The following is a 140,585-nucleotide window of genomic DNA, read 5'->3' as shown; positions in this document are numbered from 1 at the left end:
CAAGCAGGGCGTTTTGATTAATTATTTAAGTCAAACTCCTATTTTAGTATTTAGATCTGCAGAGAAATAGCCAGCAGTAAAACAGTCAAATGGACTATTACCACAGCTTTTATGCACGTATATGTGGCTGCTCTGGTTATTGATGGCGCTGTAGTAAATTTACCATGATTAAAGGGGAAATATATGTACATTTTGGAGGGTCTGGTGAAGGCTTTTCCCCATGGATCTGTAACGAATGCATGTGTTTGATTTTAGTAGTAGTATGTAGTAAAACAACTGCAGTTTAATACATGTAAGTTGAATGCGTTTAATGCCATTCTGTGGAACATTCCAGGCAAAGCATTCACATCTCCGTGGAGACAAGCAGTCGCGGACCCCCCACTAGAAAATAGATAAACACTCAAAAGGTTTGTATCACATTAATTCTCAAGAGACCACTATCCCCAGTGATTCTGCCTCTCTGCATCTCTGAAAATAATGTTACATTTGTATGCATTTAGTTATTGTCATGATGTAACATATTTATTAATTAATGTGAATAATTATCTTTTTGTTTCCTTGTCTATCTTTAGTAATGTTTGGTGAGTTAATGTTAACTGTTGAACTGCATTCATTCTCATCAGTAAAAGTAGCTTATTGGGCTCATTCTATTCTAACCTTTAACAAGAAAATGGTAAACAGTATTACAATATTAATTATTATCAATATTTAAACTAAAGAGCGTGACTATATTGAGAAATCTACAAGTTACAAGATCAAAAAGTCTGGTCAAATAACGTTGAGCCTGATATTTTATCTCGCGTTGTTTACTCTCATTCACATTAAATCATTAACTTACTTGAGATTGCACAACTCGTGGTTTGAACATGCAAGATTTAAAACTGACGTTGGATCTTTTGCTCTTTAGAAAAAACATTTCAGTGACTTTGCATCACTTGTGTCTTTATGACCCTGGCGTAAAGTGGACGTCACCGCCTCCACAACCACTCTCACAATCTGCAGACTTAGTACTTTTCACTGACCATAATAAAAAGAAAACGATTCCCTTTGTGCTCCATAACACAATAGAACATTATCTTTAACGTTGTATTACTTTAAATTAAAAAACGCAGTCCTATAAGTTGCTTTCTGTTGCGTGGTCGTCGCTGGTGATTTGCCGCTGCCCAGTCTGGCTCAGTGCTTCAGGAATGATAGGAATGTTGTTTTACGCACCTTCACACTCTCCGGTACACACACGACACACACACAAACTCACACAGAACGCACATGGACTCCCTTTTACAATTTGTCCTTCCTGTTCACCCTTCTGTGTGTTACTGTTAAGTGTCCAATGGCTGCTGTTTTGTTGTTGTTGTTGTTGTTGTTGTTGTTGTTGTTGTTTTAATCTTTAAAATCAAGATTCTGCCACGATCTATTCATGCAATTTACAATAGAGAGGGGTGAAATGGCAAATTTGCATAACACACATTTCTTGGATCCTATTTTGTTTCACCCATTCAGTTTATTGACCAGTGGAGTCAGTGGGCAAAAGTACGTGGCATCTACATTTAAGTCTAGACCTACTACAAACATTAAATTGCTCAATTACAAGATTAATTAAAGCCGCAAGCGGCATCCAACGGCCCTCGCGGGCCGCCGGCCTTCCGACTCTGCTCTCTGCATTTTACAGAGATGGCGCTAACGCAATTGTCTAAGAACTAAGACAGCGACACATTGGACATGTACAATGCTGTGCTTAACCAGTGCAAATGAACACAAATGTCGGTCAAATGTGCAGCTCCAGCGCACAGAGACCGTGACACTTGGAATAAAAATATGGATAACTTTTGATGCTCCGCTTGTGTAGATTATTTTTCCCAAATATGAGCTTGATCGAGCTATTGCCCACAGAGGAGTTCATTAAAGTGTGAAGCATAAATGTGAACATTTCAAGGATTTGGCGTTTTTCCCATTTGTGACAGTATATTTGCAGCTCCACGGCACAGAGACCGTAGCACTTAAAATCAAAATATGGATAACTTTTGATGCCCCATTTGTGTAGATGATTTCCCCAAATATGAGCTTGATCGGGCAATCGGCCTAGGAGGAGTTGGTGAAAGTGTGAAGCGTGAAAATGTGGTCATTTTGGAGATTTCGCTGTTTTCCCATTTCTGACATATATTTGCGGGTCCGCCACACAGAGACCGTAGCACTTAGAATCAAAATATGGATAAGTTTTGATGCCCCGCTTGTGTAGATGATTTTCCCCAAATATGAGCTTGATCGGACAATCGCCCTAGGAGGAGTTTGTTAAAGTGTGAAGTGTAAAAATGTGGTGATTTGAGCGATTCTACGATTTTCCCATAAGGATAACATGGGATGTTTCTGTCAACGCTACGGTTACGCCGTACAAAATATGACTTTGGCTCTCATACTTGTATGATCAGGATGGCAAATTAGAATTTAGTGCAAAATGTCATGTCATTTGGAAAAACTCTATTGTTTATAGGCCACTCTGAAGGCCAAATAGTCAGAATTCTGGGAAACGTTTGCGGCTCCGTCGCACAGAGACCGTAAAAGTTATCCTTAAAATTTGGATAACTTTAGATGCACCACTTGTCTAGAGGACGTACACCGATTTTGAGGTTGGTGGGCAAAACGCACTAGGAGGAGTTCGTTGAAGTGTAAAACATAAAAATGTGGTAATTTGAGAGATTTTGCGGTTTTCCCATAGGGATAACATGGGAGGTTTCTGTCATCGCTACGACTACGGCGTAAAAATTTAGGCATTTTTGTGATTGGCTTTTGTGATCGGGACGGCAAAATAGAATTTTGGGTAAAGTTTAGACAATTTTGGTAAAACTAATTTTTGACCTTCAATGTTAATTTAAAGGTCACTCTGTAGGGGGCGCTATCGCGGCCATTTCAATTTTGTCAGCCTAAACTGGTCCAAACTAGAAAGTTTAACAACTGATTCAAATTTGGTCCTAATCGGACTGGTTTTGATCAAATGGGAGCAATTTTTAGATCTGCAATATTCCAAAATAAGTTGTCCAACTTTGCGGCTGCGCCGCACACAGACCGTTAAAGGTATCTCAAAAAATTGAATAACTTTAGATGCCCCACTTGTCCAGAGGACGTACGCCGATTTTGAAGTCGGTGGGCAAAACGCCCTAGGAGGAGTTCGTCAAAGTTTGACGTGAACAAAATGACTAACACAGCGTATTTTCATTTTCAAAGGAAGATGGCGGCCATAGGGTAAGTCTGGGGGCGTGGCCACAATGATTTTTTTTGTTCGTCCTCACGAGAGGAATGCGTGTCCCGAATTTCGTAGCTTTACGCCAAAGTTGACCTCGGGGCGTCTCCCATAGGCGCAATGTATTTTGACTTTTGTCGGTGGCGCTGTCGCGCCATTTTTTTACGAAAAAAAAAATGGCCCAGAAAAAATCAAATTTTTCGCCGATTCTGAATTTTGGGCAAAGTTTGGTGAGTTTTTGAGCATGTTCAGGGGGTCAAATTAGAGATCAAAAAGCAGAAGAACAAGAAAAATAAAAATAATAATATTTTTAGCAAAAACAATATAGCCGTTTCCACTATAACAACAAATTATACATCGTTTGAAAGCTCTAAGCCTTCCCGATGCCGCCATGGGGTGGAATCATCATTACGAGCGCTTACGCGCTTGTCACTCCCTATTCCGTCGGGATGCCCCGCCCACTCCCCATAGACTTCCATTAATTTGAGCAGATACAAGCATGGCCCATGCCTGCGGCATGGATTCTCGCGTACGGGACGATGCCAGGAGGGTTTTTGGAGGAATGCAGCGCTTCGCGCTGCTGTTGTCAACAATTAGTGAATGGGCTACGCCCATTCACTAATTGTTGACTATTTCTGTCATAGCAGGAGTAAGTATGCATGATCCATGCCTTCGGCATGGGCTAGTTCACTGTACTTGCCAGGGGCGACGGGGTACCAAACATGCGGGCTGCGCCCGCATGTTTGGTCAGACAGTTGCAACGCTGCCAAAGGCAGCGTTGCGGGAGCAATAGGCCCTCCGCCCTGCTGGGGCTCGGGCCTAAAAATCTCTAAATTGCCAGGTAATCACAGAGTCAGGTCACAATCCAATTTAAGATCATTATATTGTATTGTCCGTGTGGTTTACAGACATAATGTACACTTATTCAATAACAAAATCAATTATTTGTGGTTCCTTTTAATATGACTTATAATTTCCAGCACTTTTGGAGTTTCATATGACCCTTGACACGGTTGGAGACTGGCCAGACGGCTGCACTGTGACGCAGACAGAGTTATTGTCGAGTCAAAAAGCAGAAGAAAAGAAATCTGGGTCAAGTATTTTATTCTTCACAGTCCATGAAGTCGTGTGTACACTGAAATGACAAATAGCACCAGTAAATATTGACATAAAAAGCTTATGTTTTCCAGGTAGCTACTCTCAAGATCCTTCCCTCCCTCCGAACTATAAATTGTATACATTTAATTATTATTTCCATTCCAACTTCTATTGCTGACAAGTGGCCAGAGCGCAGCAGATGTCTTGTCCTCAGATCTGGATCCAGGTACTTGATAAAACCTAAATACAATTCTAATTTTTGTGTGAATATTTATTATTGTGTTTAAGTTCCTCTTTATATCGTTTGTTTCTTACATATTTTCCTAAATTGATCTGCAATGGTCAAGAAAGCTAAGTTTATATTAGTGTAATAGTTTTTTTTTTATTTTTATTTTTTTACAGAGGAGCAAACTACTTCAACCAGTTCAGAAAGTATTCACCGTTGTCTCCTGTAGAAGGCATAGGTGTCTGTCCGTCCCGTTTCTGTCACGCCGGTTCAGCTGCTCACGACTTCATCTGGGGGAGGACAAGAATGAGTTTACACAAAAGGAACAGGCTCCAGAGCGCAGTGTGAAGAAGTAAAAGCCAACAGACCACATCACGAGTTGTATCAGAAAAATAGCTTTAAAGAAAACGCCGGAGCGAAACACTCCTCCACTCACACGTCCGGCTTCACACCGACACCACAGGTTTCCACAGCTTCCTCTGAACTCACCACACAACTTCCTCTGTGTTTTTAATAGAGACGTAAACATATTACACAAACCACTCAATTGAATAAAGCATTATTATTCAACCTGTTGTATTGTTCTTAAAGTCATTTCATAACAAATTATCTTTTTTGTCTTTAAAATTTGCAGTTATAGTTACTTTGGCCAGTCGAATTTAATGCAACTCAAGTAATTCTACTATAATATGAGCTGTATTTTTGGTTGGAGTTAGCTGTAGAGACATAGAATCATTAACTCAGAATTAAACAAATTACACAGCAAAACCATGATCTCAAAAAGTATAGCTGGTTAAAATCCCAATTGGCTATAACTATTGAAGAAGACGTCACCAAAATATCAGGAAACAGGGAGGAAGAAGTAGAATTTTTTTATACTTTCAATTACCAGCCATGACCGAGAGCAAAGAGCAAAACAAAAAATGAGGTGCTGAAATAACAGCTACAGAAATTCAAAGTGCCATTCAGAATTGTGTAAAGCTCTAAAATACACACTTACGCCTCTGCTTTGACAAACTTTTAACTGGGCCCTTAATCTCAGATCTCTCAGAGTTGGAAGGAAGTTATCATATGCTTCATACCTATAGAGGGGAAGGATTAGCATGACTGCGCCTCATATAAACCGATCTCAATTCTGAGAACTATTGTATAAACACCTCAGTTATGTCCAAAATAATGGACCCAATATTCTCAAATTGAATTCATAATGATCAGACAGGATTTATTAACAAACGACAAACATAAGATGCCATTAGTTGATCTTTACACATAATGAACCATATACAAATACAACAAAACCATGCTGTAATAATAAGTCTGGATGCTGAAAAAGGTTTTGACTCTGTGAGCTGGTCTTATTTATTCAAAGGTGTAATGGACAATGTTTTTGGCCCAAATCTAAGTCTTATTTCCTCGTGGCATGGTCTGCCGATTAGTCCTGCCACGTATCAATCATAAAACTCACCTACCGCTCTCCTGCAGCCTCGTGTGGCTCGTCCCCATGAGAGCAGCACGTTTCCGCGTGTCTAAGCGCATTGATCTATCATAATATAGTTCCCTCAGTGTTCAGGACAAAATTAGGACGGCGAAAGACTGTTCGAGCTGACTCAGAAGAGACGGAAATCTACAGGAGACGAGAGATGCGATGCGATCTGTCGCGCTAATAAACAAACGCACATGTGTGTTGTATCAGTCCACACGAGGGAGTGCGCATGTGCACTTCCACCTGAGTTCTCAAATCGCCGAAAAATCGTCCATAACGCCTTTAAAGTACTGAGCAAATTTAAGTTTTTTTTTGGAAAACATACTACACCATGTCAAAGTGGCCATTATTCACAGGGAAATACTGCTGTAGAAATTGTTACCATATGTTTTGGTATTTGCTATTTACATTGTTTACATCCCACTTTTTTTTTTTTTTTTCTGCTCCAGGACAAGCTCTCCCAGCTCAACGTACCTGACTCCACCTGCAGGTGGATCACTGACTTCCTGACGGATCAGAGGCAGTGCGTGTGGCTGGGGAAGAATGTCTCAGACACTTGGACTATCAGTGCAGGAGTTCCACAGGGCTGTGTACTTTCTCTCCTGCTCTTCTCCCTGTACACAAACTGCTGCACCTCCATTCATGACTCCGTAAAACTGATTAAGTTTGCGGACGACACCACCCTCATCAGGCTCATCTCGGACGGGCATGAGTCTGTCTACAGGAGGGAGGTGGACCGGCTGGTGTCCTGGTGCAGCGGTAACAACCTGGAGCTCAACGCCCAGATTTTGGACATCAGGAAAGTCGCAGCCGCCTAGCTCCCCCTCACCATCTCAGACTCCCCCATCTCCACTGTGGACTCCCTCCGCTTCCTCGGTACCACCATCACCCAGGACCTGAAGTGGGGGCCCACCATCAGCTCCCTCATCCAGAAGGCCCAGCAGAGGATGTACTTCCTGCGGCAGCTGAGGAAAGCCAAGCTGCAAGCGGAGATGATGGTCCAGTTCTACACGGCCATCATTGAGTCCATCCTCACCTCCTCCATCACTGTGTGGTACGCTGGAGCCACAGCCAGGGACAAACAGAGACTGCAGAGCATTGTGCGCTCTGCTGAGAAGGTGATCGGCCACGGACTTCCATCTCTGCAGGACCTGTACGTCTCCAGGGCTCTGGGACCTGCAGGTCGTATCACTGCCGACCCTTCTCACCCTGAATACAGACTATTTGAGCTACTCCCCTCAGGCAGGAGGCCACTCCCCTCAGGCAGGAGGCCACTCCCCTCAGGCAGGAGGCTACAGTCCATCCGGATCAGAACCTACTGCCACAAGAACAGTTTTGTTCTCTCTGCCATTGGACTCATGAACACTTCCTAAACACTGTCACTTTAAATATAATTGAATCAATCACTCACTGCACTGATCCCTTTCTGCACTACATCAGTAAATTCAACTGTACATTTTGTACACATAGTAAGTCTAATCTTATTTTTATCCTATAGCAGATTTAAATTGTTTTTCTTTTTATCATTGTTCATTGTTTTATGTTGCACCAAATCACCAAAGCAAGTTCCTATGTTTGTGAATTCTGTCCATTAGCAATGACAATAAACATTTTCTGATTATGATTCTGATTTTATGAGTCTGGGACATAAAACTCATGCATGCAAAACATTAGATGGATACCTAAAGATCTATCTTAAAGAAGTACTCTACAATGGTCCTCCTAAACCACTATTATAGGTGTTTACACAGTAGGAACCATTTTCAATTCCAGAGTATGGAACTAGGGACTGGAACCACACTTTTTATTTTATTTTTAGCTCTTGCTCAGGGGCAGGTACTTTCTAGTGAGACCAGGGATCTTTTTTATTGACAGTACATTTACAACACTGCTATTGTTGGAAAATAGTTTTAATTTATTCTCAGACTTAGACAAACAGAAATGACTTGGAGGTAATGAAAATGTTGAATTACTGTGAAAAATTGTGTTTTAGTAGTTTATTTTCTGCATCTCAGTTTTATGCGCTGTACTCAAAAGAAGTAGAAAGAAGGGGGAAAAAAAGTTGTGTTCCTAGACCATTAATGTTAAAGCCAGTTTGACCACTTTCAGCCAAGGAGTGAACTGCGTGGTTCCTCTGACTTGATGGACTGGGGAATTTAGGGCCTTAGTTCTTGGTACTTATGTAGACACTTTTAGTTTAAGGAGTGATCATGACTTCATGAATCACCCTTTCCTCAGACGACCCTCACAGCATGAGGACCTGATCATTCTGATGGGCCTCTTTGTGGAGTGGATGAAGGGGTTGCCCAAATGTTGCACAAGACCCTATTGAATATTTAATGTTTTGTGTGGTGCCTCCGACAGTGTGATGAAGACAGAAACGTGGGGCGGATGTATTGATGAGGCAGAAGATGTGCAGAGGGCAGGACTGAAAAGAGATGGATGAATGATGGAAAAGAGAGAGGGAGAAAGAGGGAGAGAGGGTTGCATCATGGGGCGATGATGGAACAGGAAGTACATTGGAAGCAACACAAACTACTCCACAAATTAACAATTTCCCTTTTGACACAAATGCTTACAATCAACAACATCATCTTATAAGGCCACTTTAGTTCCTGTTTGCTGTTTGGAAATTAAAAGGTAATCAGTATATATTTGTAATTGATATATATTTGTAATTGACGCATACAACAATATTTTGACGGTGTCTTTGAATCCATCTTTTGAAACATCTAACTTGACATTCCCAATGAAACCCTGTTGATAGTTAACATGTTTGGTCATTTTATTCAATGTATGGGAACAAATTATTCATGAGTTGTATTTAAGATAAGATAAGATAATCCTTTATTGTCCACAAATGGGAAAATTTCATTTTTGCAACGCAGGTAGATACAGAGAAGATAACATATAGGAAGTTTAAAAAAAAAAAAAAAAAAAAAATTCAATATGCTTATACATTTTACATGTATTAATCATTAACATTAACATCTTCATTTTATTTTGATTACGGTAAGTATGCAATCGCTATCTGGACTATACAGACTATACAGAAAAAAAGTTTTTTTATCAGAAAGACTATTCACTGAAACAATTCACGTTTAAAAAAAAAAAAGTTATTCTTTACCCAGCAGTCATTAGTCTTAGTTAAACATTTATTTCAAAAATCTCAATGTATGATGAGAATAAAAAAATATCCCTGACAGAACCAACACACCCATCTTAGTCTGACATAAATCCTTGGTTCATGCAGTCATTACAGCAGTGTTTACTCCTCAAGTGTGACGCCGGGACGTCCTGTCGGGGACAAAGTGACCACTATCAGTTAAACTAGGCTCAGAGTTGGGCTTATTGTTGGTATAATATTTTGTCTGGTATTTTCAATAACAAGAAATCAAATCAAGAGTTTTTTCTTCACTGTATAACGCAGCATGATGTGTGTAACTCTGCCCTGATTTCGGCCACAGTTTCAGACTATTAATGATCAGGTTTAAAACTAAAAACAGTTCAGCTCAAGGTCTTTCTCAAGCAAATTCAGAAGTAACTATATATTTTTGCTTACATTTAACCCTTAAGGCTTAAGAAATATTGATTTTTTTTCCAGATTATTTAGTATTAATGGCTTGCAAAAGTATTTGTACCCAGGAAACTTTTATACAGTTTGTCACGTCACGACCACAAACGTCAATAAATTATATTGTCATTTTTTTGTTTAAGAGCAACACAAAGTGGCACACAATTGTGAAGTGGAAAGGAAACTGTACATGATTCTAAAAAAATATATAAAAAATAAAACCTTAAAAGTGCAGCATGATGAAGTTTTCTGCCGCCCTGAGTCAATACTTTATGGAACTGCCTTTTGCTGCAATAACAGCTGAAAGTCTTGTGAGGTATGTCTCTGCCAGCTTTGCACTCCTACAGACTTAAGGTATGGACCATTCTTCTTTGCAAAACTGCTCAAGCTCAGTCAGATTTGATGGACGTTTGTGAACACCAGTTTTCAGATCTTGCCATAGATTCTTGATTGGCATAATTTTGACATTGTCACAGATTTATTAAACCCAATTTTCCGAATGAAGAAAGTAAAGGCAATTCAACAATCAGCCAAATAAAAGAGAACTTTACATTTATGTTAACCTTTTGGGATTGTATCTTTCAATAATTTGCATAATATCTTGGCACGCCTATTATTTAGCATGCATTCAAAGACTTATGGTTATAATAAGTGAATTTGATATCAAAAGGAGACGAATCCTAGAGTAAAAAGAGCTGACAGTGCCACACAGGCAGATTGAGAGGGTGGAGCGTTAATGACGGTAAAAAGACAGTGAAAAATCATCATCAACAAACACATGTCATGATCACAAAGGATGCCGGGTAATTATGCTAATGAGTTATTAATTAGATGCATATGCCCTTTCTCATTAACCGCGAATGATTTCCTTTAAAACTGTGAAAATAACCAACAATGGCGCTGACAGTATTAGAGCTTAGTTGCAGTATAAAAGACTTAACACAGACACAGGCCATAATAACAGCTGATATGCCCCGCCCCCCTTGACACAAATATAAACACTGCAGAGTTGCTTTATTTGCATGTGAGATTGGAACAGGGATGGACTCATGGAAACAGTGGGGATTACACAGCTGCTTTAACAACACTGTCTGGGACGTCCCAAACACGGAAAACAAACACAGTCAGAGGAAAACTGTAATAATGTCGGAAGAGTATACAGTACATACAAATTAATTTTCAACAAACCCTCTGCCACACAGGTAAATTCCAAAGAGACTAAATCTTTCCAGGTTGAATCTGGGAATATTTTTATTTTGAAGTCCAGGGATGGGACAAGATTGCATACAAATAGTCTTTTAGTCCGTTTCTTTACTGTGTTTACATTTTGGACGTACAAAAAGGGTGAAGCGCTGATCAGTTACAGCGAATGAGAAGCTCTAAAATAAAGTAAATAAAAAATCATGAGGGCAAACCTGACAACAAAACCACACAATTAATGTATTATAAAGTGTGTCAAAACGCTTATCTCGTTGTCTCGTGGACCCAATCTCGTGTCTTGTCTTGGGGGAGTTCTGTCTCATCCCATCCATGGTTAAGTCTACATATGAAATACCACAATTTCCTACTGACTGACTGAAATATTATAAGCCTTGTGTGATTGTTAATTATTGTTGGAGTCAGCTCAGCTTGTTTGGGTCGAATTATTTAAAGTTTCATAAACACAAACTGCAGAAACACAGATTTGGTCAGAACCTGATGAAGGGGACAGAAACCGTTTCACGCTAAATAATATGACAATACCTATTTTACTAATTAAATGTATTTTAGCATTTCACTACATATTTAAACCGCATTTACAAAGCTTTGGACTAGGTTAAAATCTGCCCAAATGCTGTTACAATGCAAAGTTGAAACATCAGTTCACATGGTTAAGAATATACTAAAATATATTTATATATATTTACGACCTTTCCGTTATAGTTATTAAAAGATCACAGATTGCAGTAGAAGTGACGTAGAAGTGGATAGTAAATGTAGTTTAATGGAAGTTTACGTGCTTACTTTTATTGTAACCTTCAGTAGCCCCAATAAAGTAAAAAAAACAACAACGAACCATCACTTCCAATTATTAATAACAATAAACATCTTATTTCTCCAACATGTGTCCCATGTAAACACACAGTGACACATAACAATAACAATTTGGTCACTAAAAATAGCCTTTAATAAGTGTTTATGACTTCATGGAAGCGTTTATGGCGGTGTGACTGCATTTAGGCCCAGCGCGTCTACACTAGTCCACCACAACACAACACACGCACAGTACACACACTCACACACTCACACACACGCACACGCACACGCACACGCACACGCACACGCACACGCACACGCACACACACACACACACACACACACACACAGAGTACACACATGCGGACAGTACACACACCTAAACACACGCACACAGTACACAGGTGGACGTACCTCACTATCCTTTAATTGCTGTTATTGACCACGGCGCTCTCTCTGTCATGGTGACGCAAGGCAGGTCAACAGTGTTATTCTCCTGGGAAAAGGAAAACAGAAAAATTAGGGAAAACATAAAAAATATTTGCTAAGCGCTAAACATTCATTAAGGCTGCAAGATTTGAGAGGAAAACCAAACATACAGTAATTACATTGCACACTGAGAAGTCTCACATTTCGTCGATTATGTTCACAGGGAATATATTCTAGTGCTGTATTTACTCACTGTGACAAGTTTTTAACAGTTATGGTAAATTACTTAAATTCTCTCCTGCAATGTGCTACTTGAAAGGGGACGCATTATGCTAAATCAGTCTTTATGAGCTTTTAACCTTGTTTTGATGGTGTTCCTTTACATTTATTTTACTCACAGTCGTATTTAGATCCATGTATGTTCGGGTAATCCAGAGTGCTGAGAAAATGTCGGGTTTTCACCTACCCCCTATCCCCGCCCACTTCCCTATACAAACTTGCGCTTATTCGAAACATAAATAGACTTCGGGTCTTACATGTAGCATTAGGGAATGTTGTGTAGCTACTTTTCAAAGTACATTAAACCCAATTGTCTTGTCAATTCTGCATTTTTAACAACTGGACAATTTAGCCGTTTACAATGAATAAGATGTAAACAAATGATCCACATATGTTATAGTTTTAATACAATGCACATGAAAAAAACGCACCCATCTCCTCTTGTTCATCACATAATTCCATGTTCGGTTTTGGGCAATGTTAGACTATAGCAATATGATTAATAAATGTAATTATTGATGCCATATTAACACTAGTAAGCTTGTGAAATGTATCTTCCACAAATCCCTTCTCACGTTTGTAGCACAAGGTTTTTTATTGTTGTTTTTTCATAGGCATAGTTCTGGTGACATTAAACACAAAGTGATTCCCTCTCGTCAGAAGTGTATCCTGGCTTCCCCCGCTCGCGGCTCAGACTGAGCGGTGCGTGAGCGCCGCTGAGACAGTGGCGCATGTTCTGTGGAGACGTAAACTACACTGGAGCTCCCACCGGCTGACGGCAAAACCTGGGCCGGATCAGGAGTGAATCACGAGGACCGGAGCCGCTGAATGTTTGAGCCGAAGTGTCCAGGAGGCAAAGCGCACACGCAACTCACGTTTTACACAGATATTAACGGTACAAGGACCAGGTGAAGCTTTATCTTTATCTTGTATTTTGAGCTGTGAATGTGTTCTTTAGTGTTTGTGGTTGCTTGAAATAATAAATGCATAGTTCTAATAAGATAAGATAAGATAAGATAATCCTTTATTGTCCACACATGGGGAAATTTCATTGTTGCAACGCAGGTAGATACAGAGGAAAAGAACAGATCACTTATAGGAAGTTTGAAAAACACTCTCAATAGAAGAACTCTTATTAACAAAAACTCCTATAGACAAAACCTCCCATTTCCAAACAAGGGATGGAGGGGAAAAATAATAAAGATAAAATAAATAAATAAATAAGTCCTCCTGTATTTGCGCACATATGTAGACAAACTTTATTTTATTTATTTATTTAATATGGACATAGCATTGGACGAACCAGATGCAATGTTTTAAGTGTTATAGCAATATAAGCTAATTTTCAACACCTGTCCATAGGAGGCTTTTAGAATTAAAACAATACATTTCATTTTATACATTACCATGTGCACAGTTCTGTCCTGATTTCAGCCACATTTCCAAACACCTAATAAAGGTGCTCATGTCAGTCTGCAGTTGTAAATGTGTGGGGAGTGAGTTTCACAGTCGGGCTCCAGCAGATGTTGGCAATGCACTACAAAATATGCTTAAAAAGATGAGCATTGGTCTTAGAAATAATAAATAATGAATAAACACGTAGACAAAGACAAGTGCAACTCAAATATTATTCCATCCCTTCAACTATATTGTTATTTATAATGTAGAAAAGATGGACTTTGTGGCAAAAACATTGAAAACATGAATCTGTTCCTGCAAATGAACTCCATAATGAAAGATTTACAATGTAACTGTAGTGAAATGACATGAAAACACTCTTCCTTTGTCTTCCCCAAATCCAAACAGTCATGACTTGAGTTTTACACTAAGCCTGGATATATCAAATGTCATCACACTCAATTCAAAGACAAAAGTAAAAAATAACTGCACACTTACTCCAGGGGACAGCAGCGGCTCAGACCAGTGCGTGCTCTGCCATTGTGTTCTGAGGCAAGACACTTCACCCGCCCCGCCACGTGTGAATGTTGTTTGTCAGTGATTGGCGGTGGACAGAGGGGTAGGTCCGCCTCACTTCTGTCAGTCTACCCCAGGGCAGCTGTGGCTTTAACGTGGTGAATGAATGCAATTTAAATGACTTAAAGTGTCCCCCAAAAAGTGCAGCACACACACAAAAAGAAACAACATGTCTTTATCACAGAAGAGACGAGGAGAGACACAGAGACTAACGAGCTCACAGTTTACCAGGAGAAGAAATGTAATGGGCAGATGAACAAGTGGGTTGGGCTCTTCTGCTGCCCCTCTCTCTCTCTCTCTCTCTCTCTCTCTCTCTCTCTCTAACTCTCTCCCTCCTTCTCCTTCTCCCTCACTCTGTCTCTTTCTTGTCTGTCTGTCTCTGTCTCTCTCTCTTCGTCTCTGTCTCTTTCACTGTGTCTCCTTGTCTCTCTTTCTTCCTCTTTCTGACTCTCTCTGTCTTTTTTTCTTTCTTTCTTTCTTTCTCTGTCTCCCTCTGACTCTCTCTGTTTCTCTCTCTGTCTTCTCTCTCTCTCCATCCTCTCTCTCTCTTCATCTCTGTCTCTTTCACTGTCTCCTTGTCTCTCTTTCTTCCTCTTTCTGACTCTCTATTTCTCTCTGTCTTTCTTTTTCTGTCTCCCTCTGACTCTCTCCCTTTCTCTCTCTCTCGCTCTTTATCACTGTCTCTTTCACTGTGTCTCCTTGTCTCGCTCTCTGTCTCTCTTTCTTCCTCTTTCTGACTCTCTCTTTCTCTCTCTATTTGCCTCTCTCTCTTTGTCTCTGTGTCTCTCTCTTGCGCTCCGTCTCTCTGTCCCCCTCTCTCTGTCACACACACACACACACACACACACACACACACACACACACACTGGCAGAGACCTGGTGCCAAAGTGGAGCATCTGGTTTATGGTTTATCACGGCGCAGAGATGAGACAAAACAGACACATCAATAAACACACCATTGTTTTCTGTAATATTGTTGACCTGAATAGTGAGTCATCATTAACAATACTGTGACTGTGTGTGAATTGGCACTGCACTTAAACATAATGAAAGTGCAAACACAGAAAATTAAGTCAGAACCATGATGGAAAGTCATTGAATTCCAAAAGTGCAGATGTTGAGCTGCAATAAGCAACACATAACACATTTTAGTTCATACTTAATGTGTGGAGGACTCTCAAACAGAACTACAACCCCCATTAATCACCTGTTGCCACTGACGACTGTTCCTTCCTCTTTACTGACCTAAAAACGAACAGAACTTTCACATAAACAACATCTTTCCCTGAGCCATCCAAAATTGTTCAAAGTACATAAAAGCCCTTGTTTGCCCCTTTTATAGTGTTTCTGCTCCAAACAACTTACAATGTAACTGTTGAAGGTTATTATATTTTCTCTTTAAGCTGTTTTGCAGTGAATGGTGCAGCCAAAACACAAAGGGTTAACAATGAAAATCATAGTGCGTTCATTTATTTCTGAGTGTACATTTGAGAGGTGCAGTACTCGAAGAGATTGTACCATCCAAAGTCAAACTCAAAATTGTCCCTAGAGAATGAATATGAGAGTGAATGTTTGTCTGTGTGTCTATCTCTCTGTGTTGGCCCTGCGACGAGTTGGCCACTGTTTTCTTCAAACACTTGATATGAAATGTTCTTACTCGTTGCCTTTTTGTTTTGTTTGTGTATAATTTTTTTCCGTCTGATTAGAGTCAATCCTACATCACAAATCAGATTTTTAAATACATTTATATCCAGTACTATATTCAGTACTCAAATAGTAGTTTCTTTAAATACCTACTTGATTATTTGGATCATTTGAAAGATATATTACTTAAAACATATTATTTTAAAACGTTACTCTTCCTTAAGTACAGTTTGTTTTAACTTGTGTCACCTGCAGGTCTGATTTGAGCATGCAGAGTGCATTTCTGACCACTAGAGGGCAGACGACTCTACCAGATCGCGATAGTTTTCTTCTTCTTCTGTAAACCATGTAGGTTATGTAGGTTAAATAATAAATGATACTGTGTAAGTGGAAACGATTTTGATTTAAAAAATACGTAATTATAGGTTTGGAAAAAAGTGCAAAACTATAGACCTCAGCTATTCTCAATAATAACCAAAATCTTCTGTCAGTCATGGGTGTATTATATTATCGCAGGAATATAATAATAATAATAATAATAATAATAATAATAATAATAATAATAATAATAATAATAATAATAATAATAATAATAATAATAATAATAATAATAATAATAATAATAATAATAATGACAATACGGTCGCAGGAAGTTAATATGTAACCATGCATGTGACACATATTATGGATTCCCCTTCACTCCGGGTTTAAACTTTGACCCTGCAGATGTGTAGGCTTGTTGTCGGCCCGGCCCGTCTCCCATGGCAACCCCGTTTTATGTGACAGGAGGAGTGTAACGTGAGCCGCCCGTCAGGTAGAGCAGGACAGGTAACCAAAGCTCCAGCTATCCAGACAGAGACAGGTGTGTGCGAGGGACGAGCCGACACACACAAAGGGACGGGGACACGAGGAAATAACAGGCACAAAAAAAAAGGAGTATATTGTGGAGAAACTTGAAACACAAACTAAAATCCAATCTACAAGAGGAAAAGGCGATGGAGAGTGACGAGGATGACGGCACGTTCACCAACATCTCCCTGGCAGATGAGACAGGTGAAGACACACTTCTGCATGTTTGCTGTTGGAAATGGAAGCTAATCCATGAATCCAAGACTATTATTAGGTGCAAAAAAAGTCACTGATCTTGTGTATGTTATGTAGGCCTGCAATAAACCATCATACTCTCATATTTGGCCTAATAGGCAAGATATTTCTAATCTAATTCTTTCAATTCTTAGTTTTGCTTTATTGCATTGTCTATATGTGCATGGTGTATTTTTCTTTGCAATAAAAACACCTAAATGAATAAATGCAAAGTTGAACAGTTGAATTATATAAGCCTACTGAGGTACATTACATAGTTTGTTGTTAAAATTAAAGCTAATCCATGATTCCTAGTATATTAATGTATAATAAGTGACTAGGCATATGATAAATCTATACTCACACATACTATAATCTGGCATCTGTTATTTCACATAGTTATAAAAGTTTGTTTATTGCAATGTATCTGGATCATAATGATTGATATAATAAATGTGCATGATTGAGAAGTTAAGCCACTGCAGTGACTAATTTAAGATAAATAAGCCTTTATTTGTCCCACAATGGGGAAATTCCAGTGTTGCAACACAAAGTAGGTACAGAAGTAAATAATAAAAAACAGATAACTTATAAAGAACTTATAAAAACACTTTTACAGAATAGCTCTTTTAATGGACACCATTATCTGTAAACTGTCATGTGAGAGAGTGAGCATTTTACAAGGCTGTGGCCTTCAACACAAGGCACAGATTAAGGTGATTATCTCAAATTGTTGATGATTGTTGTGGGACATGGTAAACATACATACAAATACATTAATATATTACATAAAATAAAAATACAGCTAGGCTGAAATCTCATTGAGCATTTTTAATTCAAGTGACAAAAGTGAAAAAGTGGCACATGAGTTGGATGAGGGCCTAAACTAAAGAAGGACAGCTGGTCACTCTAGCACAGATTCCACATGCACAAAAGGCTTCATGTAAATCTGTTTTGCATTCCACATTTCCATTCAGTAGCCAAAGAAAAGACTCTTCCTCTGGAAACACATTAGAATACAAATAACCTCAATATTACAACACTGTTTACAGTCTTTTCAATTCAATTAAGGGGTTAGGTTAGAGCCCCCACTACGTAACATTTTAACCCATGATATAATATTCCACACTTCAGTATGGCATAAACACATATCTCCATGAAGAATGTTCAGAAGTATGGTTGTAACTTTTTATTTCCGTGGAATCGTGCAAGTGACATGCCACCTCCAGACAGAATGTATACTGTTGCTCTAAGGTATTAACTAAGCAGTAACTCTGCTTGAATCATTCTTAATGAACTATTTGTTCATTAGCCTTTGCATTAAGTCTTTCTATATGCTCTATTAAGGCTAATCAAGCTGTAGTTATTATACATTGTTACCAGGCCCTCTTAAGAAACATATCAAGTTGGAAAGTAGCATTGGATTACAATAATGTTTATAGGGAGGATTTCACTGTCATAAACTGATTAAGGTTAAACATTATTATCCATCCATCCATCCATCCATTTTCTACCGCTTGTTCCCTTTTGGGGTCGCGGGTGACTGGAGCCTATCCCAGTGACTTCGGGCCTTAGGCGGGGTACATCCTGGACAGTGGCCAACTTGTCGCAGGGCCAACACAGAGACATAGACATTACAGACAGTTCACTCTCACATTCATTCACTAGGGCCAATTTAGTCACCTAGAGTCGCCTAACACATGCATGTCTTTGGACGGTGGGAGGAGCCTGAGAACCCGGAGAGAACCCACGATAACACAGGGAGGACATGCAGACTCCACCCAGAGAGATCATGTGATGTTGGTCTGGTCCGGGAATCGAACCCACGATCTCCTTCTTGGGAGGCTAACCGCCTTTGCCACCGTGCATTATTATATTTTGTTAACACCATGCGGCCCTCTCCAGCTGCAGCCTCTGTTTCTCCCTCGTCAGCGCCCCCTCTGGTCTTAAGCGGTCACTACAGTTCAGTCGTGATGACGATGTGGATGTAACATCTAGCACTGTCTCCATCATCAGCTGTAATTCGGACACTTTTCTCACGCTTTACTGCCTCCGACAAAGGGAGAAAGTATTTCATTCGTGCGGTGAGTGAAAGTAGTTTTCCGGTAGTTTGTAATTCACTCGTAAATGATTTGTTATCGGAGCTGATGTTAGCATTAGCCGCTAGCTGCAACACCTAGTTTAACATCAAGCGCAACATGGATATATTATCACAAGAATGTAACAGTATATTGATGTGGCAACACTATTGGAAATGACAACTGAAGGTCACATCGTCTCATCTGATTTAGATTTGTTCAGAGCTGACTAGTTATTTTGCCACTGTAGCTAGCTCGCTAACTTGGCTAATGTTTACAGGCTAACCATCCTCGGACTCGGGTAGTTCCATGGGTGGGTGTTTAATTGTGATTTCACCCACGTTAAGTTGTGCTTCTTCACATTTCAGCGGGTGTGCGGCCTCTAAATGCACTTGTATCCCGTCCATAGATGTGTCAGTGGTGTCTGCTAGAGCCACACACTAAACGTCACGTAACAATCTGTGAGATCTGATAGACTGATGTTGTTTGGGCCCATCAGGACTTTTGCACCATTTGCACAGAGCTGTCACATTGGGGTGCGGTGTCCACTCTGTAAACAGTCCAGGGATGGGCACTAACTAATTACACATACTATATGTGAGTGGACTTTGTATTGTATTTCGAGCCATATAATTGTAATTGGTTACATTTATGATATTAATGACTGAGTGCAGCTTAAGTCACAACCTCACTGTTGTCTCTGATTCTTTCTAAACCTACAAACACACAAAACTGCTCTGACTGCTTTAACTTACAGATTATGTAGATTGTACTTTAAACAACAACGTGCTTTGAGGCCTTGGTAGGTGGAAAAGCACTATAATAATAATAATACAGTTGAGATTGATTTAAAATGCTATTAAAATTGCATTAATAGGTAACTAGTCCTTTGAGTAGTATTTTATGTTTGTACTTTCTGCTTTTACTGCACAGTTTTTGTTTACAATAGTACTTGTACTTGTAATTGTATTTGGTTCCTACAACTGCACATTGTTAGTACTCTTTCCCCCCTTTGACCAAGTCTAACCCACTTTCCAGTCAACATGCAATGCTATTTCATGCAAACTCTTTTAAACATCAAATATGATTCATTAAAGAGAGTTAATGTGTTCTTCCTCAGATAACAGACGCACAATTTGTTGACACTATACTCATGTAATTTACTTTCAAAAAGGCATATGAGTAATGGCATTAGTCCTGGTAATCTTTGAATAACTTTTGAATAGTGCTTTACATATAAACCTACATTGCCTGATACAATAGCCAATTTAAAACAAATGCCCAGTTTGTTAACTTTATGGGAATTTGGCTAAATGTTGATGACATTAAAATAATCTGTTCTTGATCATTTCATGTCTCAGTGGACAGTGGACCTGCAGCCCTGTATACTAAACCAGAGACCGAGCTCTTCATCATGAACTGTGACATAGATGGTACGTTTGAATATTGTCACTGTCAATGCAGAGGAGTTCTGTTCTCAATATATTAACTATATATTTTAGGAGATCTGGAAAACCAGGCAGAGATGGAGGAGAAGACCAGGTTAATAAATCAAGTTTTGGAGCTGCAACACACACTGGAAGGTATGGAGCATCACTTTTAATCTCTCGTATTAGTTTATAAAAAAAATATGCTTTGGAAACGTACAAACATGTTGTCCTCAAACAAATATTAGTTTATTTAAAAAAGCACGTCTTAAATATGCTAGTGCCTATATTTGTTTTGAAGTAGCTAAACAAGTTATACTTTTTGTGCCGTTGCAGATCTGTCGGCGCGAGTGGATGCAGTGAAGGAGGAAAACTTGAAGCTGAAGTCAGAAAACCAAGTGCTGGGACAGTACATCGAGAACCTGATGTCGGCGTCCAGCGTCTTCCAAACCACCGACACAAAGAGCAAAAAGAAGTGAGCTGCCTCAGAAACACACTGTTCCCTCGCAGTGGAAAATAACCAGACCGACATAGGGACAGGGCTGGCTTCTTGACAAGCCTCGAGTCAAAACAATGAGATTTTAAGAAGAGGCATTTAACCTCCTTAAAATCTGACATTCAGTTGGTTTCAGAATATCTCACAACGGGGCTGAGCGATTTGATAAATGTCAAATTAAAACGTTTACCGGTGTCTTAAACATTTTGAGAGAAGACTTTAAAATGTAAATGATTGTATTTGTCCCTAATGTTTGAAATAAATAAATTGATGAAGATTGAAATCTGAAATGCTAAACCAATACAAGAATTAGGAGCATTTTGGAACATGTTTATAGAGCTCTGAAAACTACAGTGTTATTAGATTTCAACTGTAAGGATTAGGCTTAATACTCAATAACGCAATAATACAAAAAAATCTCTCTTTTCAAACATTTTCATTGCAAAATAATAGTATTTTCTTGATTTCATACCATGTGGTTTCATTCTAGTTCTCATAAAGCTCAAGATCATTCAAAAACTATCCAGGAAAGGTCCAATTTTGTTCCGTTCATGTGATACATTTTTTTCCAGTATTGATCTAGTTTCGATACAAGTTTTAGTATCAATTAGTGTCTAATTTCTGCAAAAGAGATTATCATAGCAGTTGTGTTTTCCAATTACAATTTTGGTTCAATTGCAATTATTCCTTAGCAACATCGTGTTAAATTGAGATTGGATTTAGTGTTACTTCAAATGACACATTATGCAGACATTTTTGTGTTTTTAATCATACCTGGAGTAGCATTTGGCTTCATTCACACTAGTTTGACAAATCCTGGTTAGAAAGTCCTCTCCCCTCCGAGCGTCAACAACACTGACCTCAAATCTAGAGCTCCGAGTTCTATCGCTCGTTCTGAGCATTTCTGCCGTCTAATCATGATGAGTACAACTACGTGGCTGCATTAGCATGTCAGAGGAAAGCTAGCGTTTGTTTATCTCACCTCTGTAATTCCCTCTACAGCCAGTAGATGGAGCCTTAAGTCAAATCCTGGCGTGGGAAAGACCAGAGTAACATGAATTTTGTTTGTTTTTTGGCTCTAAAACATGAGATACCAAATGTAAGTAAGTTTAAAGCCCAATAACGAAACAAATAATGCATAATATTTGTCCTTTATTGTTTTTTTGGGGTGGTTGGATAGATAACGGAATAATGGACCTTGTTACTAATATAAATGATTTGGATCAACATTGTGAATATCTCTGTTAATATATCTTAAAGAATATCATATAAATATACAAGGGACCCTAAAATGAAAGTCTGCACCATTTTTAAACCGCATAATAGCATCCGTTTTGGCCTCGGCCTGTCAAGAAGCAGCTTCCTCATCACTTTGTGCTTCACCTGTAACGCGTTTGAACTGAATTAGATCTGACCTTAACATGTGGTTGCATAGAATCTCCTTCATACTTAATTTAGTCTGTATACATTTTATGACCCGGTCTTAAATGAACTTTGTGATGTTTTAATGTGTTTTTTTCCCCGATTACTTTTGCCTCTTTGATTTGTGAAGTGAGGTAAAGCGAACCATGTGTAAACCCGAGTTTGAACACTACATTTTGTTATTTATTATTCCCGTATAGTATTTTATCAGCAGTAGTGTATATATGATATGATCGCACGTGTCTTCAAAGCCCTTGGTCAAACAGGACAGTATTATGTGCATGTACCTCTTTATTCTTATATTTTTGAATGAGATTACAAATGACCGGTTATCTTTTGGCCTGGTGATTACTGTTAATGAACGAAAAAGCAGCGATTTCCTTATGTGGCATAGGTCTTTACATCAGATGCCCCTCCCTCTACATTTGCTTGTGACTGATGCAAAAGTCCAGGAGCTTGTTGTGATTCCCTGCGTGAAACAAAGTGCATTTTTAGTCTATGTAATCAAACGAAAGCACATTGTGTTTTTTTATTTTTTTATTTTTAATGCGTTGAAATGTGAGTTATGTAACTGATGGTCAAACATCTATAAGATTAAATTTTTACGCAGTTAAATTACAAAATAATCATAACTTAATCAGATTTCAAAGTGCACTAACTGTTCCAGTGAATGGTCCGCCACCTCCTTTGGGTGGCTGGAATGTTCCTTAGTATGGCATTAAACATGGATGTCAAAAATTGTTTTATATTTCAGCTATTAATGCGTTTTGTTCTTATTTTTTACTAAAGTGAAACATCAATTTGAGAACTTACGATCGTTATCGGCCCAACAGTAAGACAAATATCGGATATTGGCACATTAATAACACATGTGACTGAATAAATGCAAGATGGATATGTTTTTTGTCATATTAAGAAACATTCTAGGCACAGACGAACAGAAACATTTCCATGGAAACAAGCAGGTGTGGGCGTCCTCCACCAGAAAAGTGACACAGCGCAACTTTAAGGCTGCGGTCAAACATGATTTGGTTCCGAGTTGAGTTCGTTTTGAGTCGTGGACATGGTCTGGTCCTGTTGTTGCCCTCGTTTTGTCCTCATCTGGTCCGGGTTTAGTTTAAGGTTTAGTCCTGGTTTAGTCCAGAGTTCTGAGGGGTTGTGTAAGTGTGTAACACGCAAGATCGTGTTTAGAAATCTGGTAACTACGCGGCGACGATCGAAAAGCCCAGAATGAATCTTCTACGTATTAAAGGGGCGAGACGCGGAAATGGAAAACGAGTCTTCTCCTCATTTGCAGCCAGAGAACAAAGGCGGTTAAAAGGCCTTGAGTGCTATTGATCCACTCAGGACGCTCCGAGAAGAGGAAGACTGTAAAATGTGCCCATGTTCTCTTGTCAGGTGTGGCCTGTTCCCACTGAAAATCACAAATCTAAACATATGAATTTGCCCTTTTTTGAGGTGACGTTAATGCTTTGTGTTGAGAGGAATGTGGTGCTGGAAAAAAAGGTGGATCATTTAGTTAAACCTTGACTGTATATTTTGTAATTTATTTATCTTTTTTTAACGGTTGTACAGCGGTAACTCATTAATGATTTGTCGATGCTGAATAGGCCCAAACATGCACATGCTGTAATACTGTGTAGACTCTGCACCTTTATTTTAATAAAAGCCCAATAACTCTTGTTTTGAGTGGAATCTTTTGTGACGTGGAAACATATTTGTTGTTTGTTGTTGTCGTTTCTTTATTATGTGGTTTTCAAACTCGAAAAAGGCTTTTGACACTGAACCGCACGATTTTTGACTTATACCGTAAATTATGTCAAAATCTGGTCTCGTTTTCACATAATTTGACAGTCAAAACACTTTTTATCCACTAGAAAGTAATCTTCAACACAATTATCAGTTTAATATTATGTGGTTTTCTATTAGTTCAGATCAAGTCTATTCCAAAACTATTGAGGAAACGTCCAACTTTGTAATATTTATGAGGTTGCGACATTGTTATTATGCAGAAATTAAGGTAATAAATAAGTTAAAAGATTACAAGTACATGTTCATTTGTTACAGTCACAAATTGTTACGCAGCAGAAACCGGTCAATCATACTAAAATATTCCTCAGTATTTGCTTTCACTTTTCTGCTTTTGTACTTTTTCTGAAATTGTAATCATCGCCAACAATTCAAGACCAAATATTGCTTCTTTGTAATGATGAAAACGACTGAAAATGCAGTTACACCAGACGGCACACTGTTTTGTATTAAATAATTTTATTTTTCAGAGCAATGTACAGTTTTGCAAAGAAATGTAAACAGGAACATTTGCCAACGTCTGGGCAAAATGAACTACAAAAGTTTCAAACAAATAAATTAGCTTCGACGTCATAATCCCAGTCGACAATCTTGGATCAGAAATCCGGCTACGGAAGAGGACTGGGAACGGGACGACTTCAAACTCGGGCAGAGGGGATGCAAGTTTCATTTAGACCAAAGCGCTCTTCTTTTCTATAAAACACATCTTCGGTTTCACGTGTGTCGACGTGTAGTGTGAAGTCTGCCTCGAATCATTCAGAACCATGAGGCATTTTCGTACTACAGGCGTCGGAAACAAAGCAATAAATATGAAAATCGGTGCCAATCCAGCTATAACTTAAAAAATTAGACACAACAAAATCAAGCCAACATCTAAACAGAAACAAGTTAAAAGAAAGAAGTCATCCTGAAAAATTCAAACGTTTAAGCGCCTTCTCAGCACAAACGCCCCAAAAATCTGCAAAACTAAACTGCTTTTTCCTCACGACCTGGCAATCTCTTTTCCCTTATAATGAACTATACAAAAACACCGGCAGGAAGTCGAGTGGTGTTCTTAACGTGTTAGAACTGGCAGGAACTAACAGTATAGTTTGTAAGACGGTGAAAGCCCCTGCAAGATGATGGCGGTGTTATAAATGATGCTTCAGAGCGTTTGTGGACTCTTAATGGACGAGAGAGGAACAAGACGGAACAATGAGCTTTTAAATAAAACAAATTCAATATGAAACGGCTTAAAATGTGTCTTTGTTCTTACTTTAAAATGCACACAAAATGAAATGTTGACTTAAAATCTATGCATTGTGTTATCTTTTCTCCGCGTTATCATTCTGAAAAGCATTTCTACGCTGTACTTTAGCATTTGTGCTCAATTAACATAAACATTATGCAACGTTGACCTCATTTAAATGTAATACGTCAGCATTTTCCCAAAGAGAATCGTTCAGATTGTAAAATGATGGATTCAAATAGAAAATGGTCACATCGTATATATATTTAAATTGCGTTAACGTTTCATTTTTGAAGTCAACCTTTCACTTTGTCGCCATTAGACAGTTTAGACCTGGTTTAGTCCCGGTCTTGTCACGATTTGGACCTTGCTCAGTCCTGATATAATCTCGGTGACGACGGCAAACGAAAGCAAAATGTCTCTGTGTGTGGAAAGCTTGAGAATAACTGCATTGTTTTGGTGGAAATGAGTCGGTTTGGATGTGGCGTTGTACTGCGGGGGTGGAAGAGGAGAGAGTGTGGGGCCGGGGGCTTCTGGGGGCTTCTGGGTGCTGCTCCGCTCACAGCAGCAGAGATGCTCCTCCTCGGACGGGACAGCAGGGGGCAGCAGTGGTCCCCGCGTTGGGCGCCTCATCAGTCTTTACGAACCTTCCGCTTTCGCACGGACTGTTTGTGGCCGTCCTCCGCACCGTCGTCGCCTTTAGCCTGGAGAGTTAAGAAGAAAACGTGACAATGATAATTTTAAAAAACTTGATAATGGTCAGTCCAAACCAAACCAGACAGGTGTGTATTTTTGAGTCAAAATCGCATTCAGTTTGCAGTTTTTATACAGCAGAGTTAAGAGTTTGCTGTGTTTTATGAAGATTAAGACAAATATTTATAACCTAAAAACAGTATTTAATGGATTCGTTTTTTTGGCGAGTTTATATGTAAATTCAGGATATACAAATCCCATGATGCTGCAAAATATTGGTAGAATATTGTTGATATGCCAAAAAGTTTCTTGGAGCCGGATCACAATTTTGATTTCTGTCACCGTATTCATTCCACGATGTCGAAAAGAAAACTGGATATTTTGCTGAAGAGTTTGATAAGAATGAACTTGGCGTTTCTGGACAAAGTACCGTAGCTGCTAAATATGAGGAGATTCACCATGTTTTATCATTAGTCCTGCCAGTATCTGCTCTACATACGTCATAAGGCGCTGGTACAGCTGGCAGCGCTGGTACAGCTGGCAGCCCGGTGTAAACGCTCTCTCTTCTTTCTCACACTTATTGTGCTTTATCTCCTATATTTTGTAAATATAGTTAGTATATTTTTTCTATTTTACTGTACGATAGGGACACGCGCTGGAATAGTTTTTTAATTCAACTGTTTTTGACTTTTTTCGGCTGGATTTGAGCGTTTTTCGTTGCGTTCGTTGTGTTGTTGTGACGTGAGCTAGCTCCGAGCGAGCCCACCAGCCCCCCCCCCGCGCCCTCCGGCCGCGCTAAAGTACGGCGTGTCGTCGGTACACGTTTATGTACACGTTTATATGAAAGAGGAACTTCACGAACGATCGGGACACGCACTGGAATCGCTTTAAATTAACTTGTTTTGACTTTATTCGGCTGGATTGAGTGTTTTCGTCGTGTCGTTGCGATGTGTCTTGGCTCTGAGTCCCCCGGCCCCGCCCCCCGGCTCCGGCCCCGCCCCCCGGCTCCGGCCCCGCCCCCCGGCCGGCGCCGTACCGCGTTTCCACAAAGGAGGAACTCATGAAACTGCGGAGAACAGTCGTCTTACCCGGAGATCGTCACGTTATCCCGTCGCAATACTGACCTAACCTAATACTGATGTGCAATTCTGTCGTATGTGCAATTACTGTGAAATTCATGTGCAATCTATGTGCTGTCGTGACACATATTCATGTGCAATTACCGTCGGGATCACACACATTTATTTATTTATTTGTCTATGGGAGTTTTTATTTATTTATAGGAGATCTTCTACTGAAAGTGTTTTTCAGACTTCCTATAAGTGATCTGTTCTTCTGTATCTACCTCTGTATCTACCTGCGTTGCACCAATGAAATTTCCCCATGTGGGACAATAAAGGAATATCTTATCTCTTACTTTGGCACATTTGATCTGTCACCGCATGGACACTGACCGGGTCGTCTGTTGTTCTCTCTGGAGCTTTGGTTTCCTCCTCTTCTTCCTCTTTCTCGTCTCCTGAAAGACCGTTCACCTCCTCCTCCTCCTCCTCCTCCTCCTCCTCCTCCTCCTCCTCCTCCTCCTCCTCCTCTTCCTCCTCTTCTTCTTCCTCCTCCTCCTCGTCTTCCTCTTCTAACGCTGGAGGAGACAAAACAAGAGTCAGAGTGAAGAAAGTACAAACTAGCCCTGCTTTAGAATGTGAGAGCATCTTATATATTACATTTATACTATTTTCAGTGGCTAATGTATGATACAAGTGTGATCTGGGCCTGTATTGACAAACATTACACACCGTGGATAAAATATTCCACAACATTTTACTAAAAGTGCACATTTTGAGTCTTATTTCTCATTTATTATTGATTTATGGGTGGATTTGGTCCGTACCGTCGGCCTGTGTCGCGTCTCCGTTCTCCTGCACTTGTTCTTCGCCGTTCGCTGCGTCGTCTTCCTCTTCCTCCTCCTCCTCCTCTACGTCCTCGGTAGGAACATCCGTCTTCTTATACACATACTCATCTTCGGTTTTCTGGGGCATAAGATGTATTTTTTTAACCTTTTAATAAAATAGTTTGGGCTTGACTGAGGTATATTTGACAGTGTATCAGTTGTTAAAGTTGTTACTCTTTTCACAGTGACAAAACGTCTACAATAAAACATTTTTAGAACATTTGTGCTTCTTTCCCAGTTCCTTCAGATAAACGATTTAGGTGTTTGTCCTTTGAAAATACAACATTTTCTGCATTATATAAAGTTTTGTCCTTCTAATTCCATTACATCCAATCCACTACTAAGTCACAGTACTTTTTACAGAATTAAATCAAACAACGTATTGTATCCCACCCTGGATTTAGATTGAACTTTTTAAAATCCACTGTGTAGTTACATAAGCTCAAGTAAATAGTAATTCATATTTGCCTTTCATGAATGAGAAAATGATGAGGCCTGATGAGAACTAAGAACTAAACCAGTAGTAAACTTAAGCAAGAAGGCACTAGAACAAAACCAGGTCTAAACCAGAACTAGAACTAAACCAGGATTATTAATGTGTAACTTGTGAACTAAATCAGGATAAAATTGTGTGAAGAACTGCTAAACCTTCCTCATATTTGTTCAAAGGTGGTTTTCAGGTACCTTTGGCCAACAGAAGAGCACGACCAGACCCACAGGAAGCCCCACGGTGAGAATGTAGACCACCCAGAGCCAGGGACGCTCCTCTGCGGCCAACGTCAGCTGAGCAAAGATCCCGGGCTGGAGACAAGACAACAACAACAACAGACTTGCAGTTAGAACACAAGACTTCAGGCTGTTGGAAAAGAGTTGAGCCAAGCTTCAATCACAGATCTCCAAAACAGACAAGAAACAGGCCAGAAACAAGAAGAATTACTGAGAGGAATAATTAAGACTAAACCTTCATTTAATTGTATTTATTTAGAGTAAGTCACTAAATATGAGAAGAACGTAAATACCGGTATGCGTGTATTCAAAACATTAATGACCTCGACACATTTATTTAAGAATTACGTTTTCTAATTTAAACTAAAGGGAATAAGACGGTATGAATTCCCCTGTGCTTCAGTTAACAGAATTCAAATGCTTTCTATTTCATTTCCCCTTAGTATTGAAAAACACAATAATAAATGACATAACTTACAAGAATGTATCGATAATCAACTGGAACATTTTCTGTCAAAAGCCTGAGACTAAAACCCTAAATTAAAAATGGGTTGTCCCATTTCACCTCGTTTGCGCTGGCCACGAGTTTCTTGAGCCCCCAGCTGTCCGAGGCCCAGCGGTCGGCCACTTCTTTGTGAGACGTGACGATGAAGTTGTCAAAGTAAATGTCTGACGTCATGGACCACAGTTCCAGACCGATGGCTCTGAACGAGCGCATCCTGAACGGCTGCAGGTCCTCGAAAAACTCTGGGTTCTGGATTTTCCGGGGCTTCCACACTCCCTGCAGCCAAGAGAAGACAAACAGTTAACAACAAAAGATTAACACACAAGACACACAAACAGTCTGCTCACGGAGATATGTAGGTCATGCAGTTTTTTCAGAATTTAAAATTTAAAATTAGTTTTTTCCTGTTTTAACATTGCAACACAGTTCACATTTTTTGTCAGATTTTTGTCATACATTTTTTCAGGAGTTCTTGACCTTTTGATTCTTGGTATTAATTTAGGTATTTGTCGGTTTCCCTTTTAGTTTCTATGGTGACGCATGTCTCTAATGTTGGACTGTTTCAAAGGGTTGAGTTCTCAACATTCACAAAGTTTTAGATATTTAAGTTTACATAATAAAAGCACTGTAAACAACTAATATAGGTTTGGAAATAAAACCACTTTCAAACAACATTTGGGTTTTTTTCAAAATAAAACTACTTTAAAAAACTTTGGGGTTTTTCAAATAAAAACTATTTCAAACAAAGTTTTAAGGTTTTTGGAAATGTTTTGGGGTTTATCTAACATTTCGGGATTTATTCAACTCTTTCTTTTTTTTCAAACCTTTTCGGTAGTTTACAATGATGTGATTTTCCAATTCCCCCCAGTAATTTTCAAGATATGATATTGATTGATATTTTTCAAGATATTTTGTAGACCTTTCACTGAATCATTCTGCAGTGACTTTGCAAAGTTTGTATAGTATAGTTATTGTCCTTTAAACATGCTCTTGAGCAGCTCTGCTTTGACCTCTCATGTTTTAGAACTTTAAAATACTAAAAGCACACATTACTTAATATCTGTCAGGCGTTCCCTCTTCGGGCTTTGTCTTTGCACTCCTTCTACTGGCAGCAGTGGGAATTACCAGGGGAAAAAAATATTTTATTTCTATGGCACGTTTAAAACAACTTTTACTGACCCACATAAAACGCTTCACATAAACTGCAATTTGTCTGCAGAAATGCTCAAGTCTGGTGATGATTTATGGACTCAAACACAGCACAGAACATCTTGGGCGCGCAATCTATGACGTCACAAAACTGGGATTTTTGGAAAGTGTTTTTTCTGAGGCTCAGAGGACTTGACTGAACAGGATTCACCAAACAAGAATAAATGAAGCTACCAGTAAATACAACTCCAGGTATGTTTTTGATGAGTGCACATGGTTAAAAGCTTAATTATTTATAATGTGTCCTTTATTCTTAAGGTTTTGACAAAGACAGAAACAGTAAGGCAATAAACAACGTGAACTGTGTTTAAAAAGATCTCCATTAAAAGTAGAGCTGGGTTTCGATTCAAATTTCAAGAATCGATTCGATTCAGATTTTTACGTTTCAAAATCGTTTTTTTCCGATTTCTCAGATTCCATCCGATTCGCTCCGATTTCGATCTGATTTCCGATTTGATCCGATTTCGATTCGATCCGATTTCGATTAGATCCGGGGGTTAATGTTATCAAAAATGAAAAATGTATTTGAACCGTTTCCTTCACTTCATGACTGTGTAGAGAAGCAACATATTAAAACTAGTATTATATCAATATTAAACAGCAAATCTTACAAGTATTGGTAGTTACTGATGAAAAGGTTAAGGGTCAATCTACCTTCAAGAAAGATAATCCAGGAGTCCTGAATTATCTTTCTTGAAGGTAGATTGAAGTTCACTGAGGGAAATGTAGAAAATAATATATATATATATATATATATATATATATATATATATATATATATATATATATATATATATATATATATATATATATATATATACATCGATCTTTGGACGTACGAATCGATAATCAGTCATTAATATGCAAATCGATTAAAAATCGGAAAATTATTATTCAACCCAGCTCTAATTAAAAGACTAAACGTTTTACATGAATACTTTTAAATAACAGCACTGCGCTTCCTTGTGTATCAATAAGCCTGAGGGAGCTTCTAGCTCACATTGGTCACCTGATAGTTGGGGTTGTCCACTAGAGGCGCCTTCCACTTGCCCTTGTATTTAGGGTTGTTGATCATGGGGCGCTTCCACTCCCCACAGCCAGGGGCAGTCTCACAGGCCGAGTTCGGGATCTGAGGGGCCTCCCATTCTCCATCCATCTCCTTGTCCCTGCACCAGATAAAGTCAATGAAAGATGTGCTACATTTGTCGTATGTATTGACTGATAAAGTGTAGAAAAGCGCCCTCACCAGTCCTCCGGTTTCTCAGCACTCGGGTCAGGGATAAATTCAGATTCATCGTCGAGCCAGCCCTCTGGTTTTAGGGCGTCTGGATCTTCAATCTTTGCAGGCGCCTCCTCATCCCTGCAGCAAGTAACAGTCATTTACTGTATGTGGATAAAGAGAACTGAAGCATGAACTACTGGTGCAAGATGAGGGGCACACAATCTGTCAATCACACAAGACTGTGTAGGCCTGGGGAATGCCAAGAACCTCTTGACACAATGTGTTTCCCAATGCATGCATATCCTTACAATGTTTACTTTACGAAACTGAACAAAATGGTTGGAAATGTCATGTCCACAATGCGCTTTATATCAGAAGTTACTGCAATACATTTATCAATAAGCCACTTTTTTTTAGCTCAGCACCTGGAATGATGTGTGTATTGCCCAGAAATCACAATATATTAACCACTCTGCTACACCCAAAGTACACACCATGGATATAGAGAAGGAATATTCTCATGTATTGTGGGTTCATAGCTAAATCATACAAGGCTAATTTTGAAAACAATACCAATGTTTCTAGCAAATATTAAAGGTCATTCATTTTTTCTTTCATTCATTCCTGTTCTACCGCTTGTTCTCGGGTGTCGCGGGTGACTGGAGCCCATCCCAGTTACTGTGGCCCTTAGGCGGGTACACACTGGACAGGGGGCAGCTTGTCGCAGGGTCATTTTACATTTGGCTATTGTAAACCTTATTCAAACCCTCCAATTACATTTTTTTTTCGCACACCAACTTTCTAACTGTATTTTTGTTTTCAGCTTCCAGTTAATTGGGGTATTTTGAGCTTTCATCACAGCCATGGATACGTTTACTTTAGTTTGTTGTACTGTGTAAGTTGTCTCCTCTCTCGCTCTCACCAGTCCTCGGGCTTGACCGCCTCGGGGTCGGGCATCTTGGCCCTCTCGTCCCAGTCCTCTGGTTTGGAGTCGGTCGAGTCGTCGATCTCTTGTGGAGGATTCACCGGAGGAACCACGTCGTGAAGTAGGCTCCCACGGCTCACACTGGACTGGTCAATGAACAGCTCATAACTGTTGTCTGGGTTTAGGACTGGGCCAGAACACACAGAAGTATTAATCTATAAGCAAACTGTGAAAGGTACTACTAACCAGAAGAAAGAAAATAAATAAGACAGATGTGTACATCAGGAACCAATCTGGAAGCACATGGAGAGTAGACCTAATATACATTTCTGAATGTTTCAAACCTAAATTATCTATGTAATTAAGAAAACAATGATTACTAAATAGTACTTATTATCATCATATATATGTATATTTATGAAATCCTTAGTCCACTTTAGACCGGGTTCACTTAAGAGCGGTTTGGAATAAATAAATTGTCTTCATGATAAGGGCCTGGCTCGCAGGGCTCTACTATGTCTCCCAAACAAATGTTTTCCTAATAAATAAGACATAAATCATACCTGGATTATACTTTTTAATCATGAGACTCATCTCAGCAATACACAAAAAGGCATTAAGTAAATCCAAGTTTGTGTCGCTGTGGGTGGGTAAGCATGAGTAAAAAAGAAACTACTTCCAGTTAATCGTCAGGTTTTTCTGCATTTATTTCCCTTCTCTGTGAGTCTGTTTTAACCTCTCTTTATGAAATGCATTGGGTTTGGGTTGTGTCTATCAGTTCCATAGGCAAGTTCAGTCGGACTGGATGGAAGTTTGGATGTTTAAAAACATGTGATAACCTTTGGAATCTTTTCAACGATGAATCACTCCTGGACGAATGAAGGATTATTACACCAACATAAATGTTATCACCACTAAACACACGGTTTATCACAGGATCTGCTGGAACCACTCACGGCCCCTTCGGACCCCTTAAACAGGCCGGGACTGTTCACTTATGATGGGACATTACAGTGGAGACGCTTTCCAAATCAAGTACAACAGATTTTGGTAAATTATATCACAAATACTATTCTGTGGTTATTCATGTTCAATTAGGAGTTATTTCATGATTTTACCGAGTGTATAAAGATGCGTCTTCTTGTCGGTGTAAAACTTCTTGAGGTCGACGTCGGCTCTCTTGGCGTGTTTCTCCTCGATGTCTTTGTTCAAAGGGTTTTCGTGTCTGAAGATGAAGTGCAGTTTGTAATCCTCTCCGCATTTGTCCGGCCCAAACATGATGGTGTAAGGAGTGCGGTCGTGGAACTGCTCCTAAGGGCAGAGGAAAGAACATTTTTATATCTCTGTTTTATTTTTAAGATTTAATATATCAATGATACAGATTAGACTGACTACTAACCAGATTTACATCTCCTTCGTCTGAGAGTAGTTTGATGTATGCACCGCCACAGTCAATGCCATCTTGGAAATTGACTTCATATCTAAACATAACATTTATATTAAAAGGGGATGAGTCCGTTTTTCATTTTTTATAAACAGATAAACGTAGAACACAACAAAAAACCACCAGAGTGAAATAAGTAGACACAAGTAGACATATACTAAACATAACTAAAAACAAAATCATGGAACATTTAGAAAAAAATAAAAGTCCCATTTAGTCCGTTTGTCAAATTTGTCCATTTCTAAATTAAGTCTAAATTATTTATTATCCTTTGTTTTTCAATGATAACTATAATAAACTATAATGAAAAAATGATTATTTGATGTCACTTACTGAACCACCAGAGGATCATCCTTGAACACAAACGGTTTGTTGAGTGGAGCAGAGATGGCGTGATGCTTAGCTCTGGACTTCAGAACCAGACCTTTGTCTCCAGGGACTTTATTCTCCTTCAGCATCTCCACTGACCACTTCCCTACAGCAAACAAATTAGATAATATTATTGTTAAAAAATACACAGTAATTTTACAACTATTGAAGACAAGGGAATGATTCTATTTTACTTCCTTATTTTGCTGTTGGGCTGTTAAAGCCCACTATATCAAACCTCACTGTGACACAAACATATATTTGTATTATTTTTGGAGGATAGACCTTTTAAAGGTTTGTAAATAAACACATATGGAAGTGAAGTAGAACATAATAATGCAATTTCAAGAGAGGAACTGGAATTAACCACAAAATATCACAAACTATTTAAAAAATCAGTGGGTGTTTGGCCGATGATAAAAACTATGATACATGAAAGTGACATTCAGAGTTGTATTTACATTGTGATTTTTACACTTTGCTGGACAAATACTTACAGAAGTGTCCACCTTGGACAAATGTTTAATTTAATGTCAACAGAAATATTACAAACTTGAACACAAATTCTCTGTGAAGCTTGAATAGCAGTTTCATAATGATTATTTATGTTTGAATTGTGATTTGAATGCATCTTTTCTTGTTATGTGAAGCACATTGAATTATTTTGTGTTTGAATTGTGCTGTACAGATAAACTTGTCGTGCCTATTGTAGAGTTACAGAGTTAGTTATGCTGTGAACCAGATTCAGTTTCTTTTTTTAATGTCCTGAATGCTTATGTTGTGACATAAATATCAAATATTGTAAAAATAATGAATCATAATATTTTATAGATTTTATGATACAAATTGTAATTGATAGTTACACTCTACAGTACTAAAATGTACTCTAGTAAACAGAAATCAGATATAAACAAGGCACATTTATATACGGCTCGCTCCAAGATTTAATAAGTGATAACAATAACATACTGGATTATTAGGATACAAACCATCGTATTTTGCGATTTCATCATCTGCGTCACCTTTCACCGTCTTTGACAGCTGCCACCTGTGTCCACATCAACACAGCAGTGTTTTCAGAAAAAACACACAAACATCAAACACATTTCCTGCAGCAGTGAGTTTAGCTGCAACTCCTTCAGCTCAAATGTCGTTTCAGTATCATCATACTCTTATACAACGCAACTTAGTGAATTGTTTATGACTACTTTACGTCAATTCAAATCCATGACTGCTGTTTAGAACCCTGATAATTTTAACAACAGGCCAGTAATGCTGTATGATATGAACATCAGCTAAACTAAGAGGTTTTTACTCAATTTGAATTCAATGAATCTGAAGTGAAGCCACTCGAGGACGTCCTGGTGGAGTATATTTACAGCCCAAAGAATGTTTCAATCAAAAACACAACATTTACACATTTCCTGTGTCATTTCTTGTGAACAATACTCTTTCTGAGTCATAAAACGTCTTATCTCTCGCATGTTTTGTATGGACCAGTCAAGATATACTGGTAAATATTTTATTACTTATGGATTTGTTGCAGCCCTAATTTGCAGTAGCTCCAAGACTGTGTACTAAGCTTCCTCTGCACATCAGGCGCTTTCAAATCTGTTCTTAAAGCCACATTTTTCTCCTTGGCTTTAAACTCAGTTTGAGGGTTGACTATTCCCTACCTCATGGCTGTTTGTTTATGTCCTGTTGAACATCTGTGCAGCACTTTGGTCGATAATAATGTGCTATATACATTAAGTTGAGTTAAAAATAATAATACTGTCACCTGTCCAGGGACCCATCATCAAATGTCTCTGCAAAGTAGACCTCACCAGTGGGCACAGGAGTCTTGTATGTCACCTGAGAAAGATAAAAAGATGTATTTGAGAGGAGGGATGCTATTTTTGAAGCCATTTCCTCTGTGAATCTTGCGCTGACCTGGAAGGAGATATTAGCGTCTGCAGTGGCGGTGGCTGCCTTTTTGCTCGTTCTCTTGGCTATCGCTTCATCTTCTGACATCAGGACCCTCATTTCCTCTTCGTCCAGGGCCAGACTGTCCTCCACGTCCGCCTCAGAGTCCTCCTGGGCCCATCCCAAAACCAGCAGCAGGGACAGAAGCAAAGCCGTCCACAGCCACCACTGCTCCAGCCTCATCCTAACGACTGGCTTTAAGATAAGTGTTATGATCTGTGTGAGTAAAAATATCACAATTTAACAATTATTCATGATTATTGAGACTGTGGCTAAACCCCAGGGAAATCTTGAATTTTCTTTCCTTCCCATTGTCTAATACTGTTCCTCAGGTTTGTGACTGGCTTTACAAAATCGAACGTTAAAGTTGAATCTTTTGGGCTGACTAAAATACTTATAATATAAAATTGTCGCCATGATTCGTTTTTTTGTTCTTACATTTATATGGTAACCTGCATAATCACGATTATTGATTTACCCGATAATCTTGACATCCCTAATATGAAACTGTCCATGGGTCTCAAAGTGATGAAAAAGTAGGGCTGCTGCTATGGCAACTACCAATTCAAAACTAAATATTCTATTATTCAAATGGTCAAAAATCCCCAAAATGGTGCTCAGTAATAGGAAACTAGTGGTGCGTTCAGACTAGTATACTGTATATACAATGTCACATTACTATGACAATATTTGACCTTTTCTGAACAATTTTAGGAGGATCTTGATCCACAGAATTAGTATAAGACTACATTGTAATATAAAAGAAAATTGCATTCTACAGTTTTAAAAAAAGACTGTTTATTAATATAATTGTGGTATCGAAATCAATATAAAGTATCAAGCTGTTTTCTTAGTAACAAAATAGATTTAACTGAAATTAGTCATCCAACTATGAAGCATCTTCCATTCGCTTTGCACAGTGATGTAGAGATTCTATTTTACTCTTGCGTTAATAAATTAAATCATCTACTATGATATTGTACAGTTGAAAGGCTGTTGTATGCAGCTGGGGACAAAAGGGTACCAGGGTTGAAAGTTGGCGTGGCACAGTGGGGGAGGGGAGGATGTAGCAGGTGTGTCCAGTTTATTTTTAGAGACAAATCAGTGTGATGTTTGGAGTGTAGTGATTCAGTGGTATAAATAGACAATAGAAATGTGAAGAGGTGATTTAAGGGGGTGATTTAAGGGGGCTTGAACAGGGGCTAATTATTGATTGTGTATATTTTATTACATTAGTGATGTTAAGCATTAAGCACTGTAGAAACTTTCTTTCTGTAGTAAAAAGCCCTCACAAAATCTGTAATGTGTATTTTTCATATATAGAACAAGTAGTGTGGGCCCAATAAGATGCTTCATAACCCTGGATTTTGTTTTACTCTCCTGATTCTGCATTTATAAAAGTGTTTTCTGGGGTAAACCTGCTTTTGGTTTATTGTGTCAGTGGCATGAAGTAGTTTCAATATTATTGTTTACTGCAATATTATATTCAGCAATACTGTATATTGCATTTCACATAAAGACAAAACCTTTTGAATGAGAAAGCCTTGATCTAAAAATAAGCTTTGTTTCAATTGAGCACTTGAATGAATGAGCGATTACACTTACACTGTAATAAACAAGTGTGTAACGTCTTAAAGTTCACATCTGCGTTAGAACTCCATGTCATGCTTGTTATTTCAACTCCGGGGCTATTCATTTTATTTTTTAACAAACCGGAATTGTGAAGTGATTTTCATTCTCTTTGCTTCAGTATTATTATGCAGTTAAACTTACATTTGACTGTTTTATGGCATGTTTATTGTACCATTTAGATCATTTATTTAAATGTCAACTTTTCAATCATCACAAATAACTCGGTGCCAAAAAATCCAGTTAAATTAACGACATAGGCTTAAAATCAAACAAGCTACAGAAATCTATCAGCATTTTCCTGGAGAGTTAAAGCCAAAACCCTTCGCTGTAACCCCCAGTTAAACGTTAACATTGTCATCTCAGCTGCGAAACCAATCTATTTAACCTAAACCTACAATGAGATCTGCAGTTAGAGATAGTGCCCATCTTATCTTATTATAATGAATGGAACCGCTGTAAATTCCTGGCAGTAAACACTAAATAGCCCCACTGCACTCTTGAGGACGGGCTTTGTGCTACACTTGCTCACAAACATCTGCTCACATGACCACTCTGAGCTCTGAGCCCTTCCTCCAAAAGCCAGAGCAGAAGAAAAGACCACATGTATCTATTATTTTGCACGACAGCCATAATGAGCTGCTATTGATCACACCGACCCTGCTGCTCACAATCCAAACCCGGCACGAAAAGCATGCCAGCGTCTGGCTTTTCTTAATTACCGTACCCAAAGTAATCTTCTTATGTCTTTTGAGGTGTAGAGGTAATTCGAAAACACAGCAAAGAAGATAGTGGATTAATACTAGGTAGACAAGAGAAACTGCTGATACGGCTTAAGTACGTAACATTGAAATTAAACAAATACAAGGGCATTTATAGACAATATAGAAATTAAATAAATCGTAACATATGCAAAAGTATTGCATTGGTATGTTTTTTTTTAAATAAAGAATTGCATAGATGTGATACAATAACAGTGTCGTAAAGAAAAACAAACGCTGTACAACCAGTTTGGATCAGTTTAGATTAGCTGAAAGTCTTATCTTTGGCTGCACCTAATAATAATCTTACAAATACATGTATCAGGCTATTATTCATTTGTGTTATTCAAATCAAAAAAAGGTCAGAGAATCTTACTAAATTTGACCAAGAAGATGATAAAGTGATGAGGCTTGATAAAGTATACTTGCAGACAAAAGTCCATCAAAAAACCTAATCTTACACATTTTCCTATGATTCCCGTCGACTCATAAAACCTCTTCTCTCATTTTTAGTCCAGATTTAAATACTAAATTAGTTGACAATTGTTTAAATCGACGAGTTGCGATTAATCAATCAACTTGTTTAAACCCTAGCCTTTAAACTATTATTAGTAGTATCATTATTGTATTCTATTATATTGTTATGGTATTTGGTTTTCATCCACACCCAAAGATAACATGAAATAAATCATGACACCCGCGCAAAGATATTACAACAGTGTTACAACAGTGTTATTTGTCCACGCAGATAACTGTCCCGGCTTCTTCCTAATGATAAAACTAGCATTCACTCCGGCTGCAGCACCTGCTCCCAGGCTAATGCTAGTTAGCTGCACACGGACCATAAATACTGTTTTAGCATAAACTTTTCAACAATAGAATGACACTGACATAAAAACCTGCATCATTTAGACCGGATGATTAATAAGCTAAACACAAATGAAAAGCAAAATGAGTATTTCAAATAGCTTGCCGCGCAAATATTCTAAAAATGTATTAGCTTCGTATTAGCCGGGGTGTCGCACACACAGGGATGAGAGAATGAATGAGCGCAAACAAACCTGGCGTCTTCTTATTTGCACTGGTAAATCTTCTAATCACGCCGTTCGTCCGCAGTGTAAAAAACCGCAGATCTGAGGTAAACGAGGCACGGAATGTGAGCGGTGCAGCAGGAGAGAGAGCGCGGAGGAGCAGGCGCAGAGGAGAGGACGGGACCCGCGGATGACAGCTCGGACCCCTCGGCCTGATAAAGGTCTGAACGAGCGGAGAGGAGGAGAGCGAGACTGCGCATGCGCGGTGACAGAGCCGCGCACGGGCAGAGGCGCGTTATCCAGTACGGAAAATATAACATTGAATCAACGAGATATCTAATAAATTATCATGATAACGATAAAAGCAGTTTGATTCATAACTATTAACAACATAATCGCCAAAACACACCAAGCAGAAACGTTTGGTAGTGTTTTCACAAACAATTTGTAGAAAGTACAGATACCTGCTCTCAAATACTGTAGTATTGATGCCCGGGTATTGATGAAGTAAAAGTATCAGCATCCACTGTAAAATATACTTGACCGAAGCGCTTAAAAATGTACTTACGTGTGTTAATGTGCTTTGTTATTTCCCCACCACTACTATTGTATCTCATAATTGTATTTTCTTTGTTTTAATTTTTCAGAATTAAAAACACAAAATAACAAAAACAAAAAAGACAAGACCAGAGAGAACAAATTAGGTAAACATAAAAAATAGGAAGTGGTAGCATCCAATGAAAAGAAGTTAAGGCACAAAAAGTCCAAAATAAAAGTTCAATTGGTCCATTTTCCAGTTGAGTCCAAATGTTTTATAATTGTTTCACTTGACTTAAGTGAATAGTATATGTGGTAAGATACACAATACTAGATCGATCTAGATCTAAATACATTTATAAACCAACCTAATAGATCCATGAAACCAGCGTGTTCAGATTAAACGTCACAGTGTCCCGTATTCCCAGATGTCCTTGAATGCAACGTAATCACCAAAATACTACCGGTAAATGAAAGTACAGTCCAACGCATTTACTTGATTATAATTATTATCACAATGATATAGTTATTTTATACGGGCTATAACTTCTCTAAAATAGTAAAAGCGCAAACATTTACGATTTTGTTTTATTGGCCGAGGTTTTGTTGCACTTCCGGGTGAAAGTTCACAAAACATTGATGGCGCTCACATGTGTTTATCCGAAGCATAAGTTTATCCCGAGTGGTCTAAATTAAAGCCCGATTGTCTATATACAATTTATGATACTGATCCAAAGCCACAATGAAAGATACACCTTTGTCAAACTGTGAGCGGGATTTTCTGCTTAAAGCCATCGAGGAGAAAAAGGTTTGTTTGGTTAAATTTCGTTTCTGCCATCGTAACTAATGTGTAATGAGACAAATTATTGTATTAACGTTCTGCATTTCTCTTTGTATTTTTACTCTAATCTTGTACATTACAGCGTCTGGATGGAAGGCAGACTTATGATTACAGAAATATAAAGATCGCATTTGGGACAGATTATGGATGCTGTTTTGTAGATTTAGGCAAAACAAGGTACATTTATCATTACATTTTGTTTGTGTATTTCTACCTACCACAATTGACAGTGAATATGATGGTAAAGTGTCTTTTCCTCAGGGTGATGGCGCAGGTGTCCTGTGAGCTGGTGGCTCCAAAAGAAACGCGTCCAAATGAGGGAATGTTGTTCTTTAACATAGAGCTGTCACCAATGGCTTCACCTGCGTTTGAACAGGGCAGGTTAGCACACTACTTAATATTTTTGTTTGAAATACCATTCAAACAAAAAACATGTAACATTACCGCCAGACTTTATGCGTTAGACTTTATGCTTTAGACTATATTCTTCAGTTCAAAGCCTACGAGTTCAAAGCCTACGAGTTCAAAGCCCATGAGTTCAAAGCCCATGAGTTCCAAGCCCACAAACTCCAAGCACATGAGAGCATCTTCTTCTTCCTCCTCCTCCTTTCTCCCTCTTCCTCCTTCCTTCTTCTTCCTCCTTCCTCCTCCTTCCTTCTTCTTCCTCCTCCCTCCTCCATTCTCCCTCCTTCCTCCTTCTTCCTCCTTCTTTTTCCTCCTTCCCAGCGTTCCACGGCAGCCGGCATCCACCCACTGTAATTGTAATTTCTGGAGTTACTTCCGTTGTTGTCGTTGTGCATCTACAGGAGACAGGAGACCAGCGACGCCCCTACCTCCATTTCATTACTCCGATTACTCTGATTCTACTCCAAAAGTAGACTTTCTTTACTCTAACTCCCATTTAGCGCCTTTAGCGTGTTTTCTATTTCTGCCCATTCAAGCTCTTTTGTTCCAAGGAATCTTCCTGCAACTTTAGTAATGATCCTGATCCTCTCAGTTCTCTTTTGAGTTTGAGCAGCACAGTTTTTAACATCCACCATAAAGAGTACAAAAACCTCTCTATCCACAACCAAGGTATTCTCAGTAATTCTGGAAGCGCCACACTTTGAGGTGCCACACTTTGAGGTGCCACACTTTGAGGCGCCACACTTTGAGGCGCCACACTTTAAGGCGCCACAGTTGGAACCGTCACACTTGGAACCTCCACACTTGGGAGCAACGCTGGCTTCTCTCACTTCGCTCTGGCTGTGAGCAGCGCTGGCTACGCTCTCTGTATTTACTTTCACCTCTTTACTTGACACTTTCTTGACTGCATCCGCATAGGATATAGCTTGAGAGTCTTTAATTTTCTGCACCTCAGCAGCTCTCTTGCTAAACACGCATCCCCTGTAGTTACAGCACTTCAGTGTTGCTCCTTCGTCACACTTCACCACACTTCCCATACTCATGATCTCCAGCACATTTAGCACATCTTTGCTTCCCTCTGCAGACCGCTGCAATATGCCCAAAGTGCTGGCACTTGAAGAAACGCAGGGGCGGCAGAACATATGGCCTTACGCCATAGCTCACGTATCCGAGGAACACCTTACTAGGCAGGCATTTACCTTCGAGTTTTATCATTACCGACAGGCTGTCACATCTTTCTCCAAACCGGGTTGTTTTCAACCGCCTAGCGTCCGCTACCTTAGCTCCAGTTAAATCTTTCTTTACGTCATCCACATTTACCATCGCAGGGACGCCTGTGATAACTCCTCTGACCGTGTTTCTTTCAGCATCTGAAGCAAGAATGTTCTTTCCACCCAGACTTTTAATCCCAATCACCTTCCTTTGCTGAGCCGCTTCTTTGCACATAACCAGCAGCGAGCCATCCCTAAGGACTCTCGCAACCTTGACCTCTCCCACAGCCTTATTTAGGCTTGTTGTCAATGCCACTGGACTCAACTCCTTAACGGATGCATTTTCCTGTGCAAGCTTTATAATCACCTTACACTCATTGCTCTCGTTCCCGATATTAGCAGCCTCATCCTGCTTCTCACTCCCAGAACCTTCCGACACGGATGAACTAAAGGACATTTTCCGTTTCCGGATACCAACAGCCAGTAAAGGTTGCTCCTCCCCGCTATCTAGATCGCTACTGACCATCGATCCACACCACTCGGCCATCTCCTGTCCCTCCAGAATGCCCACTGTGCAGACTTTACTTGACTCTTCTTCTTTTTCCCCATTTTTCTTCTTATTCTTCTTTGTTGTTTTGTAAATAGGCTTAAAGAGAGTCTGAGGCCAATTTAAAAGTCCTTTAATACAAAATTGTCCCAACTGTGTAATAAAGGGCTTTTAAATTGATCAGACTAAATTGATCAGCCTTTTCCTTAGTATTCAAATCTAAATTTGTGTATTATGTTATGTTATATCAGAGTATTACTTCATAGCCTGTGATGTTTTGAGGCCAATAATTTAATCGAGGAGCCCTAAAACTGGCACCATAGTTTTAACAGAGGACATAATACAATCTCATTTTTAAATCCCCATGATATCTCACGTTTGCTCTGTTTGTGAGCAGGCAGTCGGAGCTGTCGGTGAAGCTCAATCGACAACTGGAAAGATGCTTCAGGAACTCAAAGTGCATCGACACAGAGTCCCTGTGTGTCGTGTCTGGTGAAAAGGTACAAACAATTGAAATGACAAAAGAGAAAAAGCTGTACACACATTGTATATTAGGGCAGTATTGTATTTAAATTTGTTTTTTTTGGTATCTCAAAATACCCAAACAAAATTCTATTCAATTTATTTTTGTAACCAACCCCCAAAATCTCAACAGCGGTTGTCTCGGAGGCCGACAGTGAAAAACTGATTAAACAATGTCCATAGGGACAAGGGTGCGATGTCCCTGGGTCTCCTGTCCTTAGACCCACCTTCTCGGCCAGGAAAAACTACCTATAAAAACTCGTGGGTAAAAGTAGAAACCTGGAGAAGTTCAACAGTGAAGGAGAGATCTGACTCCCTCAGACGGACAGGCTGACGTGAGATAGACAGTGGAGCTGGGCCCACTCAGGAGTAGAACCAGTTCTTCCAGGCAGATGAAGAACCATTCATATGGAGTAGAGACTGCTTTTCCTGGGACTCGAGGGTCATCGATAGGGCTGGGTAAAAAAATCGATTTAATCAATTTTGGATCATCAAAATTTTGCAATATCGATTCATAAGACATGAGATCGATTTTCCCCCGTGAAGTTAACCCTAGTAGTCTTGTGCGTGGCGCAGCAGTGGCGCGTTTACGTCCGCTTGTCAAGCGTGCAAGACGCAGGTAAAACTCGGCTCAGCGAGCCGTCCCAACTCAAGTCTGACGTCTAGAACCAATTTCGGATTTAAAACAACAAAGGACAAAGAGCCGGATAAAACCAAAGTGGTTTGCCAAATCTGCGACCAGGTATCACACTACGCTAACGTTAGCTTCCGACAACAAGCCGTCCGGCAGAACAAATGAAACTGAGGGAATCACTAACATGACCAGCCGATTCTCCGCTGGTCATAAAGATAACAGAAGCCATCGCAACTTTTGTCTGCAAAGATTTACGCTCGTACTCGGTAGGGCAAAACAAACACTTCAAGCGGCTTGTTCATGCGCTAGATCCACACTACGTTACCGTGCAACGTAAATATCTGACAGAAAGTTATCCCGTGTGTGTGAAAATACGCCATCCTAACGACAATGCCGAATCTGCAGAGAGAGTCGGCATAACACTTGGACATCAAGGTCAACGCAGTCGTACCTGACAGTGACCTGACGAGCCACACCGCTAATAATATGGGAGTGTCTACAGAGCCGCGGCGCACGGCCGAAACTGCCATGTTATTTTCTGCCGGCCGCGCGCCGCGACTCCTGAAACTGCTGCGCTATTTGACCGCGTTTTAGCGCCGTTTTAGACCGTGCCGGGTTAAGGTTAAGGTTAAGGCTAAGGTTAAGGTTAAGGTTATGGTTAGGGTCAGGGTCAGGGTCAGGGTTAGGGTTCCTGAAACTGCTCGGCCATTTGACCGCGCCGCGGCTCTGCAGCCACGGCCTAATAATATAGCTAATATGTTGACGGGGGCCATACAGGAGTGTGGGGCACACCAGCAAAGACCCAGCAGTTGTGACGGACAACGGTGCAAATAATGGTTGGTGCAGTAGAGATAATGCAGCTGATGCACGTGGAACACACTGAACTGAGCCTCACAAACGGCTCTAAAAACTACTTTATATTTCAAAATTGCACTTTAGAGATTTGAGACAGTTTGTTTACAGCTGAAGTTTAAACTGTCCAATTTACAACTTTGCACTTAAAACCTGTTTATGGTAAAAAGAAAAAATAAAGTACATTTGTATTTTGTAACACAATTGAGCCATTTTTATTATTTAAGAGCAGATTGAATTGAATCGAATCGTGATTAATCGATTCAGGACGTTATGAGTCTAAATCAAATCGATTTAGGAAATTGGCCATGATACCCAGCCCTAGTCATCAATGTGTCTGTCCCACTCCCCCCAGAGTGGCAGGGAGTGGGAAAAGAAAAAGATAAGGCAATGAACCGATTGCAAGTGGAATTAAATATGAAATATTGTTTGATAGAATAGGTAGTCAGAAGCAGAGGATAGTGCTTCCCCCAGCATAGTTGCTCCTAGGGCAGCGTAGCTGAAACTAGGTTTATATTTCTGTTCCTAACTGTCCTGACCATAAGCGATTTCAAAGAGGAACGTTTTAAGCCTGGTCTTAAATGAAAAGACTGTCGGCTTCTTTAACATGGACCGGGAGCCGATTCCATAACACAGGAGCTTGGGAGCTAAACGCTCTACTTCCTACTGTGCGAGATCACTGCCACACCACCACCTCGGCCTGTGCTCCTGGAGGTCTGAAAGTTAACATGGGTGGGTGGGGTTAACATGGGTGGGTGGGTTGGACTCATTTAGTCTGACATAATCATCTTTTTAAAGTTTCAGTTAGAGCTAGAAGATCTTTGTCATAATCACAATTTTTTGGAGGAAATCGACCTAATGTATAGCAGTCCACATTTGATATGGTTATTTATTTGTTTATTTATGTAATTTGTGAGTGTTATTTTCCTTAAGTTATTTGGTCTGATGCCTGAAATAATTTTTCTGAGGTTTGACTTTTTGGCATTATATGCACGAGGGACACACAGTCTCTATCTGCCTTGAATCTGAACACTACATTTGTGACAGAGCGGGCGAGAGTTCAGCGACAGAGGAGCAGCGTCCGGGGCTCATCCCTGGGTGGCCACTTTAGGCGACTAACGCTAACGGTCAAATCACGAACTAATGGGGATGTACCCTCCTAATCTATCATATTAACCTGTATGTGTTAAGGTGTGGCAGATCCGAGTGGATGTGCACACGTTGAATCATGACGGGAATCTGATGGACGCCGCCAGTATCGCTGCCATCACCGCTCTGTGCCACTTCAAACGCCCAGACGTGTCCATCCAGGGAGAAGAGCTTACTGTGGTGAGCGTACTCGACACACTGAAAAACATGGTTCAAATTCAATGTGTTTAAACACCACTTGTAATTTTTGTTGGGGAATGTCTCAACGAATACAATAATATTTTTATGACTTAGTCCTTTCAACTGACAGCACCTTTCTGATTGAACACTGCTAATACTTTTTGATCCTGTCCATGGGTTTGAGTTAGGGCGTTATCATCGCAATTACCGATACTATTTAAAATGGAATAAAAAAAGATTTTTAATGGGCAAAAGTCGTGTAAGGTAAAGGGGTGAAAATGTAGCTACCGTAAAATGTCTTTAGAAAGATAAGACAGTGAGGACAAAAGGAATAAACTCAACAAAAGGTCCTTCTCTATTTGTGTTTCACACCTGGGCACATTAAGAAAGTGAATAAAAACACAATTGAAAGCAAAAAAAAAATTCTCAAATCAGGAAGTTGAGATGTCACTGAAGTCCTTAACAGGTGGAGGAAAAAAAATGTATTTCCACCTTTAGCTCATTTGTGCTGACACAGAAACATTGAACATTGAATAGTTTTAAGAGCTCATGCCTCACCCTGCTTCAGTATCTGAATTTGCATCTGATCACGATGCCCTTTTGTAACGGTATCATATGAACTCAACTTACAACTTACATTTCTGATGTTTGTTGTGATATTTGTTTGATCACTTGTTTTTGCTCTCAGTACGCTCCAGAAGAGAGGGATCCTATTCCACTCAGTATCTACCACATGCCCATTAGTGTCAGCTTCTCCTTCTTTCAACAAGGGTAAGATTCATTAATCAAGCAGTTTTTACATTAATATTATACAATTTATGAGGAAAGTAGGGCTGCATCCATCCATCCATCAATCTTCCGCTTATACGAGGCCAGGTCGCGGGGCAGCAGTCTAAGTAGGGACTCCCAGACTTCCTACTCCCCAGACACTTCCGCCAACTCCTCCAGGGGGATCCCGAGGCATTCCCAGGCCTGTAGGGCTACATAATATGATAAAACATTTTGCGACCCCGAAAGGGACCAAGCGGTAGAAAATGGATGGATGGATGGTAACTGTTTGATAATGCATTTACAATATTAAATGATAATTCAGCATTCAGTTTTTCATCAATTCCACAAACTGAATCATAATAAAACAAAGTATTTGAGCATAGCTGCATTATAATTTTTTTTGCGATATGTTGATCATTTTACGATATTGTGGAGCTCTACGTTTCAATGTTTCAGGACGTATTTGCTGGTGGACCCATGTGAGCGAGAGGAGCGAGTGATGGACGGGCTCCTCATGATCGCAATGAACAAACACCGAGAGATCTGTTCCATTCAGTCAAGTGGAGGCATCATGCTGCTCAAGGAACAGGTGCGAAACACAATTCACTTGTAGTCACATCAAACCAACCTACAGGATACATCAATGCTTCTATCCCTTTTTCTGGATGAAATTAAAATCTTAATATCATGTTTTGTTGTCGCAGGTTTTGAGATGCAGTAAAATCGCCAGTGTCAAAGTGTCTGAGATCACCGAGCTCATCAGCAAAGCTCTTGAAAATGACAAGAAAGCTAGGTGACCACCAACCTCCAGGAGTCCTTTACGAAACACAACAAAAACCTGAAATATAATTGTATCTTTTTGTCTTTTTTTATATCCAGGAAAGCGGGGGAGAGGTGTGGTTTTGCAGAGTCTTTGCCTCAGCAGCGGATCACAGCTTTGAAAATGGATGAGACTCTAGTTGAGATGAAAGACGTGACGGAAAAAGCTGAGGACATTGTCAAGAACTCAGAACCCCCACTTCAAATGTATCCTTTATTTATGAGATGGCACAAAACATAATAAGAAAATAGGGCAAGGTGAATTAATAATAAAGCATAGGACTGAATATATGCCCAAAGACTCTTAAAGTCTTAAAGGGGTACCGTATTTTCAAACTGTGATAAGAAGAAGTAGCTATTTAAATCTGTCTAAGAGCTGACAATAACCGAAAACATTGGTGTTTATTCACATTTCACACGTTGAACAGAGCTGTTCGTCTTCACAGTAAAACTCTTTGTTTGCGCCCTACAGAAATGAATAGCATTTTTAAACAAGGACAGAAACTGTCACAGAGCCCATCATGTGGTCTATCTTTATAAGATAAAATACTTAAGCAGTATAGTGCCACTCTGTGATTCAAAGCACCTCTTAGGTTGAGGATCTTTTAGTTTTTAGTCTTCTTTGGTTTGCCAGGTTGATTAAGCAGCAGCAGTTTACGCACAAGCGCCACGACACATTTACAGCTCATGCTCCTGCATGTCAGCTCTGCCTTGGGTCGGCCCTGTGAAGAAGAGCTGGGACAGGGCCTATACTATACGCTACATTCAATGTGCCCATGTGAAGCCTGGAGTTACAAGGGAGCAGGGGCTGGTTAAGGGGAGCGAGCCGGGGCTGTGCTGGGGGGGGGGAGGCTGTGCAAGGGTGGGCCAGCGGGGGCCGGTGCCAGGGGGGTGAGCAATCATTTCTGATTTCTTGTTTTTTTTTATTCCCTCACCCCCCACCAACCCTGAAGCCAAAGTTAAGCCCTTGTAGACTTGGAAAGGTAATTTATATCATATAAAATTTAATATTTTAGACTCTTCTTGGCTTGAATCTTAACTATTGGTACAGAGTGCCCTCTCCAGTGGTGCCGGCTCCAGGAGTGGGTCAGGTGGGAAAAGGGCTGCAGAACTCTTGGGGTTTGGAGGACGAGGATGGACAGAGCGATGAAGAGGAAGAGGAAATGGTGGTAGTGGAACAACCCAAAAAGAAAGTTGACATGGGTGAGTGTTCTTAGTTTGAAATTAATCAGCTTTCATAATTACATTTTAATTTGTCTTTCATTAATGTCCTTTAACATCATGATGGTAATTATTATAGTAACATAACAAGTATAAAAAAGATCCTCAGATGTACATTGAATGAAATGTAGCATGTCGGAAAAAGCCCTTTTTAAATATATTTTTTCAGGTGATATTGTTGAGATTTCTGACAGTGAAGAGGAGGAAGTTGTGATACTCCAACCAGAAACGCCAATCAAAAAGTGTGTGTATTTAATGTAAAGGTTAATTTATAAATGATGGACACCATATCAATCACTCATTTCCTCTTTTTTTTTTTGCTGTCTTGCAGGTCAAGCTCTCACCAGAAGAGGGTGGCAATGTCCAAGAAAAAAACATGAATAAAGTGATCGTGGAGAAGTCTGTAAAGAGTCTCTTGATTTAGCAAGTTGAGCTATAATCATACCTGTCAACTCTCACGCATTTGACGTGAGACTCATGCATTTATGACCTGCCTCGCGCTTTCACATGCTCATGGCCTTTTCTCACGCTAAAAAATACATTTCACAATAAATTTCAAATTGGTACATTTTATGAAAAAAATGCCTTTCCCGATCGCGTCAAGCACCGTCACTTTCGTCAGGAAATTTGAACGCTTCCAACAGGCCACCGTAGATCTGCCTGCTGACATGAAACAAGGTCACAACAATCACACGCCGTGTTTCAGTCATGGATGTAAGGTTTCAGCGCGCAAGTTATCGGCGCAGTTTCAAGAGCCGCGGCACGGCCATATAGCCTCATGGCTAACCTTAACCCTAACCCAGCAGTTTCAGGAGTCGCGGCACGAAATAGCCTTGCAGTTTCGGCCGCTCTGTAGACACTCCCTACAATAAAATAAGTAATGTAAAGCTTACAACTTTTGTAAAGTAAAACAAATGTGACAAACCACAGCTTTCCCCTGGTCTCCTTGTGCGATAGTACTACAAATCCAGACAAGCAGGGAATATGGCCGGTTAGCGAAAATGTAGCCATGACCTTTTAGCAACCAACCATCCATCCATCCATCCATCCATCTTCTGCCACTTTATCCGGGGCCGGGTCGCGGGGGCAGCAGTCTGAGCAAGGACTCCCATACTTCTCCTCCCCAGACACTGCCTCTAACTCCTCCGGGGGGATCCCGAGGCGTTCCCAGGCCAGCCGAGAGACATAGTCTCTCCAGCGTGTCCTGGGTCTTCCCCGGGGCCTCTTCCCGGTGGGACATGCCTGAAACACCTCCCGAGGGAGGCGCCCAGGAGGCATCCGGAACAGATGCCCGAGCCACCTCAGCTGGCTCCTCTCGACGTGGAGGAGCAGCGGCTCTACTCCGAGCTCCCCCCGTGTGGCCGAGCTCCTCACCTTATCTCTAAGGGAGCGCCCAGCCACACGGCGGAGGAAACTCATTTCGACCGCTTGTATCCGCGATCTTGTTCTTTCGGTCACTACCCAAAGCTCATGACCATAGGTGAGGGTAGCAACGTAGACCGACCGGTAAATAGAGAGCTTTGCCTTTCGGCTCAGCTCCCTCTTCACCACAACAGTCTGATGCAGCGACTGCATCACTGCAGCCGCTGCACCGATCCGCCTGTCGATCTCACGCTCCATCCTTCCCTCACTCGTGAACGAGACCCCGAGATACTTGAACTCCTCCACTTGGGAGGAGACGTGGGAAGCTTCAGTTTCAAAAGTTGCAACATAACATGCCAAGATGTAAATTCTGCTTATATGGCCTTGACCCACATTATTTACATTCCCAGACTGAACTGTTTTATTATGAAAACAAATGTCCCTCATACGACGGAGTATAAGGGCCAAACAAGAAAAAAAAAATTAACAAATTAACGACATTAAACTCATTAAATAACAAGAAAAAACTCCTTAAATAACGAGAAAAAAGTCATAGTTTAGGGGCCGATTCAAAGTGACGTGGTCAGTTCACTTTCAGCCCCACGGTCAGGACGCAAAAGAACGGGCTTGGATGAGTTGACAGTTTAGAACTACATAAAAGCCTGAAATAGATGTTTAAGTGTTTCCTGGCCTTTAAAACGATGTCTTACGTGTGTTGTTGTTGTTGTTGTTGTTTTATGGCGGTTGGCATCCAAGTGTTGCATTACCGCCAGACTTTATTCCTCAGACTTTGTCGTAGTCCTCAGACTCTGTCGTAGTCCGTAAAAGTACTCCTTCCATTGCTTTGGTGTTACAAAGCCCATGAGGTCATGATATGTCTTTGTGACTAGAATAGTTGTTGTTGTTGTTGTTGTTGTTGTTGTTGTTGTCTTACGTGTGTGTTTATTACAAGACACTGCGTTTAGCAGCACCTTTCCTGTTACTCATCATTCACTGACTGTTGGATAAAGGCTTTACTTTCTCCATGGTGCAGCTGTAGTGCACCGTGGGCTCAAACAGCAGCCGTGCTCCGCGCCACAGCTGCCCGGAGACAGGAGGAGCAATCTCGGTGTTATATTCACACATTCTCTGCTCCTCTAAGTTGTTTCTCTACGTGGACACTTTGAGCGCAGTCACTCTTCTCACGTGCTCATTGTGTGCACTTAAGTTTTATGCTCCGATTCTAACCTTTTGTGATCCCTTGGACAAACTCAGTAAAACACAGAACACAACACATCCGTCTGCGCCTCCTCAGCTCCTCCTGACGCCCGGATCGTGTTTGGCACAGCCAAAAAGCGATATGTTTTACGCACACGCATCATCCATACATCATCCATACATCATCCACAGGGCCGGCCCAGCCTATAAGCGAACTAAGCAGCCGCGTAGGGCCCCGAGGCGTTTAGAGGGCCCCCAATCTGGCAACCCGTCTTATGCGAAGTGCAAGCGCAGCGTGCGCCACTAGTGTAGTAGCGCTGCTGGCGCGGCAGCGCACACAGCGGTAACATATAACGCACAAACCGCATTTATTTGTAATGACAATCTGGCAACCAAGACACCAAACCTGCGCTGATTGGTCAACTTCATTGTGCGCGAGCAGAACGAGAGCAAAACATAAACACAACAGAACGTGGTCCTCATGTCCAGAGGAATATATCTCCTGGTGCCGAAAAACGAAAGAAGAAACTTCTTGACGATGTAAAGAAACTGCAAACTCAACAACACTCTCCAGGTATTGAACTTCTCTTACAAAGAGACGGTTAATGCTGCTGTTTGAAACAACACGATTCTGTCACGTTAGTTCGATCAGGCTGGAGGCGACGAGAGCTCTGAGCACAATATGTGTCTGAATGAAAGATAATAAGCTTCACATTTACACCAGCCCGGGAGTGTTAGCTGCAGGTGAGGCCGGGGAGGGGCCTCTATGGTCCGGGTCACTAAGAGGCGGAGATCCGGTCCAGACGAGCGCCGTCTCGTCCAGAACCTCTGACGTGAGACTTTGGAGTGAACAGTGTGCGGCCCCTGTCCCGGGCCCCTGTCCCGGGCCGCTGTGCAGCCTCAGTTAGAGATGAGCGGGTTTGAGTTTGCGTCCCTCTCTCTCACATCACCATGTGTGAGATCAATCGTGACTCGTTGTGTCTGTTTTACTTTGACTTCTTAACGTGGAATGAGAGGAACGTAAAGGTTTATGCACGTGAGGTCCATCAGCCAATCACATCGCAGCATTGTTTCATGCAGGAGTCCAGTGTGTGATGTTCTGATCAGAACAAACATTTATATTGTAATTAACTTTTAATAGAGCAATAAAACATTTCAATTCATTTAAAAAGCATCATTAGACTATTTGTTATAAATTATAATAAATTGATAGTGAAAAATAACCAGACATATTAAAATTATATCTGTTATAGAATAATACTATATATTTTTATATAAAAGTGGCAAAGTTGCAGAAACGCAGTCGCTTCACTGTAGCTAGGTTTGGACCTTCACTTCTCGTTCTGTTCATTCTCTGGGAATAACATGTTTGCACTGTTTTATCAGTGTTAATTGTTAAGCAAGCAATGCTTATGCCATTTGTTTAATTTAATATAACTTGTTTTGTCACTTTAGCAAGAAGGAACAGTTGGGAGCTGTAAAAGATAAATTAGTAAGGATAACTATTACTTTTACATTTTCAGTTAAAATGAATCAATTTGACCATAATTATTTATCATAGCCAATATTGTATTGAGTAATTAAGTACACTAATGTATTAATAACTGGCTTTAGTCATTTTCTCCTGGCACAGTTTCATCTCATCATCATTTTATAGCATTACAACCTCAACGTTTTACTTTTACTTTAGCCGGCTGGACCACATTAAAATGCAGCAGAAGACCCAAAAAAGGTCTGAAAATCTCTGGGGGAAAGCCCCCAGACCCCCCCCCTGTTCATTCATTTAAACTAATGTGCTAATGTGGCTGTAGACCCTTAACGCCCACAAATACGCCCAAAAACATATCTGGGACGTGTGTTATTTGTACAGGGAGTAGAGGTGATGTCAGTGGAATACCAAGTTGCATTGTGGGATTTAAGTTATCAATATTTGAGCTTGTGAGGTGCTGAGAATAAACTAACTGGCAAACGCATGCCCTCGCGTTTTGGTGCGCTTTGTTTGCATTGAAGAAAGTTCCCATATGTGAATTGTTTACTGACAATGGCAATAAAACTGATTCTGATGACGTGGTGAGGGGCCCCCAAAAATGTTTTCGCTTAGGGCCCCCTGACTTGGGCCGGCCCTGATCATCCATACATCATCCATACAATATGCATGAGCGCAGCTCCAACACACGCGAGCACCCAATCCACGAGTACGTCATTTTACAGGTCCGGGACCTGACATGGGGGCACTGCACAGGGTACGTTATTGTTTGTAATGTCTAAAAGACCCGCATCATAAAGCTCGACATCTATTGTGGGCTTTTGTATTCACTTTTAACCAAGCGCCATTTGCGTCCTGGCGGTGATGTGTTTGTGTAATGAAGATTCCAGACAGATGCCTCAGTGCCGATCGGCTTCATAGCTTTAAACACTTCATACAAAACACAACTCCTTAACGCTTTAACCGATTTCAACAAGTTATACCTCATTACGATCGCTTTCACATTATTACTTTTGACATTTGAACAACTTGTACTTTTTGCTGTATTTTCAAAAGTATTAGTACTTTTTCCCCATTGAAATGAATGGGGCATTAGAATTATTATTCTTTAGACTTTATTCTTTAGACTTAATTCTTTAGCTTTAATGTAATTTGTTGTCAATTAAAATCCGACTTTTTATCTTAAGTAGTACCACCAGTACTACTTACACACATGTAGTATTCTTACACACGTTGTACTTTTACGCAAGAACGCAGACACTCGTATTATTATCACACTATTATCATTACCTCATATTATCTAGTTAATATTTTCCCACAGAATATGACAACAAAATATTGGTTTCAACCTTTATTTTGACAGAACATCACCCTACAACATCTTTTACATGAGAAGCACCTTTGCTTAAAGGCATACACAAACATTTGACCAATTACCAAATATCAAATCAAAATATAAGTTACAGAATAGACTCATGACCATGAACTGTTCACTAAGAGGGAAATACAGTTCACTCAAATTATAAAATTATATTAAAATATAACATTTTGCAAGATAAGTTGGTTTTATTTTGTGAAAATGATTAGCCAAAACAATTTTCTGTCTTTTGATTAAAAAAAAAACCAAAGTGTATATATATATATATATATATATATATATATATATATATATATATATATATATATATATATATATATATATATATATATATATGTATCTCATAAATTATGACATAAATCCCACAAACACATACAAAAGATATATGGATTGTAGTAGGACACTGTGCGAGGTATTTGAACAGTGGCTGGCTTTATGATCTCAAGTGAATTAAAACTACAATACTGAACACTCACACAAGGACAAGATGACCATTCATTTTAAAACATTCCACGTCACAGCATCTGCAACTGCAAATGAATTGTAACCTCTGAGGATGAAATAATCATTGTAAACACATTTTTAGCTTATGGTACATACAAAACAATATAGGGGCAAAGAACTGCCTATACTTTAATATGTAAGAGTTGAAGTTAGAGTAAAAAAAACAAAAAAAACATTAGTGTTATTTCTATTACTGTCCATTTTAAAGCGATCAGCGCTGCACTAAAACTGAATTCAGAACAGATCGAAGCAAAATGGACCATTGGAGAAAATTGATTGAAGTTATTCACTTAGTATTTGCAAAAAAAAAATAAAAAAAAATAGTCACAGCAAATACGCAATCATTGTTTAAATGTGCAATAGAAGGTATGTTAACTTAAACTGAGGAAGATTTATTCTGCATAGTAAATGAGGTTCAGATCACACTGAAATCAACTGATACGATAATTTGTAAATCCACTTCCAACAGTGCAGCCTGAGCTCTGATACCATCTTTGTTCATCATTGCGCTCAGTGCAAAAGCAGCTGGTCTCAAGAGCGAAGAAAAAGATACCAACTAAACCATTATCTCACCACATTTTATCGTCTTTCACAGTTTTCTGCAAAAGACACAATCAAACAAGATCTAAACACATTTCTAGGGGCATTTTTCTCCAGGGGAGTCTAATTAAAGTGTCAGCAAGGTGCGAGTCTGCAAAATATGGGGCTTTGCCACTAACCCTAGTTGGCCTCACTCTAATCGGTGTGTTACCACACACTGGAACCTGGTAATTTTTACTACCTGCTTGGCCCTGACTCTAACCAGGTTATAAACTCTTCTAACTTGGTCAGAGTTTGTGGAATCCATGGAGTTTCAAAGGATTTTGGTTTGTTGTGAGCAGTTTCGACGTACCAGATTCCAAGGAGTAAAGGAAATGCAAGAAGACCAAGTAGGTCCAAGTAGAGTAGAGTAGGGCAAAGTAGAGCTGGTGGAAACACCCCAATTGAGCAGAGGTAATTCTGTAAAATTAATAATATACTGAGCAAATGGAAGAGAATGTGAATGCTTGAGAGAAGAACCATTGAACTCTTAAAGAGGTCATACTATTGTTAGCCAAGTATACGGATTGGCTGAACATTTACACAATAAAGGAGTCACAGAAATCTTGCTAGTTCAAGATCATTTTAGTTGTATTTTCTTAGCAGCTGGTTGTGCTCAGGAGCTGCTTTGCGGCATCTGGTCCGTCTTTTGGATCACTGTCGGTCCTGTCTGGGTCTGTATGTGGTTTCTGTTTTTGCGTGATCTTGAACACATCCCATTTGTCAGATAGAAGACCCTTGTTGAAAATGATTAAGCTTATCCATGAGAAAAGCAGAATGGATGCCAGAGTGATAACCATGATGGTTGTGCGGAAGGGGAAGTACTGTGTCAAAGTCCCCTGTTTGTCAGGCCGGAAGCCGGGGAAGCGAATGGCAGCAGGCAGGCCAATGAGGGGCTCCCCACTCAAGAACCTCAGGATAATGCCAATGAAGAAGCCCAGTGTGGCGCCATAAGCATTGGACACTTTAAAGAAGAGGACGCAGACCAGCTGTGGAAACATAATGGTGTAGGACATGTCCACACCCACCAACCAGAAGACTAGGACACTGTTGTCAAGGTAGGTGAGGGCCGTCCCAGCCACACCCACTACCACCACTGAGATCCGGATCACCCACTGCATCTCCCAGTCAGATGCCTGAAGACAGCACAGACATGAGAGGACATAATCATAAGTTATACACTCTTTATTAAGGCTGCAACATTCCTCGCAATCTAATCAAATCACAATTCAATGGATGCAATTAGCAAATTGCACAGGTTGAAGTACCATAGTCTCCTCCACAAACAAAATGCTGTGTAAACGCTGCCTACCGTGTAGTGTAGCTCTATAAATATTCTGAGAGTCATTAGATTCTTTAATTAATTTCAAATGTGAACAGAGAGTCTTATTATTAAAACATACCGTACTTTTTTAGCTATACAGCGCTCCTGAATAAAAGCCACACGAAATTGACAAAGAAACAAGAATTTGTAGATATACGGGCCACACCGGTCATTAAGCCGCAGGTGCCAACGTTGTAACATGAGATATCTACACACACCGGTTGTCCCCGTGGTACGTGGGACCGTAGGAAAAAATGAGCGGCTTAAAGTCCGAAAAGTACAGTAAATAGTCATCATAAGCCATAAGCCACACCATTTGGCTGCTTTGCACTGCTCAGACTAGATCTCACCTCTCTCCTGATGATGTTCTTGTAAATGTTTGAAGAAAACAGAGAGGCAGAGGAAAGCAGCGCTGAGTCCATGGAGGACATGACAGCAGCTGCCACAGCCCCAATCCCAATGACGGACACATAAACCGGGGTGAGGAACTGCAGGGCGATGGGCAGGATGGAGCCGGCCTGGTCACGCTCATATGGAGTGGGCAGACCATACGCTGTGGAATTCCAGTCTGCAAATGTATGCACAGGGTACAGTATTATCAAAGTGTAATGAGTTTGCATTATTCACCTAGACACTTTGCACCTGTAACTGACAAAACTGTCCATGAGATCCTCACCAGTGTGAGTTCATCTACATGCTCCCTCCATGTGTTACTCACCAGATTTCTAAAGTCTGTGCTGAAAAGTTTATTAGCACCATTCACTCACATAGTTAACATGTCGCTTCAATCTGGAACATTCCCAAAGTCTTTGAAAACTGCGGTCATAAAGCCTCTCCTAGAGCAGTCTTGATGCCGCAGTACTGAGTCATTACCGGCCCATCTCTAATCTGCCATTTTGGGCCAAAATCCTTGAAAAGGTTGTTTACCAACAGCTCACAGATTTCCTCTTAATAAACAACTCATTTGATGTTTTTCAGTCAGGTTTTAGACCTCATCACAGCACTGAGACTGCTCTTGTCAAGGTGACAAATGACATCCGCCTGAACACTGACACGGGCAAAGCCTCAGTCTTAATTCTGTTAGATCTGAGTGCTACGTTTGACACTGTCATCCATACATCATCCATACATCATGACATGAGCTGCAACACACGCCAGCACCAACACCGGAGTACATCATTTTACAGGTCCAGGACCTGACATAGGGGCACTGCACCAGGGAAATGATTGTTTGTGATGTCTAAAAGACCCGCATCATAAAGATCGACATCTATTGTGGGCTTTTATATTCACTTTTAACCAAGCGCCATTTGCGTCCTGGTGGTGGTGTGTTTGTGTAATGAAGATTCCAGACGGATGCATCTGACTCGGTGCCGATCGGCTTCATAGCTTTAAACACAGTTCTTACAAAATACAGCGCTGTTACTGGACTGTACCATTATGCAACACTGAGGGGGGAGCCCGTAACATGGGGCTGAAAGTGAACCGCGTGTCTGCCTTTATTATCCTACCCTTTAAATAATGAGATTTTCTCGTTATTTAACGAGAATAAAGTAATTAATTAACAAGATTTTTCTCGTTAATTAAAGAGAAAAAAGTAATTAATTAATGACTTTATTCTCGTAGTGCCCCGCATTTATTTTTTTTTGGTTGGCCTTTATACTCCGTCGTATATTGTCGTTAATTTACGACTTTTTTCTGACTATGACTTTTTTCTCATTAATTAACGTCTTTTTGCTCATTGATTAATGACTTTATTCTCGTAGTGCAGCGCATTTTTTTTTTCTTGATTGGCCCTTGTACTCCGTCGTACTCATCCAAGAGTCATTCTCAATCTGCGAAAAACTGTTTTGTTTGTTTCTTTTCTTTTAGGTCTTAATCTGTTTTGTGATTTCTGTCATGTTTTTTTTAATGCATTTTTTTCCTGTTGTGGGAAGCACTTTGAATTGCCTTGTGTATGAATTGTGCTCTACAAATCAACTTGCCTTGCCTTTCCTATTAAAAACATTTTTTAAAGTGTACTCACAAGTCCGCTCTGAATTTTGTATTGATTAGTTAGTTTGTGTACCCGTAGATGCAGCCACTGCTCCCACCAGCACAGAGGGAATCCCAAGCACCAGGCAGAAAGCAGAGGAGGCGAAGCAGGTTATCTGGGCCTGAGAGTAGGAGGAGGCTGACAAGATTCTCTGATAAAAGGCCTGATACGCCAGACCTCCTAAAGCCTGAAACATTTCAGAAAGCTATTATTCTCCTGAAAACAGGGGTATCAAATAACATGTAAATGATTACATTGAATATATTAGGTTGATTGTTTTAAGTTAAATACAGTTTTTTCTGTTTACAAAGAGCTTAAATGCTAACCAGAAGCATGAAGTCATCAAACCACTTTCCGGCCTCATGCAGCTCCACGGTACCGACCCATGGTGCCTGGAAGTTGGCGTTGTAAGCCGTGAGGGAGATGTCCAGAGAGTGAGGATTGGTCATGAGGAAAGGCACGCATACCCACTGCATATGAACATACAAAGACATGGCATGCTCAGAGCAATTTTCATTTTGCTGCAGGGATGTTGTTGCTCCATTGAGTTTTGTCACACAATCCTTATCAGCTGTCAGTCTTTAAAAGTGAAAGAAATGGGGGGTTGCAAAGTTACAGAAATAACTAATTTGTAATGGGACAGGCTTTTAATTCTAAACATCTGATTGAAAACATCAGGCAGTTGATTCATTTATCTTTATTATTATTATCATCATTATTATTCTTTAAAAAAATTACAAATAAAAAACGCATAAAACTGGTTGCAGCTGGTCTAAAGCTGGGTATTCATCATTTTTTTCAATTTTTTATGGATTCATGGATGTCACACTATAAGACAAAATGAACAAAAATGTGTAAGACAGAACAGTCACATTGTGTGATGGTTCACACGATCAATTGTGGCTACAACCAAAGTTTGTCTGTGTGAATATCAGGCTCTTGGGACCAAACGGGGCAGACAAAATATTTTAACTTAACTAACGGCCCGAGATTTACTCTAAATAATTGTAAGAAATACGTAGCAATATAAAAACATGGGAGGGAGCTGGTTCCTGGACAATTAGAACCGTATGACCAGACAAGATGCGATTGATGTCAAACCCTCCTCTTGCTGCGTCTTTGTGGAACATCTAAACACTATCCAGATCTGAGTAAGTAATACTATTACAAATATCACAATATTGATCAGATACCGATACCAATGATATCAAATGCAATATTTTTCTTTCAACCTCTGCTTGAACGAATATGAATAGTAAGTATATGTGCAGAAAACATCAAACATGAAGAATGAATTAGAAAAATACAGACCAAATTTTATTTAAAAACAGATTATTTTGGAGAAATTTTAGGTATCAATATGTTTATACCCTGTCAGTATCGAGACATCTATATTTTGTATCAATAAATGTGCAGCAGAGGAGCTCTGCCGTAAACGGTACCTTATCACATCATTTCTCTTTAATGTATTAATAATAATAATATAATAATAAATATTTTATTTATATAGCGCTTTTCAGAGACCCAAAGACGCTTTGACATATACAAAAAGGGGGGGTATTTACAGACAGGGGGGGACAGCACGTACAATACACAATAATGTGCAGATAAAATAAACAAGACAGAAGAAGTAGAAAGAAAATAATGGGGATGTTACAGGGGGTAGAAGTGTAGTCAGTGGGGTAGAGGAGGCTAGGGGGTCAGAATGCTCTGTCACCAAAGGTTTTGAGTTGGGATGTTGGTGCAGTCAGGGTGAGAGTGGAGGAGCGGAGGGCTCGGTAGGGGCGGTGGGGGAAATGTGAGGTTAACTTTTACAAAGGCAAAAACACAGCTAGCATGTCGCAGTGGGGGTGGATGAAGTACTCAATATTTGTTACTCAAGTAAAAGTACCGATACAGGAGCAAAAGATTGTCCTTTTAAAAAAATGAGGGATTACACTACATTGTCACGTCCTTTAAAAAGTTACTAAAAAGCAAAAGAGATTATTTTTGATTATGAGAACTAGCATTAGATTGTAATATTGACAAAAATGTTGATATTACAATCCAATGCTAGTTCTCATCATGTCTGTGGTCATCATAATTATGCAACTTTTTTATGCGTTAGAAAATTAGAAAGACCATTTTGTTGCTCCTACATGGATAAATCCCTAAAAGCATAGAAAATCTAGAAAATTAGATAGAAGTTGACAAAAATAACACTTTCAGCACTGTAGCCAGGCTAACAAACTGTCACTTTGTTTGAGCCCTCAATCCCAGCTACTCTCGGCTCTAATGATTTTCTTCTATTTTCTAACTATAACATCTAAACAATTAGAAATAAACTATATTGAATTACTCCCACTATTAGCACTGAAATAGCCCAAGCTGTAAAACTAGTGTCCCATATAAATCCACCAGTAACACTAGAAAGGTTCACTGCTGTTGATCAAGTAGAGATAATGTCTAGACCTGATTTCAAGCTGACTTCTCAAAGACGTCCTCCCCTTAATTATATATTCTATTCTTAATATAATAAATACTTATAAACATGCAGTCATTACATTGCTATTGAAAAAGCCTATCCTTAATCCTGACCTGTTGGTAAACTCCAACCTATTTAAAATCTTTCCTTTGTCTCTAAAATCCTTGAAAGAGTTGTATTTAAACATGTTTTCCAGTCAGGGTTCAGAGCCCACCACAGCACTGAAACTGCACTAGTTAAAGTCACAAATGATTTATTATTAGTTGCTGGCAATGGACTGGTCTCAATCTTGGTTCTGTTGGACCTCAGCGCAGCGTTTTAGACCATCAAGCACAACATTCTACTAGAGGTTAGAATGTGATGTAGGTGTCAGAGGGACAGTCCTCAGCCTGGTTCTAAAGTACGGTGTGCCATAGGGTTCAGTACTCGGCCCAATCCTGGTTATTATTTATATGCTGCCATTAGGTAACATTAGAAAATGGTTTCCCCCCGCCCTTTTTGTTTCTGGCACAAGCTGTCTTTTCTTTGTTCTATTGTGTTCGGTTGTTGTGGTTCCTATGTTTGTGTGTTGTATTCGACCAGAGAGCTGTGTAACAAAAGGTAAAATTACAAGAATGATTCAACATTGGCGATATTGATCTCAAGCAGAATAGGCTTGAGTTTTGAACACAAAGATGGCAGATTTGTATTGGTCAAAGGAACTGTTGATGGAAGTGTGTTTACTTTGATACATGTATATGCTTCTCCAGGAAGCGACCTCACTTTCTATACTAAAATTGTATATCTGATTGCAAACCACTCTGGGGAACCCTTGTCTGTGGAGGCAACTGGAACTTACATGTTCAGCCGACATGGACTACTGGTACATCTATAAATAATATATTTTGTAAATCAATACATAATATATGGTTGATTGATATCGGGAGTGAGATTAATCCTATTGTCGGCCAATATACACATTTTTTCAACCCATAAATAGAGACATATAGATTCAAGTGATTTACTATCCTAATCCTATTTACATTTCTGTAGATCTGGAACAGAAACAAAAAACAACACTTTGGAGATTTAATACTAAAATGCTCAATGATCCACAATTTATAAAAATGATGACATTGAGACGTATGTAGAGGGAAATGACAATGGTTAAGTTTCTCCACCCATCCTCTGGAATGCAACAAAGGCAGTTTTGAGGGGCAGGGTGATTGCTGTCACCTCAGCCAAAAAGAAACAAAGGAAGAAAAAATGGAAGGATTTACAGAACAAACTAAAGCTGCTGGAAGCAAAACATGCAAAAAAAAACAAGGATCCTCAAATGCTAATTCATAAATTAAAAAGACAAAGGGTGATGACCTGACCTCAAAGGAAAAATAAATAAAAAATATAGCCGCAAGCGGCAATGATAGGCCCTCGCCACGCCGCCGCCGCCACGCCGCAAGAGGAGGGGGCGCTAACGCGCCCCGATTGTCCTTTTAGTACACCTACTGCTGAATCTGTGACGCTGTCACATCTTCTCCCCTTTGTTTTACCATCAAAAAGCAATTTTATTTTGAATTCTTGGCAATTATTTTGAATTCTTGGCGACACCGTGACTCTTTGAATAAAAATGTGGATAACTTTTGATGGTCCACCCCTGAAGATGAGTCTCACCAAATTTCAGGTTAATAGGGCTAACGCCCTGGGAGGAGTTTGTGAAAGTCTAAAGTGTAAACATATTCTGGCGATTTCCCCATTCGAATAACATGGGAGGTTTTGGTCATCGCTACGGCAACGCCATAACAATTATGACATGGGTCATTGACTTTTTTGATGGGGATGCTAAAATTGAGTTGTGTGTCAAATTTCATAAAATTTCGCAAAACTAAACATTTAACCTCCATATAAAATCTGTAGGGGGCGCTGTGGTGCCAAATTAATTTATTTCACTTCAAGTACGTTTAGGGCAAAGAGTTTAACAAATGATTCTAATTTGTCGCAATTCGGACTTTATCTGCGCAAACGGCAGAAATGTTAAATTTGGGAGATTTCTGAAATTCTAGCTAGAGTTTGTGGCTTCGCCGCTCAGAGACCGTGACAGGTATTAATGTAATTTTAATAACTTTTGATGTCCCACTCCTCAGTAGCATTTTCACCAAATTTCAGCTTTTTAGGGCCAACGCCCTGGGAGGAGTTCGTAAAAGTACGACGTTTGGAAAAACTCCCGAGTCATGCTTAGCCATTTTTGAAGCAATATGGCCGACATGTGGTTGGGCGGACGGCGTTGCCGTAATAATATTTTTTACTTCTCTTGTCACCATCTACCTCTGCGCCAAATTTCATGATTCTACGATCAGATTTTTTTTGGGTCATTTCCTATCTCTCAATGCATTTTTGGTACATTTGGGGGCGCTGACGCGCCATTTTTTTTTATTTTAGAAAAGGGAAATAGCCAGAATGTAGAGAGGCACGATTTTTAGAGGTGTGCAAATTTTTGTGACTTTTCGTCAAAGTTCACTGGGTGAAAAATAGGGGGGTTGGTCCCGAGAAGAAAGAAAGAAAGAAAGAAGAAAGAAATATAGCCGAAAGCGGCAATGATCGGCCCTCGCCACGCCGCCGCTGCCACGCCGCAAGAGGAGGGGGCGCTAACGCGCCCCAATTGTCCTTTTATTACGCCTACTGCTGAATCTGTGACGCTGTCACATCTTCTCCCCTTTGTTTTACCATCAAAAAGCAATTTTATTTTGAATTCTTGGCAAAATGTGCGGCTTTGCCGCACAGACACCGTGACTCTTTGAATAAAAATGTGGATAACTTTTGATGGTCCACCCCTGAAGATGAGTCTCACCAAATTTCAGGTTAATAGGGCTGACGCCCTAAGAGGAGTTTGTGAAAGTCTAAAGTGTAAACATGTTCTGGCGATTTCCCCATTGGAATAACATGGAAGGTTTTGGTCATCGTTACGGCAAAGCCACAACAATTATGACATGGGTCTCACTGACTTTTTTGATGGGGATGCCAAAATTGAGTTGTGTGTCAAATTTCATATAATTTCGCAAAACTAAATATTTAACCTCCATATAAAATCTGTAGGGGGCGCTGTGGATCCAAATTAATTTATTTCACTTCAAGTAGGTTTAGGGCAAAGAGTTTAACAACTGATTCTAATTTGACGCAATTCGGACTTTATCTGCGCAAACGGCAGAAATGTTAAATTTGGGAGATTTCTGAAATTCTAGCTACAGTTTGCGGCTTCGCCGCACAGAGACCGTGACAGGTATCAATGTAATTTGGATAACTTTTGATGTCCCACTCCTCAGTAGCATTTTCACCAAATTTCAGCTTTTTAGGGCCAACGCCCTGGGAGGAGTTCGTAAAAGTACAACGTTTGGAAAAACTCCGAAGTCATGTTTAGCCATTTTTGAAGCAATATGGCCGACATTTGGTTGGGCGGACGGCGTTGCCGTAATAATATTTTTTACTTCTCTTGTCACCATCTACCTCTGCGCCAAATTTCATGATTCTACGATCAGATTTTTTTTGGGTCATTTCCCATCGCTCAATGCATTTTTGGTACATTTGTGGGCGCTGACGCGCCAATTTTTTTTATTTTAGAAAAGGGAAATAGCCAGAATGTAGAGAGGCACGATTTTTAGAGGTGTGCAAATTTTTGTGACTTTTCGTCAATGTTCACTGGGTGAAAAATAGGGGTGTTGGTCCCGAGAAGAAAGAAAGAAAGAAGAATTAAAGCCGCAAGTGGCATCCAACGGCCCTCGCGGGCCGCCGGCCTTCCGACTCTGCGCTTTCGACTTGATAAAGATGGCGCCCTTATTGTGTTGAATTAAAAAAGAATTTGACAGACGGCGACACAATTGACATGGCAAATCCAGTGCAAATGAACACAAATGTCGGTCAAATGTGCGGGTCCGCCGCACAGAGACCGTGACACTTGGAATAAAAATATGGATAAGTTTTGATGCTCCGCTTGTGTAGATGATTTTCCCCAAATATGAGCTTGATCGAGCTATTGCCCTTAGAGGAGTTTGTTAAAGTGTGAAGCGTAAATGTGAACATTTCAGAGATTTCGCTGTTTTCCCATTTCTGACATATATTTGCAGGTCCGCCACACAGAGACCGTAGCACTTAGAATCAAAATATGGATAAGTTTTGATGCCCCGCTTGTGTAGATGATATTCTCCAAATATGAGTTTGATCGGACAATCGCCCTAGGAGGAGTTTGTTAAAGTGTGAAGCGTAAAAATGTGGTGATTTGAGCGATTCTACGATTTTCCCATAAGGACAACATGGGATGTTTCTGTCATCGCTACGGTTACGCCGTACAAAATATGACTTTGGCCCTCATACTTTTATGATCAGGATGGCAAATTAGAATTTTGTTCAAAATATCATGTCATTTGGAAAAACTCTATTGTTTATAGGCCACTCTGAAGGCCAAATAGTCAGAATTCTGGGAAACGTTTGGGCTCCGTCGCACAGAGACCGTAAAAGTTATCCTTAAAATTTGGATAACTTTAGATGCCCCACTTGTCTAGAGGACGTACACCGATTTTGAGGTTCGTGGGCAAAACGCACTAGGAGGAGTTTGTTAAAGTGTGAAACATAAAAATGTGGATATTTGAGAGATTTTGCGGTTTTCCCATAGGGATAACATGGGAGGTTTCTGTCATCGCTACGACTACGCCGTAAAAAATAAGGCATTTGTCTGATTGGTTTTTTTGATCGGGACGCCAAAATAGAATTTTGGGTAAAGTTTAGAACATTTTGGTAAAACTAATTTTTGACCTTCAATGTTAATTTAAAGGTCACTCTGTAGGGGGCGCTATCGCGCCCATTTCAATTTTGTCATCATAACCTGGTCCAAACTAGAAAGTTTAACAACTGATTCAAATTTGGTCCTAATCGGACTTGTTTTGATCAAATGGGAGCAATTTTTAGATCTGCAAGATTCCAAAATAAGTTGTCCAACTTTGCGGCTGCGCCGCACGTAGACCGTAAAAGGTATCTCAAAAAATTGGATAACTTTAGATGCCCCACTTGTCCAGAGGACGTACGCCGATTTTGAAGTCGGTGGGCAAAACGCCCTAGGAGGAGTTCGTCAAAGTTTGACGTGAACAAAATGGCTAACACAGCGTGTTTTCATTTTCAAAGGAAGATGGCGGCCATAGGGTAAGTCTGGGGGCGTGGCCACAATGATTTTTTTTTTTTGTCCTCACGAGAGGAATGCGTGTCCCGAATTTCGTAGCTTTACGACAAAGTTGACCTCGGGGCGTCTCCCATAGGCGCAATGTATTTTGACTTTTGTCGGTGGCGCTGTCGCGCCATTTTTTAACGAAAAAAAAAATGGCCCAGAAAAAATAAAATTTTTCGCCGATTCTGAATTTTGGGCAAAGTTTGGTGAGTTTTTGAGCATGTTCAGGGGGTCAAATTAGAGATCAAAGCGCTGAAGAAGAACAAGAAAAATTAAAGCCGCAAGCGGCATCCAACGGCCCTCGCGGGCCGCCGGCCTTCCGACTCTGCGCTTTTGACTTGATAAAGATGGCGCCCTTATTGTGTGTTGAATAAAAAAAGAACTTGACAGACGGCGACACATTGGACATGGCCAATCCAGTGCAAATCAACACAAGTGTCAGTCAAATTTGCTGCGCCGCCGCACAGAGACCGTAGCACTTGGAATAAAAATATGGATAACTTTTGATGCCGCGCTTGTGTAGATGATTTTTCCCAAAGTAAAGCTTGATCGAGCTATTGCCCACGGAGGAGTTTGTTAAAGTGTGAAGCATAAATGTGAACATTTCAAGGATTTGGCGTTTTTCCCATTTGTGACAGTATATTTGCAGCTCCACGGCACAGAGACCGTACCACTTAAAATCAAAATATGGATAACTTTTGATGCCCCGTTTGTGTAGATGATTTCCCCCAAATATGAGCTTGATCGGGCAATCGCCCTGGGAGGAGTTCGTTAAAGTGTGAAGCGTAAAAATGTGGTGATTTTAGAGATTTCGCTGTTTTCCCATTTCTGACATATATTTGCGGGTCCGCCACACAGAGACCGTAGCACTTAGAATCAAAATATGGGTAAGTTTTGATGCCCCGCTTGTGTAGATGATATTCTCCAAATATGAACTTGATCGGACAATCGCCCTAGGAGGAGTTTGTTAAAGTGTGAAGCGTAAAAATGTGGTGATTTGAGCGATTCTACGATTTTCCCATAAGGATAACATGGGATGTTTCTGTCAACGCTACGGTTACGCCGTACAAAATATGACTTTGGCTCTCATACTTTTATGATCAGGATGGTAAATTAGAATTGTGTGCAAAATATCATGTCATTTGGAAAAACTCTATTGTTTATAGGCCACTCTGAAGGCCAAATAGTCAGAATTCTGGGAAACGTTTGCGGCTCCGTCGCACAAAGACCGTAAAAGTTATCCTTAAAATTTGGATAACTTTAGATACACCACTTGTCTAGAGGACGTACACCGATTTTGAGGTTGGTGGGCAAAACGCACTAGGAGGACTTCGTTAAAGTGTAAAACATAAAAATGTGGTAATTTGAGAGATTTTGTGGTTTTCCCATAGGGATAACATGGGAGGTTTCTGTCATCGCTACGACTACGGCGTAAAAATTTAGGCATTTTTGTGATTGGCTTTTGTGATCGGGACGGCAAAATAGAATTTTGGGTAAAGTTTAGACAATTTTGGTAAAACTAATTTTTGACCTTCAATGTTAATTTAAAGGTCACTCTGTAGGGGGCGCTATCACTGCCATTTCAATTTTGTCAGCCTAAACTGGTCCAAACTAGAAAGTTTAACAAATGATTCAAATTTGGTCCTAATCGGACTGGTTTTGATCAAATGGGAGCAATTTTTAGACCTGCAATATTCCAAAATAAGTTGTCCAACTTTGCGGCTGCGCCGCACACAGACCGTAAAAGGTATCTCAAAAAATTGAATAACTTTAGATGCCCCACTTGTCCAGAGGACGTACGCTGATTTTGAAGTCGGTGGGCAAAACGCCCTAGGAGGAGTTCGTCAAAGTTTGACGTGAACAAAATGGCTAACACAGCGTGTTTTCATTTTCAAAGGAAGATGGCGGCCATAGGGTAAGTCTGGGGGCGTGGCCACAATGATTTTTTTTGTTTGTCCTCACGAGAGGAATGCGTGTCCCGAATTTCGTAGCTTTACGCCAAAGTTGACCTCGGGGCGTCTCCCATAGGCGCAATGTATTTTGACTTTTGTCGGTGGCGCTGTCGCGCCATTTTTTAACGAAAAAAAAAATGGCCCAGAAAAAATAAAATTTTTCGCCGATTCTGAATTTTGGGCAAAGTTTGGTGAGTTTTTGAGCATGTTCAGGGGGTCAAATTAGAGCTCAAAGCGCTGAAGAAGAACAAGAAAAATAATAATAAAAATAATAATAATATTTTTAGCAAAAACAATATAGCCGTTTCCACTATAACAACAAATTATACATCGTTTGAAAGCTCTAAGCCTTCCCGATGCCGCCATGGGGTGGAATCATCATTACCATGCAATGTAAATGTAAGCAATGTAAAGTGCTCGTTTAGTGCGCACTTTTGCACGGGCTTCGCCCGTTTACAACGGTAATGTTCCATTTTCCTACTACTAATTAGTATGCACGGGGCGTGCATGAGTGGAGGAGTGCGTTAGTGAGTGTTTGGAAGTGGGCGAGCGCTCCGCGCTCGATTTCGTGCGCACTACGTGCGCACTTTTCGCGGCCTTACGAGATTAATAGGCCTCTCGCCAGCTTGTGGCGCTCGGGCCTAATAATGCTTATTGCTATTATGAAAAATGGTCACACTTATAAAGCGCTTTTCTACAGTCAAGGCACTCTAAGCGCTTTACATAAAGGTCACCCATTCACACACCAGATGTTCGCAGACACTGGGGGCGTGGCGGGTTAAGTGTCTTGCCCAAGGACACCTGAGGCAGCTGTGATCGCACCACCAACCAGTGGATCTGACCAAACAACATATCAGGAAACACTGAACAAAAAAATCATATCTTTTTGGACTTTCTCAATCACCTGCCGTGTTTGAAGAGCAAAACCAAATATTAGGTGCTGAAATAACAACTACTGAAACAAGTCTGTGTAATCCTTCATTTGTCCAGGAGTGTTCCATTGTAGAAAAAGATGATTTTGTAATCATCTGGACACTGATCGATCCGAAGATTGATAATTGATAATGACTCTTGGATGAGGATCAAAACGTTTAGATTTTTGAAAAATAGTGTCCAAATCATAACAACTGAATATTTTTCTACAAAACAACTAGGAAATTCAAAGTGCAATCTTAAGACTAAAACACAATAAATCTCCGGGGAGTGACGAGTTCACCTCAGAGTGGTATAAAGCTCTAAAAGAGCTATATACTTTTAACTGGGCCCTTAAAAAACATAAGATCACTCAGAGTTGGGAAGAAGCCATCATATCCCTAATACCTAAAGCGGGTAACGGTCGACTTGACTGATCCTCATATAGACCAATCTCAATTCTGAATGTGGGCTATCGCGTATACACCTCAATTATGTCCAAAAGTATGGAAGCAATACTCCAAATTTTAATTCACAATGATCAAACAGGAATGATTAACAAATGACAAACACAGATAACACAAGACAATCTTTACATATAATGAATCATAAGAAAACAGCAGAACAAAGCTGTATGAATAAGTCTGGACGCGGGAAAAGCTTTTGAATCTGTTAGCTGGCCGTATTTATTCCAATTGCTATAGCCCAACATCAAGACTCAAAATGAATGGTCACTTGACAGACTCATTGACTTTATTTGGAACCATTGGCCCAATATATTAGATAATTAGAAACAATTTATGGTGTGGACATCATAAGATAAGATTAAATATTAGGTGTGGTGCTTCGTAAAGAACTATCAACTATCTTAGAGAAAAACGATACTCCTCTTTTCTCCACTATAAAAAACAATCTTGAAAAATGGACTCTTATCCCATACTTAAGTCTAAGTCAAAGTCATAGGATCTATTCCAGACTCTCCAGATTTCCATCCCCATTCCATTTCCATTCTATCTGATGAATGGAAGAAAACAATCTCAAGATTTGTATGGCAAGGCAAAAAAACTTGAATCTGATTTAAAACTCTACAATTATCAAAAGAAAAAGGAGGTTGGGATTTACCTTGTCTTGAAAATGACTTTATTTTCTGTATTGGTGTGATCCAGAATATGAAGCTCAACATTGAGACTGACATCATAATGGACATTAAACAAATGGAAAAAATTCCAAATTGGACCTACTATGAACCCAGTGGGACTCATTGAGTGACTGCGCAATTGTTGTTGTTGTTGTTGTTGTTATGTTACCTTTAATGGCACAGCCAATTGAAAAGATGCATCACCTAATATAGCTGTACGTTTTCAAAGTATGTGTTTTATGTTATACTGTTTAAAAAAGAGAGAGAGAAAGAAAGAGATTGAGAAAGAGAGATTGTTGTTGTGTTACTTTTGATGACTACAGAGGACACACAACTACAGTAGGCAGCAGTTAATTCACCTTTTCAGTTGGCTGCCAACTGCCATTAAAAGCAACACAACAACAACAACAACAACAACAACAACAACAACAACAACAACAACAACAACAACACAAAGCATATGCTTTATATCGTCACATGACCGGGCATCACGGGCGTCATCATGTCAACACATGTGTTTTCGTCATTCAGTGATCATGGCAAATGTACAGGATATGGACATGCATTACGCAGTCACTCGCAATGGCTTCTTGCTATTGCACGCCCTCTAGTATCTTATCTTGTTTTTTATTCTTAATTTCTCTCTCTGGTCTTGTTCTATGTCTGTTATGTGTTATATGTTATGTGCTTTGTGTTTTTTTTTACCAAAAATGACTACTTTTGTAAATGTGTGTAATCCCTCATTCGTCCAGGACTGCTCCATTGTGGAAAAATTCAGTTGTATCATCTGTTCTTAGAAAAACAAAAGGTTTCGACTCTCATTCAAGAGTTATTCTCAATCAGCGAATCGAGTCAAGGATATGAAACCTGAGTTCCCAGACTTGATTCATCGAATGACACTTTTACTTTTGTACTTGGGTTAGGGTTGCATTGGTCTCAAGGGAACAGGTAAAAGTTCTGACTTTATCACTCAGAGCCTAGAGCCTGATATTAACGCAGGTAAACTTTATGGTAGCTACGACTGATGACGTGAACCATCGCACAGTGTGACCGCGTTACCGTTATTCATCACATCTTGTAGTGTGACATCCATAATTCCTTTAAGAGCAGTGACACTCGGCTTATTTCCATGGAAATTGCTAAGTTTATACCATTCCGAGGAACATTCCAGGCAAAACAACTTCTCCATGGAGAATAGAAGGTTTCTGACCCCCCACTGAAAAACATATACATACATAAAATACAGTAGTGGTTCTTTAAACAACCATGCAAAGATCTAATCATGCAACAATATGTGTATGTGATGCATTAAGTTGTTTCCCTCGTACTGCTACAGTGTGTAATATAATCAGTATGATGGCTGCCACTCATGAAGAACAGGTTTGTGTCTCCATGGCTGCCTGGGCCTGTCACAATAGAGCCATTGTTTGAGTCAATAGTTGCTACTCACCAGACTGATGAAGATCAGGATGAGCTGGATTACATCTGTGTAGGCCACTGAGTACAATCCCCCCAGCAGAGTGTATATGATGGCCACCACAGACGAGATGATGATGGAATAGACATAAGGCAGGTCCAGTATCACTGCCATGGTGCCGCCTGCAACGACAGCCGCCCACAATGAACACCTTGAACTCTGTGACGTCTCATACATTTAATGTTATCCTGACATGCATGCCACTAAACAAAGAGTCTACAGAGATTAAGAACAGGGCTTTTCTTTAGTATTTAAAGTCTCTTCCACGCACACGATGGGTTCATTGGACATGCATACACAATCCTTGTGAAGTAGTGGCACTTTTTAAAAGTTAACAAAATCATTACTTCCACAAGCAGGTGATTTATGTAGTATAATATTTCACTGTTAAAGAACATTTCATAATGTTACATACATATCTTAGAAAACATTCAAAAGCTTGGATGAGGCAACCCACAGTCCTAAAATGCAACAATACCAACTTCTGTCTTGAAATAAAAGCAGCCTATTGATTGTGATGCTAACATATTCAAACCTCTTTGGATAAGTAAGAACCTTATAAAAAAATATTAAAATCAAAATGTATAAGTCCCTTGAAAGAGCAAGATACAGTTTACTTAAAAAATAAATGAAGAAGACATCTTGTTACTCATACAAGGCAAGCAAAACGTGACTACCTGAACCGTCTCTTCAGTGCCAGCATCGCTCCAGCCGCTGCTGCTGCCACACCACAACAAGCCTTAAAAAGAAAAGAAAATCGATCGCCACTCGCCCTGCCCCGCCCCATACTCTTTCCCTGCCACATACACATTTACACACTTTTCTGGTGTTAAAGCATTAAACAGGAAGCTAAGACCCATGAATAGTTTGTGATGCGGTGAATTGATTGCTGCCATGTTTTTTCAGTTGTTTTGTTCAAAATAGAGTAAGTTAATTACAGTTTAATGAAGCTTTGACGTGTTTTCAAATTCCAGTTGAACTTCTTAGTGTTTATTATGGGTTTTGTTGTTGACCATGTGCGAGGTCATTTCGAGGGAATGACATAACAGTCATATCATTACTCATTCCTATGTAGCTGCTTTTCCCAATTTAGCTCTGGATTTCACCTCTTCTGCGCTGAGCCGTGGTGTTCTCCTCAAGGGTAAAATTAGACAGAAGAAAAGGTGTGACAATATCCGGTGGCTTAATTGGCAGCACCAGCTATGGAAGGAAAGCAGATCTGAAGCACCCCCACATATTTTTAGGTCACTGACCCACTTCGGATACAAACGTATCCATAAGTGAAAACTTGACAGTGTTTTTGCTGGATAAACCTCTTATGCTTAGGGCCTATTTTTCCAAAAACACCTGAAAAAATGACCCCTATTTAAAACTGAAGCTGGAGCATAAACAATTGGCAGGAGCCTTTGTGAGCTGATAAGTTTTGAACTCTGATGTCTGTTTTACTCTAATTATAAGTAGAAACAAGCTCTGCACAGAGCAATTCAGATTTTAAATCCCGCCGAGGTTTTCTTTGTTAAATATATCAATGAGTAAAGCTGGTGTCTGGAGGTATGGTCTGATTGACACTAGTTATAGCATTTATTGGGTTTTGACAATTCTCTTTTAACTCTCTTTTCACTAAACAATAGTTTTAGTGTCTTATAATAAAGCAAAAATGTCCAGGCAGAATCCATATAAAAGTTCTATTCATTTTAAATTAAATTTTAGGGTATTTTTTTACTTGTGAGTTTGGAGTACAAACACTGATGCTTTCCTGAAAGATTAATTTGACTTGAAATAAATGGTTTACAGCTTAATTTTTATGTAAAACATATCAAGCAGCTTGAGAGTTTTCTTTTATAAGATGGACAAAATGGAATAAAGAAAGTCCATGTGGGATTTCCTAAGCGTCCAACGTCCACAGTTCTGTGACAGAGGCATCAAATAGTGTTCTTTTCTGGCACTAATGTAACACTAAACTGACAGAGTTTATATGGGACAACACTCATATAAACAGTCTCATAGCAACAGGGGTGTGGGTCAAATGGTCTGTGTGCACGGCTCACAGACCATGTGTTTCTGTTCCTGTTTGTGGTGCGTGCATGAATGTAGCTAATGTACGTATTTGACTGTCCTGAAACAACAGGCCTGAGGGTCCTCTGTGCTATATCGGTTTAATAGGTCCAGGCTGAAAGGTCCCAGGAGCATTCCTGTCCCATAACTGTCCTTGTATGGAGTCAGCACAGCTTTCATAACTATATTTATGAGAAATATTTATAGTTCAAATACTCATTGTTCTGTAAAAATATGGCAAATCATGACTAAAACACATATCAGCTGGTTCAAGAAAATGATCACCTTCCACAATCAACAGGCTGCTGGATGTTTAAGTCCTTTTAAAAAAAAAAAAAAAAATGGAAAAGAAAACAGCATTAAAACACACCATCGAACTACAAAGGCTCAAAATGCTCATTGCGACACTAAAGACACATACACTTAATATAGTCTATATTAAAAATAGATTAAGTAAAGAATAAAGTATTAGAATTAGGAGAAAAAACTCTGTACGGTGCCCCCATAAGAAGGAGGAAACACCAAACGAAAGTGTTGAATCGTCAAATGTTTGAAGTACTTAGTGACTATCTTCAGCTAACGCCCACTGGCTGGTTAGTCCTGTCAGAGCTCATATCAAGAGTTTCAATGTGTTCCCCAAAGTAACTTAACCCTGATGAGTTACTGCAAAGTGGAGAAGCCAGCTGCTAATCCTAAACTATGGTATCGTATATGTTTCACCCTTAAAGTGAAAAGAACAAGGCATTTCTCTCGTCAAAATTGTGCCATAACAAAATGTTGACATGTAGCTTGTATAAAGTTTGCCGAATTGTCTCCCCCCACTCTCTACATGTCCATGTTATGCCGTCTTTTAACAATAAAGCCTGCACATTTGAACAACTATCTATCTTTGATTAAATTTAACTTTGTATCCTTGAATTGTCATACATACCAAATCGCATTTTTTTTATTTTTCAAGGCAATTTTAACCTCTATTTACGTTTTATTATTGTTTTAATATTGAACTAGAATACTATTTCCCATGTTGGCCAAGAAAGTTTAGTCTAAACGTATGTCTTGTTGTTGTACAGTGTGTTGCTTTGTGTTGGCACCACTCACCCAGGCTGACGAGCGTGCGTGCCACCCACAGGACGTCGGCCACCAGAGCGGGGATGATCAGGGCACTGCTCATGAAGTTCCCATATTTCAGTTGAAAGGGGTCCATCATGGTCATGTACTTGTTCTCTCTCATGGGCTTTGCGAAGAAAAAACCCCCTGTTTATTTGAGAGGAAGGCACAAGCATGAAGTAGTGCATGAGAAAGGAGCAGTTTTTATTTGTATTACAAGGGTTTGAATAGTGAAACGAACAAGCATCTTGCACTCACTGCACTGTTCACTTCTTAATGCACTACATATTTTATTTATGTACATATCACGCCTATTTCTAACCTTACTTTAACTTTACTTACCTATTTTTATATATCTGGTAGCTATTCATTGTTCATTGTTTCGTATTCATTGTTCAATGTTTTGTTGTTTTGTGTTGCGTCGAATCACCAGGACAAGTTCCTATGTTTGTGAATTTGGTTCATTGACAATGGCAAAGGGGCAAAGAAAAAAAAGATTCTCACCACATCTATGCTGGAGCGTGTTGGCAGTTACAACTCCAATTACATGTGTTGTACATTACAACATATGTAATGTACAATACAGTGACAATATCTTGAAGTAATAAAAACAATGAAATGAAACAAATAATATGTTTTTTAAAGTCTGGAGCTTATCCCTAAGTCACTGGAATAGGCTCCAGTCACCAGTGACCTCTTAACACGAACAGTAGCACAAGAATGAATGGACGAATGATCAAAATGACTCAATGGTGCACACATTCTTTTACCTGAAATGTTCCACAGTATTAGCAACAATAACATTTTTCCATCATTCAATACATATCTTGATGCATAGGTCACAATATGAATGCAATTTTGAGGTGTTTAGGCAAAAAAAAAATAGAGGGTAAATGTATTAAATCAATAAATATAATATATTAATACATTTCATTATCTGTTCTGTTAGGAAAGCTTTCATTCTCATATTCTATTGATTTGTAATGTTTTTGTTGTGTTGTATATGGTGTGAGTATGGCAATTTAAGAGAAATAATAACTTTTTTTGTTTTTTATTTGCTTCTCCCTGCACATACTTTTGCATCTGTTGTATCCTTTTTCTTTTACAGGTTACAAAAAAAATTATGAATAAATAAAATGTTATAGGTAAAGACACCGTGAACATTGGCAGCTCAACTCTGGGATTTCTTTTGTTGACAATAACTACAAAAGAGGGTAGCCAAGAGTGTTTCCACTGGTAACTCATTGTACAGGCCCATTGTTGTGCCCTGCTGTTTACACTCAAATGTCTGGGTTTCTGTGCAGGCTCCAGGCGTCTCCATGAGAACTCATCCCTCCACACCTGTTGCTTTGGTTTACAGTCCAGTACCAGTGCCTCATCGAGCTATTTCTAACTGGAGTGGCACTTTTACTGCCACATGAGGGGTCAGTTTTTATGCCAGCAGAGTTGGCCATTAATCTCTCTCCGCACAAAATAAAGTTACAGAAAAACTGCTGAATTGTGTGATCAAATTTGGTTACAATGTTGACCACTACCAGATATTTTGGATAGATACTTTACTTGGATATAGCCAATAAAGGAATTTACATCGCAATGTTATGTAACGATGACGATGGACAAGCTCAAGTCTGATATGTTAAGTCCCAGAAAAAGCCTTACATAGTTTGTGAATGTGTTCAATTGAAGCAAAACAGGATGGATAATGGTAAGGTTTGACAAGGGCTAAAGTGAAAGGTGCACAAGCGTTTCCGAATATAATCTGTGTGTCTGATACTATATTTCAGTTTAGCGTCCCTGCTGTAGGCAACTGGCAATGTTCTCAACTAAAGTAATATTATAGATACTTGCTAAAACATGCTAAGAGCTTAAAATTTGAATGCACTGAGTCATAATTTCCAGTTAAAGCGCACATGACATGTTTTTCTGATGATAATTTTATTTGGTGTGATAATACACGTGGCAAATATTGATCACAGTTTTTAAATCTGTCAAGTGGCATTTTGCACAAGTTGCATTTTTTAAATACAGGAAGTTGAGCTGCGTTCTAAAAAGGAATATCTCTGTTTATGTCATCCACCTTCAAAGACACAAAATGTTCTCTCTGCCTGTTTCTACAACACCATCACTTGGCTTGCCCATGCTACCAGGAGTTACATAATTTCCCCTCACCAAGAGTATGTTTTACCCCTCCTTGAACCGACACCTTAACGTGGTGGAGGGGTTTGAGCGCCCGAATGATCCCAGGAGCTATGTTGTCGGGGGCTTCAAGCCCCTTGTAGGGTCTCCCAAGGCAAACAGGTCCTAGGTGACGGGTCAGACAAAGATCGGTTCAGAAGCCCTTTAAGACGACTTCAAGAACAAGGCCGATTACGTCGCCCGGATCGGCGTCACCGGGGCCCCATCCTGGAGCCAGGCCTGGAGTGGGTGCCCGACGGCGAGCGCCTGGTGGCCGGGTCTTTCCCCACGGGGCCCGGCCGGGAACAGCCTGAAAGAGCAATGTGGGGCCGCCCTCCCGTGGGCCCACCACCCGCAGGAGGATTCATAAGGGGCCGGTGCAGAGAGATCTGGGCGGCAGTCGACGGCAGGGGCCTCGGCGACCAGATCTCCAGACACTGAGACTAACTCTGGGGACATGGAATGTCACCTCGCTGGGGGGGAAAGAGCCTGAGCTTGTGCAGTAGGTTGAGCGATACCGACTAGATATAGTCGGCCTCACCTCCACGCACAGTTTGGGCTCTGGAACCCAGCTCCTTCTCTGGTGTTGCCCGCGGGGAGAGGCGGCGGGCTGGTGTGGGCTTATAGCCCCTCAGCTCAGCCGCGATGTGTTGGAGTTCACCTCGGTGGACGAGAGGGTTTGCGTCCCTTCGCCTTCGGGTGGGGGACAGGTCTCACTGTTGTGTCGGCCTACGGGCCGAACAGCAGGGCAGAGTGCCCGGCCTTCTTTGAGTCCTTGGGAGGGGTACTGGACAGTGCACCAACTGGGGACTCCATTGTTCTACTGGGGGACTTCAACGGCCACGTGGGCGATGACAGTGACACCTGGAGAGGGGTTTTCGGGAAGAACGGCTTCCCCGATCTGAATCCGAGCGGTGTTCAGTTATTGGACTTCTGTGCTAGCCACGGATTGTCCATACCATGTTCAAGCACAAGGGTGTCCATCAGTGCATCGACTTTGTTGTCGTGTCATCTGACCTCCAGCCGCGTGTCTTGGACACTCGGGTGAAGATAGGGGCAGAGCTGTCAACTGATTACCAGCTGGTAGTGAGTTGGATCCGCTGGCGGAGGAGGAAGCCTGACAGATTTGGCAGAGCCAAGCGCATTGTGACAGTCTGTTGGAAACGTCTTGCGGAGCCCTCTGTCAGTAGGGTCTTCAACTCGCACCTCCGGGAGAGCTTCTTCCATGTCCCGGGGGAGGCTGGGGACATTGAGTCCGAGTGGACCATGTTCTCCGCCTCCATTGTTGATGCGGCTGCTCGGAGCTGTGGTCGCAAGGTCTCCGGTGCCTGTCGTGGCGGCAAACCCCGAACCCGGTGGTGGCACCGGAAGTAAGGGATGCCGTCAGACTGAAGAAGAAGGGCTAACAGGCCACTCTGGCTTGTGGGTCTTCCGAGGTCATTGACAGGTATCGGCAGGCCAAGCGAGCCGCAGCTCATGCTGTTGCAGAGGCAAAAACCCGGGCCTGGGAGGAGTTCGGGGAGGCCATGGAGGAGGACTATCGGTTAGCCCCCAAAGAAATTCTGGCAAACCGCCCGGCGACCGGAGACCTGCTGACCTCGACTGGGGATGTTGTCGGACGGAGGAATACTTTGAGGACCTCCTTAATCCCACCGTCACGTCTTCCGAAGAGGAAGGAGAGACTGGAGACTCAGAGGCTGGCTCGTCCATCACCCAAGCTGAAGTCACTGAGGTTGTTCGCAAACTCCTCGGTGGCAGGGCTCCGGGGGTGGATGAGATCCTCCCTGAGTACCTAAAGTCTTGGTTGACACGTCTCTGCAATATCGCGCGGTGGTCGGGGATAGTGCCTCTGGACTGGCAGACCGGGGTGGTTGGTTCCTCTGTTCAAGAAGGAGGACCGGAGGATGTGTTCCAACTATAGAGGGATCACACTCCTCAGCCTCCCCGGTAAGGTCTATTCCAAGGTACTGGAGAGGAGAATCTGACCGATAGTACAACCTCGGATTCAGGAGGAGCAGAGTGGTTTTCGTCCTGGTCGTGGAACACTGGAGTTTGTGACGTCCATGTCCATGACCATGGGGTGTCCTTTGGGGGGTGCTCCGGGAGTACGGGGTCTGGGGCCCTTTGCTCAGGGATATCCGGTCCCTGTGTGACCGGAGCAGGAGCTGTGTTCACATTGCCGGCAGTAAGTCAGACCTGTTCCCAGTGCATGTTGGACTCCGCCAGGGCTGCCCTTTGTCACCGGTTCTGTTCACAGTTTTTATGGACAGAATTTCTGGGCGCAGTCAAGGGTTGGAGAGTGTCCGGTTTGGGGACCACAGGATCTCATCTCTGCTGTTTGCAGACGATGTTGTCCTGATGGCAAACCCGGACCTGCAACATGCACTGGGCGGTTTGCAGCCGAGTGTGAAGCGGCTGGGATGAGAATCAGCACCTCCAAATCCGAGGCCATGGTTCTCAACATAAAAGGTGGCTTACCCTCTCCAGGTGGGGGAGGAGTCCTTGCCCCAAGTGGAGGAGTTCAAGTATCTCGGGGTCTTGTTCACCAGTGAGGGAAGGATGGAGCGTGAGATTGACAGGCGGATTGGTGCAGCGGCTGCAGTGATGCAGTCGCTGCATCGGACCGTTGTGGTACAAAAGGAGCTGAGTCGAAAGGTAAAGCTCTTGATTTACCGGTCGGTCTACGTTCCTACCCTCACCTATGGTCATGAGCTTTGGGTAATGACCGAAAGGACAAGATCGTGGATATAAGCTGTCGAAATGAGTTTCCTCCGCCGGGTGGCTGGGCTCTCCCTTAGAGATAGGGTGAGGGGCTCGGCCACACGGGGGGAGCTCGGAGTAGAGCCGCTGCTCCTCCACGTCGAGAAGAGCCAGCTGAGGTGGCTCGGGCATCTGTTCCGGATGCCTCCCGTGCGCCTCCCTGGGAAGGTGTTCCGGGCATGTCCCACCGGGAAGAGGCCCCGGGGAAGACCCAGGACACGCTGGAGAGACTATGTCTCTCGGCTGGCCTGGGAATACCTCGGGATCCCCCCGGAGGAGTTGGAGGAAGTGTCTGGGGAAAAGGAAGTCTGGGAGTCCCTGCTTAGACTGCTGCCCCCGCGACCCGGCCCCGGATAAAGCGGAAGAAAATGGATGGAGAGTATGTTTAGCTTATCAGAAGTACACAAGATTAGAATGCTTGGATGATGAAGATAATTATCATCTAAAATAAGACAACAAAAGGTTTGTCTTGGTCAAAACCCTCTTGATTGACTGAAAAGATATATTTAGTTGGACATTTCTAATCACAAATTTCTCTGAAACCTGTGCATAGAAACAAAATGTCTATGATCAAAATGTTCAAAATCCAATCCAAAATGCAGGGACAATTTACCCCAAAGAAACACTATATTTCTGGCAGTTTAAACATAACAGAAAACGATGTTGTCACATGGAAGTTACCAAACTTTTCATACTAGGAAAACTGTTCAATACAATCATGTTCTTAATGTATGTTGTCTATCCTTTCACTTTACGTTCTTGTTGATCTAGAGCCAATCGTTTATTGGTGAATGAGGGAATACAAACTTTATTATTATGTCTCACCAAGGAAGAAGGTTACGATGTAGGGCACAGGCATCAGAGCCCACACAGCTCCGAGTGTTGGGTTGTAAGTTGCCTCCGCAATACCAAGGATGAAGCCTCCACCCACCCAGGTCGCTGCAAAGACAAATAACAAAGAAGATGTGGTACAAATAATACACACAAAATGAATTCTTGTTCCTGACTTTAAATATGCACTATGTGATGGAGCATTATTGCACAAAAATATATTGAAAAACATATATGCAAGCTGCCTTTCCACAGATTTGAATTTAAGGCTATACCATAGAAAGCCATAACATCTTCATGGAGACAACAAACAGGTGGTAGACACTATACCAAAAATAATAATCTTTTTTCATTTAATTATTTTGGTTTGTTTAAAGTATATTAAGTCAATCTACTATAATGTATGCTTGCGTAACATCAAATATGAAGTCAGAAAAATTATTGATTTAACCTTACCCGTTAGCGTAAATATCCCGACCAATAAGTTAATATTGCGTCCAGCTAAGAGTGTGATCTCCATGCCATCTCCGGTCCACTTCTTCTCTTTTCTCCTGGAGCGCATCGAGGCCCAAATACCCGTCCCCAAGATGACCAGGTAGAAGACAGCCATCACCACCAAACCAGGCACGTTCAGCGCCATTGGGACCACACTCTTTCCCTGTGGGCAAGACAAGAATACAAACTGTGAACTAATATTGTTTCACACCACACAGTGAAAGAGCTGCTACAGTCTATTTATAAATATAAAGGTCTACAATTCTGCTATAAATGTAGATTGCACCTAACATTTATAAAGAAATTCAAGTAAACAGTGGTAGAAAAACAGATAAACAACAGGAACACTGCAGCTACGCTCATTGATACAGACTTTAGAATCAAACATATATGAACTGAATTTCTCTCCTTAAGATGGTTCTTCGTTAAGGTGAGTCTGTTTGTTTAAAAAATTAACATTAATTGTTGTGGGGCGAGTTGAAGCATCCTAAACCTCAAACTGCCGTTAGCAAACAAGCTAGCTCTGCATAGTGCAGTCGGAGCAACAATGGAAAAACTACTTTCAGTTTCCATTTTGACGTATATATATTATATATAAGTAAATTTGAGCAAAACAATTGCTTCAATGGACAAATAAAAGGCAAAAAGGCAAAGAAACAATTTTATCAGTTGAGTCGTAACATAGTTCAAGGAAGAGAATGGAATGTCCCACAGAAGCAACATCTAACATCTATTGATCTTCATATCTCGCGTAACAGCGTGTGGAGTTTTGTGTTGAGAAACACTTCTTGGTTGCTGGTTTTACAACATTTTTAAATGTATGACCAATAAACTTTTAAATTTAAAATGCTGATCAAATAATGTGTTTTAGAAAGCACAATGTGTTTTAGAAATCAGAACTGGCAATTAGAGAAACAGAAAAGAAGAATGCTTCGAAGTAACATTTAAGTATAGCCTTGCTGAGGTTGTGGCATCTCATTCTAGCTGGAATGACTCACATCCAACTCTTCACATACTGACAAGTCGGAAGCCATCAGCGGTGATAATGACATTTTAAAATTGTATAAACATTACATATGGAATGACATTTCTTAGCTGCAATTTTGTATTTGGGGTGTAAAAATAGTGCAACTTGGACCAAAATGGCCATTATTCTCCCTTTGTGTAATGTTAAACCGAATAAAATGCAGCTATCGCATTTACAAATGTATTTATATTTTAGCAACTTGCAGAAAAGAAACCAATAATGATAGGGTAATAATTATTTTTGTAAATAAAATTGGACAACACCCTCAATTTTTTTCTGGCGCGCCCCCCTTGGAAGATTGAAAAAAAGTATCCACGCCCCCCACAGCCTCTGGGACAGCGCAGAATTGGCCCTTGGCAGCTGTAAATACGCGGTTTCGTCTGTGTTGATCACTTTTACCTCTAAAAGTCCAAGACTGTCACACACAGACTGCTTCTGCGTGGTGTCTCTCTTTCTCTTTCTTTCTTTCTCGCCTGTGTTTTTTTTACTGTAAAACACATACTTTGAAGACATACAACTACAGTAGGTGGCAGTAAATGCACCTTTTCAGTTCTTCTTCTTCTATGGTGTTTTATGGCGGCTGGTATCCAAGCGTTACATTACCGCCAGGCTGCCAACCGCCATTAAGTAACACAACAACAACATGACACGTGTTGCTGACTCGTCTTCAAAGACAGCCCATGGATTCAAAGCAAAAAAGAATCAAATGCACATGTGTTCTTTTGCATATGCTTCACTGGCGGTGGTGCAGCACTTGGATGCCAGCCGCCGTAGAGCAACAACAACAACAACAACTACGACAAAGTCTGAGGAATAAAGTCTGGCGGTAATGCAACACTTGGATGCCAACCGCCATAAAACAACAACAACAACAACAACAACTGTCAAGGGCTACGACAAAGTCTAAGGAATAAAGTCTGGCGGTAATGCAACACTCGGATGTCAACCGCCATAAAACGACACCCGGTCTGGAGAGACGGGAGATGGCGGAGGAGAGTGGATCGGGGATGGAAGACGTTCTGGACGGCGTGGAGGAGCAGCCTTTTCTGCCTGCACGTGCCCGGAAACGTAAAAAGTCCCTTAGCTCGTCCGAGGGTTCTGGGAATGAGCAGCAGGATGAGGCTGAAGCTATTGATATCCGGGGTGAGAGCAGAGACTGTAAGGTGATCATAAAGCTTGCACAGGATAGTGCATCCTTTAAGGAGTGGAATTCAGTGGCATTGTCAAAGAGCCTAACTGTAGCTGTGGGAGTGATCAAGAGTGCAAGTGTCCTTAGAGATGGCTCGCTGCTGGTCGTGTGCAAGGACGCGGCTCAGCAACGGAAGGCGATTGGAACTAAACGTCTGGGTGGAAAGGACATTCTTGTGTCTGATGCTGAAAGAAACACGGTCAGAGGAGTTATCGTAGGTGTCCCTACGGCAACGTCTGTGGATGAAGTTAAGGAGAATTTGACTGGAGTTACGGTGGTGGACGCTAGGCGTTTGAAGGTGACCCGGTTTGGGGTAAGATGTGACAGCTTGTCAGTAATGGTAACACTTGAAGGGAGGTGCCTGCCTAGTAAGGTGTTCATTGGGTACATGTGCTATAGCGTCAGGCCATATGTTCCGCCGCCCCTGCGTTGCTTTAAGTGCCAGCGCTTTGGGCATATTGCAGCGGTCTGTAGAGGGAAGCAAAGATGTGGTAAATGTGCAGGAGACCACGAGTATGGGAAGTGTGACGTGGGTGCAAAACTGAAGTGCTGTAACTGTGGGGAAGAACATAGCTCTGCCTACGGGGGATGCAGGTTTAGCAAAAGAGCTGCTGAGGTGCAGAAAATAAAGGTCTCTCAAGGTATATCCTATGCAGATGCAGTCAAGAAAGTTTCAAGTAACGAGTTTAGAGTAAATACAGAGAGGGGAGCCAGCGCTGCTCCCAGCCAGGGCGAAATGAGAAAGGCCAGCGTGGCTCCCAAGAAGTGTGAAGGTTTCAAGAGTGGAGGTCCCAAGTGTGCAGGTTCCAGAATTAATGAGAATACCCTGGTTGTGGATAGAGAGGATTTTGTACTCTTTATGGTGGATGTTGTAAACTGTGCTGCTCAGACTCAAAGCAGAACTGAAAGGATCGGGATCATTGCTAAAGCTGCAGGGAGATTCCTTGGAACAAAGGAGCTTGATTGGGCAGATATAGAAAACAGGCTAAAGGCGCTAAATGGGAGTCGGAGTGATGGGGGTCTGCTTGTGGGGAGTCAGAGTGATCAGAGTGACGAGATGGGGGTGGGGGTGGTCTCCTGTCCTCGCCCAGTCTCGTAGACGCACGGCTACCAAGCAGCGACATCAGTGGACATATTAAAGCCTATAGAATGAAGCCTAAAGAATAAAGCTGTACGGTGGAAGCACCGAACGTCAAAGAAGGAGAGGAAGATGAAGAAGAGTCTCCCTGGAATAAAGCCGGTTGGTCTCTGAAACAACAACAACTATTCTAGTCACAAAGACATATCATGACCTCATGGGCTTTGTAACACCAAAGCAATGGAAGGAGTACTTTTACGGACTACGACAGAGTCTGAGGACTACGACAAAGTCTGAGGAATAAAGTCTGGCGGTGATGCAACACTTGGATGCCAACCGCCATAAAACAACAACAACAACAACAACAACAACTGTCAAGAGCCAGAAGGGGGGCAATTGTGATCAGAGTCTGAGGACTACGAAACGTCTGAGGAATAAAGTCTGGCGGTAATGCAACACTCGGATGCCAACCGCCATAAAACAACAACAACAACAACAACAGAAGAAAAACCGCCAACCGCCATAAAACAACAACAACAGAAGAAAAAAGAAGTAGAAGAGGGGCGAGAGGAAGGAGAGAAGAGGAATAAAGTCTAAAGAATAAAGTCTTAAGAATAAAGTCTAAACATTATTGGGTGGTAGTAGTACAGATAGGAATGGGTTGTTTGTCTGAATGATGTTGCCGGAACTATAATATAGTGAACAATACGGAGAGTGCAATAGATCTTACCCTTATGTCCAAGGAGATAGCGGGCATTAGTTGTTGGGAAGTTCTTAGTAGTTTTTCGCTTGGAAATGACCACTATTTCATACGCACTAAGCTTAGCATTGAAAGCTGTGTGGACAGAAGGACAAATATCCAAAGGTGGAAGTTGGCTGGTGCGGACTGGGAGGCTTTCCAACGAAAAGCTGATTGCGGTGGTATGGTTTTGCAGGAAGGAGGAAGGAGGATAGTGCAATAGTCTTACTCATCACACAGTCAGCGGAAGGCACGATTCCGAAGAGTAGTGGTGGAATGAAGCATGTGGTAAAGCTATAGGGCAAGAAATAAGGCGTTTAAGAAGGTAAAGGGTCTTCACACTATGGATGCCCTCATTGAGGTTTTTTTGTTCCAACTGTGCTGCTGTGTCAAGCGCTGTGTACCGGAGCATGTCTCGGCCTCTGTTTACACCCCAACCATCTCCACGCTAGGCTACGACACGAGGTGGGTGGGGACGCATGCTCTCGCTGAGACTACGTCACAAGGTGGGCGGACAGATCGCTCTTCGCAAAGGTGGGAGCGTATCTCAAACTAAGCCTTGTGCATTTCCAGGTTTGTGAGCAAGATATGGGTGATATTTCACTATTCAACGTTTTGGGTGTTGCGCAACACTTATTATCAATTATAACCTTAGGGTAGACTACGAAACGGGAAAAATAGCATGATATGGAACCTTTAAATGATCACGCTACTAGCACGCTACTTTAATGTAGCTAAGCCAACTGCACAGCAGCACTACAAACAGACAAAACAGTGGTTTAGGAGGTTGATCAAAACAACATTGAATTTGGAAATAGTGCTTTGAGTTACCGGTCACCCCGGTAACTTGAGTTGCCTGTAGCGCAGTAAACTTTATGGAGCGAGAGACGGATTTGACCAGCATAACTAGGAGAAAACGGGATTCATGAGCGTTTGAACTGAATGAATGAGGAGTAGTGATGGGTCAATTGAAGACGAGGCTTGTTCCGAGTAAAAGGGGGCGTGTCAAATAAAGTCCTGCTACAAGGCTTGCGTTAAGTTTTGTCACTTGTCAGCGTCACTTTCAAATAAAAGCGCACAATGCCTCGCAGCGCATCGTAGTTTAATAGTTTTGCTTGTCAGTCAGTGTCAGATAGTGGCAAAGAGTTAGAATAACCGTCCAGTTTGTATTTCAGCTTTAGTATAAAGCGCCATCAGGATTGGTATGAAGCACCGTCTGGATGAGGTGGCCAAACGTTGTTAATCGTTGTTTTAATCTATGGCAGTGCTTGGTCTGGGAAAAGCTCAAAATGTATCATTTGTTTGGGTTGGAGATGTTTTGACCTTAAAAAGTTTCTCAAATAAAATAAAGTTTAATTTCCTTTATTACAACATTGTGGTCTATGCAATATTGCAATAGTTAAATACTAATAGAAAAATGGTTCCTACCCTCACCTATGGTCATGAGCATTGGGTAATGACCAAAAGGACAAGATCCCGGATACAAGTGGTAGAATGGAGTTTCCTCTGCCGGGTGGCTGGGCGCTCCCTTAGAGATAGGGTGAGGAGTTCAGTCACGGGGCGAGTTCGGAATAGAGCCGCTGCTCCTCCACGTCGAGAGGAGACAGCTGAGGTGGCTCGGGCATCTGTTCCGGATGCCTCCCGGGCGCCTCCTTGGGGAGGTTTTTCGGGCATGTCCCACCGGGAAGAGGCCCTGGGGAAGACCCAGGACACGCTGGAGAGACTATGTCTCTCGGCTGGCCTGGGAACGCCTCGGGATCCCCCCGGAGGAGTTAGAGGAAGTGTCTGGGGAGAGGAAGTCTGGGAGTCCCTGCATAGACTGCTGCCCCCGCGACCCGGGCATAATAAGATAAGATAAGATAAGATATTCCTTTATTGTCCCACATGGGGAAATTTCATTGGTGCAACGCAGGTAGATACAGAGATAGATACAGAAGAACAGATCACTTATAGGAAGTCTGAAAAACACTTTCAGTAGAAGATCTCCTATAAATAAATAAAAAACTCCCATAGACAAATAAATAAATAAATACATAAATACCATTGCATGTGATCACGACAGTAATTGCACATGAATATGTGTCACGACAGCACATAGATTGCACATGAATTTCACATGAATTGCACATGAATTCCAACAGCAATTGCACATATGACAGAGTTGCACATCAGTATTAGGTTAGGTCAGTATTGCGAGTGTTCAGTACTAACAGTTTTCGTTATAAAGTCTGACAGCAGCAGGAAGGAAAGACCTACGGAACCTTTCCTTCGCACATCGAGGGTGGATCAGTCTCTCACTGAAGCTGCTCTCCAGAACAGAGAGAGTGTCCTGCAGGGGGTGACACTCATGGTCCAGCATAGATGTGAATCTAGCCAGGACCCTCCTGTCCCCCACCTCCTGCACCGAGTCCAGAGCACAGCCCAGGACGGAGCTGGACTTCTTGATGACTCTGTCCAGCCTCTTCCTCTCCCTCTCTGTGATGCTGCTGCTCCAGCAGGCCACACCGTACAGGAGCTGATGCCACCACAGAGTCATAGAAGGTCTTCAGGAGTGGCCCTGTCACTCCAAAAGACCTGAGTCTCCTCAGGAGGTAGAGCCGACTCTGGCTCTTCCTGTACAGTGCGTCTGTGTTATGAGTCCAGTCCAGTTTGTGGTTCAGATGAACACCCAGGTACTTGTATGAGTCCACTCTCTCAATGTCCCGTCCCTGGATGTTCACTGGTGAGGGGGCAGTGGGGTGGCGTCTGCGGAAATCCACCACCATCTCCTTGGTCTTCCCCACGTTGATGAGGAGGTGGTTCCGCTGACACCAGTCCACAAAGTCCTGCGCCAGTCCTCTGTATTCCGCGTCATCGTCGTCCGTGATGAGTCCGATGATGGCAGAGTCGTCAGAGAACTTCTGCAGGACACAGCTGTCCGTGTCATGTCTGAAGTCTGCAGTGTAAAGGGTGAAGAGAAAGGGCGCGAGGACAGTGCCCTGGGGCGCCCCCACACTGCAGGTCCGAGTGTCAGACACACAGTTCCGGGCTCTCACAAACTGGGGTCGGTCTGTGAGGTAGTCCAGGATCCACTCTGCCAGGTCATACTCCACACCAGCCGTCTCCAGCTTGTCCCTCAGGAGCAGCGGCTGGATGGTGTTGAAGGCACTGGAGAGATCGAAGAACAGGATCCTCACAGAGCTGCCAGGCTTTTCCAGGTGAGAGAGAGAGCGGTGCAGCAGGGAGATGACGGCGTCCTCCACTCCGATGCCAGACCGATATGCAAACTGCAGCGGGTCCATGGCTGAGCTCACGGTGGAGCGGAGGTGGTCCAGGACTAGCCGCTCCAGTGTCTTCATCAGGTGGGACGTGAGAGCCACTGGCCTGAAGCTGTTGAGGTCTTTGGGGCGCGGTGTCTTAGGCACAGGTACCAGACAGGAGGTCTTCCAGACCTGTGGTACCACCCTCAGCTTCAGGCTCATGTTGAAGACATGCTCCATAACTCCACACAGTTCATCTGCGCAGGACTTAAGGAGCCTGGGGCTGATGCCATCAGGTCCTGCTGCCTTCCTCACTTTAATCCTCTTCAGCTCACTCCTCACCTGTGCTGCTGTGACAGTCAGTGGTTGGCAGGGGGACCGTGTGCTGGGGGGATGGGTGAGTCCAGGCGAAGTGGGGAGCTGATGGTCCGGGGCAGATAAGCGAAGAGGAACAGATGCAGGGCATTGTCCAGCTGTGGAAGAGGGAGCATGCAGCTGTGCAGGGGGAGGGGCGGGTGACCGATCAAACCTCAAGAAGTGAGCATTTAAATCATTCACCCACTGTAGATCCCCCTCTGTCTGGGCAGGGGGGATTTTGAAGCCCGAGATGGTTTTCAGGCTCCTCCACACTCCCTGAATGTTCTTTTGCTGCAGCTGCTCCTCCATCCTCCTCTTGTAGCCGGCCTCAGCCTGCCTGATCTTCCTCCTCAGCTCCTTCTGCACAGTCCTCAGCTCCTCCTTGTTCCCTGACCTGAAGGCTCTCTTCTTCTCCTTCAGCAGAGCCTTCAGTTCACGGTTAATCCATGGCTTGTTGTTTGGAAAACACCGCACCGTCCGGGAGGGAACAATGTTCTCAAAACAGAAGTTGATGTAGTCCGTGATGCACTCTGTGATGGTGTTGATGTCCTCCCCATGTGGGTCATAAAGCTCAGTCCAGACAGTGGTGCTGAAGCAGTCCCTCAGAGCCTCCTCGCTCTCAGCAGACCACATCCTCACCTCACGGGACACCACAGGCTGCCTGCGCACGATGGGTTCATACACAGGCCTCAGATGTACAAGGTTGTGGTCCGAGCTGCCCAGGGGAGGGAGGGGGGAAGAGGAATAAGCCTCCTTGGTGTTGGCAAAAAACAAGTCCAATGTTCTATTCTCTCTGGTGGGGCAGGTAACATACTGGGTGTATGTTGGTAGGACAGAAGAGGGAGAAGCGTGGTTAAAGTCACCAGAGATGAGGAAGAGAGCCTGTGGATGCTGTGTTTGCAGCCTACAAGTGCAGGAGAGCAGTGCTTCACAAGCATTTTCAGCATTGGCAGACGGGGTCACATAGACTGCGATTAAAATCACATGTGAGAACTCCCGGGGCAGATAGTATGGCCTCATGCCAATAGCCAATAGTTCAATATCCTTGTTACATAGCTGCTCCCTCACTGTGCAGTGTTCGGGTTTGGACCAGCTCGTGTTCACATACACCGCCAGACCTCCACCTCCTTTCTTCCCGGATTCTCTCGTTCTGTCCGCCCGCAGCAGATGAAAATTGTCCAAACCTACAATAGAGTCTGGCATTTCTGCTGTTAACCAGGTCTCTGTGAAAATCAAGACGCTGCTGTCCCTATAAATCCTCTGGGACCGCATGAGGCTCGCTATTTCCGTCATTTTATTTTGAAGGGACCTCACGTTACCTATGACTACGACGGGAACTGTTTTCTCCTCTCTTCTCTCGGAGTTTACGTCCAGCCCGTCTGCTTCGTTGCGTTTTCCTTAGGATATCCGCCGGGATAACGTGACGATCTCCGGGTAAGACGACAGTTCTCCGCAGTTTCATGAGTTCCTCCTTTGTGTAAACGCGGTGCGGCGCCGGGCGGGGGGCGGGGCCGGAGCCGGGGGACTCAGAGCCAAGACACATCGCAACGACACGACGAAAACACTCAATCCAGCCGAATAAAGTCAAAACAAGTTAATTTAAAGTGATTCCAGTGCGTGTCCCGATCGTTCGTGAAGTTCCTCTTTCATATAAACGTGTATATCAACGTGTACCGACGACACGCCGTACTTTAGTGCGGCCGGAGGGCGCGGGGGGGGGCTGGTGGGCTCGCTCGGAGCTAGCTCACGTCACAACAACACAATGAACGCAACGAAAAACGCTCAAATCCAGCCGAAAAAAGTCAAAAACAGTTGAATTAAAAAACTATTCCAGCGCGTGTCCCTATCGTACAGTAAAATAGTTAAAATATACTAATTATATTTACAAAATATAGGAGATAAAGCACAATAAGTGTGAGAAAGAAGAGAGAGTGTTTACACCGGGCTGCCAGCTGTACCAGCGCCTTATGACGTATCAATGGCGCTTTGAGCAGACGCACCTCTCAACATCACTGCAAAACTCTGCTTTAAAATTATTGCTTGACTCCCCTAATCAGAAAGAGGAAGAAGATGAGTAAACAAGGAAGAAACAAGTCTGGTAACACTACAGGACCAAAGCAGACAAAGCTGACGGCCCACGGTACTTTAGGAAAACTGCCTGCATCACAAGCTAACAAAGCTAACAAGGCTATAATGGCTTACATGGCTAGCAAACCTGACGCAGAAAACCGCTGCTCTTGCCGGTGAAACGAGCTCCCGCTGCCCTACATGGAGATTCTCGCGACTTCTTTGCATTAGAAGGGGGAGAGAATATAACTAATCATCAGTTATTGCTCATGATGTGTGCCTCTCCTTTTGGCGGGAAAAAAAGGCCATCACAAAGAAATGGATGACATGGACCACACCAACAATTCAGGACTGGACTGACATTGTGGCAGACATTAGACAAATGGAAAAAATTACTTTCGGACTAAATGGAACCTTTGTTTGAATTCAAATATGCCCTGATTCTGTTTGTATTACTGTTCGGATGATGTTTACTTGATGTTTTATTTTGTACTCTCTGGTTGTTTTATGTTGTGTCCTATTTGTGTTTGGTTCTATTTGTTTACAAAATTGAAAAAAAGATGCGGAGCCAAAGGATTTACATTTACCTTGGAATGGATGACAAAGGCCAAACAAGGCCCGTAAGGGCATGTGGGCAAACCTTCGTGTCTTGCCACCCTAAAAACAGTTTTGTTTAGCTGTGCATATGATTGAAATTATTTTTCTCTTTTATGTCTTAAACTGTTTTGTGATTTATGTCATGTCTTTGTGATTTTAATGATTTTTTTTCCTGTTGTGTAAAGCACATTGAATTGCCTCACATAGCTATACAGCCTCCATAGTCATTATTCTGCATTGCACATATGGGCAGCCAAGAATGAAAGAATGAGAGAATGAAAGAGTTTGTTAAAGGATAGGAATACATTCGACTCCTACACATATTATGTGTAGGAGTTGAATGTTTGCTTGTGTATGTGTGTGTTGGCAAGGGGAGGAATGGGAGGGGCTTGGCCAACTGACAAATTCAACACATGTCTGGAAAGCTCTCTCACGTGGCTCTGTCTTCTATTTGAGCATGTATATGTTTACATATGGATTACATAAGGTTAACCAGATTCTTCACTTTCCCTGAAATTAAATATTTCTTAGAGAAAAGTATTTCAAAAACTAGAAGTAATCTATGGCTGACATAACAAATCCATAAAGTCATTATTTGTAGCAAAAACTGACAACTAATGTGAGTGAGCCATTTTGTGCTGTTAAATAAGCTTTTTTTTGCTCTGCCTAATTCAATTTATTTAAATTCTTTTTTTTTTTCCCTATTTAACTTAAATACGTTAAAACTAGGCAGAAGGTTTACATTTACATGAGAATGAGCCACGGTCATCTTGGAGCTGATTCCAAGCCCTAGCAAGTGACAGTTTCAAGTAAGGGATAGAAGTTAACTAAGGCGACTTCCGGTCATGGTGGCGCATTGAGATGATGCACCCACACCTCTGCTGCAAAACATGGCTTTGAAATCCAGTGTTGTGCCTGAACGAAAGTTCATTGAACGAAAGTTCATGAACGCGTTCATAATTCTGGTGAACGTGAACTGAACGAACGGTATTACTGCTGACGAACAATAATATGATTCTGGTGTCTGTGAACGGCAAATTTGTTATTTTTATTTTCGTTCAATAAGGTGTCAGATTTCTAGAGACTTCCAGGCAAAAAACACACCGTTAAGTTGCCCAAAAAGAGCCTATGTCTGGCAAGTGTGAGAGCTCCAGAGTTGTAGAGGCAGCACGGACGTGACTGCAACAGAGCAGGAACAATTCGCCCTGCTACGACCAGTTACGTGAGTTTTATGATAAGGTCGGTGAGGATGGGAACAATCAAACATTTCTGTGCAAACTTTCCCCAGCAAGTTTTCCTTCATGTTTTTGAGAATATACTTTGGGGTTGAAAGCTGCTTGCCGTTGCTAGTACTACTACTAGTACTACTACTACTACTACTACTACTGCTGCTAGTGTGGACTGAATGGACAGCAACAAATGGGGGAAGTCTGTCCCTTCAATGTGAATGTAAATCCTGGGTAAGGATTCAAAATTGGATATGAAGATGAAATCTGACACATATTTTCAGCATTAAACTAATAAAATAATTGCTGCCTGTGGTTGTTTATGGGCTGTGGAAATAATTTAGAAGAATGATTGCATGATATTGAAAAAAAAATAACTGAACTAGTTCATTTTTTGGAGTTGTGAACTTAGTTCAAAATGTTGAATTATGAACTGAACTAGTTAATTTTAAAATGTGTGAACTATGAACTGAACTAGTTCATGTAGAAAGTGAACTTTACCAACACTGTTGAAATCATCGTTTGACCCACCTAATCTCAAAGAAGAGAGAGGGATGCGTAAACAAGGAAGACACTGCGGGATCAAAACAAACAAAGCTGGCGGTCCACTGCCCCATCGGAAAACAGCCCACATGGCAAGCTAATGAGGCTAACATGGCGAAGCTAATGAGGCTAACATGGCCAGCCAGCCTAAGGATTTCCATGTAACGGATGAGACAAATAAAGGGAAATTCTTCAAAAACAACAAGTCACAATCCTCTGATAAGGTCTGTAAATCAGAACAACCAGTAACAACCCTCTGATAAGGTCTGTAAATCAGAACAACCAGTAACAACCCTCTGATACGGCCTGTAAATCAGAACTTACAAGGGGAATAATATCTAAACTATATCATTGTTTAACCTGGACAACTATTCTACGGAATACATTAAAAACAAATGTGAAAGAAAAGTACATTTTATTCTGACGGACGAGGTGTGGCAGGCTGTTTGTATATCCCAGTGGAGAACCACAAAATCACATATCTGGAAGGAATTTTGTTGGAAAAATGTGTCACGTTAACACCCATTACTCACAGGGAAATGCTAACTGTTGGAGAAACTGTGGCAGCCATGAGGCAAACCACGTGTTTTGGGCTTGTCCTATTGCTTAAAAATATTGAACTGAAATCAACAAGGTTTTACAGACTGTAATTGACCTTACCAGCCTATTAGATTTAAGAACTATGTACTTGGGCCTCAGAACCCCTGCCCTGAACACAACAGATGAATATCTTTGGAATATAATTTTGGCAGCAGGAAAAAGGTCATAACAAAGAAATGGATGACACAAGCCCCCCCAACGATCAAGGACTGGACATTATGGACAAATCAGACGAATGGAGAAAATGACTCTCAGACTGGACCTGAAAACTGACAAATTTGAACAACTTTGGACTCGGTATGCCCCAACTTTACTTATGTTTAACCATATGGTGCCATTCTTATTATTTCTCATTACTTGTATTATTGCTACTTTATTTTGCTCTTGGGTTGTGTCCCAAGCTATTGTGTTTTGTGTATCAGTAAAATTGAAAACTCGTCCTGCAGTTCATTTGCAGCACCCTGAGCCAAGTAACACACACTTTTTTTGTAAATAATACAATAAAGGCCTGGAGTCAATCAAGAGCACATTTCACATCTGCCATCAACTTTGAGAGAGTGACCAAATATGTAGTACAGTACTTACAGTACGTACAGCTTGTACAAATGCATTAACTGGTCTGTACACATAGTTTTTGTGGGATAACAAACACTGGAATGTAAAGTATGATCTAGAAATTGTCTGAAATACGTTGTGGATTTGGATGAGCTGTTGGGACATGCTCAGAGTAGTCACATGCAGTGCTCTCTGTGACTTGGTGGTGCAGTGGGGCGGGAACAGTCGAGGCTTTACTCGGCACCCCTCAAATTGGTCTGCTCCGTCCAGCAGTGCAAGACAAACACGTGCTTGTATGGGTTGCTCTGGAACAGTGGCTCCACTCTTTATCAAATTATTAATAACTCATCTCTCATTTCGGCAAGACAAATAACACCAGGGCCATGTTACGACGCTTGGTAACTTTCCATGGGCAGACAGCGATTATTATAAACATAGACGTGATATCCTCACTTGAAGAGGAAAACAATTGTGTCACAATACTAACATTTATTTTAATGCAGCAGAAAAATAAATAAAAAGCCGTAATTCCTTTTGAAGACAGCACAGACATGTGGTGGTTGCTTCATATATTTGTTACATTTGTCAACGAGAACTAGCTATCTATATCTAAATTCACTTACTGTAGGATTTGTGATGCTTCATGGAACAAAACAAAGCATAAAACCTGTTGAGGTTGTATGTTTTTAATGCATTATTAACGACAGATTAAATACATGTTTATTAACCTGAGTAAAATTTGTTTAAATTAGTATTTAGTTTTGATATAATTTTAATGTTGATTATTAACTGGTTATGAATTATTTAGCAATTCGTACATCAGTTCAGTTATAAAGAATATAACAACAATAACGGACATTGCTCTGTTCATGCATAACCTGGCATTTGTCTCTCTGCATTTTGTTTAAAGGGCATATGATCGATTAGTCTATAACATTTTTCAAAAAACAAAGGGAAGACGATTATTTAAGATTAAAAAAATTAAACATTAAACAGTCACTAATGTCACTTCCTGGTGACAAGCAAAGGTAATTAGCGAAGCCAATTTTTAATTAGAGCCAAAATCCATTTAAATCATACAATGTTATGATAAGCGACACCATAATCAAAATGACTGGAAAACACTGAACATTAGATCTTTGGCGTTCCTCAGCAATGTTAAAGAATGCACTGGAGATTAGAGTAATTGGGCATGATTGACTTCTAACTCTGATCCACTGGACTTGAATAGGACTTGAGCCAGAGAGCCCACAGATGTGAACCATTAGCACACTTGTTATACTCCAAGGCAAGTTTATTTGTGGAGCACAATTCATACACAAGGCAATTCAAAGTTCCTCACATAACAGGAAAAAAATGCATCAAAAAAAGACATGACAAAAATCACCTAAAGACCTAAAAGAGAAGAATGCAAAGAACATCCTTTCAGTCATATGCACAGCTAAACAAAACTGTTTTAGCTTAGATTTGAACATTGTCAGAGTAGAAGCCTGTCACATCTTCAGGAAGACTGTTCAAGATTTTAGCTGCATAAAACTGAAACGCAGATTCCCCATGTTTAGTCCTGACTCTGGGCTTCTGTACATGACCCAAACCCCACAACATAAGCCAATAAAAACTGTTTTGGATGTGCACCTACAACTTAACCAACTGTAACTTTTGCTTTGCCATCTACATTTCAAGTAATTCCCATTCGTACAGGTGAAGTATGATGTCAGTAAAAAATCTGCCCCTCAGTAATTTTCCACTCGGCTATACCAGCCTCTTCTATCTCCACCTCCTGCACTTTTTCCATTTCTGAATAGACGTCTGATAGGCTAAGGGGAAATTAGATTTACCGGTTTTGTGAGGAACTGTGTCACACTGTATATCAATATTTCAATGCACAAGTAACTGACTGTCAATGCATTTCAAAAACGTTAATATTGTTGCAACCCAGAATCTTTGGAACAACATAACATCCATAAACAAAGATAGCACCTGTGGCCATACTAATTTGGCTCCACTGCAATTCCACTTAATGCTATTTCAAGAAACGACATGCACTTTCACTTAGTGTCCTCACTTAACCAAGCTCAAATTTCCTCTAATAGAAAACACACGTACACATTGGTCATTATGTATCTGTAAAATGATGCTATTGGATATAGTAGGACATTCTTGCAACAGTTTTTTGAAGTCAGATACTTACCAAGGTCTGGAGAGCAGAATCAAGCTTTGGTGGTGGTGCTACAGGTCAAAATTATTCAACGGTCAAAATAAAAGAACTTTTGTGCTCCGTGGAGAAGGCTGGAAAACAAAATAAAATAAACGATCAAAAGCCAGGTCCAAGAGAAGGATGGGAATTTCTAGGAACGTAGGCAGCCTCCCTCTGTATTTAAACCTCTTGAGGTGGGAGGTGTTACCACAACAAGCAGGCCTAAGTGAAGCTGCCACTGCTGCCACTTGATTGGTCCATGGTTGGGTTCAAGTTCAGTCAGTGTGCAGTGAGACTCGGCCTCCCTCCCCAACCTCTGCTGTGCTATGCTGCTCATGAGGTAGACTGTAATCAGCTGATAAACCTGTTCTAAACATGTTGAAATGTTACTATGTTTCAACAAAAGGTACTGTTTTTTATGTGAAAGTTAGATGAAAGTCGTTTTCTTCTATTTCAATAGCTTTGACACACAAAACTGGCATTTGCAAAAAAGAGTATTAAACAGAATACAAAAAGCTATAATCTGAGATAGAACCTGAGGCTGACTAAAAAAAAGAGCGACTGTGTAAACTTAAGTACATTTACAATTTTAGGTCTAGTTTGTAATTGGTAGACGTTTGCTAAAGTAAAACAATTCAAAATGTTGGGTTTAATACTTTGAGTATTAAACCCAAAGTGCTGCCCGAGGATCAAGTAGTTCTGTTGTGAATTTGAATATCAACTCTGACAAGATACTGCATGTCCTCCCTTCTCTCCGTCTTTGGGTCACTGAAAAGCGCTATATAAATAAAAGTTATTATTATTATTATTATTATTAAAAAAGCATTCGGGCGAAAGAAAGAAAAGACTGACCTTTTGCCTTTTGCCTCCACAAAGCAGTGCTTGTTATGTCTCTATAGCTTTACCATGAGTCAGTAAGAGACTCCAGAGGCCGGCCTGGCTTGAAAGCGCACATTAATATTAAGTAAATATTTGTAGACAGAAAAATGTCTTTGTTCAGCACAGGTGAAATTAAATTAACTGTATTTCTAATGTGGACCAAAAATGTCCAGACATTTGTGCATATTTTCATACTGGTGGCAAGAGAGTATGGACTCTCTCATCCAACAATTGGGCCTGTGTGAGAAAAACGCTGCTTCTACTTGTGTGCCAAGAACAGATTTACCACTTCAGTACATGTATGTAGGTTAACAGTAGAATCCCTGCAGGTCACGTGAGTTGATTGCACAAATGTTCATTTATATAGTTTAGTCCCTGGGTTTCAAAGTATGTATTTTTGTTTTGATACTAATGCTTGTTTCGGGGGCCTAATGATTAAAATAATGTCACAAACTTAAATAATCTCACATAAAACAATTTGGTAGTTTTTACCTTACATTTCAGTTGGTTGTTTATTGGTTGCTTTGTTTAACTTGCCAAAATCAAAAGTATAGTGTCTAAACCATGCATCTGTCTCCAGTAGATTAGACTACTGTCTCCAAACGAGCTGTAAAACAGCTGCAGTACATCCAGAACGCTGCTGCTCGGGTCCTGACTAGAACCAGGAAGTATGAGCACATTAGTCCTGTTCTCAGGTCTCTGCACTGGCTCCCTGTGGCTCAGAGAAGAGACTTTAAAGCAGCTCTGCTTGTGTACAAGTCTCTCCATGGCCTAGCACCAAAGTACATCTTGGATATGTTAGTGCCATATGAACCATCTCGGACTCTGAGGACCTCAGGGACCGGCCTCCTGCTGGTGCCAGAGTCAGGACTAAACATGGACCGGCCTCCTGCTGGTGCCAGAGTCAGGACTAAACATGGACCGGCCTCCTGCTGGTGCCAGAGTCAGGACTAAACATGGACCGGCCTCCTGCTGGTGCCAGAGTCAGGACTAAACATGGACCGGCCTCCTGCTGGTGCCAGAGTCAGGACTAATCATGGACCGGCCTCCTGCTGGTGCCAGAGTCAGGACTAAACATGGACCGGCCTCCTGCTGGTGCCAGAGTCAGGACTAAACATGGACCGGCCTCCTGCTGGTGCCAGAGTCAGGACTAAACATGGACCGGCCTCCTGCTGGTGCCAGAGTCAGGACTAAACATGGACCGGCCTCCTGCTGGTGCCAGAGTCAGGACTAATCATGGACCGGCCTCCTGCTGGTGCCAGAGTCAGGAGTAAACATGGACCGGCCTCCTGCTGGTGCCAGAGTCAGGACTAAACATGGACCGGCCTCCTGCTGGTGCCAGAGTCAGGACTAAACATGGACCGGCCTCCTGCTGGTGCCAGAGTCAGGACTAAACATGGACCGGCCTCCTGCTGGTGCCAGAGTCAGGACTAAACATGGACCGGCCTCCTGCTGGTGCCAGAGTCAGGACTAAACATGGACCGGCCTCCTGCTGGTGCCAGAGTCAGGACTAAACATGGACCGGCCTCCTGCTGGTGCCAGAGTCAGGACTAAACATGGGGAATCTGTGTTTCAGTTTATGCAGCTAAAATCTGGACCAGTCTTCCTGAAGATGTGACACAGGCTTCCACTTCAAATCTAGGCAATTTTGTTGAGCTGTGCATATGACTGAAATAATTTATTTTGCACTCTTTCATATCTTTAACTGTATTGATGCATTTTCCTGGTGTTTGGAGCACTTTAAATTGTCTTGTGTAGGAATTGTGCTCTACAAATAAACTTGAATGAATATTTACAGATTTTAGCTTGCCTGACCAGCCATTCCCAACACGTTTTGACAGACTACTTTACAAAACCTGAGGGTCTGGGATCCAACCCAGTCGTGCCAATTTCCAAAGGCGGATTAACCAATCAGACAAATGCATTGTCCGTTAATGTCTAAACAAACATGGTGGATTATGAGGAAAGGATAAAAATAACACAGACTGTGAAACGACTTCTGCTGAGTCAACAAGAAATAAATTAAGTTATATATTTTGTTCTGAATGTTCCAAAAATATTTGAGAGACGTCTTCTGCATTTGAGAGACACGTGACACAAAGTCTTCTGCATTTGAGAGACACGTGACACAAAGTCTTCTGCATTTGAGAGACACGTGACACAAAGTCTTCTGCATTTGAGAGACACGTGACACAAAGTCTTCTGCATTTGAGAGACACGTGACACAAAGTCTTCTGCATGTGAGAGACACGTGACACAAAGTCTTCTGCATGTGAGAGACACGTGACACAAAGTCTTCTGCATTTGAGAGACACGTGACACAAAGTCTTCTGCATTTGAGAGACACGTGACACAAAGTCTTCTGCATGTGAGAGACACGTGACACAAAGTCTTCTGCATTTGAGAGACACGTGACACAAAGTCTTCTGCATTTGAGAGACACGTGACACAAAGTCTTCTTCATTTGAGAGACACGTGACACAAAGTCTTCTGCATTTGAGAGACACGTGGCACAAAGTCTTCTGCATTTGAGAGACACGTGACACAAAGTCTTCTGCATTTGAGAGACACGTGACACAAAGTCTTCTGCATGTGAGAGACACGTGACACAAAGTCTTCTGTATTTGAGAGACACGTGACACAAAGTCTTCTGCATTTGAGAGACACGTGACACAAAGTCTTCTTCATTTGAGAGACACGTGACACAAAGTCTTCTGCATTTGAGAGACACGTGACACAAAGTCTTCTGCATTTGAGAGACACGTGACACAAAGTCTTCTGCATTTGAGAGACACGTGACACAAAGTCTTCTGCATTTGAGAGACACGTGACACAAAGTCTTCTGCATTTGAGAGACACGTGACACAAAGTCTTCTGCATTTGAGAGACACGTGACACAAAGTCTTCTGCATTTGAGAGACACGTGACCCAAAGTCTTCTGCATTTGAGAGACACGTGACCCAAAGTCTTCTGCATGTGAGAGACACGTGACACAAAGTCTTCTGCATTTGAGAGACACGTGACACAAAGTCTTCTGCATTTGAGAGACACGTGACACAAAGTCTTCTGCATTTGAGAGACACGTGACACAAAGTCTTCTGCATTTGAGAGACACGTGACACAAAGTCTTCTGCATTTGAGAGACACGTGACACAAAGTCTTCTGCATTTGAGAGACACGTGACACAAAGTCTTCTGCATTTGAGAGACACGTGACACAAAGTCTTCTGCATTTGAGAGACACGTGACACAAAGTCTTCTGCATTTGAGAGACACGTGACACAAAGTCTTCTGCATTTGAGAGACACGTGACACAAAGTCTTCTGCATTTGAGAGACACGTGACACAAAGTCTTCTGCATTTGAGAGACACGTGACACAAAGTCTTCTGCATTTGAGAGACACGTGACACAAAGTCTTCTGCATTTGAGAGACACGTGACACAAAGTCTTCTGCATTTGAGAGACACGTGACACAAAGTCTTCTGCATTTGAGAGACACGTGACACAAAGTCTTCTGCATTTGAGAGACACGTGACACAAAGTCTTCTGCATTTGAGAGACACGTGACACAAAGTCTTCTGCATTTGAGAGACACGTGACACAAAGTCTTCTGCATTTGAGAGACACGTGACACAAAGTCTTCTGCATTTGAGAGACACGTGACACAAAGTCTTCTGCATTTGAGAGACACGTGACACAAAGTCTTCTGCATTTGAGAGACACGTGACACAAAGTCTTCTGCATTTGAGAGACACGTGACACAAAGTCTTCTGCATTTGAGAGACACGTGACACAAAGTCTTCTTCATTTGAGAGACACGTGACACAAAGTCTTCTTCATTTGAGAGACACGTGACACAAAGTCTTCTGCATTTGAGAGACACGTGACACAAAGTCTTCTGCATTTGAGAGACACGTGACACAAAGTCTTCTGCATTTGAGAGACACGTGACACAAAGTCTTCTGCATGTGAGAGACACGTGACACAAAGTCTTCTGCATTTGAGAGACACGTGACACAAAGTCTTCTGCATGTGAGAGACACGTGACACAAAGTCTTCTGCATTTGAGAGACACGTGACACAAAGTCTTCTGCATGTGAGAGACACGTGACACAAAGTCTTCTGCATTTGAGAGACACGTGACACAAAGTCTTCTGCATTTGAGAGACACGTGACACAAAGTCTTCTGCATTTGAGAGACACGTGACACAAAGTCTTCTGCATTTGAGAGACACGTGACACAAAGTCTTCTGCATTTGAGAGACACGTGACACAAAGTCTTCTGCATTTGAGAGACACGTGACACAAAGTCTTCTGCATTTGAGAGACACGTGACACAAAGTCTTCTGCATTTGAGAGACACGTGACACAAAGTCTTCTGCATTTGAGAGACACGAGACACAAAGTCTTCTGCATGTGAGAGACACGTGACACAAAGTCTTCTGCATTTGAGAGACACGTGACACAAAGTCTTCTGCATTTGAGAGACACGTGACACAAAGTCTTCTGCATTTGAGAGACACGTGACACAAAGTCTTCTGCATTTGAGAGACACGTGACACAAAGTCTTCTGCATTTGAGAGACACGTGACACAAAGTCTTCTGCATTTGAGAGACACGTGACACAAAGTCTTCTGCATTTGAGAGACACGTGACACAAAGTCTTCTGCATTTGAGAGACACGTGACACAAAGTCTTCTGCATTTGAGAGACACGTGACACAAAGTCTTCTGCATTTGAGAGACACGTGACACAAAGTCTTCTGCATTTGAGAGACACGTGACACAAAGTCTTCTGCATTTGAGAGACACGTGACACAAAGTCTTCTGCATTTGAGAGACACGTGACACAAAGTCTTCTGCATTTGAGAGACACGTGACACAAAGTCTTCTGCATTTGAGAGACACGTGACACAAAGTCTTCTGCATTTGAGAGACACGTGACACAAAGTCTTCTGCATTTGAGAGACACGTGACACAAAGTCTTCTGCATTTGAGAGACACGTGACACAAAGTCTTCTGCATTTGAGAGACACGTGACACAAAGTCTTCTGCATGTGAGAGACACGTGACACAAAGTCTTCTGCATTTGAGAGACACGTGACACAAAGTCTTCTGCATGTGAGAGACACGTGACACAAAGTCTTCTGCATTTGAGAGACACGTGACACAAAGTCTTCTGCATTTGAGAGACACGTGACACAAAGTCTTCTGCATTTGAGAGACACGTGACACAAAGTCTTCTGCATTTGAGAGACACGTGACCCAAAGTCTTCTGCATTTGAGAGACACGTGACACAAAGTCTTCTGCATTTGAGAGACACGTGACCCAAAGTCTTCTGCATTTGAGAGACACGTGACACAAAGTCTTCTGCATGTGAGAGACACGTGACACAAAGTCTTCTGCATGTGAGAGACACGTGACACAAAGTCTTCTGCATGTGAGAGACACGTGACACAAAGTCTTCTGCATGTGAGAGACACGTGACACAAAGTCTTCTGCATTTGAGAGACACGTGACACAAAGTCTTCTGCATTTGAGAGACACGTGACACAAAGTCTTCTGCATTTGAGAGACACGTGACACAAAGTCTTCTGCATTTGAGAGACACGTGACACAAAGTCTTCTGCATTTGAGAGACACGTGACACAAAGTCTTCTGCATTTGAGAGACACGTGACACAAAGTCTTCTGCATTTGAGAGACACGTGACACAAAGTCTTCTGCATTTGAGAGACACGTGACACAAAGTCTTCTGCATTTGAGAGACACGTGACACAAAGTCTTCTGCATTTGAGAGACACGTGACACAAAGTCTTCTGCATTTGAGAGACACGTGACACAAAGTCTTCTGCATTTGAGAGACACGTGACACAAAGTCTTCTGCATGTGAGAGACACGTGACACAAAGTCTTCTGCATGTGAGAGACACGTGACACAAAGTCTTCTGCATTTGAGAGACACGTGACACAAAGTCTTCTGCATTTGAGAGACACGTGACACAAAGTCTTCTGCATTTGAGAGACACGTGACACAAAGTCTTCTGCATTTGAGAGACACGTGACACAAAGTCTTCTGCATTTGAGAGACACGTGACACAAAGTCTTCTGCATTTGAGAGACATGTGACACAAAGTCTTCTGCATTTGAGAGACACGTGACACAAAGTCTTCTGCATGTGAGAGACACGTGACACAAATTAGCGGCGGTGGTTGGACCAGTCAATGCTGGAAAGTTTTTTTTGACGCCCTCCAATGGTCAGAATACAGACTGTGACGCATTCGAACAGAATGTGGGCGGGGCTGGCGTGGTTGAGGAGTAGAGTTGAACAGATACTTTAAAGATAACATTCTGATAAGTGTTGCAGGGATGTCTGAGTCATGTGAGTAAGTTACATGAGACTATAAAGAGTGTTTCACTTCCTCTTCCTGAGCAACCCTGAGCACATGGTGGTTTCTGGTGAGCCAAGCAATTGTGATCTTTTTAATGTTTTAACCTTTTGTAAATTTTGTATTCTTCATTTAATAGGGTCTTAACAGCCCAGTGTTTTAAAGGTACGCTTTTATATTTGATTTTATTATTAACAGCACTGAGCTTTCAGGCTCAGTGCTGGTTGCCGTTTGATATAGCTTATTTTAAACCTTTAAAACCGTCTGTATTTATTATTATTGTTATATTATTGTTGCTGGGGAGGATTGGGGCTCACTTTAGTGGGTGATTCTATTTATGATTATTGGTGATGGTGGCACTTGCTGTTGGGTGTTTTCTGTTATGGAAATGGATTTGTTTGCTTTAATCTTCTTTGTTTGTCACACGTAGCATGCCTCTCCCTCCCCAGCTTAGAGTGGAACCTCACCAATTCATCAACCAAACTTTTGTTTGAGAGTCAGGACTAAACATGGGGAATCTGCGTTTCAGTTTTATGCAGCTAAAATCTGGAACAGTCTTCCTGAAGATGTGACAGGCTTCTACTCTGACAATGTTCAAATCTAAGCTAAAAACAGTTTTGTTTAGCTGTGCATATGACTGAAGGGATTTTTTCTTTGCACTCTTCTCTTTTGTTAGGGATTTTATTAGTTTAGACAATCAGTTGGATTGATAATTTTTAATTTAGTTAATTTTATTGTATTTCTGTTTCTGTAATTTCTGTGATTTGAATGCATTTTTCCTGCTGTGTGAAGCACTTTGAATTGCCTTGTGTATGAAATGTGCTCTACAAATAAACTTGCCTTGCCTTGCCTTGCCTACTTGAAGTTCCTGAACACTTAGCCAGTGTTACATACAGCGGTGGGCTGCTCCTCCTGTCAATCAGCCAAGTACGTTGTACAAAAGTACAAAATGTTTTTGTGTCTAAAAACAATATAATTTGTTCAGAATTATCTTATATTCTTCTAGTTTAAATGTGTAAAAGAATAATATCTATATACAGATGAATGTAATACTTTGTCTGCGGTCTGCTGCCTGGCGCAGCCTGCGTCACCCGTGGGGCAGTTTGAAAAGTGCCCCAAAGCCCCATAGAAAAGAAATGGGAATTTTTAGCCAATCAAATCACAATCAAAAGTGACTACATCACTATGGGAAATGCAGTAGGAAAATAGCGACTGAGGGGCGCTTTCTCCAGCGCCCATTTTAACATAATAGTTCCGCCATGGAGCGACGCTGTTTACGCTAGAGACACAGACATGTGCACGCGCCGTACGCGGAAGTGCCACATGCAGTGTTTTCCTTGTTTACTTCTTAAAACTGCATCTACAGCCGTCTGTGTACAAAAGGTACATCCAAAACGACTCAGAATGAGCTCCTCAACTGTTTGCTGGCTTTATTCGTGTTGAAGTGAAAGCGGCTGATTTCATATCAATCCAAGACATGTGATCCGTCTAACTTCGTGCTCCGTTGCCTTGACAACAAACACACTAAAGAGGAGTGTTTTTTTAGTTTATTACTTGCACAAGGATAACGCTAAGCATTGAGTATCACTTAACTTCTATTCATAAAAGTATGCTTTGGTTATTAGAAAACCCTTTAAAGAATGCTATAAATGACATGTCTTTAAGAACAACTTTCCATACAGCAATAATGTCTGTGATGATTAAATATAAAAATGTCATGCCATAAAAACTAATGCCCCTTAGAAGCTGTTTTATGGAACGCACACTGTTTGTGTTTTTATTTCCTCGTCATGTAGTAATTGCTACTATGCACTATAAGGTACAGTGTCACTTTGATTTTTGTTTTGCTCTTTACAATCTGATATTTTATACAGAGTAAAATGTAATTTTATGTCAAATGTATTTTCTCACAAATGGAATCTGCCTCCAAGTCATTGTATTATCATTAACAAAAGTGGAATTAAAGTGTGTTTACTTAATTAATTCAGTTGTAAATGTGTATTTAAAATATGTATTCATACAGTCAATGTTATTTATTACATTTTGGACATTTAAAAAAAACAAAACACACTCATGTCAAATAGCCCCCCCTATATTTTGCACCACTGGTTACATAAGGAAGACCTACATAGTGGGTAATGCATTTAGGAGGTTTTTAATCCGACACATTGAGGTGAGGCCAACTATATCTAGTTGGTACAAGTCAACCTCCCGCACAATCTTAGGCTCTTTCCCCCTAAGCAATGTGACATTCCATGTCCCCAGATTCAGTCTGTGTCTGGAGATCCAGTCATCGAGGCCCCCACCATTGACTGCTGCTCAGATCTCGCTGCACCGGCCCTTTGCGGATCCTCCCACAGGTAGTAGGTCCATGGAAGGATGGCTCCACATTGCTTGCTCGGGCTGTGCGTGGCCGGGCCTCGTGGGGAAAGGCCTGGTTACCAGATGCTCGCTGTCCGGCCCCAGTAATGCCAATCCGGGCAATGTAACTGGCTTCAATGTTTCACTTATTATAAAGGGCTTCTGAACCGTCATCTGGGACCTATTGGGTGACCCTACCAGAGGTTTGAAGCCCCTGACAACATAGCTCTGTTTAAAAGATTCAGTGGCTCAAATTCTTCACTCATTCCTTCACTGGATCATGAAAATGAAACCTAACACAAGGCAGCTTGGCTTTCCTGCAAGGCCGTGGCTGCAGAGCCGCGGCGCGGTCAAATGGCCCAGCAGTTTCAGGAACCGCGGCACTGCCATATAGCCTCATGGGTAACCCTAACCCTAACCTTAACCCTGACCCTAACCTTAACCCTGACCTTAACCCGGCGCAGTCTAAAACGGCGCGGTCAAATAACGCAGCAGTTTCAGGAGCCGCGGCACAAAATAACATGGCAGTTTCGGCCGCGCGCCGCGGCTCTGTAGACACTCCCTTCCTGCAAAAACACAGTAACTTAATCATTAAAATATCTTTGATGTTGACGGATTACCACAATACAATGCCATACAATAAGTATGTGTAGGCCTGCCCTAAAGCAATGAAAAACATCACTAAAACAACACTACACTGTAGTTTATCTAAATCAAACTCACCACATCACATTTACTCCTCAGCTCCAAAGTAGTGGTCATAATGAAGGAGAAGGAGTTTTTCCAAAACGTGCATGTGAAAGTTTATTTCTCTTGAGGACAAGACTCCCAGTCACCAGTAGCGCAAGGCGGATGCTTACAACACGCAAAGTGATTGGTGCTGCTTTGCAGCTGTGAAACAAACCTTGCGTTGAGATTTCAGTGAGGAGATGAGATTTTACCAAAACTAACGCATTATGGATTTGAACAAGTAACTTACTAACAGATTACATGGGTGCACAAAAATAACGCATTTACGTTCCTCTTTACTCCTAAAAAAGTAATAATTTAAGAACTCTTACGCATTACCAGCTAAAATGTTACCTCCCATACTGCAGAGGATGCTTCATATTATTCTATTTCATCTCCATAGTAACAGTTGAAGGCATAGTTAAAAGACTGGGATGTATGACAAATTATCCGTCCAATAAGTCGTATGAACCTAAATGTACAAAAAAGTAAATAAATATAAGGTGTTTTTTTACTATCTTATAAACTTGAAAAAAACAGAACTAGTTCATGTTCATCTGTGTCCAATGGCAAGCACAGGTGCCATCTACTCGACCATGAACAGCTTTTCTCAACTTTCAGTGAGAGATTTTTGTATATTGTTTTTTTTCATTGCCACTTCAACCAAACACATCCATATCAGCCCTTCAACATGAGTACACGAGTCACTGATATTCTAAATGTTGAGAGGCTATTTTAAACTAATCTTTTAGAGATAATTATACTTGACATAAATATCATAATAATCGTTTTTTGACTATTACATGGTTCCGACTGCCCTTATAGCTGCGCTGCCTACCCTGCATGACGCAAGTTTGCACAAACTGATATCAACTACTTGAAATTTTAGTTGCAAGGAGAGAAAACAGAAGCAGGATTGATGTCTGTTCTTTTGATGACGAACTGAAACAAATGTGGCAGTATGGTCTGCGGGCAGATTGGCTAATCACTATAGCTGTTGACCGATAAAAAGTGCATCCATTTTGTCAACCATTCTCTCACCTAGACACTTCTTGGGTCCTTGGGTGTTGCTCCACGTACCTCCACTCTTCAGGTAGTTATCGTCCTCTGTTAATAAGATTTTATAGTTTTACTCATAATGTAGTTTCTGTGGTTCAGTGCCGTGGCCTATCACTTGGCGCCGCTTTGGTTAACGCTTGTTGTTGTGGCCTCGCTGTCATAGCTCCACAACACGTGGTCCTGTGCAGCTAATGTGGTACGTCCTGAGCTTGAGACATTTGTTGGCAGCCTTGTGTTCAGGTTAGCTATAACCAAATCTCTTTCCAGATGTAATTAAGGACATGAACTCTGGAGCTGTTGTGTGCACTGGAGCCGTTGCCTTGTCCTCTGTTATTATGGACCCTCTGGTTGTCCCGGTCCATGGAACTTCTTAAAGGTTTTACATCTATGCATAAACTGACATCAGAATACGAACTGTGATTAACTCTACTGAATATGAGCTTGTAAGGTTGCCCCTAATAAATTGTAACCCGACCCAAAATTTTTCAAGTGGGTCAGTAGGTAGGTAAATATAATTTTTTTAAACTTTGAAGGCAATTTTTTTTCTCAAAATTAGTTGTATGTTTGCTGTAACCCTACCAATCACGCCACGTATCAGTCTGTCTTAAAACTATCAATTTATTCTTAATTCTCACTCTGTTTCCCCGACACACTGAACCGCACTGAACACGCATGTTGTCGCCATTTTTTGATTCCGCCAGTGACCTGCAGTGAACGCCAGGCGTCGTGCTTCAACAGTCAATGAGACGTTCTCCGTTCGTGTTAAGTTTCATTTCTCAATGGTTTTCGCGACATTTTCGGCTTTAAAATATTCTAGCGAGTTCCAGTGATACAAAATTATTCAACACGGCGCTTTTTGGAAGAAACGGTTGGTGAGTCGGCGAGATATAAGAGAAGAAAAAAAATGTTTTGTCATGGAACTGGAATCTGCCTCTGTTTAATCAAGAACAAACCAGTGTGTCCTTTAGTTTACTTTTCCGGGTTTAAACCTGGTGACGTTGTTGGTTATTTTCTTTATTTAGTTTAATGTGAAGTTTGATGAAAGTCACTTTCCACTTTCCTTAGGGATCATCTCAAAATGGGTTGAAGCTGAAAAGACTTAATTTTTTTCGTCTCTCTCTGGACCCCCTCCCCCTCCAAAAGACTTAATTTTATACGTTGATAAAACAATAGTAGCTTGATAGACCCTGCTCACCTCTAGTGAACATCCCTGAACATCCTTTGGTAAGTTTATATTTAGAAGTTATGAACTCTCCAAATAATGTCACCTGTCGCGCATGTTTGTTTACTTAATCCACATGGTCACGGGCCCTAGGGGCCCTACGACACATCCCATTCAACCCAAACTGTGAGATGACCACATTGAGATAGTCTCAAGAGAATAAGAGAGTGAGAATCTAATGTTTCTTGTATAAACCTATAACTGTCAATTGCCTGCGTTTAGACTTTAGACGTGCTGTCAGAATGACAGAAGCAGAAAATGCGCTTTCGTCTCAGTGAGGATCTCACGTCTTCTGTGATTGGCCGAAACCTCATGCAGTTTATTTTGTTTCCTTCTTCCGGTCAGTGCGTAGCACGTTACTAGAGCCAAATCTCTTGATCATTTGCTGCGCCGCGTCTTGCCGCGAAAAAGCTTTTCCAACTTTTCTGCACCAGCCGCGTTGGCGACGGCGACGCCCGCCTCCGCTCCCCGCACTGGCCACACAGCGCTCGCCATGAACGCAGCGCTCGCGGCAGCTGTCGAGACTGTCTGTAGAGACTTCCGGTATGACGTCAGAGTGAGCCGCTTATATACTCCGTATTTTCTTAAACCAGGAAAACAAAAGACTAGTAATGGTACGGGACGGTCCACGGCTCAGGTGAAAAACATCCCGCCTCCCAAGCTAATGAGGCTAACATGGCCTGCAGGCCCAAGGCCGACATTGCAAGCTAGCAGATAGCAATCCGCTTTAGGCTGAAAAGCAAAGCTCCAGCCTCGAACTCGGGTCTCCAGGCTTGCACTTGTTCCAAAGGCTGAGGGGAGATCACCTTACATCGACTGGCCACTATGATACATAAAATTAAAAGTGAAATGCAGCATGACATGGCGGCGCTGTGGTACTTCCCGATTTGAAGAAATCGTCTCCGATATAAATGGGATAAAAGGGGCAGGAAAGGATGGAGCGCACTTGGATGAAGCTGAATAACGTATTTCAGGCAATACGGACAAGCTGTAAACTATGAGGGCCAAGATGGAGGGGCTGCAGGCAGAGAGCACAAAATCTTGGATTTTGAGTCCAAATCACCTAAACCTAACCATAGGCCTCTCGGAGGGAAAGGATACAGAACGTTTTTTGGAGAAGATTATCCCAAAGCTCCTAAAAGGCTCAGGAGTTGAAATCCCTCCCTTCACAATCGAAAGAGCACATTGCCTGGGCAAACCAAGACCAGCTTCTGATAAACCACAAGGTCTGATTATGAGGTTAACGATCGGGGGAAGGAACATGTCATAAGGGCAGCAAAAGTTAAAGGAGACCTCCAGTACAAAGACAAGCGTGTCGTCTTTGCCCCAGATATCAGAAAGATGCAAAACACAGATAACTGAACAGTGATAAGAGATGGAGCCACCAGCATGGGGTATGTGAGTTGTGATTTATTTGTTTTTGACATCAGTCTCCATGTTGGCTTTCTCCATAGCACATAAACTATGCAGTTGCATCTACTCATTGGAGTACTAAACGTGGAAGATTGGACATAAAAAAAATATGTAGTGGTTCCCCGCAGTGAGGGGGGCGTGGTGGACTGGGAAGGTACATCTCCTTCCCAGTCCACCACGTTAGTTCTTTATAAGGATTGGAGCCAGGATTGGCCAAGAGCTTTCAGAGGCACTTGATTAGGAATGGACTTCCCTCCACTTTTTCATCATTTGTATGATCAGGTTTTGAGTTCGGTGCACGTTTTCAGCATGAACCCTTTTTTTTTAACCCTTTTTATAACAAACAAAAACACATCACATCTGTCCCTACTGTCCCCTCTGTCCTTGATCTGATTGAGCTGACTTACCGTGTCTTCACATCTGATTCATCTGCTCCTGAGCCTGTGCTTAGCAAGTGAGTGTTACGTTGTAACATGATATATTTACACAAAAATATGTTCCACAGTAGTGATGCAGGGTAGTATTTTGTCCCATACGTAAGGTCTGGCCAAGAAAGTCTATTTTTAATGCTACAGTTTCTAAACTGCAGACAGCCGTACATATTGCATGTCCGCGCTTCATGTGTGTCTTTGCATTTAGCCGTATCTAGATTTACTTCCTCATTAGACTAATTTCTCCATGAATATGAGTCTGATTGTATTAAAACACCCAGGTTGAGGTGGACAGTGACCCCTGTCATTAACCTTGATATAAAAAGAAGGGAATGACCGATTGGATTGTGCCTCATATAGACCAATTTCTATTCTGAATGTGGACTATTGTATACACACCTCAATTATGTCCATAAGAATGGAACAAATACTCCCAAACTGAATACAGAATGATCAAGCAGGATTCATTACCAAACGACAAACACAAGACAACATAAGACGATCCTTACACATAATGAGCCAAATAAAAACAACAAAAAACAACAAAACAAAACCTAATACTTTGGATGCTGAGAAGGCATTTGATTCTGTTGGCTGGCCATATTTATTTACAGTGCTAAACAAATTTCAAATCTTTTTAATTATAAAAAATATTGTACAAGCCGAGTGAGGATACCTCACTCGGCTGACGATGGTCCAACGATGGTCCAACATTAAAAATTAAAATCAATGGTCATCTGACAGTCTCTGGTCTCCCCTCCTATTTTCTTTGTATTTGGATCCATTGGCCCAATTTTAAAAACAAATTCACAGTGTTACAATTGATGGGACGGAACACATAATTGCTTGCTATGCAGATGATGTTCTATTGTATTTTACCAAACCAGACATTTCCATACCAAATGTGATGATTTATTTTCCAAGAAATTGGTCCAATGTCTGGATACAAAGTAAAAATGAAATTCTCTCTTACTGGCAACCCCCTCTGACCTTTGTAAGCACTTACCTTTATATATCTTACGAAGCCAAAGTCCACACCCTCCTCGAGGACACGACCACATACGAACGCTTGAAAAGAGATCCGACCAGTGGCTACAAGAAGAAAGTGATAGACTGTTTACAAAGGCTGGAAAAAGAGGAAGCGATAGACCGGCCTCTGTATTACAGACTGTATCCTGGTGAAGCCATGCCTTGCATTTATGGCCTTCCAAAAATACACAAAAAGGATGTTCCACTCAGACCCATAGTGTGCAGCACAGATTCCATCACTTACAATGTGGCCAAGCATTTAACAACTATATTGGCTCCGCTTGTGGGGAATTCGGTACATCATGTGGAAAACACGCACAACTTTGTGGATAAAGTGAAACATCTCCAACTGGACCCAGATGACCTCATGGTTTCATATGATGTGGTGTCCCTGTTCACCTGCATCCCGACCTCTGATGCAGTAGCAGCGGTGAGGATCAGACTGCAGGAAGACACCACCCTACAGGAAAGGACCAAACTGACACCTGAACACATATGTAAACTGTTGGACATCTGTCTGAACACCACTTACTTTCAATTCCGGGGACAATTTTACAGACAGATTCATGGCTGTGCCATGGGCTCGCCCGTCTCTCCCATAGTGGCCAACCTGTACATGGAGCACTTTGAGAAGAAGGAACTGGCCTCATTCTCAGGCATAGCCCCAAAACTGTGGCTCCGCTATGTCGATGATACGTTTGTAACAATCAAGAAACAAGAGCTGGAAACCTTCTCTGATCACATCAATGCTGTGGACCCACATATCAGGTTTACAAGAGAAGACGCTAAGGAGAATCGCTTGGCCTTTCTTGATTGTTCCACGAACAGAGGAGAGGACGGGAAACTCCAAATAGAAGTATATAGGAAACCTACACACACGGACCAGTATCTGCTCTTTGGTTCCAACCACCCACTACAGCACAAGCTGTAGTGGGTGGAGAAGGAAGGGTGTTTCTATCCCTTATGTGTCTGGCCTGTCGGAAAAACTGCAGAGAATTTTTAGACAACACGAAGTCCCTGTTTATTTTAAACCAGGAAACACTTTAAGACAGAAACTGGTTCACCCAAAGGACAAGTTACATGGTCACATTTATATAGCGCTTTTCTACCGTCAAGGTACTCAAAGCGCTTTACATCAAGGAACCAGTCACCCATTCACACACACATTCACACCCCAGATGTACGCAGACACTGGGGGGCAAGTTGGGTTAAGTGTCTTGCCCAAGGACACAACGGCAGTATTCACTCACAGCTGCGATCGCACGGCCAACCTGCGGGCCAGTGGATCTGACCGCTCTGACTGAGCGGGGAGTCGAACCGCCGACCTTTGGATCAGAAGACGAGCACTCTACCACTGAGCTACTGCCGCCCCAAGTTGCCAACTCAAAAACAGAGCAATGTAGTTTATTCGATCCAATGCAGTGAAGAAAGCTGTAAAGAACTTTACATAGGTGAGACGAAACAGCCTCTACACAAGAGGCTTTATCAGCACAGAAGAAATACAAGTTCAGGACCTCAGAGTGCCGTGCATCTCCATCTTGAAGCCTCTAATCACTCGTTTGAAGACGGTGAGGTGAAGGTTTTAAGCAGGGAGAAAAGATGGTTTGAAAGAGGAGTCAAGGAAGCTATTTTTGTTAAAAAAGAAAGACCTTCTTTAAACAGAAATGGAGGGTTAAGATTCAATCTTCCTGGTATCTATAATGGTATACTGAACCCCTGGAAAGGTAGAGGACCAGGACCAGGACATTTAGATGCTAATCAGGTACTCAGGGTGGTTGAGCCAGGGTCTCACAAAGACAAAGAGGATTCTAATAGCCCATTAAGATTCTGAATAGGCTAGCTCGGTAGATACAAGGGGGGAGTTTCTGTTGAAACAAACAACTCTTTCTACTTCAGGAAGGCTCCGCCCAATGGGCGGGTCTTACCACAGAACAGTATTAATATCGGAGTTCCCGACCTAAATTCTGTTATTGACAATGACTCTTGGATGAGAGTCGAAACGTCTATTTTTTCTAACTGAGTCCAGATGACTACAACTGAAGCTTTTTCTACCATGGAACACGCCTGGACGAATGAGGGATTACACCGACATATGTATTCATAACTGTCACTGCTAGTGTTTCAAATGGCCGCGTCTCTATGTTACATAATTTCACAAAGTAGCGTAATTTATGGCTTAGAAGATGAATGTGTAAAATAAGCCTGACCTATATTTGGTCTTGCTGAACGCTGCCGAACAGCCTGTTGAGCAGAGGGCAGATTCAATACATCATTTACTGGGTGCAAGAGAGCGATAAGACATGCCAGGCAGAATACAGGACCTAAACCATTCAGATGAGTAATCATATTCATTCAATCATATGTTCTTTTGAAGATAACAAATGGTTTCGCCTACATGTGACCTCGGCACTCCTAACCGCTGTACGCGACATCCCCAGTCCGTCCCAACGCTATCACTAAATCAACAATCGCAACATATAAGCTTAAAGGTACAACAACATCCACAAACATGTCCATGCAGCCACCCGGTGACTACAAGGTCAGAGTAAAATTAGAATGTTTTTAAGCAATAACATCCTCTGATTTACCCCACCTAAATACATCTTTCTGGGTGGGACTATCATTAGAGGTGCTGCCCTCCTCGACTGCAAAACGTACTCCTCTGGTGTTTTTTTGTGAGTGGTAAGGACCATTTATTTACAAAGCAGCAGCAACAGCAACAAGACATTTTAAGTATGTTGAGAAATAGAGAGCTCTTTTTAATCACTCCTGGTTCCACTTGTGTAAACTGCCAAATTAAATCGAGACCATCAAATCTAGCTTGTAGAAAGGCACAACAAACAAGAATGTCCTTTTGACCCACGAGCAATGACACTTAAAATATCGCAATGCTGTGATCGCTTTGCCTAGAATGTTTCACAGCGCGGCATTAAACCTATTGTTCTCCATCGATCTGTGGGGAAAGAATGTATGTTTTTCAAGTTATTTATTTTGCAATAAAAACACAAATTTCATACTAAATGCCACACTTTGGAACATACCAGGCTAAGCAGTAACTTCCCAACAAGCCGATGAATCACCCCCCCACCACCTGAAAAGTTGCATAATGCAGCTTTAAAGGAATACTAAAGATGTAACTGCTAATTTTGATACATCGTTCTAATAAATTTGGTTTCCTCAATTGTAGAGCTTAGTGACCTTGTGCCCCTCCCTCCAACCCTCTTCTAATTATTATTCTAATTTATGTCCTAGATTGGGATATCGAGGCCTGGGAGCCTACAGCCCTCATGGCCAGAAGCCCCAAAACATTTATTTCTGTGACTTATGTTGTTCATGTTTCTCGTGTGTCAATAAACACTTTGCATCATAGCTGGGGTTGTGGTCCTTGCTAGTGAAGGATGTCTGTGCCAAATTTAATTTGTCTACGTCAAAATACATTTTTCATCCCATTTTAAATGCTTGTAAACCAAAACGCATGTAAGTCAATGACAATATTTGTCAGGTTGCCACAGTAACATGCTGTATGGTATGTAGAGGTATGCCATACGTGGTATGCCGTCCTTTTTTGATCAGAATGTTAAGAAGAATGCCAAATTGTATTTGTCCACGCCAAAGTAATTTTTTTAAACTTAATTCAAATGTTCAAGGGGGTGCTGCAAAGCCTTTGTATAATATAGCTATATATTCTATATCATTGTGCACAAAACACACATATATCAATGCCGGAACATAGGACATCTCATGCCAGGGATACATAAGTTTTGACACATTAATTAAATTTTTTTTATTAATGAGCTTGCAACACCCACATTTTGAATTGTATCAAAAATCAAAATAATTACCTCAAATCGCACATGGGCGTAGTTCATTTTTAATTCAATTTTCAACCCTTTTGACTGAAATTCAAATGTGGAAAAAAAAAAGTATGAGAAGTAAATTTTGAAAAAAAATATGTTCCGCCCACAATTGCCGACTCCCTGTGGGGTTTAGGGTGGGGTTATAGTATAAGTATTTACTTTTCCTGACATGAGGTATGTTTGTACCAAGTTTTATAAGTCTGCGATGAAAAAGGCCGGTCATTGCCATAATTAATTTTGAAATTTGAGGTAGCGTTAGCGAATCATTTTACATTTTTTTCGACACCAAAAAAACAAAATTTTCACTGATCCTGAATTTTGGGTCTAAAAACAAATGAGTTTTCGTTAACGTTGAGGGGATAAAAATTGGGGTGGTTTGTGAGAGATTTTTTTAAAAATAAATTAAAGCCCACGCGGCATTAAAAGGCCCTCGCCCCCTTGCGCCCGCGGGGTACGAGCCACCACGAAGAGCACCCCTTTAATCCCCCAGCCTACATCACCCCACCCTCACATCAGTAACAACTTAATTCACTGTAGAGCCTTTGTAAAGTATAGCTATATATATTGTATATCATTGCGTTCATTATATTCGTGCCAGAAAATAGGACATCTCATGTCAGAAATAGTTTTAACGCTTAAAAAAATGGAAAATTTAGTTTTACAAGCTTGCCACGCCTACATTTGGAATTGTATAACACATCTAAAGAATGACCTCCAATCGTACATGGGGGTGTAATTAATTTTTACAAATTTTCAAGCCTTCTCTCCTCTGAGCCTGAATAACCTATCAGGGCCATAAATAATCGCGATGATTGAAAAAACGGTTATGGTATTGTGACATCCCTAGTCCTGAAATGAGGAATGTTTGTACCACGTTTCATAAGTTTACGACGAAAAAGGTCCATCAGTACTGTAATGTATTTTGAAATTTGAGACCCTGCTAGTGAGTCATTTTGTTTCATGAATATCTTAAGACACCAAAAAAAATATTTTTTGACCAATCCTGACGTGTCCCCTGGACAGTGCTTCTACTGTCCTCTAGAGTCTTCTACAGTCTGGCAAACGCTTGCGCTTCCTGCTAGAGTGCCCCCAGTGGCCGCTTGGTAATTGAATTAGATTAGATTAGGTCTAATATTAGATATTAATTTATACATTTATGGTGAATTTTTCGCGCAGCTTACAGGAAAAAAAACGCTTAAGAAACTTTTTTTTGAGAACTCTTCAAACTCACACTGTGGCTTAGTTCATGTCCTGTTGAGGAGGTGGAGCTGTGTTCTTGTCAGTGAACTGGTCTCACAGGGCTGTGGAACTTCTGATGAAGGTCCAGACATGGATACAAACATCTCACGACAGACCGCCGACCAGCACAATGTCAACAAGGCTAAGAAGAGTCCGCTTCTCTGAAGAGACACATGCTGTTTTAGAGACTTTACACAGTCATTTCTGTCGTGTTTACAGCCTTACGTCATTGTAGACTATATTCATTAACTTTCACAATCATTTGGAAGAAATACCACGATACGACCTGTTAATCGATACATCCACGAGAAACTGTATTTTGTATTGTATATTCTGTATTGTCCTTTACTTTTTATTTATTATTTATTACAAACAACTGAGGCTAGCATTAGCCATTAGCTCAAAGCCTACACACAACATTTACTTAAAATTACTGGAATGCGAGCAACAAATAATATATTTCTGAGAATAGTTTGGACACTTGCCAAGTCCACTTCAAAGTGTTCCATAAAGTTGCGTTTACTGAAGTGCATTGCCCAGAAGCGCCGCCGTGAACTCCATCGGACTTTTGGACTACAACAGGAAGACGTCTTATTTACGCCACTGCCGTAATCTGATTTAGTGTAAGTAACAAGAATTGAGCAGGTGAAGACCAAGGCTTGGTCATCCTGGAAGATGAATTGAACAGTTCGAGTCTCGAGTGGGTCCGAAAGAGAACAATAATTTCACGCCCAACCTGTTATTTCCGAGTGAAGTACTGACCCAAAAGAAGAAAGAAAAGACTGTATAGTTAAATATACCTTTTTTGAAACTTTCAGAGAAATATTTTCCGGTAATTTTAACTCTCACAGAAGAATGGCTAATCTCGTACAAGCTAGCATAATTTTCCACAATTATGACAACGCGGCTTTGATAGTAACTTCCCAAGAAGAGTATGTGGAATTGGAACAAACAGTTGAAAGCCCAATAAGTGACTTAAACTTAACTTAAACAGCCCAAACCATAAATAATTCATGAAAACATCAACTTCTCTGTTGCTGGTCAGTCCATTCTGACCCGATTTGACTGTCTGGATGGAAAACTGGAGAACATCGAGACACATATGGATAGTGTTCAATCAACTCTGAAAATGTTTGACGTCCTCAAAAAGAAACTAGAAGGCATCAGGACTTGTATTGATTCCATTGGACAGTCAGTGAAAGAGAACAAAGAAAACATTGGCAAGTTACAACAACATGTTCAACGTCTCTCGGATGAAAACAGATCCTTGAGAGAAAAGTACTTGGATAGCGCCAGATACAAGCGGAGATGGGACCTCAGGCTGCCGGGGGTTCCAGAGAAAGACCACGAAGACACCAGAGATGTAGTCATAGGTATCCTCACTCGGCTTGTACCTATTTTGGTCGACAAGCTCCGTGACACCGTTGATACAGTCCATCATTTGGGAAGGAGAGGAGCAGAGACTGACAACATGCCAAGACCCATCGTTATCCACTTTGCCATGCGCACTGTGAGAGATGAAGTTTGGAAGAAGTCCAAGGAGATGAAGATCAGCTTCAGAGATGACTTGACAAAGGAAGACTGAGAGGCCAGAGCCAAGCTGTGGCCACAAGTGGACGACGCCAAGCAAAAAGGCCAACCTCAAGGAAGGATGCACGCTCATTGACGGGAAGAGAGTGGAGCCTTGATAAAGGAGTCTCAATGTAGAGTTGGTACACATTTACACAACTGAAAATATGTTTTTTAAGGGTTTTAAGATTGTTCTTTAAATGAAAGGGTTAATTATAATTAAAGAAAAGAAGAGAAAAAGGTCTCAACAGTTTTAAGGGTTAGTTGAGCCGTGTATTTTGTTGGACATTGTGCTTATTCCAGCATCTTTTGACAATCTCAGCGTTTAACAAGGCGCTAATTACCAGCGTTCATGTCAATTGTGTTTCTTTAAATGTCAGAGAATACAAGAATACACTTGGTTTAGTGCTTCAAACAGTAACCAAAGATCAAATAGATTATTGGCATTTCTCAATCACTATAAGTCCATAATGAGATCTTACCTTCTCAACTTTTGAAACAAGCATATTATTCTTGCAGTGTTTGGAAATGTAACAATAGATTTCTAACAAACGAACTGTTTATCAAAGAAATCAAATCATTTTTGCAAGCACATGCTGTGACTAGCCATACCCTATCCAGATACTATTAGGCCATAGGCTGTAGCCTGTATCGTTCAAGTTCGCTACACCTGTCACAAGACTAAAAAATTACTTCAAATATAAAATTATCATTGTACCATTAGCTCATGACCAAAAGTTCTCCACTCGCATCGCGCCAGTTTTTTTACGGTGATAACTTAAATGCGGAACTATATTCTCAGCCTGATAGCGCAATATCCCTACGCCTGAATCATTCCGCCTCTGAATCAGCCAATCAGGGGAGAGATTACTACAACAACATCAAACATGGCTGCTCCCGTGGAGCGTCATGTTGTCTCTCGAGCCGATAGAAAACACTATGAAAATATGGATTACACGTGCATCACACACATTTCAGCGGTAGAAAAAGAACAAACACAGCCACAGACTGTTGTCCTCTGGAGGAAGCTGTTGTCCGCTGGAGGAAGCTGGTGACTTGTGCTCGGAAGTGAATAGAAATTGACGGAATAGACCGCGCGTTAGCGGCAGCTGTTTGTGTCACAACGATGACTTCGCCAAACAAAACTATCCTACGTCTTCTGTGGCTTCTTCGGACGGAAATCTTTCTCATTTCTGGAAAGTAACAAGCCAGGCTTTCACCCTACATGCTATAGACGTTTCACCCTACATGCTATAGACGTTTCACCCTACATGCTATAGACGTTTCACCCTACATGCTATAGACATTTCACCCTACATGCTATAGACGTTTCACCCTACATGCTATAGACGTTTCACCCTACATGCTATAGACGTTTCATTGACAAGAAACGAATTACTAGTGCTGAAAAGCTTGCGGCAAAACAGTCGGTATGTGGGCAGCATGGAGAGGGTGAGGATGACGCTGAATCTACCACATCAACTCTGCCACCTTCTCCCAAACGACTGAGATCTACCACAGATGTAAAGACAAAATCATCTAAAAAGTCAAGCGATGTACTTCCTGCAGTTTGCATCATTTGCAGAAGGTTGATCGCTGTATCAAAGAGGCTCTCAAGACAAAGAAAGATAAATTGGTCCAAGCTGAAACTTGAACTGCTGGTGAGTAGATTATATACTGATTCTTGCATGTGTGTTTTTTCTTGCTCGTGGTAAATAGGACTAATCACAGTGAAATAAGTTGGCGAAAATATACATAGATAAGATAAGATATTCCTCTATTGTCCCACGTGGGGAAATTTCATTGGTGCAACGCAGGTAGATACAGAGGTAGATACAGAAGAACAGATCACTTATAGGAAGTCTGAAAAACACTTTCAGTAGAAGATCTCCTATAAATAAATAAAAACTCCCATAGACAAATAAATAAATACATAAATACCATTGCATGTGATCACGACAGTAATTGCACATGAATATGTGTCACGACAGCACATAGATTGCACATGAATTTCACAGTAATTGCACATGAATTCCAACAGCAATTGCACATAAGATAATCCTTTATTGTCCCACATGGGGAAATTTCATTGATGCAACGCAGGAAGATCCAGAGGTAGATACAGAAGAAAAGAACAGATCACTATAGGAATATGTGCCTAGTTTATTACATGTAGGTGTAGATGTAATGTACCTAAGACTGTATGATGATGTGAGTTGAATAAAAGGGCAATACAACTTTTGCGATTGTTTACTGATTGTGCTCACCCTTGATTGAAATTCTTTTACTTCTCCTTTACTAGGAAGTTTGGTCAAAGCAGCTGAATAAAGAGCAGATGAATCCATCCTGATGTGTACCAGAGGTAAAGATTGTGTTGCCATTGAAGGCACCTCTATCACAAGAGGTGTTACAAAGAATACTCAAGCTTTCCGACAAAGAAGACAAGTGATGAAAGGTAACATTTTGGTAATCAAATAAAATATATATATTTCCATATATTTAGATAAATTCATAATTTAATTGAAAATTATTGTAATGACTACACGATAATTTTAAAGACGTTTGAATCAAAGCAAATTTCTGTTTGTAGTGAGCTAGTATATTTCAATCACTGACCAATCACTGCATTTCCTTGCTTTATACAGGTTACCTAAAGTCTGGGAGTATGGCGATGCATATACAGCATTCTGTGACACTGTGTCATCCGGACACGACTGATTGAAAATCAGGAAATCCTCAGAAGATGCTCTTGTCCCTGTTCCAGAAATTCATCAAAAAACACCATGGTCATGGAAGTTACCGGTAATTAAATTATTCTTATTGTTTATGAAAGAAAACAAGAGACGATCAGATAAACATCACAGCTATGTTTATTCATGAAATTTCATTCAAGATCAAACCAATCCAGTTAGCTACAGGAGTCTACATATTTTCATTCATTTATTTATTTATACAGGGAAAACCCAGTGAGAAAAGTGGTTACCCTGTTAAAACACAACACAAAATAAACAACAAACATAGGATACTAAAACACAAATAAAATAATAATTCTAAAACTAAAACACAAATAAAATAGTAATCTATCAATACTCTAATTTTTACAGATCCGATCTTCTGAAGAAGAGATTACAGCGAGACTTACCACAGCTGAATATTCACAAACCACCAAGAAGAAACCTGAGTGAAATGGTTTCCACAGAGACGACCGGACTTCTCCACCAGGATTTTTCAACTGAAACTGATATGTCAGTTTCTGAGATGTCATGTAGTGATGGAGAAATGGTGCCAGAAAGTGGTAAAGATGCAGCACTGCGAGAGCTCTCAAGGACAGTTTACAGTGCAGGTGTATCACTGAAACAAGCGGTCAAGAGTGCCCCTAGGATGGATGAAACAAGCGGTCAAAAGTGCCCCTAGGATGGATGTAAATCTGCCTCCTACATCAGAGGATCTAAATGTTTCCTCTGCCAGAAAGATTGTGCCAATTGAACTTTATAACTTACTAGCTTGGTGTGTAGGTGCTAGTGATAAATTGACATTGTCTAACATGGTAAATGTATCCGAGGAGGTTGATCTTTGTTTACTGTCAATTTGCCAAGATATATATTTGTCCTCAAAAGGTAAAAATCAAACCAGTGTTGTACTTACACATTTTGACATCAATCATACTTATATCATTCCTCTGTTTGTATGTATATCCTATTCTGCAGAAAGTTTGCCTTATACTAGCTCGAAAGATACACATGTTAATTAACCTGTTTATCACGCTGTAAATACTGCTTTTATGATTGTAATTATTTGTTCATATTGAAAATACATTACATAAAATTATATCCGTTCTATAGAATAAAACCTTTACCAATAGCCTATGTTTTCTTTCTTCAAATGGGCAACTGGTGTTGAAAGGGTTAAAATACTACTTTTAGATTATGTTTTTATAGTGTAGTATGAATCAAGAATAGAGAATTTGTAATTGTTGAAGCATCAGTTGAATACTAAATGTGGAGTAAGAGTTTTCAAGTGCGTAACGATAACATGCAAAATTGTTAAAATTGTTTTTTTTTACTTACGTTTGCACATAAACTGAAGCACCCAGAGTCTCACCACTTTACATCCTCCAAGAAAGTAGTAATGTCTCTGAGAATCTGAATTTCTGAAGTAATCAATCAAAGAATGAAAAAAATAAGAAGGTATGAAGATGGGTGTACAGCCCAATTTGTCACATATTTGGGTAAACTGGCAACTTCGACACCTATTTTCTCAAATACTGGCAGAAATCATGCGGAGAACTTTTTCCCCCAGCTCAAGTACATCTTTGAGATTGGAAAACCACTTTTGAAAAGTAGTCTTGATGTGGTGGAGCGAAATTCATTTTCTAGCCACATTCTGAGTTACAGCCTATGGCCTATATAGTAGATCCATGGTGAAGACGCGAAAGCTCTGATCAGATGAATAGTTGAGATGAAGTTGAAGTTGAATGATGAAAATGTAATATGAAATGATAAAACTTGTTAAATTAAATGTGATGACAATTACGCGAGTCAGGATATCATTAACCAGGTCGAACCATTCACAACAACAATATCAACACATTTACTTTCAATGATTGAGGTTTTACATCAAACATTCAATTTAATTTTTGACCCCTCATATAAAATGGCTGGAGCACATCACTGTATGCATCTAGTGTTGAAGCTGAGAAGTGCAAAAGAGCTGAAGCTAAAGCTGTTTGGCTCTATCTAGTGTTTAAACTGAGTAGTGGGTGGTAGAGTGGGCCCACCTCCTCTGTCTCCCTCGCGTCCGTCTGTCCGTCTGTGAGAGTCAGATCTCTCTTTCACTCTGGAACTCCTCCAGATTTCTGCTTTTTCCCAAGGAGGTTTTTTGTAGTTTTTCCTGGCCGAGAAGGAGAGTCTAAGGACAGAGGACTCTGGGACATCGTCCCTCGCCACCACAGACATTGCTTGACTCCATCACCACTACAGACATTGTTGATTAATTTCTCACTGTGGCCCTCAGAGGCAACCGTTGTTGTGATTTTGGGCTTTACAAAAATAAATTGAATTGAATTGAAGTAGTGCAAAAGAGTTCAGCAAAATTCAGAATATATTTAACAGCTTCATTATAATAACAGCTACACATTTGTTTTGAATGTATTTATTTGCTGCTGAACATGTAAAACTATTGGAGCATCATTCAAGTCCTAAGGAATAAACTAAAGATGTAAAAAAATGATATTACAGACTGAGACTGACAAGACAATCTATCCACAACTGCTTCTGGAAGTCACTTTTCTCTCCAGTCTCTGAGTACACTGACGGACAGCTGAACACGTATCTTTTATGTCCAAATGTTACAACTCACTGGGTGAGTTAATGTGCGGCAAGAGCTCCATAAAACAATAATCTGACCCTGACATTGGTTTCAAATGAGAGGAAAACCTCATGTCCAAATGTTGCACAGAACATCATGTTCATCATTTTTGAAACAATACATTTGTAACATAATTCGAACAAAATAGTCAAATAAAAGCAACAGGGACAGACATTGCCATGTAAAAGAAGGAGTGTGCTTTTTAAATAAAGTCTCATTCTGTCCATTGACCGGGCTAAGCACTTTGATATTGTACATAAACATGATTATTTCAAGCTAAACTAAAACATCTGGACAGTGAGAGGATAAATTATGAAGAAAGAGTTGCGCTTTTGGGAAATTGGAGCCCATTTCTGAGACGACTTTTCCTTGTGTTGTATGAAATGTGCTCTACAAATAAACTTGCTCTACAAATAAACTTGCCTTGTGCACATGTTTTTCCATCTTTTTACTTTCCACACCAGCTCATCACTGCTACATCCCACCAAACACCAACCTCAGCCAGGAGTGGATTCAAGCACCGCCCCTGCACAGGGAACTGTCTACTATTGGGACCGACTCTAAAGGGACACGGCTTATTAGAAATATTCAGTGGCGGAAGTTCATTTTTACTTAGATACAAGAGCAAAATCATCACAAACAAAAGTATTTACATTTTTTTTTACAGATTATGAGATAAATTATGTAAACAGAAGCAGGTAGAAACAAATACATTTATGACATGTTTTTATTTAATTTTGTTTCTAAATTCAATCTTCTATATGTATTAAAAAGAGCTTGGATGCATTTTTGTGTGAAAATTTCCAACTGCAAATTACATAGGCTTATTTTGTTTTTAACTAAATTGTTTTAAACCAAAACACAATATTTATTTTTTTACATTTTAAACCGCAATTAAGTCATGTAAAAACAATATAACAAATTTAACAATTTCAATACAAATCTCAGAGAAACCTAAAGACAAGAGACAAAATCTCTAGACTTGTTTGCAGTCTATAAAAAACAACATTGTATTTTCATTTGCATTGTATTTTGTTTTCTGCAGGTTTTCCATTCATGTTACTACATGCTACTATGGCCTGTTAGCAGTCTACTGTGCTTGCAGAGTGGCCTTCACTGTGAGGGTCCATTCAAACCCCCAATGAGGGTCTCGGAGGGAGGGGCTTGAGAGAGGGAGGGGCTTGTGAGAGAGGAGGGGCTAGAGTGAGAGGTCTGAAAGTGTGTGAGTCTTCAGGTAACTTAATTGATTTTGCAGTCAAATCGTTTTTGAAATCAACAAATTCTTGTCAAAATGTATTGATTAAAATTTACAAATAACAATGGTTAAAAACTAGAAGGAAAAAACTGTCAGATCAGAATATTTAAAAAACAGAACATTAAGCTTCTATTAAACTAGAGCTTAATAAAAGTGTATATTAGAGGAATAATGGAGGATTTTTCGCGGATTTGAGAACTCAAGCGGAAGTGCGCAGTTCTCAAATCGTGCGGAAGCACACAACAGCACAACAGCCTCGCAGCTACACGTGTGTTTGTTTATTAGCCATGAATCTATTAGCCATGGATCTCTTTCGTCTCCGTAGATTTCCATCTCTTCTGAGCCAGCTCAAACTGTCTTTCTCTGGTGAGCAGGTGTGCAGTAGGTGCATCCTACATGTGAATGAACTGTCCACGTCACGAGGAAATGAGACAAAGATTTGGCGCCAAAAAATCCTCAATAATTCCTTTAAACTGCTTGATTATGTACTATCGTTACAATAAAAATGTTCTATGATCATCATTGCTTTTAACATCTGTAGAAACAAGTTTTCTGCCCAAGTGAATCTAATCAGAGAGCTCCAGTTGACTCTTTTTTAAATTAAAGGCGCAATGGACGATTTTTCGGCGGTTTGAGAACACAGGTGGAAGTGCACATGTGCACTCCCCCGTGTGGACTGATACAACACACACGTGCGTTTGTTTATTAGTGCAACGGATCGCATCGCATCTCTCGTCTCCCGTAGATTTCAGTCTTCTTCTGAGACAGCTCGAACAGTCTTTCTCCGTCTTCATTTTGTCCCGTACACTGAGGGAACTATATTATGATAGATCAATGCGCTTAGACACGCGGAAACGTGGGACGAGCTACACGCGGCTGCAGGTGAGCGGTAGGTGCGTTTTATGATTGATACGTGGCAGGACTAATCGGCAGTCCACGCCACGAGGAAATAAGACTCAGATTTGGGCCAAAAAAATCGTCCATTCAACCTTTAAACTTCAGTTTCATAAGACACTACACAAAAGACCAGAGAAGTTACATTTAGTAATTTTCATCATTATTTTGTCTTACAAGAACTGTTTTGTGCTTCTTCATTCAGTCTTTTTTAAGTAGAACATCATATATATTATTATTATAATATTATACAATATTGACAAAAATTAATATCAGGATATGTTTTTGTTCTAACTTTGCATCGGGCAAAGGTAATCATGACGACTTCTGCATTGGCTGTAAAGCTTCTCCCTCTGTGTGGTCATTTGGCTCCGTTTCCCTTCTATTCTGTGCGTCCGCTGCTGGTTCAGTACATGTAGATTTTACATTGTAAACATCAAATTTTTCTGGTAAGATTCCACGTTTAAACAGGAAGGTAAACAACAGTGAGAAGGCGAGAATGGTCCCCAGGCTGAAAAGCATAGACACTGTTCTAACTGGGGCCTTTTGAACAAAGACACCATCCTCCAAAGTGCATCCGGGGAGTGGAAGAATAACTGGAAGACCTATTGTGTTTTCTCCAAGCAAAAGCCGAACCGTCACCCCAACAATATAACCAACAAAAGCCCCATAGCCATTTGTGATTTTGAAGAAGAGAACTGCGACCAGATGCGGGAAGATAAGGGTGTAGGAAACATCTGCTCCAAGGATCCAAAGAAGCAAGGCGCTGTTGGTGAGGAAGGTGAGGGAGGTCCCGACCACGCCAACAATGACCACAGTCAACCGGATCACCCAGTTAAACTCACGGTCAGAAGCCTGGAGATACAAAGGTTTACACAATGCAGTTGTTTAGAATGAAATCCATGTAAAATAAATGTTACAAAGTCAGATAAGGCCTTAGTTATTTTATTACTTGGTTTACGGATCCGCCGCACTTAGATCATTGATTTCTACAATATGAATAAAATTAATTATTATATATATATTTTTTTATAAAGTACCGCCGACAATGCAAAATATGTATAAGGATGCAAGAGGGTAAATGTTTGTTAATTTATAATCCAAGCTATTATTGTGATATCGTAAGATAAATTGATGTGAATAATCTAATAAGTAATGCATCATCAGGCAAAACATATACAACATATACTAAATAGATACAGTAAATTGTGTCAAGTATTAAAGCTACACTATGTAACTTCGGATGGGAGGTCTCCATGGGGATGTGATTTCTGGCCTGATTTCTCACTCATTTTTTGGTGTTTAGTAACTTTTCTCTGATACTTTATAGAGGTGAAGAGAGCGGCGTGCTATCTTCATGCGTGAGGTTTTCCCCTGCCAATCACATCTGGAAAGGTTCCCATGCTGCAACAAGCCCCTCCCACCTGTGCTCCAAGCCTTACCATGACGATCCTCATAAAGATACTCTCAATGTGGGCCTGGTATCAAGGGTTATGATGTAATAAACTTGTGGGACTATCACCACCTGTGAGTCTGTACACAGTGTCAATCAAAAACAGCTTTAAAACATGTGTTGATTGTACAACTACAATACAACTTTGAGCCATACAAATACAAATACAAATACAAACACCCCTCCTTTGATGGAGACCAACGTTTCCTCTAACCAAAGTAGATACTCGGCCCACCACCTGCATTTCATTGCATTTCTGCCTTTCTCTACTGGGAAAGTGAAATATGCTTGCTGGTCTGTGGATCTTACACTTCTGCGCAGAATGTTTTTGTAGATGTTTGAAGAGAAGACAGAAGTTGCGGAGAGCAGCGCCGAATCTGTGGAGGACATGACGGCTGCGGCCACAGCTCCGATCCCAATGATGGAGATGTACTGAGGGGTGAGGTGCTGGAGGGCCAGGGGCAGAACCAGCGTCTGCTCTCCGCGGACGTACGGAGGGGGCCAACCGTACTGCGTCTGGTTCCAGTCTACACCAAGACAATGCAACTCATGAGAACGTAGAACAAAAGGCGATTTATGTAAAAGTATTGAGGTCCATTTTTATTTTACGCAAATGTTTGATGACAATTAAAGAGTGAAATGTGGTGATCTTGATAAAGAATAGCTTTTTTAGTCAATCGTACATTTCTCAATGTTTCTTTTCTGTATATTTTTGTTAGGACTTGACTTCAAAACCTTTAGACCGGATGTCACCATAAATCATACAAACCATACAAAAGGTACTTTTCAGGTTTAAGTCCTTTTCAAAAATGAAGGGGAGTAGAAAGTACAGTTAAACTGCTTTTAAATATAGTGAAGCAAACAGAAAAAAGTAATCACTGTAAAGTAAAGTACAGATACCTAAAAAACAAAGTACTTTTACTTTTGCACTTCGGATTTAATTTCCGTCCTCATTTAGACTGATCAAGTTTGACGCGGTTTAGACCTGGTTAAGATCTGCTTTGTTCTTGTTTGAGTTGCAGTATATAATCTAAGGTCTGTCCATAGATTAGTACATTAATGCTAGTTTGGTTTCTGTCTATGTGAAATCAGTGGTGGAAAGTACAAAAGTAGAAGTACTGTTTTTAGCTACTCAGTACATCGGACACTTTTTACTTTTACTTCACTAAATCTTTTAAAAGGACTGAAGGTTAATTACTTTTCAATAGAGTTTTAGGCTGTCTGAAATGGCCATTGTGACATCCGGTCTAAAGATTTTGAGTCGAAGAGAAAATAGACACATTAGGTCATGGATTCATTTGCTTCTTTGACCAAAAATCAGCACAATTCTATATCAAGATCACTACATTTCATCTGATTCAGTAGCATTCAAATTATGAGTGAAATACTGAAGTACAAGTTGAAAAGTGAGTAACTTGTACTTCAATACTAAAAATGTTGTATGTGATACTTTAATTTGAGTAATATTTTGCACCTGTATCTGTATCTGTGTTAAATAATGTACTTGATCGCTTCTTCCACCGTTGCTTGACATAAATGGCATATGACTGAAAAGCAATGACATTGAAAGCAGCTTTACAGCATCCGAGTTTGAAAAGGGTCAAAAGACATGGCAGAAAACTCTTCTAAATGAGGTTGCACTGCTCTCTTTCACCCATGTAGACCCAGCTCACAGTTCAGTGGCGTTCATATGTTGGGCATACTTGCACTTTCCTTAAGTAATGTTTGGTCGTACTAGTGACATGTTTAAGAAGAACTTTACAATAATTTGAACCTGTAGAAGCGGCGACTGCTCCAATCAAGACTGGAGGGATTCCCAGAATGGAAACGGCAACAGCAGCTGCAAAGCACGTTAGCCTCGCCGTTTTAGACGAAGAAGAAGACAGTGTTCTCTGGTGGAAGCTTTGAAAAGAGACACTTCCAAGACCCTGGAAAGAAAGTTTGTTTTATAAAATTCAGTAAGAAAGTATAAAAGGAAGAAACTAGCACAGCATAGTAATAATAACTTTTGGTCACGAAACGCTGAAGTAATCCAGTATTTGAGTAAAAGATAACTACAGTAATTGATGTTAATGTTAATGGGGGGATTGAATGTTTACTACAATTTGAGCACTTAATCCAGTCCAAACGACTTCATTCTTATAACACATTTTAAAAAAGTGCTGCATGTAGTGAAATAACATCAGTAGTTAACACAATAAATAAAACACACTACATTACATTACAACAACGACAATAATAATAATAATAAACTTTTATCCTACCAACATTAAAAAGTCATCGATCCATTTCCACACTGTGTCCCACACGAGGGTGCCCATCCAGGGTCTCTGGTACATGTATTTAAAGGCAGTCTGACTAATATCCAGCGATTTGGGATTAATCATAATGAAAGGGACACACAGCCACTGCAAACAGAAAGACAATCAAGAAAATCATCTCTCACTCTTTTGGGACAATTGGGATGTAATGAAACGCAAATCTCACAGTATAACATTGATTGCGATATTTTGAAGAGGCAAACAGAAGACAAGACGTTAGACAAGCAAATCATTATCATGTAGATAGACACTTTCCTAAACACAGACTAACTTATACGGAGACAATGAACGGCCCACCACTACAATGAAGTTATTGGTGCTAGATTTGTGTTTAAATTGTGCTGAACTCACCAAGCTGAGAAATACAAGGGAGAGCTGGATGACGTCTGTATAAGCCACTGAATACAGGCCTCCTAATAAAGTGTACACAATGGCCACAGATGCAGAAAGCCACACAGACACGTAATAAGGCAGGTCCAGGATAATACTCATAGTCACTCCTGTAAAGCACAATATTCAATATAACAACGCAGAGCTTGTTTCCATTTTTAATTAGAGTCAATCAAATATGTGTCTAACATCTAAGTGACTAAGTGTCTAACATTTAAGTGTCTAACGTATAAGTGTCTAACATCTGAGTGTCTAACGTATAAGTGTCTAACGTATAAGTGTCTAACATCTAAGTGACTAAGTGTCTAATATTTAAGTGTCTAACGTATAAGTGTCTAACGTATAAGTGTCTAATGTATAAGTGTCTAACATATAAGTGTCTAACATATAAGTGTCTAACATCTAAGTGTCTAACATATAAGTGTCTAATATATAAGTGTCTAACATATAAGTGTCTAACATCTAAGTGTCTTAACGTATAAGTGTCTAACGTATAAGTGTCTAACGTATAAGTGTGTAACATCTAAGTGTCTAACGTATAAGTGTCTAATATATAAGTGTCTAACATATAAGTGTCTAACATCTAAGTGTCTAACGTATAAGTGTCTAACGTATAAGTGTCTAATGTATAAGTGTCTAATGTATAAGTGTCTAACATATAAGTGTCTAACATATAAGTGTCTAACATATAAGTGTCTAACATATAAGTGTCTAACATATAAGTGTCTAACATCTAAGTGTCTAACGTATAAGTGTCTAACGTATAAGTGTGTAACATCTAAGTGTCTAACATATAAGTGTCTAACATCTAAGTGTCTAACGTATAAGTGTCTAATGTATAAGTGTCTAACATATAAGTGTCTAACATATAAGTGTCTAACATATAAGTGTCTAATATATAAGTGTCTAACATATAAGTGTGTAACATCTAAGTGTCTAACGTATAAGTGTCTAATATATAAGTGTCTAACATCTAACATATAAGTGTCTAACATCTAAGTGTCTAACATATAAGTGTCTAATATAGAAGTGTCTAACATATAAGTGTCTAACATCTAAGTGTCTAACGTATAAGTGTCTAACATCTGAGTGTCTAACGTATAAGTGTCTAACGTATAAGTGTCTAATGTATAAGTGTCTAACATATAAGTGTCTAACATATAAGTGTCTAATATATAAGTGTCTAACATCTAAGTGTCTAACATATAAGTGTCTAATATATAAGTGTCTAACATATAAGTGTCTAACATCTAAGTGTCTAACGTATAAGTGTCTAACATCTAAGTGTCTAACGTATAAGTGTCTAACATATAAGTGTCTAATATATAAGTGTCTAACGTATAAGTGTCTAACGTATAAGTGTCTAATATATAAGTGTCTAACATATAAGTGTCTAACATCTAAGTGTCTAACGTATAAGTGTCTAACATCTAAGTGTCTAACATATAAGTGTCTAACATCTAAGTGTCTAACATATAAGTGTCTAACATATAAGTGTCTAACGTATAAGTGTCTAACATCTAAGTGTCTAACATATAAGTGTCTAACATCTAAGTGTCTAACATATAAGTGTATAATATATAAGTGTCTAACATATAAGTGTGTAACATCTAAGTGTCTAACGTATAAGTGTCTAATATATAAGTGTCTAACATCTAACATATAAGTGTCTAACATCTAAGTGTCTAACATATAAGTGTCTAATATATAAGTGTCTAACATATAAGTGTCTAACATCTAAGTGTCTAACGTATAAGTGTCTAACGTATAAGTGTCTAATGTATAAGTGTCTAACATATAAGTGTCTAACATATAAGTGTCTAACATATAAGTGTCTAACATCTAAGTGTCTAACGTATAAGTGTCTAATATATAAGTGTCTAACATATAAGTGTCTAATACATAAGTGTCTAACATATAAGTGTCTAATATATAAGTGTCTAACATATAAGTGTCTAATATATAAGTGTCTAACATATAAGTGTCTAACATATAAGTGTCTAACATACAAGTGTCTAATGTATAAGTGTCTAACGTATAAGTGTCTAACATATAAGTGTCTAATATATAAGTGTCTAACATATAAGTGTCTAATATATAAGTGTCTAACATACAAGTGTCTAACGTACAAGTGTCTAACGTATAAGTGTCTAACATCTAAGTGTCTAACATCTAAGTGTCTAACATCTAAGTGTCTAATATATAAGTGTCTAAGGCATAAGTGTCTAACATATAAGTGTCTAACGTATAAGTGTCTAACGTATAAGTGTCTAATGTATAAGTGTCTAACGTATAAGTGTCTAACATATAAGTGTCTAACGTATAAGTGTCTAACATATAAGTGTCTAACGTATAAGTGTCTAACGTATAAGTGTCTAACATATAAGTGTCTAACGCATAAGTGTCTAACGCATAAGTGTCTAATATATAAGTGTCTAACGCATAAGTGTCTAACGCATAAGTGTCTAATATATAAGTGTCTAACGCATAAGTGTCTAACGCATAAGTGTCTAATATATAAGTGTCTAACGCATAAGTGTCTAATATATAAGTGTCTAACGCATAAGTGTCTAATATATAAGTGTCTAACGCATAAGTGTCTAATATATAAATGTCTAACGCATAAGTGTCTAACGCATAAGTGTCTAACGCATAAGTGTCTAATATATAAGTGTCTAACGCATAAGTGTCTAACGCATAAGTGTCTAATATATAAGTGTCTAACGCATAAGTGTCTAACGCATAAGTGTCTAACGTATAAGTGCCTAACATATAAGTGTCTAACGCATAAGTGTCTAATATATAAGTGTCTAACGCATAAGTGTCTAACATATAAGTGTCTAACGCATAAGTGTCTAATATATAAGTGTCTAACGCATAAGTGTCTAACATATAAGTGTCTAACGCATAAGTGTCTAACATATAAGTGTCTAACGTATAAGTGCCTAACATATAAGTGTCTAACGCATAAGTGTCTAATATATAAGTGTCTAACGCATAAGTGTCTAACATATAAGTGTCTAACGCATAAGTGTCTAACGCATAAGTGTCTAATATATAAGTGTCTAACGCATAAGTGTCTAACGCATAAGTGTCTAATATATAAGTGTCTAACGCATAAGTGTCTAACGCATAAGTGTCTAACGTATAAGTGCCTAACATATAAGTGTCTAACGCATAAGTGTCTAATATATAAGTGTCTAACGCATAAGTGTCTAACATATAAGTGTCTAACGCATAAGTGTCTAATATATAAGTGTCTAACGCATAAGTGTCTAACATATAAGTGTCTAACGCATAAGTGTCTAACATATAAGTGTCTAACGTATAAGTGCCTAACATATAAGTGTCTAACGCATAAGTGTCTAATATATAAGTGTCTAACGCATAAGTGTCTAACATATAAGTGTCTAACGCATAAGTGTCTAACATATAAGTGTCTAACGTATAAGTGCCTAACATATAAGTGTTTAACTAAGTGTCAGCTTCACAAAGGGTTCAGAAACAGATAGTTTGAATTGATGTTCGTTTTAGTCAGGCGTTTTAGGAACAAATCGCCCCTAAACTTAAGGGGATAGGTTTACCTAAGCTTAGCAAAGTGCAGGACACCCACAGCACATCAACCAACAAGGCAGGCAGCACCAGGATCCCGCTCAGGATGTTGCCGTACTTCTGCTGGAACGGGTCCATCATGGTTATGTACCTCTTCTCCCTCATTGGCTTAGCAAAGAAGGCACCGCCTCAAAATTCAGCACAATGAATCATTAACAATACCCAAGCACCTTTAATTAAAGACACTCAAACTTATAAAACATCTTGCATTATTCATTCACTTGGTGGTCATGCACTACTTCTGTAGCCACAGCTGCCCTGGGGTAGACTGATGAAAGTGTGGCTACAAATCGTCTCAGAATCACCCTTAATTACTTTCAAACATTCACACAATGACTTGAATAAAGAAAGAAAGAGAGTGTCTTACCAAAAATGAATGATAGGGAATACTGTATAGGCATTAGAGCCCATATGAGTCCCATTTCAGGATTGTAGACAGCCTCAGCCACACCCAAAATGAAACCGCCTCCAACCCATGTCGCTAAAGAGGTAAAAAACAAAACATGACAATATTTAAAAGTCCGTAAAATTAAAACTTAATGTTTGTAAAACTGACTGATTGATCTGGATAGACAGATCATTTACAGAGTGAAACAATGTTGAATTACTTTATGCAGGACATTGTGGAGATTGTTTTTTTAAGTAAATAAACTCCAGAAGGTTTTAACTGCTGTACCATAATATGGTACAAGAGTCAAACAAATACTGTGAACCGATGTTTACATTACAACTCTCTTTTACTCCAAATCTGAGTGTAAATAATGTATCTTAATTGAAAGGTCTATTTACTTGAAAACTGTCTATTTATTTGAAGTCAATTGGTTAAAATAAATGAACAGATTTACAGACTCAAATTCCAATTCTTTCCACACATGGGTCAAACACTCTTGTATTGGCACCTTATCTCAATTTGTCAAGACTCAACACTCAGATCAAAACTACAAAACACTGTTGCATCATCATCTTTGCATGTTTTGCTGTCTGTCCATCTAAAAACTGCACACGCTGATCCAGGACCAGTGACCCAACACACAGAACACACATCAGACCACACAAGAGTGACATATATTTTAGAGTACTACAATAGGAGTAGAAAACACATTATAAAAACTTCTGAAGTGAAAACAGTGTTTGAAGCAGGTTTTGTCAAGTCTGAAACAGTTCTGACATCAGATGCTAAAAGGTTAGAAATGTGTTCTGACATGAATTATTTGTGCAATATTTGATACATATTTGCAGCAGTGTGACTCTGGGACACACACATCTAAAAGCGTTGTAGCTTTTGTCTGGTGAGATAAGTTTATAACTCGTATAATTATTATTCTATATCGTAACCACAACTTGTCCTTTTGACAGGATCGTTCAAAGTTTTGTTTGCAAAGTTAGATTCTTCAAACTGTTGTGCCACTGAAGTAAATACTTTTGCCAAGTGTGCAATAGTTTGGCCAAATTTATTAAAAGATTCAGAAAATGTGCTAAAGTGATTGAAACAAACTGTACAGCATTAAAGGTTGATTTAGGGTGATTCAATATTCTTAAACATGACTTATCTTTGTCTTTAAAATAAAATAAATAAATATGATGCCAACATTACCTTTACTGACATTTGTAACATTTGCATTCACGACTACAATGACAATAACGAATATAGCCGCAAACGGCAATGATCGGCTCTCGCTGAGCCACAGCTGCCCCAACACAGAGAGGGGGCGCCCCAATTTCCCTTTTATTACACCTAATGCTGAATCCCTGGCGATATCGCGCCTTATCCCCATTGCTTTACAAATAAAAGGAAAAGTCTGTAATTTCTCTAAAATAAAATTTGGATAACTATTGATGGTCCACTCCTGAAAATGAGTCTCACCAAATGTAAGGTTAATTGGGCAAACGCCCTTGAGGAGTTTGGAAAGGTATAAAGTGTAAGTAAGCATATTCAAATTTCAGAGATTTGGCGATTTTCCCATCGGAATACTATTGGAGGTTTCCATCATCTCTAACTTGTGCAAAATTTGATACATTTTGGAAGAACGAAACTTTGCATTACCCGTTCAAAAGGCTTTTTTTATGCTTGGCAAGATTTGCAGCTTCATCGCACCCAGACCCCGACTCTCATGTTATTTGGTGAAACATAGGGGGACAGATGTGACTAACTACTGCGGGTTTAATTACACGCTGGTCAGATCGTGTCCCACACGCGCCCCTCGTTGTTGACCTGCTACACAGATGTGCGTTGACCCGCAGACAGAGCGTAATCTGGCCATGCGGGACGCGGCATAGAAGTCCAAGTGATGGGACAGTCCCACTAAAGCGGGACAGGTGGTCAGCCTAAGTCGTACCCGTCATGGTGAAGATGCCCAACACCATGTTGATCTTCCTGTCTCCAAGCAGCATGACCGCTGTCCTGTCTCCGGAGCTCTTCCTCTTGGCTTCCCGTGCCTTCCGGGCCGCCCAGACCCCCGTCCCCAAGACTATAAGATAGAAGACCACCATTGAAACCACACCAAGGACGTTCAGCGCCATGCTGCTGCTGTCACTACTACACTGGAGTTTACCCCCATCCCTTGCCCCCCTTAGGAGGTTAAACAAGTCCCCACGCCCCCCACAGCCTCTGGGACAGCGCCACTGCTGTAAAGAAGGCGTTTCAAGGAGATCGTCCCTGTGTATCACGTTCACCACTGCGTCACACACAGACGGTGGTTGTTGTTGCTTTTAATGGCCGACTGCAAAGGTGCATTTACCGCCATCTACTTTATTCTTTAGACTTTAGACAGTTTCGTCCCGTTCTGACTCGCGCCGCTGCGTTCATGTTCCATTGTCTTCAAAGCCCATGGGATCAAAGTGGAAATGATTAACACACACACATTCTAAAAGTGAAGCTCATTTCTCTTTCTCTCACTCCCCCTTTTTAACGTACAGTACAGCTAAAACACATACTTTGAAGGCTACAACTACAGGGGTGGTAAGTGCAGATGATCCAGTTGGCAGCATCAACAGACAATTGAGATGTCCAGAACTGATGGTTAAATGAGTTTTATTGTTTCCATTCCGTGTCATTCAACCAATGTCAGAGCTAGACAAGAACAAATAAAGAACAATTACAATGTGTTGTCCGTGTAATCTATGATTGTAAAATGTCATGCCATTCTTTCTATCCTGTTATTGTGTGCAGATAATATGAGAATATGGGTTCCTGATATGGTCCGGCTCCTCTGTGTCTTGCGTAAGGACATGTCTTGGGGGCCAGGCCACGCCTACTTTAGGGCCTCGCTCGTGTCTCAGGGAACGCCCACTTTCTGGCCTCTGCTTCATTCATACATTTGCCGGTCTCAGGCATGGATGTATTATATTATCTGCAGGTTAGGGTTAGGGTTAGGGACTGCAGGTCACTACAGGTCACTACAGGTCACTGCAGACCTAATCACTGCAGACACAGTCATCTCAAGTAAACTCACTGCAGACACAGTCATCTCAAGTAAACTCCTGACGACTCCAAAGCAAAAGGTATTTTAATAATAACTTCTGCCTCGACTAAAAGTAAACAGTGTAGAATCAGTACTTTGAATTTATAAAATGTCTGTTTTGTTATGACCAAAAAAACTAAATGATAATTGTTCTTCAAAAGAGCCACTGCTGTGTCACATGTGTCTGTGAAGCAGCTTCAGGACAAACATATGAAGTGTATGTTCTATGACTTGTATAATCTATACATATGAAGTGTATGTTCTATGACTTGTATAATCTATACATATGAAGTGTATGTTCTATGACTTGTATAATCTAAAGCTGTGACATGTTCTGTTTGTCTCTCAGTCAAACGATGGAGCTGAACGGAGGAGTTACTGAAGTACAGAAGACTGCGTAGCCATGGAAACAAAGTCTTGTTAAATACTGAGATATTCAGTATTTAACGCAATAATGTCACATTCATGTGCATATAACTGATGTAAAAATAGTGTTTATTTTACCATTATTATTAGTATTATTTTGTCTTACGCTGTTTTTATTTTATCTTTATCTTTATTTTACTCCTCCATTCCTTATTAAGGTATGAGAGATTCTGTCTATAGGAGTTTTTGTTTATAAGAGTTCTTCTATTAAGATCGATCTATTAAGAGTGTTTTTTAAACTTCCTATAAGTTATCTATCCTTTTCCTCTGTATCTACTGTGTTGCAACAACGAAATTTCCTCATGTGTGGACAATAAAGGAATATCTTATTTTATTCAGTTTGTTCTATTTGACTTATACAGGTTGTTTTATCATTGTTAATATTTTTATGTTGCACTGAATCACCAAAGCAAGTTCCACTGTTTGTGAATTCTGTTCTTTGACAATGGCAATACATTTTCTGATTCTATTAATGATGATAATAATAATGAACAGTACACAGACTCCAAAACTCCTTAATAAGGGACTCCCACATTGTAGCTTTAAAACTCATTGTAGCTTTAAAACTCAACTAAAACTGGCTAAAATCAATTTATCATTTGTAGTTATAATCAGATTTGCATTTATTGAACAAGTTCATTCATGTTCATTATTCGTATTAAATACATTAATAAACAAATGTGTTTTGTATTTATTAAAGATTGACATGATAAAAAAACGACAGAAAAGGAAACAATATAATTAAATAATGCTTAACTCAATTATGTAACAGAATCGATGATTATATTTTATATTTCTTCTCATCTGATTATATGTAAATTAATAACTGAAAAGTTAATAACAAAATAAATACCCAAACCAAAAACTACAGAAAATGATGAGGAGGTTATTCCACCTCTAAATGTAATTAATTGTCATTAAACCAGACTTTTTATCTTAACACTTCTTTATAATTCTCTTAAATATCAGAGCTTTACAACATGATACATGTATATTTATAGATGGATATAACAATTCATCATTATACGTTACGTAAACAGACTATTTCAAGCCGAATCATTCCAAAAGTCCGTGTTGACTGTTCTCAGTCTGTCGCGCTGCTGTGACGTGCGCGCTCCCGACGCCAAAGCCTCACGGCGATGACGTCACAAAAGTGGGAGGAGATATACCAGTATACAGGAAGTAATGCGGAACTAAAAAACTTTTTTGGAACCATGCGCCAATGAGCAGCTCCATAGGTTTCAATGGCGGCCATCTTGGCTTCCGGGGGCTTGCTCAGGCCTGTGTTATTTTGCAGTTGCGTTGTTCGGGCAGTAGCTGCCTTCAGCGAGCCATACACCAGTTTTTTTTTTATCATACTAATTGGAAAATGTCAATTTAATTCAATTTATAACTTCCAGTCCCCCTAAAGGTTAAACAAAAAGCATTCTATTGTAGCTTGCTCTCAGCTGAATTTGACCTGAGCAGTTGGTTCCTCCTGGTCATTTCTAGGTCTGTCTGAACGCCGCCTTTTGTTTGGCCTCATGCCGTGGACTACGTATAGAACTAACTCGAAATTGATATGCCATTTGTTCATGGTATTTGGCTTTTGCAATGGGTTATTTGGGTTAACTGGGTTATTTGGGTTAACTGGGTTATTTTTTAGGTAATCTCTAACAAAGTATTTTCTAGGTGTCAGCAGTGGTCAGGAGCGGCACTTGGCACGCCGCTGTTGTTTTTTGCTGCTTTTCTGTGTTACTTTTCACCGTTGCTCTCGTCTGCTGTTCCTGTTTTTACTGTTACTGTTG

General features: G+C 40.6%; 5 protein-coding genes and 2 long non-coding RNA genes across 9 annotated transcripts; 4 read left to right on the top strand and 3 right to left on the bottom strand.

The window, feature by feature from the left end:
• The first annotated feature begins 19,000 nt into the window (after positions 1–19,000).
• On the top strand, positions 19,001–24,147 carry scoca (short coiled-coil protein a). The gene is made up of 4 exons (XM_072463119.1): positions 19,001–19,125; positions 20,481–20,552; positions 20,622–20,702; positions 20,883–24,147. Exons 2-4 carry the CDS (start codon positions 20,534–20,536, stop codon positions 21,023–21,025), a joined length of 243 nt encoding a protein of 80 aa, XP_072319220.1. The 5' UTR covers positions 19,001–19,125; positions 20,481–20,533; the 3' UTR covers positions 21,026–24,147.
• A 568-nt stretch (positions 24,148–24,715) lies between these two features.
• Positions 24,716–40,161, bottom strand: clgn (calmegin). 3 transcript variants are annotated; one of them, XM_072462808.1, is made up of 15 exons: positions 39,956–40,161; positions 36,472–36,688; positions 36,320–36,393; positions 35,529–35,587; positions 34,504–34,645; positions 34,126–34,207; positions 33,845–34,037; positions 32,724–32,913; positions 31,826–31,939; positions 31,589–31,745; positions 29,431–29,646; positions 28,824–28,940; positions 28,080–28,218; positions 27,643–27,830; positions 24,716–26,205 (listed from the first exon to the last, which is right to left on the bottom strand). In XM_072462808.1, the coding sequence occupies exons 2-15, from the start codon at positions 36,685–36,687 to the stop codon at positions 26,134–26,136; spliced, it is 1,959 nt and encodes a 652-aa protein (XP_072318909.1). In that variant the 5' UTR covers position 36,688; positions 39,956–40,161; the 3' UTR covers positions 24,716–26,133. The 3 variants fall into 3 exon arrangements, with proteins under 3 accessions (XP_072318909.1, XP_072318910.1, XP_072318911.1); XM_072462809.1 differs by having other exon boundaries at positions 27,649–27,830; XM_072462810.1 differs by having other exon boundaries at positions 27,643–27,782.
• A 917-nt stretch (positions 40,162–41,078) lies between these two features.
• exosc9 (exosome component 9) lies at positions 41,079–50,022 on the top strand. The gene is made up of 12 exons (XM_072463436.1): positions 41,079–41,270; positions 41,386–41,480; positions 41,565–41,684; positions 43,864–43,966; positions 46,666–46,803; positions 47,492–47,574; positions 48,031–48,163; positions 48,279–48,367; positions 48,454–48,600; positions 49,445–49,596; positions 49,784–49,856; positions 49,946–50,022. Exons 1-12 carry the CDS (start codon positions 41,205–41,207, stop codon positions 49,992–49,994), a joined length of 1,248 nt encoding a protein of 415 aa, XP_072319537.1. The 5' UTR covers positions 41,079–41,204; the 3' UTR covers positions 49,995–50,022.
• Positions 50,023–54,997: 4,975 nt separating this feature from the next.
• On the bottom strand, positions 54,998–97,579 carry LOC140377216 (high affinity choline transporter 1-like). Its single transcript, XM_072462562.1, has 9 exons — positions 97,439–97,579; positions 81,992–82,193; positions 81,530–81,643; positions 75,761–75,916; positions 72,581–72,729; positions 59,806–59,949; positions 59,513–59,666; positions 57,795–58,012; positions 54,998–57,256 (listed from the first exon to the last, which is right to left on the bottom strand). Exons 2-9 carry the CDS (start codon positions 82,173–82,175, stop codon positions 56,720–56,722), a joined length of 1,656 nt encoding a protein of 551 aa, XP_072318663.1. The 5' UTR covers positions 82,176–82,193; positions 97,439–97,579; the 3' UTR covers positions 54,998–56,719.
• Positions 97,580–104,694: 7,115 nt separating this feature from the next.
• LOC140378211 (uncharacterized) lies at positions 104,695–105,629 on the top strand. The gene is made up of 3 exons (XR_011930154.1): positions 104,695–104,780; positions 104,850–104,875; positions 105,141–105,629. It is a non-coding gene; the product is annotated as an uncharacterized lncRNA (long non-coding RNA).
• Positions 105,630–120,934: 15,305 nt separating this feature from the next.
• On the top strand, positions 120,935–123,463 carry LOC140377864 (uncharacterized). The gene is made up of 4 exons (XR_011930136.1): positions 120,935–121,280; positions 121,922–122,074; positions 122,265–122,421; positions 122,724–123,463. It is a non-coding gene; the product is annotated as an uncharacterized lncRNA (long non-coding RNA).
• A 3,938-nt stretch (positions 123,464–127,401) lies between these two features.
• LOC140378123 (high-affinity choline transporter 1-like) lies at positions 127,402–137,431 on the bottom strand. The gene is made up of 8 exons (XM_072463805.1): positions 137,248–137,431; positions 135,279–135,392; positions 134,884–135,039; positions 131,261–131,409; positions 130,853–130,996; positions 130,363–130,516; positions 128,898–129,115; positions 127,402–127,990 (listed from the first exon to the last, which is right to left on the bottom strand). The coding sequence occupies exons 1-8, from the start codon at positions 137,429–137,431 to the stop codon at positions 127,451–127,453; spliced, it is 1,659 nt and encodes a 552-aa protein (XP_072319906.1). The 3' UTR covers positions 127,402–127,450.
• Between the last annotated feature and the right edge of the window lie 3,154 nt (positions 137,432–140,585).

This window comes from Eucyclogobius newberryi, unplaced genomic scaffold (assembly GCF_026437365.1).
Source record: "Eucyclogobius newberryi isolate DKJ021-1_F unplaced genomic scaffold, fEucNew1.0.hap1 SCAF_4, whole genome shotgun sequence".
NCBI lineage: Eukaryota > Metazoa > Chordata > Actinopteri > Gobiiformes > Gobiidae > Eucyclogobius > Eucyclogobius newberryi.
Note: the sequence above shows the minus strand (reverse complement) of the source record. Positions and strands in the feature narration are given on the sequence as shown.

Coding starts and splice junctions, on each gene's coding strand:
- exosc9 (XM_072463436.1), top strand. CDS start 41,205: ATGAAAGATACACCTTTGTCAAACTGTGAGCGGGATTTTCTGCTTAAA. Junction 41,481..41,564: donor GTAGATTTAGGCAAAACAAG/GTACATTTATCA, acceptor TCTTTTCCTCAG/GGTGATGGCGCAGGTGTCCT. Junction 47,575..48,030: donor TTCTCCTTCTTTCAACAAGG/GTAAGATTCATT, acceptor TCAATGTTTCAG/GACGTATTTGCTGGTGGACC.
- LOC140377216 (XM_072462562.1), bottom strand. CDS start 82,175: ATGGCGCTGAACGTGCCTGGTTTGGTGGTGATGGCTGTCTTCTACCTG. Junction 59,950..72,580: donor TCCTGATCTTCATCAGTCTG/GTGAGTAGCAAC, acceptor GTTCATATGCAG/TGGGTATGCGTGCCTTTCCT. Junction 57,257..57,794: donor AGAACATCATCAGGAGAGAG/GTGAGATCTAGT, acceptor TGCTGTCTTCAG/GCATCTGACTGGGAGATGCA.
- LOC140378123 (XM_072463805.1), bottom strand. CDS start 137,431: ATGGCGCTGAACGTCCTTGGTGTGGTTTCAATGGTGGTCTTCTATCTT. Junction 135,040..135,278: donor TTCCCTATCATTCATTTTTG/GTAAGACACTCT, acceptor CTGAATTTTGAG/GCGGTGCCTTCTTTGCTAAG. Junction 129,116..130,362: donor AGCAGTCGCCGCTTCTACAG/GTTCAAATTATT, acceptor GTCTTGGTGTAG/ACTGGAACCAGACGCAGTAC.
- scoca (XM_072463119.1), top strand. Junction 20,703..20,882: donor GCTGCAACACACACTGGAAG/GTATGGAGCATC, acceptor GTGCCGTTGCAG/ATCTGTCGGCGCGAGTGGAT.
- clgn (XM_072462808.1), bottom strand. CDS start 36,687: ATGAGGCTGGAGCAGTGGTGGCTGTGGACGGCTTTGCTTCTGTCCCTG. Junction 29,647..31,588: donor TGGACAACCCCAACTATCAG/GTGACCAATGTG, acceptor TCTTGGCTGCAG/GGAGTGTGGAAGCCCCGGAA. Junction 27,831..28,079: donor AGACGCGACACAGGCCGACG/GTACGGACCAAA, acceptor TGTCTCCTCCAG/CGTTAGAAGAGGAAGACGAG.